At 41.0% G+C, this 144179-nt stretch overlaps 3 protein-coding genes across 5 annotated transcripts in view; 1 reads left to right on the top strand and 2 right to left on the bottom strand.

The window, feature by feature from the left end:
• The window catches only part of LOC100563903 (fibrinogen-like protein 1-like protein), a 4629-nt gene extending 2767 nt beyond the window's left edge, over nt 1-1862 (top strand). For both annotated transcript variants that reach the window (XM_003214917.4, XM_016994053.2), the window contains one exon: nt 992-1862. In XM_003214917.4, the coding sequence (XP_003214965.1) occupies nt 992-1644 (653 nt within the window). In that variant the 3' untranslated portion in view covers nt 1645-1862. The remainder of the gene's footprint in view (nt 1-991) is intronic.
• A 2450-nt stretch (nt 1863-4312) lies between these two features.
• tmem177 (transmembrane protein 177) lies at nt 4313-8425 on the bottom strand. Its single transcript, XM_003214918.4, has 2 exons — nt 8300-8425; nt 4313-5469 (listed from the first exon to the last, which is right to left on the bottom strand). Exon 2 carries the CDS (start codon nt 5453-5455, stop codon nt 4520-4522), a length of 936 nt encoding a protein of 311 aa, XP_003214966.1. The 5' UTR covers nt 5456-5469; nt 8300-8425; the 3' UTR covers nt 4313-4519.
• A 53546-nt stretch (nt 8426-61971) lies between these two features.
• mras (muscle RAS oncogene homolog) lies at nt 61972-122156 on the bottom strand. Of its 2 annotated transcripts, none has more exons than XM_008109975.3 (6): nt 121999-122156; nt 83067-83277; nt 73990-74143; nt 73340-73439; nt 71744-71823; nt 61972-62884 (listed from the first exon to the last, which is right to left on the bottom strand). In XM_008109975.3, exons 2-6 carry the CDS (start codon nt 83257-83259, stop codon nt 62785-62787), a joined length of 627 nt encoding a protein of 208 aa, XP_008108182.1. In that variant the 5' UTR covers nt 83260-83277; nt 121999-122156; the 3' UTR covers nt 61972-62784. The 2 variants fall into 2 exon arrangements, with proteins under 2 accessions (XP_008108182.1, XP_003214967.1); XM_003214919.4 differs by lacking the exon at nt 121999-122156 and adding an exon at nt 109518-109691.
• Nucleotides 122157-144179: the final 22023 nt, after the last annotated feature.

Below are 144179 nucleotides of genomic sequence, written 5' to 3'. Positions count from 1 at the left end.
TCATCTGCTTTCTATTTTTAATCTCATTACTTTCTCTCATTAGCATTCTTCACATTTTCGCCACAAGCGTCTCCTTCTTCGCTTTTCTATCTCCAGGTTCTTTCCTTCATATTCACTCTCAATTTATTGTTATTGAATTTTGCTGGGCATCTATCAGCCAAACTGCAGTCTAAGCATGGTTCAATAAATTTTAATATATTTTTTATAGTTTCAGGCTTTCTTAATGAAACAAACTCAGTTTTTCCCCTGAATAGATTTCTGCCGTGGGGAAACAATTTAATTAACCTCTTATTGATTGTGATTCTGCTTATTTACCAGTAACTCACTAGTACCTTCCAGTTGTAGACACACTTCTTCTTTGATTCAGAAGACTCTCTTTGCCCTTCCTTTGCATTTCATATGGAGAAAAAGAAGCTGACAATTCTTTTGCTTGTAGCGTCAATAGTTTGTTTGCAAGAGACAAATGATGCTTGCACATTGTAAGGCTTTTCTGGTTTGTAAACTCAAGGCTGGTTTGTAAACTCAAGGATTAATGAAACCGATGCTCCTTCCACACAGCTGAATAAAATCCCAGATTATCTGCTTTGAACTGGAAAATATGGCCGTGTGGACTCAGATATCTCAGTTCAAAGCAGATATTGTGGGATTTTCTGCTTTGATATTCTGGGCTATATGGCTGTGTGGAAGGGCCTCGAGCCCAATAATATTATTTGGAGTCTGCTACAGGTTTTGCTGCTGCTGCTGATGTTGAACCCAAATACTAGGATTTTGCTCAACCTTTATTATGTTCAGTAAGTACGAACAAGGTGGAGCATCCCTTATCTGCAATTACAAAATCTAAAATACTCCAAAATGTGACATCACTGAGTGATTGAGGTTTCAATATTTGTAAGTTGCAAGATTCCTATAGAGTTCCACAGTCCTAATACCAGGAGCACAAAAGCCAGCTATGCAACATGTGATTTTATGTGAATAATTTTTTGTTCCCTAGCTATTCCGTATATGCGGGACTGTGAAGAGATGTTCCAAGCAGGCCACACAGAGAGTGGCCTTTACATCATACGGCCTGTAAGCACCCGAAAACTTGTGGTCCAGTGCTACATGGATGGCTGTAATGGGTGGACGGTGATCCAACAAAACACCATAAACACTGAAATCACATGGTCAGAAGACTGGACAACCTACAAATATGGGTTTGGTAACTTGGAGGCAGACCACTGGCTGGGCACTGAGTACATCAGACTCATTACTGAACAGAAATGGTACAAAGTCAGAATAAATCTAGTTGATGCTGATGGTGCCCACAAATATGCAGCCTATGATAGCTTTGTTGTGGATAGTGAGGAAAACGGTTATGCGCTGAAGTTAGGGACTTATGAAGGTAATGCAGGGGACTCTCTCAGTAATTCCGGACTCAAAAACATACATGACAACATGAGATTCTCATGCAGGGATCATGACAATGACAGGTCTTCTTTGTATAACTGTGCTGATCAGCATGGAGGGGGCTGGTGGTATGACAACTGCTTTAATGCACAGCTAAATGCCAAAGGTTCCATTCACTGGAGCACATTATGCCAACAAAATTGTAGGAAGTCAATTATACTACTGAGACCCGTCCACATGTTCTGCAACAGGGTTTAGAATGGGCGCATGTTCTAGTGTCGTGAACTGATGTATTGCTGAATAGAAACTGATAAGCAGTAAATCTGCAAGTTGTTTTGCTTCCATACATACATTTTTAAACAGGGTGGTTTCTTTTGTTACCTCTGGTGGCAGAATCATAAGCCAATATTCCTGAATGACATTTTCTGATTGCTACTGAAGTCAGTAAATTCTTTATTAAAATTATTATTCAGCCAGCATAGACCACTTGTCTTTTTTTTTTCTTCTAAAAAAAGAACTCAATTAAAACTTATTATCTCATCATTCATGGAATCATGTAATTCTTCTGCACATATAATTTTAGCACACCAATTAATTGCAATTGAACAACATAATCCTTGTGAACTACTGGATTCTTGGTTCAGGGTATATGCATGTTTTTGAATTTTGTTCAGCCATGTGAAACTGGGACCCACTTTTCCATAATTATGAGACCAGTCAGGGATCCCTCAGAAATTATCAACCTGCAGTGTACTAAATGATGAAGAACTAAGAAATAACATAGGCATTACATTGAGCCTCCCCAGTCTATCCTTTGTCCTTTACTTGGGATAAGCTACACTGGATACATGGAAGGAATTTCTAGGTATTATTATTATTATTATTATTATTATTATTATTATTATTATTATTATTAAGTTTATATTATAACCCATGTTTTCTCTCCATAAGGAGACTCACACCTGTCCATATTAAAAGCATATTAATACAATTTAAAATCTAAAAATATTCAAACATTAAAAGAATTAAATATAAATATGGTATTAAAATTCAGTTTAAATCCATAAAAAATAATCAAAGCTAAAAACCACAGCACCCCCGATTAGATCTTAAACACCTTCATCTTTAAAAGCCTACCAGAATAGAAAGGACAGCAGGGAGGAGGCCATTCTGTCTTCACTGGGAAGAAGGGAGTTGCAGAGTCAAGGGGCAGCCACCAAGAAGAAAGGCCCGCTCCCTCGTTCCCACCAATCAATCTTGAGATGGAGGTGGGACCGAGAGAAGAGTCTCTCCTGAAGATCTCAGGGCACACACAGATTTGTACAAGGGGATGCAGTCAGCCAAATAGCCTGGATCTGAACTGTCTAGGGCTTTAAAGGTTATAGCCAGCACTTTGAATTATGCCCGGAAAAAGACTAGCAGGCAGTGGAGCTGTTGCAAGAGTGTGTGGGGGGGGGGGGGGGGGGGAGGGGGTCCGCTCCCTGCAGCCAGCTCCAGTGAGCAACCTGGCTGCAGTTCTTTGAACCAGCTGAAGTTTCCAATCACTCTTCAATGGCAGCCCCATGTAGAGCGTGTTACAGTAATCCAGACGGGATGTAACTAAGGCATATACCATCTTCATATTTAAAGATGAATTTGCCCTTCCCCCTGCAAATTAATAACAATCTGCCTGCCAAGACTGATCCACCTCCACAATTCTGAGATCCCTGGCTGTAATAATTCAGAAGAACAATACACTGTAAATCAAGGTCCTGGGATGTTCACTATTTTGCATTTCTATACAAATAGGGAGAGGTAGGAATGAAGGAATCAAGCCACACCTCTGAGTTATCTTTAGCTGGATCTACACAGACAGATAATCCAGATTATTTTATTTTAATTGGATTATATGATTATAGGAGCCCCTGGCGGTGCAGCGGGTTAAACTGATGAGCTGCTGAACTTGCTGACCGAAAGGTCGGCAGTTTGAATCCGGGGAGCGGGGTGAGTTCCTGCTGTTAGCCCCAGCTTCTGCCAACCTAGCAGTTTGAAAACATGCAAATGTGAATAGGTCAATAGGTACCGCTCCGGTGGGAAGGTAACAGCGCTCCATGTAGTCATGCCAGCCATATGATCTTAGAGGTGTATATAGACAATGCTGGCTCTTTGGCTTAGAAATGGAGATAAGCACCAACCTCCAGAGTCGGACACAACTAGACTTAATGTCGTAGAAATGGAGATGAGTACCAACCCCCAGAGTCGGACACAACTAGACTTAATGTCAGAGGAAAATCTTTACCTACCTATATGAGTCTACGCTGCCATATATTCCAGTTCAAATCAGATAATCTGGATTTTACATGGCAGTGTAGATGAGGCCATAGTGTGAGCTTTCATGAATGTCACTTTACATATTTCTGCTGCACTTGCAAAAATGCTTAATAGACTCTGTTGGGAATTTAGTCCTACAGAATGTACTATGCAATAATAATAATAATAATAATAATAATAATAATAATAATAATAATAATGAATTATCAAATAAAGAGGCTGATTAACAATTAACAATGGGGAGAAGCAGAGGATTACAGGAAGAACTGAAATTTTCAGGCCATTATAAGCAATGCTGAAAATATTAGAGTAACTAGCTTCACCAATGTATTTTTTCCTCTATAACCCATGAGGGTTGGGAGCGTTTTCCCCTTTTAGATGATCCTCAAGACATCAAGTTACACAAGGGTTCTTTAGCTACCTAGCAGAATATACACCATTCTCTTATTCTTCCTTCAAGATCACCATGTTCTGTGCTTCTTCTGCTCTTTCAGAATAATATGCAGACAAAAGAGAATGCCAGCTCTTCCAGTTCAATGCCTTGCAGTACTGTGCCTGGCAAGTAACACTCCCTCTGAGTTTTAAGATGGGTTTTAGATGCATGTAGGACACCAGAGCCTTTGAAGTGTGGCTTTAATTTTTTAAGATAGAGGCTTTTCAGTGAACACAGGTTGGGAATCTTTGACAACAAAAAATTAAAATCAAACAAAATCAAGCCTTTTCTTTCCTGAAATGGAAACACTTAATAAAATCTTTAAAAATTGGGCAGCAGCCTTCCAAAGAGAATACATAATTTGCAAGTTAAAAATTCAATCATGCCTCTTTATGCTTGAGGCAGGTTTAAAATATTGATAATCGAGTCCCTTCTGGAAGTATATGGCGCGTGTTTCAACCTGATCCAGTACGTTGGGGAAAGGTTACCATTTGGAGCATATATCTTCTCCCCACTTTTGCCCATGAGCGCACGGAAAGACTTGTTCTGAGATAGGATTTTATTATAGAACTCCACGCCACCCCTAGCAAAGTCAGTAGATATGGAGGCTGCACTTCTGTCTGCCTTGTACTCTACTGCTTGGCTTACAGCGTCATAAGACAGGCAATAGCCCAGAAGTCCAACTGCCAGCACAGCTATGTTGTAAAGTCCTCGTAAAAGCACTGGACCAGAATACAAGCCCAAGAGCTGCTTAATGGCCACTCCACAGACGTACGTTCCAGCTAGGCAAACAGGAGCAACCACAGCACGTGTCAAGGGGCCATTGTTTTGCAAATACATAGCCTCCCTTGCAATGGCAAACTTCTGAGCCTCTGGAGAAAATGTCAAGGTGCCCTTCAAGATCAGGCCTTCTGGGCTTTCCCAGTCCACTTCTTTGCCTTCAATCACAACAACATGGTTGGCAATCTTATGCTCATCATCGGTTGTATCACAAAAATTGGCTGGGATGCCCACAAGACAGCCAGCAGGCAACCAGGGAAGGCCGGCGCTCACCGGGTGAAAGCTAAAGACCACAAATGCTCGGTAACGATTTCCTGACTGTATTCTGCCTTCAATAAGGACCTCATGGAAGAGATGCTGTACGTTTTCTGGAAGCTCCACCGGCTTCCCTTTTGCCCAGGCCTGATACAACGGTCTAAAGGTGTCCTCTGGTAAGATGTGAAAGGTTAAGTTGGCTCCAAAGAGTCCAGCACAGGAAATGGTCAGAAAACCAGTCCGGTGCCTCTCCACCATGGCTGCTACTTTCCACAGGAACCGAGCTGCCATATTTAACTCCTAACCTGTTCAAATTTAAGAAAAATATTAAATTAACATACCTGAACACAAAAAATTCCGTTCCTCCTCAGAACATATTTCAACACATTCAGTAGAAAGGAATATACTACACACAATATCTTTAATTTTCTTAGTCATTCTCAACTTACAAGTCATCAAAGGGCAGTAATTTTAGATTCTTTTTAAAGTGACAGTGATAGAGGAAGAGAAGTAGCAGCAATATGTTTTGGTTCCAACTGTCAAACTATTTAGGCTGTAATTCTAACCACCTTTTTTGGGGGGGGACGGACTTCTGACTACATAGGACAGGCTAAAAAAGCACCCTGAAATAAATACATCTCCATCTATTTAAATTATGTACTGTTTGTATGGATTGTACTTTTTTTTCTTTTTTGTATCAGGAGCAACTTGAGAAACTGCAAGTCGCTTCTGGTGTGAGAGAATTGGCCGTCTGCAAGGATATTGCCCAGGGGACGCCTGGATGTTTTGATGCTTTACCATCCTTGTGGGAGGCTTCTCTCATGCCCCCGCATAAGGAGCTGAAGCTGACTGAGGGAGCTCACCTGCTCTCCCCGGATTTGAACCACCGACCTGTCGGTCAACAGTCTTGCTGCACAAGGGTTTAACCCATTGCGCCACCGGGGACTCCAATTGTACTGGTGAAATCCAGTTCATAAATGCATGAACACAGACATAGGGTGCATCTGCACTGCAGAATTGATGAATTTTAATGCCATTTTAATTGCCATCACTCGTTGCTTTGGAAAAGATTTTTTCCCCAGCTCCTTTATTTCTCTGCATGTTTTAATAACCTCATCTACATTCTCCCCTCATCCTTCTGTAGACAGTTTATTTATAACCAACAGAAAGTCACACTTCAGTTGCTGGCTTTATTATTAATTTCTCTACTTTCCTTTTTCAAAGACCAACGGGGCCTTTCAAATAAGAAGCAATGTGTACAAGGGATGCCACTTCTACATTTCTGAGGCCCAGGAGAAAAAACATAAACAATACAGGCCACAAGTCACTGATAAATACAAAAGATAACATGATTTCCCCACTTTCTATAGGTTACTATTGTGATACCATGACACTATTACAATTACTGTAGTCCATAAATATATCTGCACATATATTGTTCCTTCAGGTCACTTGTCAAGGGCGCATCTACGCCAGGCATGGACAAACTTTGGCCCTCCAGGTGTTTTGGACTTCAACTCCCACAATTCCTGGCCTCAGGCCCTTTCCTTTTCCCCCTCAGCCGCTTAATCCAAAATACCTGGAGGACCAATGTTTACCCATGTCTGATCTACACTGTAGAATGAATGCAGTCTGATACCATTCTAACTGCCATGGCTCAATACCCTGGGATGATGGGGTTTGTAGTCCAGTGAGGCAGCATCCCTCTTTGTCAGATAAGGCTAGAGATCTTGTGGAACTACAACTCCCAGGATTCCATAGCAATGAGCCATGACATTCATGCATTAATTCTGCAGTGCAGATGCACCCCAAGTCAATCGGAGACAATAACAGATCACAACATGGAAGGCTTTCATTGCCTAAATCACTAGGTTGCTGTGAGTTTTCCAGATAAGAAACAATCAGAGCCACCTAACATTCTCCAACAAAAGATTAGTCTAGAGTGTGGAACAACATCTTCAAACTACAGGAAAGGAGATTCCACTTGAACATCAGAAAGAACTTCCTAACTGTGAGAGAGAGCTGTTCAGCAGTAGAACTCTCTGCCCCGGAGTGTGGTGGAGGCTCCTTCTTTGGAGGCTTTTAAGCAGAGGCTGGATGGCCATCTGTCGGGGGTGCTTTGAATGCGGTTTTCCTACTTCTTGACAGGGTGTTGGACTGGATGGCCCACGAGGTCTCTTTCAACTTTATGAGTCTATGATTCCCTTGGGTAGGAAGCAGCCTGGCTTTGAAGCTTTAAGGCTATTCAATGCTAATCAAACTGGCCAACTGCAATATTCACACTTGCCCCAGGCAGACAAGAGTTCTTTTTCCCACCCTGGACATCCCACACATATACACTAGAGTCTCACTTATCCAACATTCTGAATTATCCAACACATTTTTGTAGTCAATGTTTTCAATACATCTTGATATTTTGGTGCTAAATTAGTAATTACAGTAATTACTACACAGCATTACTGCGTATTGAACTACTTTTTCTGTCAAATTTGTTGTATAACATGATGTTTTGGTGCTTAATTTGTAAAATCATAACCTAATTTGATGTTTAAAAGGCTTTTCCTTAATCCCTCCTTATTATCCAAGATATTCACTTATCCAACATTCTGCCGGCCCGTTTATGCTGGATAAGTGAGACTCTACTGTATATAGTTTCCAACAGATCTCACAACTTCTGGGGATGCCCGTCATAGATGCAGGCGAAACGTCAGAAGAGAATGTTTCTGGAACATGGCCATACGGCCCGGAAAACTCACAGCAACCCACATATCATAACATTCATGACTGGAGGGCTTTAGCCACTGCTGCTTGCCCCTTTAATGAATGGCAGCAGAAACTTTCCGCCTCGTCTCATTGCTTTGTCAAGATGTTTGCAAAAGGAAATGGCAACTATTCTTAAAAGTTATGTACAGTATATTGCATAGAGCAGTAGTTCTCAACCTATGGGTCCCCAGGTGTTTTGGCCTACAACTCCCAGAAATCCCAGCCAGTTTACCTGCAGTTAGGATTTCTGGGAGTTGAAAGCCAAAACACCAGGGGACCCACAGGTTGAGAACCACTGGCCTGGACCATGTTTGAAGATTCACATTCACAAGGGAGCTCAAACAGGAGGAGATGTGTGCTCCATGTACTTACAATGGAACGGGGACGGAACAGGGTCAACGCTAGCTCTCTCTCCCCGCTGTCCCCCATTCAGCTTCCAGCAGGGACAAAGCACACGTGGGCGCCGTAAAGAAAGTGTGCTGCCGTGAAAGCGACAGGGAGACTGTCGGCGGGGGTTTGGCGTTGCCAGAGCGACCAGAAGCGCTTTGCGGCAGAACTACATCCAGAGCCTTTCAGAGCCTTTCTTCTCCTTGTAAAGAGGTCGGGAAAAGAGGCAAGGAAGAGATGAGACTTGCCAAGACAGGTCGTCCCCTTCCTTCCAAAATGTACATACATCGTGTTGTCGAAGGCTTTCATGGCCGGAACCACTGGGTTGCTGTGATTTTTCCGGGCTGTAGGGCCATGTTCCAGAAGCATTCTCTCCTGACCTTTCGCCCACATCTATGGCAGGCATCCATAGAGGTTGTGAGGTCTGTTGGAATCTAGGCAAGTGAGATTTATTTATCTGCGGAAGGTCCAGGGTGGGAGAAAGACTCTTGTCTGGAAGCAGCCATGCTTTGAAGCTGCAAGGCCGTTCAGTGCTAATCAAGATGGCCAATTGCAACATTCACAGTTGCCTCAAGCAGACAAGAGTTCTTTCTCCCACCCTGGACATCCACAGATATACAAATCCCACTTGCTTAGTTTCTAACAGACCTCACAACCTCTGAGGATGCCTGCCATAGATGTGGGTGAAAGGTCAGGAGGGAATACTTCTGGAACATAGCCTTACACCCCGGAAAACTCACAACCCACTTTACATACATCCTTAATAGTTTATAATTTGGAGGGGTGCCTCCTCCCCCCCTCCAATATACACCTTAACAATTTTGGATTAATATTATTTTAGAATATATACACCCTTAACAGACTGGAAGAAGTGTCACCAAGTCACAAGAGAAACTTGAAGTGAGGTTTGCATCAGCTCTGTGCCTCAAAGAGCTCACTCCTGTAGTGCATTCATTTAAAATGAAATTTTTAATCTCAGATTAAATATGATGGTAACATTTTAAAACGAATATATTTACTTAAAAGGTAAAGGTTTCCCCTGACGTTAAGTCCAGTCATGTCTGACTGGGGGTTGGTGCTCATCTCCATTTCTAAGCCGAAGAGCTGGCGTTGTCCGTAGACACCTCCAAGGTCATGTGGCTGGCATGACTGCATGCAGCGCCGTTACCTTCCCGCCGGAGCGGTACCTATTGTTCTACTCACATTGGCATGTTTTCGAACTGCTAGGTTGGCTTTGAAAAAACCATCGCTACTATGAAATGTTAAAAAGTGTACAATTGTCTCTCGTCACCTACAGGTTCTATATCCATGGATTCCACCTCCTGAAAAAAAAATTAAAAATCCAAAAAACAAACATAGATTTTGCCATTTTCTATAAGGGATACTATCACACTTTACTGTTGTATATAATGGGGATTTGAGTGTCCATAGATTTTGGTATCAACAGGGATCCTGGAACCAAACCTCAGCAGATACTAAGGACCTATTTTTGAGACATGCTGTATTATTTGTATGGAAATCATATGTCATTTTCCAATTGAAGCTTCATGGGATTAATAAGAAATTGTGGAGCTTTAGGAGATTAGAACCATATATGGCTCTCATGTCCAAAGATGCTAAAGCTTTGGCAAGAGGTCTTAACCTGGATAAGCCATATAACTCCTCTGTAGAGGGGCATTACTGCTTCTCTCCTTATCTGAGGACAAAAAAAAACATACCAAACGAAGACCTCATAGTGTTGCTGCTTTGTGCTGCAAGGACGGAAATCATAAAAAGCACCAGAAAAAAATTAGAAAATCTATCAATACGGAATTGGATAAACAGAACCACTGGATTAGAGAGAGGAGTAATAATGAATTTGTTTGAGACCATATAGAATCATAGAGTTGGAAGAGACCTCGTGGACTATCCAGTCCAACCCCCTGCCAAGAAGCAGGAAAATTGCATTCTAAGCACACTCGACAGATGGCCATCCAGCCTCTGCATGAAAGCCTCCAAAGAAGGAGCCTCCACCACAGTCAGAGGCAGAGAGTTCCACTGCTGAACAGCTCTCACAGTGAGGAAGTTCTTTTTAGTGTTCAGGTGGAATCTTCTGTAGTTTGAAGCCATTGTTCCACATCCTAGTCTCCAAGTCAGCAGAAACCAAGCCTGCTCCCTCCTCCCTATGATTTCTATTGGAAACCATTTATTAACGATAAAGTAACAGCAAATTCAAACCACTTTTTGGAAAGATGACTAGATTAAAGTATATTAGTTATTAAGAAAACTATGGTAGGTAGAGGAGGAGAGAAAAAATTACTAGTTAGAGCAGAGCTTTTCAAACTGTGTCACAAGACATTCATGTGTCAACTGCAGTGTGTAGGTTAGGCACGTAAATATAATGAGAAACCTCTGAGTCTATCTGGAATAAGCAATTAATCCTATATTGTTTAAAATATAAATGAAAGTTTTTCATGAACTACATTGTCCCCATATATTTTGTTATTACAGTTTATGTATGTGTCTGTATCCCTTTTAAGGTCTTGCTTTTAGTTCTGGTTTGCTACTCAAATTGAATTACTGTGTCACAAAATGACACATATCTAAAAAGTGTGTCACCAACACGAAATGTTTAGGAAACTGTGATTTAAAGGACTGACAAGGAAATAGTATGCACATTTGGGGAGAGGAGGGAGGATGGATGGATGGGATCATGAACAAAAAATCATGTGCCAGTATTGAGCTCACAGATACTTGTGTGAAAGTTGTTTGAGATTTCGCCCACCAGCTCACATTTAAATCTCTTTATTTTGCATGGGCAGCACTCATCTTTCTCCATAAGCCCTAAAGAGGAGTATCTGATTCATGGCCGCATCCTTCAGTTTTTCTGTCAGGCGCCACAGCAGACATATGTAGCCTTTGGTTTCACCATACCTGCGGGGTAAGAAAAACCAGAGGCAGCTGTCAGGTTGGCTAGAAAAAGGGGAAAACTGCCTGCCCCTTCCTGCCACGGACAGCTGTGCAAACCACAAGGATCTGGTTTGGAAGGACAGAGGAGCCATTGATCATGGAGATGGGATGCAGAGGGGGGTACGCTCTCCCACACGAGGCATTCAGTGTGGAAATCTGCCTTTTCAAACCCTTCTGCTTTGTTACGTGGCTGGCTCTGAGACGATATATAAAAAGAAAGGGCTACTTGCCTCACAAAATGATCACAGCACTATGGCTTCATTACAGTTTAGTTGATGGGTTGGAGGAAAGACAGAATGCACCATAAATGTGCATTTGTTGCTTGGGCACAGCACCCCAATATTTTTTTTAAGTAATTTTTAAAGAAAACAATAAAACACACAAACAATTTTAAAAAGATATATAAAACTGAAACTACACAACTACATACTACTACAAGGCTGCAAGCAAGAGTGCATACACTATAGTATTAATGTGGTTTAACACCATTTTAAGTGTCATGGCTCAGTGCTGTGGAATAATGGGAGTCATAGTTCGATGAAGCACCAGCACTCTTTGGTAGAGAAGGTTGAAAATCTTCTAAAACTTAGCTCCCATGATTCGATAGCATAAAGCCATAGTAGTTAAAGTGCTGTCAAACTTCACTAATTCCACAGTGTACATGTACCCTAAGAAAGTATTAAAAATGACAAAAGAGAAAGACAAAACCAAATGTGTGCGCGCACACATGCAAAACAAACAAAAGACCTATGAACTTCCCACTCTGTCTGATGGTTATTATCTCTTGTTATAGGTAAAGGTAAACGTTTTCCCCTGACATTAAGTCTACTTGTGTCCAACTCTGGGAGTTGGTGCTCATCTCCATTTCTAAGCTGAAGAACCGGTGTTGTCTGTAGACACCTCCAAGGTCATGTGGCCAGCATGACTGCATGGAGCACTGGAGTGGTACCTATTGATCTATTCATATTTGCATGTTTTTGAACTGCTAGGTTGGCAGAAGCTGGGGCTAACAGTGTGAGCTCATCCTGCTCTCCCGATTCGAACCACCAACCTTTCAATCAGCAAGTTCAGCAGTTTAATCCGCTGCACCACCAGGGGTTCCTTATCTCTTGTTATACTCCCTTTAAATGATATTATGTAGTCACTCTTCTACTTTTGGCATGTGAATCTCGAGGCTGTGGTTCTGAAGATGGAAGCCCTACTTTTTGTGTGTGGTTTTCTATTTAATAACATTTACCATCAAACAAATAAACCTCTGCTTGTGCTCTCCTGTCTCATTTAACGCAAAATAAATCATAGGAATGATCATCCAGCCCTCTTATAAAGTGACAAAGGGTGTTTCCAAAGGGAGGACCCATAGCCCTGTCCATTAAAAGTAATATCAGGTACCTCTCCCTCGCCCTCTCTCTCATAATGGACTGTTTTCCTTCTGGGCAAGGAAAATGAAAGAAGAAATGATGGGAAAACACAATTGGGAAAAACTGTAATCTGCACCATTTCCTCCCACATTCAGTGAATGAGCGCAGCAGTTTGCAAGCTTCACTGGAAAGAACTCAGAGAATTGCAGGAATAATCCCTGTCTTCATTTATTATATTGTCCTCCATGCACTGTTTTCTAGCTCGGGTACCTGGGGTTGCTCAGGTGATTTGAAAAGGGTCTTGTTTGTTTTTGGATGTCAGGTAATATCAGTTCTGTCACGTTATGCTATTTCTTAGGAAAAAAAACCCCAGTCTTTGCTTTTGTTTTTATGAATGCTCCCATTAGAAAACGCATAAGGATGTGGGTGAACTACAATTCCCCAAAATCTTGGGTCAACCCTCCCAAAACTCCCTCAGTATTCACAGTTGGCCATGTTGGGGCTGTGTGCCATGTTTGGTCCAGATCCGTCATCAGATGGGTTCAGTGTTTTCTGGATAAGGGTGAACTACAACCCTCAAATCCCACCAGTATGCACATTTGGCCATGCTGGGTCTGTGCCAAGTTAGTTCCAGGTCCGTCGTTGGTGTAGTTCAGAGGGCTCTTAGATTGCAGTTGAACTATACAGTACATACATCCCAGTCCCTACAACTTCTATAAATCATGGTAAATTCTCTCCGGAAGTCTCTCTCTACTATGTTCAGTTGCTGATCAATTCCTTTGTTTGCTGTGTGCCATAGGAAAGTTTTAAGGGAGAGGCAGTGGGCAGGGTCATGCAAATGGAGAGAGAAAGGAACCGTGGGATGTGCTCACTGTAACCTGCCATGTCCTGGGAGGGAGTGACTGGGTGGCGCCTCAGCACAGGGAATTATAGTCTGTTTGTGGAGGCTGGAGGCTATCTGTGTGAGTGGACACCCGGGCCACATACACACATAAATATTTTCACTTTTATTATGTGTAGAGATTATTTTATTAAACATTTATCTGAATATTTTGTGATTTTTTTAGAAGAACAATCATACAGCCATCTAGATGTTATTGCACTGCAACTCCCATCAGCCCTAGTCAGCATAGTTAGTGGTGAGGAATACTGAAAAATGTGCAGTCTCATAATAACCCCCTCCCTTGTTGCAGAATGTATATACTAATTTGAGATTCTAAAAAGGAATTGTAAGCAATTGTCTGAAATAAATACATGTACAATGGTAGAGGACATTTCTTCCTATCTTCCACCCCTCAAACATATTTTCATAAAACTCTCTTGTGTTTCTCTCCTGTTCTTCTGGGAACTAAATAGCCCCACAGTAATGTATTTTTATTCAGAGGAAAGGTGGCCCAACCTATACATTATTTTGGATTTCCTCTTTTAACATTATTTTCCCTTATATACATTATTCTTTTCTGTGATAGAATGAATATCAACTCCATAGCTTTAATGCAATGTTTTTATTCTGAATTTCATGTTATTGGGGCTATATTTTTATACTGTAATTTAAAAGGTGGGTAAAGAGAAACGTGTTCATTCCCAGAAACATGAGAGATTTGCAATGGGGAAATTGGACAGGGAGAAAGTTTTCTCCTTCTCCCATAATGCTACAGCCTGGGGTTATCTAATAAAACTCAATAGTGAGAGATCAATGACAGACAATATTATTTCTGATTTTTATGCATAGATGTGAAAGCTGGACACTGAAGAAAGCTGACAGGAAGAAAATCAATGCATTTGAAATGTAGTGTTGGAGGCAGTAGTGTTATAGAAACCATGGACTGCTAAAAAGGAATGAATTGCTGTTACAGAAAATCAAGGTTGAACTCTCTTGAGAGGCTAAGATGACTAAATTGAGGCTGTCACATTTTGGACATATCATGAGACCGTGACCCATTGAAAAAGACAACAATGCTGGAAAAAAATGAAAGGCAGTTTGAAAAAGAAGAAGAAACATTTATAGATGGATTGATTAAATGAAAGAATCCACATAGCCTAGTGAACATTTGAACAGGGCTGTGGATGATACGAAATACTGAAAGTTTCCATAAGTTGAGACCAACTTGAGTCTCCTTGGGGAGAACAGGCGTAATATAAATAAACTTTTATTATTATTTATTGTTATTATAGTAAACAACAACAGCAGGAAGCATACACAATGAATTAATTCACTGCCACAAGATGTGGGGGTGATTACAGCTTTAAAATGGGAATAAATCCGTGCTGGCTAAAGCCATCAGTACAGTGGTTTAATGTTGGACTATAGCTTTGGAGGCCAAGATTCACATTTTCTATGGAAACATTGGATTACCTTTGGCAAATAACCTTTGCCTTTCTGTCATTCTCAGAGGAAGGCAAAGGCAAATCCCCCATCTGAATAATTTATAGTTTATATTGGTGACTGTTGTCAGTCAGGTTCTGGCTGGTTGAAGTAAACATCCCCCAAAGGACCTAAGTGTGCAGGGTGGATTATAAGGGGAAAAGAGATCCTGTAGGTAACCTGAACTAAACCATGTAGGGCTTTAAAGGTAATGAACAACACTTTGTACTTTGCCTGGAAACTAACCAGCAACTAGCAACTCCACAGTGATTTTAGTACAGATATGATATGTTCAACCCCACACTGCCCAAGTCTCAAGTCCTCAATGAGGAACAGTTTAGTTAACTTAGTATAGCCTGATGGTTTCCCTTCCCCCATGTCTTCTGTATGACAGTTGGGAATGTATCCATTTCTTCTCTCTGTTTCTGCTCTCATTCTGATTGATTGTGTAGAATGGCTACACAAGTACTGCAAGTCTTTTTTGAATTTGACTTCTGTTCTCTAACATCTTAGTATGGAGTATATGTGCTGTGTAGAGATGTAGTGCTTGGTGCTTTCCCCTCTCTTTGAAATCTTGGAAGAGATGGGTGTTAGAGAAGAAGACTGCTTGGCAGTCGCTAAGGGGCATGATGTTACCTGTCTCAGATGTGACAGGTTTGTGATAGTAGATATGTGAATACCTTAAAACACTCGTTAGTTTGAATGCTACGTTGTGTTGAAATTTTCTAGCAACTGGTGAAATAGTTTGAGAGATATGAGGTCCCCCAAATGGACATTACATTTTTATTTATATAGATAACGCTTTTGTGATTTGATTTTTAAGGTTGGACTTTGCATCTTTGCCTGCCTAAGCTCTGAATTCTTTACAACCACATCACACTGCATCTCACACTCTGCTGGTGCTCAACTTTTAGTATCCTGTTTGATTTTTGGATGCTCTGTTATATTTCAGGGTAGCTTTCCCTAACATTCATTTCTAGGTGTTCCCGTAACTAATCTGGTAGTCATATTTTGAACTAATTGGAGTTCCCAAACTTGGTACAGTTATAACCCAATGTACAGTGCATTGCAGAAGCCCAGTCTTGAGATTATCAGCATATACACTACTGTACAATCTTTAGGTCCTCCAATTCTAGGAAGGGGTGCAGCTGGCTTAAATAGCACTCCTGACCATCACATCTACCTGGGCTGACATTTGGAGAGACGGACCCAGCAACACTCCCAAGCTGCGAACACAGTCTTTCAGGGGGAGTGTAACCCCATCCAGAACTGGGTGACACACCTCCACCTCCAAGTTAGGAAGTGGCAAATACCACTGTCTTGTCTGGATTCAATTTCAGTTTGTTTTATTTCATCCAGCCCACTATTTCCTTCAGACATTCATTCAGAGGAAACATGCTATCCTTAGCTGAAGCTGTTTTTGAAGGCATGGAGAAATATATTTGGATGTCATACTGATAACATCCCACCCCATGCCTCCAGATGATCTCTCCCAACTGTTTCATGTAAATGTTAAAAAGCATTGGGGTAGAATGGCACTTTGTGGGATGCCATATAATAGCTCTTTTTTGAAGGGCAGCTAGCTATCCCCAAGCACCACTATCTGAAAACTGCCTGAGAGGAAGATAACTGGAACCATTGCAGCACAGAGCTTGTGATTCTCAGCCCCTCCAGGCATTCCAGAAGTTTACTATGGTAGATAGTCAGGGGCGGTTCAACCGTTAGGTGAATTAGGCAGTTTCTGAGGGCGCCATCGTCTGGGGGGCGCAGTTGAGGCACCTCTTGAGGTGCCTCCAAGTGCCCTAAAGCCAAGGAGTAGCCGCCGTTGCCTTTGGAAACCTGGCCTGCCACTCTCCAGTAATGGGAAGGGTGAGGGTGCACGCATGCCAGCGGCACCAACTTTTTGTTTGTGCCTCTCACCTCCCTCTTCTCTTTGCTTGAGAAGGTGAGAGGCGCACAGGCCAGTGGCACTAGCTTCTTGTTCTCGCTGTTTGCGCGCCTCTCTCCTTCTCGCACAAAGGGAAGAGGGAGGCAAGGGATGCGAGCGCCAGCGGCATCAACTTTCTGTTCTCGCTGCATTTGCGCCTTGCCTCCCTTTGCGCGAGAAGGAGAGAGGCGCGTGCACAGTGAGAACAGGAAGCTGGTGCCACTGGTCTGCGCACCCCCGCCTCCTCCTCCCAGGCCCGCAGCCTCTCACCAGCCTCGGTGGCCTCTTGCCGGTCTCCGCGGCCTCTCGCCGGCCTCTCGCCAGCCTCCGCGGTCTCTCCCTTGATCAAGGTTGTTGTAAGTGTTAGTTATTGCTTATCTAATTGTATAGTTTTTACCTTGTTTTAATATTATTCTTATTATGTAATTTGATGTTTAATAGGCTTTTCCTTAATCCCTCCTTATTATCCAACATTTTCGCTTATCCAGCGCTTTTTTTTTTTTCAGTGATTGGTTTGGGGGGGGGGACGACACCAAAATTCTGTTCGCTTACACTTGAAAATTACCTTGGGCCGGCCCTGTCCATAGTATTGAAAACATCAATAGATACACCCCCACCCATCAGTATTAAAAATAGAAATCATTCACTAAGACAACCATAGCAGTTTCCGTATCCTGCTCTGAAGCCGGTTTTAAATGGGTCAAGGAAATGTGTGTCATCCAAGACTGCCTGGAGTTAGGGCAACTGCCTTCTCAATTATCTTTTCCAAAAAAGAAAGGTTGGGCCTTGGTCTGTAGTTATTAAGGTCCAGGGGATCCTAGGGTTGGCTTTTTCAGTAGTGGTCTACTGATTATTATTTTTTTAAAATACAGGATGGAAAGTTCCCTTCCCAGAGAAATGCATTATGAATGTCTTGTATTTGAAATCAAATGGCAAGTCCTATTGATGGGCTTTCTTTAGACAACTTGTGGCCAACAGTGAGAACAAAAGAGCTTTCTGTCTGCTTCAGCAGGGCTCTTACATTTCTTGTGCTAATTTTTTGTAGTGTCAGTAGCTGCGGGCTTCTTTTTGGAAAAATTGGGGTGTTATTAAATAGAGAAAGTGAAGGAAATGCTTATGCACAGTATTCCAACAGCTCCACATCATATATTTATATGAACAGATTATGATGTGTTGAGTGGTAATACTGCTCAAGACTAGAATCATTTATTTAGAGAGGTACAAAGAAGTTAATTACATCATACAATTTAGATTATGCTGCTAGGTGGTGCTATAGGACATGTTCATTCTAAGCTATTAAAGAAGGCATTTCTTTGTCATGGGCACATTGGAAATATTGTATAGTCATGATAGTACAGTATGATACTGGACTTTCAATCATTTCTTCAATTTATATTTTCCTTAATACCATTTTGCTGATTGTGGCCATAGTAATTGAAGTGCTGATTATTATAAATTATAAGATAGGAAAAAATTGGCTCTGCCTGTATCATATTAGAAAATGAGTGCCATTATATATTCCTAACACTTTTCATTATCTAGTACAAGCATATTTCAGTTTTAAAAGAGGCCAGTCTAAATCAGTTAATCTTTTCTTGTCTTTCTTGTCCAGTTGGAAGATTTCTCTCTCTTTGAATTTTGATTTGAATTTTAAAAAATGATAAAACAAATTGAAGTGCTCTCTCTTTTTTGTGGAATACAAACCTACCCCTATCCACATCTATTTTCAGTACCAAGGTATACCTATTTGCAATTGCCTCTAGAGTAGGCATAGGCAAACTTTGGCCCTCCAGGTGTTTTGGACTTCAACTCCCACAATTTCTAACAGCCTATTGGCTGTTAGGAATTGTGGGAGTTGAAGTCCAAAACACCTGGAGGGCCAAAGTTCGCCCATGCCTGCTCTAGAGATATGTGTTGGTATTTTCTTTTCTTTTCTTTTTTGCTGTTTCTCCATTCCTCAAGGCATATGTGCTGAACATCCTGATTTGATAAACACAGATCCATAGACTGTGAAGCTACTCTTTGAATAGGCTACCTTCTCAGTGTGAAAGGATTCTTCACATATTATGATAAGAAATATATGGGGATTCTCAATACAACATGTAAAACAACTGAGCATCACAAGCGATAGTGAACAGTAATTAATACGAAGTGATAAGAGAACAGTTCATATGTGCAGTGGCTTGGCTTGGTATTTGAGATAGCAGCTTTTCACCCTACAAGCTTGGAAGAGCAGTTGGAGGTGTTAGGGAGTGATAGCTGAAAAAGGAACTTTTCTAAGCTTGATTTACAAGGCTCAGTTACTGTTCTGTCTGTTCGTCCATTGCAAATGATATTGCTAGAATTAATACTCCTTTAGTGAGCTATGGAACTACGATCTGAATTGGAGACAGACATTAATTTTCAGGATCTGACAAGGGCCAATCGGGGTTGGACTGAATGGCCCTTGTGGTCTCTTCCAATTCAATGATTCTCTGAGTCTATGGATGAGTTGCACATCTGCAATATCTTGGCATTTTATCTGGGGAAGTTAAGTGCATCCATGGAAGCCACACTAGAGGGCAGTACAGTATGTGATGCTGACTTGAAAATTCCCACGAATGCACCTTTTATTGCAACATTGTGCTGATGTTGGCCTAAATATCCTGAAGGCATCAGGTCATATCTGATCTTAGGAGCTAAGTAGGGTCAGTCCTGCCTAGTATTTGGATGGGAGACGACCAATGAATACCATGTGCTGTATTTCAGAGGAAAGAACTGTCACAACCAGCTTTTAGAATTCCTTAACTATGAAATCTCCTCTGTTGCCATAGGTTCACAGACAACTTGAAGGGTAGCTACACAAACATATGCTGATACTGTTCCATTTTGGGAGCCCTAATGGGCAGAGAGGTGATACATAATTACTTTTAATTCATGCATTTATATATCCTACACAGTTTTCAGTAGGACAGCAGATTGAACAAAAATCAAGCAAGGGAAAGAGGGCTGCTAGCAATAAAAAGAAATGACTCCAAAGCTTAACTAATGTAGTATTGCTACTTTCACATTTTGACTATGGCTCCTGAATAATAATTTAGAAAGGTCTCAGTGGAAATTGGTGAAAGGCAATTTCTGAAACCTTGCTGGAATACAGATGTGATATGTGATCAGTGGGAGGGAGAGGACAAAAGAAAACAGGGGAGTGAGGAATGAGAGAAAAGGATATTTCAAGAAAGATCTTGGATGCAAAGCCATGAATATGCAGGGGGAAAAATCTAAACAAATCAAAATGGGAAAGTCTCAATACTTCCAGGGACTCTTTTTCCTGTCTGGATAAGCTCATAAATGGCTACATTCAAGCATACATTAGCAATGTGAAGACAGCAGCATATTTCTGCCTGTGCAGCACAAAGTTAGTGGCCTCTTCCCTCTCTGAATATGGCATCTTCCTGCACTCCATGTTGTATATTTTTATTTGACTCTGTGGGCCTTCTTGAAAAGTAGCATACACAGTAAAGCTGTTGTTCTATGCAGAACACATAAGTAATAGATGAAAAATAGCGCTGGAGCTGACATGGAAAGCTGTTTGTTCCGGTTTTTCATTCCAGTAAGTTTTCAGAGAATGAATTAATAAATAAAACTATGCGGGAGCGAATAAATTCTTTGAATTTGTAGATATTACATTTGTCACTGTGTGAGCCCATGCAATGCAATGGTTGTAATTTACACCAGTAAAGAAGCGAAAGAAAAGACACATTCATTCTCCATTGCCCCTGAAACGATGTATATATAAAGAGAGTGGAGGCCAGTCACATTTCATGACTAATGGTTATTGTAAGATTCAAGCCAGGGTATTAATATCACACTATATTGCACAGTTTGTTACTAGCAATTCAGTTTCAATATTAATTTCAGTTCCGAATAGTAGTAAATGCATGAAGAACCAGTACATAGTTCAGGATATAGTTATCTCCCTTTTTGGCAATCCAATTTTGCTTAGCATCTCAGCATTGTTTTAGTGTGGGACAAGGATGGATACACTTGGGCTAGAACAAGCACAGCTACATACCCCTCACTACTGCATTGCCCATCAGGCAAATTTTTTATCTTTGCACCCTGTTTTATAAAACCACGGCAAAAACCGATGGAACCAAACTAACACACACAGCCCTTATATATACTAAACGGTATGGAATTGGCTTTCACCAGAGGTTATTTTATGCAGTTTGTAATATTAAATTCCAACTGTATTGAAGGCAGATCTTTGGTCTTTTCCAGCTTGGCTTTTCCATTCTTATTTTTGTTGTTGGTATTTGCGGTGAAGTTGGCATAGATTTATGACAACATTCTGAATGAGTCCTCCATGAGTCATTCACAGCTCTACTCAGGTCTTGCAAACTCAGGGCCATGAATTCTTTCACTGAATTAATCCACTTGTAATCATAAAATCATAGAGTTGGAAAAGACTTTGGGGCCATCCAGTCCAACCCCCTGCCAAGAAGCAGGGAAATTGCATTCAAAGCGAACTCGACAGATGGCCACCCAGCCTCTGTTTAAAAGCCTCCAAAGAAGGAGCCACCACCACACTCTAGGGCAGAGAGTTCCACTGCTGAACAGCTCTCACAGTGAGGAAGTTCTTCCTAATGTTCAGGTGGAATCTCTTTTCCTGTCGTTTGAAGCCATTGTTCCGCGTCCTAGTCTGCAGGGTAGCAGAAACAAGCCTGCTCCATCTTCCTTATGACATCCTTTCATATTTATACATGGCTATCTTATCTCCTCTCAGCTTTCTCTTCTGCAGGTTAATGTGATCTTCCTCTTTTTATTTTGCCTTTTACTTGAGAAATATTTCTCCATCAAGTCATCTTATGATGTGCCCAAATTATGTCAACCTTGTTTAATCACTTTGGCTTCTAGTGAGAATTTGCTCCAGAACCATGTATTTGCCTTTTGGCAGTCCATGATATCCATAGAACTCATCTGCAACTCATCTGTAATGTTGTAAAATGTGTCTCTTATATAAAATCACAAAATCAAGACTCTAGTCCATTTGCTGGGATCGGCTTAAGCTTTTGAAGCTGCAACTACAACAAGAGCCTTATACCAAGAGGAAAGGCTAGAACCAAATTGTAAAAAATGATTGAGGAATGTATGGAAACTTATTTCTCTGTTCCTATTGTCCAGATCTTATGAGATTTCATTGGAGAGAATCAAAGGCAGTTTGGAAGTAAAGAAAACCACATTCTGAACAGGGAATTGCTGGTCTTCTACAGAAAATAGTGTGCTTCAGTAGTTAAAAAAGGACTTGCATTGTGAGAGACAATAAGACAGGGGGTGCTTCCACACAGGATCAAAATCCATGCCAAAATGGGTTTAAATAACCCACTTCGGCACAGGGGGTGGCTATATGCCATCCTGAAACAAATCAGATGGCATGCAGACACCCCCAAACTCCCAATTAAGCCCTGAAAACATACTTATAAAGTCCTTGATGCGTGAGGAGATGGGAGGGGTGAGAAGGAATATCCCCTATTCCCCTCACACATATAATCTTCTGGCACCAGAACGCGCCGATAAGAGTTATAGCGACCAGGAACCCTGTAAGTACATTCTCAGGCCTTAATTGAGGGCTTGGGGATTGGGGTGGGCACCATCCCACACATTTGGGCTCCAGGAACCCAGGTACAGAATGGCAGTGGAGACTCACCCCCAGATAGGCCCAGGACTACCCCGGATTGAGTCTCTACAGGCCCAATACCACATTAGAGCCGGACCTTTCAGGAAGACCTGGATCTAATGAAGAATCTAATTAATTCAGAACAAACCAAGGAAACTTTGGTTTGTTCTGAATTAATTTGTTTTTACCAGTGTTGTTTGGATGTCTCCGATAAAAACTAAGACAGGTCCCAGTTTTTGGCCCTGTCTGGATGGACCCAGAAACTTTTGTCTGCCTAAGGCAACATGCTGTTTCAAGAACTACCACAGCAGATTAAATCAACTCACAGATGATGCTACATCAGGCTGGATCTACACTGCCCCATATCCCAGGATCTGATCCCAGATTATCTGCTTTGAACTGGATTATATGGGTCTACACTTCCAGATAATCTGGGGTAAGCAAATAATCATGGAACAGATCCTGGGATGTAGGGCAGTGTAGATCCAGCCTCTGTGAATTGCCTCCTTCCTCCTGGAGAGTCATTCTAAAATAGTGGTTCTCAGCCTTTGCTCCACCAATTGTTTGGATCTCATCTCCCAGAACCTGTCATCCTTGACTCTGTTTGTGGAAATTATTGGGAGCTGAAGTACAAAGCAGCCAGACGATCAAAAGTTGAGAACCCCCTAGCATTGGCTGGGAAGATTCAAATCCTTCAAAAACTAAAAGGATCACTATATATTTTGACCTACATCAAGGCACGTTGTCCTCGCCTGTTATAATGTTTGGCATGGTCCTATAGCCAGATTTTTATTTTTATTTTATTATTATTTATTATTATTTATATTATTTATATTATTTTGGACTGCAGATTTCCAACGCCGTCACTGGAAATGTAGACCGGAAAAAAAAATCAAAGTTTTGACTGCCTACTCAATTCATATGAAAAAAATGTATGTACCACAGATAGGTAGGAGTATTGGAACAGTTTTCCAAAGTACATGAATGTTTCTGGCGTTCTTGTTCACATTGTCACATATGTATATCTGCTTTCATGGGTGGTCATCCTTTCTAATCATTACAAACACAAAATGGCCACTTGTAAGTCATAATTCACTCCGAACCCTTCCATTTTAATTTCTAGACAGTGTGCACTAAGGCAGGGTGTTATTCAGCTTTGAAAAACAATCAGTAAGTACCTCTGCCTGAATAGTGTGTTAGAGAAAAAATTACAGTCTAACTGACCAACTCACCCCCCCCCCCCCCCGTTTTGGCACTGTCTTTAGCTTATGACTATTGTCATCCACTTACCTCTAGAAGCTCTAGTTTCAATTTTTAATCCCATTATTCAGGGGATAAGTTCACAGCAAATCAATCAAGAAAAGGACTGAGGGAGCATTTGTATGAGAGCTTGTTTGACCCACCCTCTTTGCTTTATTATTGATTTCTTCATTACAGCAGAAAATGACAATATTGGCCACTATGATTTAAGGAGGGTATCTGCAAAGCAATTGACATCACAGCCAAAAGTGGCCTGTGATCATCACATGAAGCAACCGTTGAAAATAAATTATTTCTTTAGTCAATTCCATGGTTTCAGAGGATCTGCTCTGGTTGGGGAACAACAAACAGATTCAGGGGATTAATCTTAGCAGAATATTGAAAGGATTTTACCAGCGAGGGAATCATTAATTTTTGAGGGTGAGAAATAGTGGAAGTTTTTCCTAATCCAGAATTCCTATAAATCCTTAAATTATTCGCCCACAAAATGGCTATTTATGAAACTGATCCTTGAGAAGTCTATTAGCCATAGCCATCTCTTGTCCCTGCAAAGATTTCCCATAGAGAGGCAGTAGCAATGAAGTGATTATATTTTTAAGTCTAGTGTATCATAACAAGCTTGGGAAACACGTGGCTCTCCAGATGTTAGACTCCAGCTCCCATCAGTCCCCCTCAAGCTATTCAGATGGGTGTTCTGGTCTATTGATTCTAACATGTGATAATTTTTCCCCAGACCTGTTATCAGGTTAAGTGTTGTCTAACCATCTGCTGTGAAGCAGTATATTAAAGATATAGCTGTCTAACAGTTGATACCTCTCTAGCCTGTTTGTGGAATGGCTTTGATTGAGAGCCAAATTTAAAATTCATAGGCTGATTGATTTGAGACATATGTACATGATTTCATGGCTGGTACTGCCAACACACACACAATCAGAGGATAAAATTAGCATATGGGCAGCCCAGGATGAGATGATTGTGAGTAGTAATGAAAAAAGTGGAGCAGTGATTATGTTTTATCTTAACAGCACTGAAGAGCAGAATAGAAGCAGCAAATGAGATTGCTCTACCGTCTAATACATCCGGCGTTCAAATAGGATTGAGTTGCTGTGCATCTCTTTGCCATGGAGCATATGTGAGAGCAACATATTTTGAAATTAAGTTGGTTTTATCTGAAGCTTGATTTGTGCCAGAGCTCATCTGTGTCTTTTAATCTGAACACTAGTTTGAGCACTTGTGAAATAATAATGTAGACAAGAATGCCTCAGAGCATGGAAAGAAAGCCATTTGTAAACTGGTGAATCATTAAACGAGTAGGTTACTCAGGATAGAAGATGGTTTTTATGGCAGTCTTAAGCACCTTGTTTGGCAATTTTAGAAATTAGGTCTATCAGATTATGACAGCAGCCATTGACAATATTTCACCATCTGACTAAATAGTTCTTTCAATATGACACTCATTTTGTTTCCAGGTACAGTAGAGACTCGTTTATCCAACGTAAACGGGCCGGCAGAACGTTGGATAAACGAGTATGTTGGATAATAAGGAGAGATTAAGGAAAAGCCTATTAAACATCAAATTAGGTTATGATTTTACAAATTAAGCACCAAAACATCATGTTATACAACAAATTTGACAGAAAAAGTAGTTCAATGCGCAGAAATGCTATGTAGTAATTACTGTATTTACGAATTTAGCACCAAAATATCACGATATATTGAAAACATTGACTACAAAAATGCGTTGGATAATCCAGAACGTTGGATAAGTGAGACTCTACTGTAGTTAATTTTTTTCCCTTAGGGCCATGTTTTTACGTTTTTAAAAACTTCATATTTTAATATGAAGGTGGGGTATAAAAATAAAGTTGTTGTTGTTGTTGTTGTTGTTATTAATTTGTTTAGGTATGATTTTGATATTTTATATGGGGAGCCATTTCATTATGCCATTGTATATAAAAGCCTGGAGTATCCACAAATTTCACTATCCATGGGGGTCCTGGAACAAAGCCTCCACAGACATCAAGGGCCTACTGTATTCTCAACTGAAAAAATGAATAAAAATTTTAAAACAGTAACCAAAAATCTAAACATAATCTACAATAAATGATAACCTAATCATTTATTGTCCAGTGACTTCAGCACATGCAATAAAATGTGTTTCTACACACTTAAGAAACTTCAGCTTATGGTGCTCTTCAAACGATGCAAGCTTCAAATGTGGGGTAGAGGTATCTTGGCATTTCTTAAGTGTGGGTTTTCCTCACAGTTCCTAAGCTGGTTGTTAAGCTTATCCTTCAATTCCCCGCATAGAGACATGTAAAAATGTCCAACTTAACATGTGATGGGAGTTCCCCCTCACCTGTTTGTAAACGTCACAATGAGGTCACTATGGAGGGAGGAGCCAAGATGGGCCATATTGATTCCTTTCTTCTGCTATTACCATTTTGAGAGGAGGAGATATAACAAACATTCAAAGATATTCAAAACATTTAGGAGAAAAACATAGCAAAGCATGAAAATCCTGCACTTTTCTCTGAGCTTCCTCTTTCAACATTACCCCTCTTTTCCTGTATTATTTCCCTTCTCGTAAAAGTCTTTTTGAACTCTTACCTACTATTTTCTCAATTGCATCTCTAAACCTCCTGCTGTGCTGTCAGGCTTTTGTTTTGCCTATCAAAAGGCTAGCAGAGAGAGAGATGAGAGTTGAAGTATCATTTTCCCCCTCCCTTCTGTTCTCAATTCTGCAACATAAAATAACCCTTCTATATATGTTGTTACAATTTTTGGGGCTGTAAGTTGGACCCCCAAGATTACAAAGAGAGAAGCATTTTTTTTAAAAAGAAAGAAAACGGGGGATAGATAGTGGGGGAAACAAAACTTTATTGTGTGATGGCAAATCAAACAGATAAATCTTAAAGAAAGCGGAGAGAAGGTTTAGGTGTGATTTCAAAATGGGTGTGACGAAGCTTAAGGCAACCCCCAACATTTTAATTATCCCATGGGATGAAATCCCGGGTTTATAGTAAGATATGTATTTCTGGAGTAACTCCATTGGTACAATTTACACATATCTATATACATCACTACTTTGGGCTTTAATCTGGTACTTTTCTTTTTGTCTTCCTTCCTCCTATTATGTTGGGGCACATACTATAGTGGGTTTCCATAACTAGGAAACTCAGTAACAATTTTAAAGGTTTTTTTTTAAAAAAAAGAGTGTTTCCTTTCTTAATTTCCTCTCTATTTGTTTTTTCTTTTTTTCTGTTCCTCTGAATGTGAGTGTGCTATGTGCATGGGTAGATATATGTGTGTGTATTTGAACACATTTTTTTACAGCAATGGAATAATACAACCTTTCCATCTGTCAGCTTTTACTAGAGATGACATTCAGATACAGATTCTCTGCATTGAAGCAGAGTGTTGTTATTGCAAATGTGAGCCTCGAAGGCAATTTCTGAAATGAAGGGGAAAATGTATTTAAGGAAGAAGAAGGGGAGAGAGAAAAAAACGCTTTCAAGTGAAACATTGCTCTCTCCTCACAGAGACCTGGGGCAGAGAGTGACAGCTGGTACAAAACACTGCTGCTAAAGTGAAATACCACCCGAGGCAGCTTCATGTGCTACATTTCCTCAGTTTGTTGAAATGTAACATGAACAAAATGTGAAATCTGGCTCCTTTGGAAAGACTGTTGTTTTTTTTTTTTAATGTTGCTTGTTTCTGGAGATATGATTAACCCTTTTCAAACTTCATTCTGTTCAGAAGTGAACACACCTGAGCAGCACACATCAGCTTGTAAACTTCTTATTTATTAGACAATGGAATATCCATCAGCCATTCTAAGAAGAATGGGAAAAAGAAGGGGAAGGAAAGTCAAACTATTGGCTTCCATGGCCCCATCTATACTGACATATAATCCAGTGTCTGAATCCAGATTCTCTGCTTGGAATTGTATGGCAGGGTAGACTCATATAATCCAGTCTGTATTCGGAAACTAGATTATATGGCAGTGTAGATCCAGCCCATCTCGTAGTGGGGTCAGTTTTAGTTCAGACTTTCAATGAACTATCTAGGCCCCCTTCTACACAACCATATGATCCATATTATCAAATCAGATAATTCACATTATCTGCTTTGAACTGGCTTATATGGAACTCCAATATTAATTACAGTATCTGCTTTGAACTGGATTATAGGGCAGTATAGACTCATAAAACCCAGTTAAAACCAATAATGTGGATTGTATGCTTTGATAATCTGGATTATATGGCAGTGTAGAAGGGGCCTCATTCAATCTAGTTCAAAACAAATAACATGGATTATTTGCTTTGATGACACCACTGAAATCAAGCCCTTATTGAACCACTATTACAATTTGTTTCTATTTTAATTATTTTTAATTATCACAATATACAATTGACAATTTTTCCAAAAATACAAGAATACAGTTTGTTTCTAAAGTTTTCCCTTTGCATAATGTTTGGGCCCATCTAGACAGTCCCAAAATGTAGGACCTGTCTCAGTTTTTACCGGAGGCGTTCAAATAATGGGTCCATTAAAAATAAATTAATTTGGAATAAATCAAGGTTTCCTTGGTTTGTTCTGAATTAATTAAATGCCTCATTAGAGCTGGGCCTTCCTGAAAGGGTCTAATAAGGCATTTGTCCTGTGGGGACTAATTTTCGGGATCATGTTCCACTACCTCAGGCCTCTGTCTCCACTGCCATTCCGCACCTTTGGATTCCTGGAGCCCCCCCCATCTTCCCCATAGACTTACTTTGAAAGGTCCCTGGCTGCTATAAAGCGTCTTCTCACATTCTGGCATGAGAAAATGATGTGTAAGGAGGGCAGAGCAAAGAGGGATTTTCCTCCTCATTCCTCCTATCTCCCCAGGTGTCATTTTCTCACACCAGGAGGATTTGAGAAGAGGCTTTATGGTGGCCCAGGGTTTGGATGGGTGGTTGGAGATAGGAACCTGTGCCAAAGTGGGTTAATTTATCCCACTTCGGTGTAGTTTTAGGGTTTTGTGGAAGTGCCATTTGCATCTCTGGTGGTTATTAAATGCATGAAATCAAAAGTAAAGATGGGACTTGAAATAACCATATTTTCCTACACTATCTTTTTACACAAAATCTACCTGAGGCCTTATAGTGTAAAAGCAGTAAGGTTCAGTAGTGAGGAAATTATGTATGTTTTATATAATTGGCTACTTGCAAAAACATTGTTTTTATGAAACTATAGCCGTTTTGAAAATGAGATTTTTTAAAATCCTTTCTTTTATTCTCATGGATGAGTAAGACATATTATTTACTTCTAAGGTAAAGGTAAAGGTTTCCCCTGACGTTAAGTCCAGTCATGCCTGACTCTGGGGGTTGGTGCTCATCTCCATTTCTAAGCCGAAGAGGCGGCGTTGTCCGTAGACACCTCCAAGGTCATGTGGCCGGCATGACTGCATGGAGCGCCATTACCTTCCCGCTGGAGTGGTACCTATTGATCTACTCACATTGACATGTTTTCGAACTGCTAGGTTGGCAGAAGCTGGAGCTAACAGCGGCCGCTCCCATAGCTCCTGGGGTTTGAACCTGGGACCTTTCAGTCTGCAAGTTCAGCAGTTCAGTGCTTTAACACACTTCGCCACCAGGGCTCCTTTATTTACTTCTAACTTTTACTTTATTTACTTCTAACTTTTACTTCATTTACTTCTAACTTTTACTTTGTTTAATAGAAATTAATAATTCATACTTGCTTGTCTGATCAGGGTATTCACAGTGCTACATTCAAAGTTTGCTTTCAATCTATGGAAATTTCTTTGGTATTGCTGCTACTTTGCAGTATTTTAAAGTATGATTTAAACTTATTATCTGTGTCTTTTCCAATTTCTGAGAGAAATTGAGAGCATTCTCTTTATACTACATGAATGCACTCAGTGAAGTGTTTCTGCTAATTGAACATGCAATTTGCTAAGACATTCATCACGCCTATACAGCTTCCCAAAGTGTTAAAAGCAGGTGTGATTATGGTGTGTCATTTAGCAACATACTAAATTGAACTGGCTAGTGAGATATAAAAGCTGAATGATATAAATTTGATGTTCAAGGAATTCTTTCCAGAAACTTCCATCATGGGGTGGGCAAAGTTGTTATGTAGCCAATAGGGCAAAGTCCCCCCCAACAGTAAAAAAAAACAACAAAAAAACCCCAACAACTTTGCTCCCAAGTCTCCATGGGGGGTGTTTTTCCCATTCTTTCTACTTGAGCCATTTTGGGCACTGCAACCCCCCCCCCCCAAATTTAAATTCATGCCACGTGTTTTGGTCTTTGTTCTGTGTGATTAATGTGTATTTTACATAAGTGCTTTAGTCTGTATCTTTTATTGAACTTAATTTTAATGTGTGCTTGTAGAATTTTTATAGTATTTGTGTGTTTTTAACTGTGCTGTGACCTGCTTCGAGTTGTGGGGAGAAGCTGGTAAGAAATAAAATTATTATTATTATTATTATTATTATTATTATTATTATTATTTCTTTAATTATGGGTCCCAGCTCCAAATGGGGTTCCTTTAGATCAGTAAAAGTTTTCTGGATGCCACCTAGTGGCTTTTTAAAAGACATTTTCATGAATCTGTTGTGCAGTGCTTCAGCTGTACTTCATAAAAAGGAAAATCAGCCTGTTTAGGAAGACTTGCAAATGCTGATTTGTTAGCAGTAAATCTTAATTTTTATACCTGTTTATATCCGTAAAAGTTAAATGAATGGGTTTCCAGTCAATTCCAAGAGCCCCCAGGAAGCATGGTTAGTATCCAAGGGATGGTGGGAGCTATATTCCAACACCATGACTGAGTGTCCTTCTAAACAGGCCCAAAACATGGGATGTGTCTCACTTTTTTGTATGGCAGTAGTACTTTGCAGGGTTTTTTTGTGGAGGGGGAAATGGGGGGCTGGAGGGGGGCTGGATGCCATTCCAGGTCAACCATCTAGCCATCTCTTAAGGGAAAGCCCGGGTTTGGGTTAGGGGCGCAGACTGAAACCTGGGAAGAAGTGGGTTATTTTTATCAGCTTCCTCCCGGGTTTTAGGGAAGTGTAGAAAGGCCCCATGACTCTTCTATTTAGAAGCATTAATGGCATCTTAGGAAGAGAAGCTCCCAGAGTCTTTGGCATGAAAGTACCAGGTGCAGAATTCTGCCTTCTTATTAGAGAGCATGTGAAATGGAGAATTTTAGTGTGCTGAAAACTTTTCCTTTTTTAAAATGACTTTCTTGGCAGAACTGCAGGCATCTTAGTTTCCCTTGAGTATGCAACCATCTGTGTAAAGGCACTGGCAAATCTCCCAACATATAGTTAGAAAAATCTGTAACTCCTTCCAGATGAACTTTTGTAGATGTAGAATGAAGATTGTATTCCTTTAAAAAAAGACAGAACATAAGAAGAAAATAGAGGATAGTGGGTGGTTTTTTCTTTGACAGATACAGAAAAAGAAAAGGTCTTTGTTTAAGATTCATATATGGCACAATATAGCCAACTATGAGAGTCTCTCCCCTCCGATAACAGTACACCATGGAATAGTTACGTGCTGTGTACAGTTTAGTCAGAAAGCAAAAAACATTAGAAATTATATATATATATGATTTTCCAATGGAACAATCAGACTTTTCAAATTATATTAGAAGTGTGATATGTATATTTGAGTTGACAACTGAACAATCAGACTGTTCAAACTCATGGATCCAGCTTTCCAAAAAATCTAGGATTGTTAGGAATTTCTCTAACAATCCTAAAGAAGATATACAGTATAATGTTAGTATCCATATGTTCCCAGACCTCTCATGGATACATGAAACCATGGGTAATAGCGAACCTTATTAAATAGCATATGAAATCATGGGAAGTGTAGTTTTGCAAGGTCTTTACCTTTCTATGCCAAAGGATGCTGGTGCCTTATCAAACCGCAAATCCTAGGATTCCTTAGTATTGACCCATGGCAGTTAAAGTGGTGTCAAACTGTATTAATTCTACAGTTTAGAGGCAGACTTGGAGGTCTCCAATTCAAAGGGTCACCACAAGTCCAAGCCAACTTGATGGTAAGTAAAAACTATTCAGTATATCAGTTCAATATGAAATCTATCCTCTCACCTTCTTCCACCTCAAACTTTAGTAGGAAACATGGTAAAGGGCTCCTCTTGCTACAGGAGGTTGCTTTGAGAAGTCCTAAACCACAACCAGATCATGTTCTCCTTAACCACCATGAAAGCTAAGCTTTTTGCCTCTTTTTCTTTTCTTTTCATGTGTTTGCTTTTCCTAAGCACATTCTAGTATTATTTTTGTAACACAGTCTTCCCCTTTGTTCATGTTAAAGTTCAAAAGATTCCCCAAAGCTTTTAAGATCCTCCCTTCCAGTTTGTGTAATGATTTTATGGGTGGAATGGGTGGGAGTTAATTTTATATTATTAAATACAAAGGCCTCCAGAAGCCAGATGGTGCTTTTAAAATGTATATAAGCATCTGATACTCTTTACTTCCAAGTGAGGAAAGTTATAAAATATTCTATAAATAACAGGATTAGGCCCAGCAACCAGTAAAAAGAAGATCACACCAATATAGGAGGGCATATTAAATGAAACCATGTGATAGAATGTCTAATGAAATGGATACTGAATATTGATATTAGTCAAATAGGATTCAGAATCCTTAAGAAATTTTGCATAATATCACTGACATTGCAGTGAATATTTAATGTTGGTGTTAAAGATCAAAATTCTGTTGGTGAAAGTAACTTTATAGTTGTGGATGCTTTTAAGTAATGATGCATAAGGGTTACAGTGTTCCCTCACTACTTCGCGGTTCGCTTTTCACGGATTCGCTGTTTCGCCGTTTTTCAATAAACTCTAAAAGACTATTATAAATCATAAAAAATTACAATTTACAGCCTAAGGAAGGGAGGAAGAAGAAGCCAAAGGGAGAGAAAAGGAGCCTAAGTGGCAATGGGAGGAGAAAGAGGCGATTTATCAACACACAATTGGTTGATAAAGACTTAAAATAGTGTATAACTACTAAAATAATGTATAAATATTAAAATAAATATAGTGTCCCTACTTCGCTGAACACTGTATATACTGATGATGACTGTGCAATTAGAGTTTGCTGACTTAACCATTGCACGAGCCATGTCAGAGTGCTGTGTTTCAAAGTGTTGTATCTTCTAGAACCCTTTTGATGAGGAAGGGTACAGGGAAGAGTAATAATAATAATAATAATAATATAACTTTATTTGTATACCACCCTATCTCCCTGAAGTGATTCAGGGCAGTTTCCAACATATAAGGCAAACATTCAATTGCCGGAAAGAAAGCACTCGGCATGAGTTTTTAAATGTAAAGAATTAGATGGACAACACTAACCACAAATTACACAACTGTTATCTCATTTGGATAGCCTCTTTTATGAGAGCTCTTATACATTAATTATCTGGAATTCCAGTAACCAAAATACTCCAAAATCCTAAAATTGTCCATATGAATGGCTGAGATAGTGACACCTTTGTTTTTTGATGATTCAGTGTATACAAATTGTGCTTCATGCACAACATTATTTTTTAAAATCTATCTATACACATAATAAAAGTGAAAATCTGTATGTGTGTATGTGGCACAGGTGGCTATTCACACAGACAGCCTCTGGCCTTCACAAACAGGCTATAGTTCCCAGTGCTGAGGAACCACCAAGTCCTCAGCCACCAACCACCTCCTAGGACATTGCAGGTTACAGTGAGCACATCCCAGTGTTCCTTTCTTTTCTATTTGCATGACCCTGCCCAGAAACTTAGACATTTTAGAAGCAGCTGAAAAGGTGGCACAAGAGAGGGACGGTTTGAGAGCATATCAATATGCAAATATTTTGTAGTGCCTTAGCGGCTGAGAGAGTCAAATTGATGGATTGCGCTTTTGTAGAGTTAGGATATTATCCCATAACTCCGTAAGCAACGTTGGAGGTTCCCTAGATATTAATTCAAAAACTTAGTTCTGCATGTCATCCTTGTCTTGTTCCAAACCAAGTTGTACCAAAGTTGTATTTAATGAAAACAGGTTTCCTCTGACTTTTGGCCTCTAAATGTGCATTCAATCAGCTTTAAAAAGGGCATTTTGCAATGTAACAGAAATCTGCTTTGGCCACTCATTTTGGGTGATGTGACGTCCATTGTGGGATGTTCTTCTCAGCTGCAGAGGAAAAAAATGAACCCATTCTCCCCCAATTGTCTGATCTCTGTCTTTCTTGTCTCAAAGAAAAAACGAAACCCTTTCTCGTCCTGATTGTCCCGTTCGCTTTCTTTTTAAAATAATAATAAAATAAATGAAGTCACTTGCAGCAAGCCATTTCCCCTGTTGAATTAATGTTTCCTTTTTTTGGAAAGGCAACAACTCATGCATACTTTTGTTTCATTACAAAAGCTAAAAAATTTTTTAAAGTACATCTCTCCATTGCCAAATAAATACAATGCCAAAAGTCTTTATATTGCAAAGTGCTTTAAAAATTCTTAACATGCATATGACTGGAGTTTCAAAACTACGAAAAGAGTTCAGGAGGTATGCAGCTTTGTACCTATGAACTCTCAAAGTTTCATAGTTCTTATATATTTAAAAACAACATAAAAGTGGACATATATGAAGATGGACAGCACGGATTAGGAGGAGTACATCCCTGCATGTGGAGTAAGGTCAATCCACTTCGAGTTTCCTCAAAGCATGTTTAATAATGATTCGTTTGATAAGAATAGGGGTTAGGCAGACATGTTTCCATCTCAGGCAAGACAGGTTTACCACAGCAGAAGCTGTTTTAGGAGACGCGTGAGATAACTACATCTACTTCCTCAGATGCATGGAGCACAGTTTGAGGCGATTATTACTATTACGTATTGATTTGGAAATGCCTACTAGACATGTGCGTGAAATTTGTTTGTATAATTTCTACCGTTTCTTTCATGTCTTCTGCTTCTTCAGAAGCACAAAACGGGAAGCCCCCTCCCCACAGAAAAATCTGCTTGACACAAAAATCTGCTTTCAGGTGCATCCGAACTTCCCTTTTTGCTTTGGAAAAAGAGTGTGTGTGTGGCGGGGCGTGCAGGTAGGCAGGTCCAGAGCTTGGCTGCAGGCATGCTCCAGGCCTGCTTGTACACCCCACCACACATGCACTCTTGGGGAGTGTGGCGGGGAATGTGGGGTGGGGCGTGCAGGCAGGCAGGCCAAGAGCATGCCTGCAGCTGAGCACCTCTTACTCTAGAGTAGAAACAGCAGGTGTCAGGTTTTTTTTATCGTGTCAGAAGCAACTTGAGAACATACTGCAAGTTGCTTCTGGTGTAAGAGAATTGGCCATCTACAGAGACGTTATCCAGGGGACACCCAGATGTGTTGCTGGGAGGCTTCTCTCATGTCCCGGTAAGCTATAGCTGACAGACATGAACTCACCCCATCTTCTGGATTCGAACCACAACCCAATGTCACAAGGGTTCAACCCACTGTACCACCATGGCTCCCTTGGGAAGAAGATGCCTGCCGGGAAGGGTAGCCAGTGGGTGGGAAGCCCCCCCCCCCCCATAATGGTCAGATTTTCAGGCCCCAAAACGAAAGAACCAAAAACAACCCTCCCAATTTCGGGAGGCTTACAAAAAACAGATCAGGGCCCCCAATGAAAGCCGGGAAACATAAAGGGACAAGGCTTCCCCCGAATGCACAAGTCTAATGCTTACCAGTTTCAGCTGCATTGATACAATTTCCCTGAACTGTACTGTGCATTATGCACAGTTTTGTTTTCGCCAGATTGCATTTGATGGGTGTTTATATTTTCATATCAAGGAGTGTTCAGGAGAGAGCTTGTTACATTGTTAAGCAGTGAATAACTTCAGCACAGGAATAAGCATGATTTGTATACATAGTTGGAATTTACAGAGCAGTCGTGTAATATGAAGGAATGTATGTTACCGGAAAATAATTAAGGCACTAGTAATCCCCTAAAATGTGTGTTGTTTAGTTTACACTGTTTTAATGTTAATGTTTGTTATTGTCTATTTGACTGCTGTGGAAAATGAAGCAGAGAGCAAGACAAAGTCAGTCTGAATGGCTGGGAGTCTGCAGTTTCTCCCTCTCTATGTTGCACTTACTTTAAGTACAATTCTTCTTTCCTTCCTGCCTCCGTATGGAGCCTTGCTTCACTGTGATACTCTGCAGATGGACTTTTGAACTACAGCTCATCACTCATAACCTCTGTAAATATACGTCATGGCTCAAAGCTCATTTACAAGGGCTGATTTATGGCTTGGTGCCTAAATGTGCACATCAGATTTATCTTGAGTAATGGTTTAGTTGCTTAGAGAACATTGGTAAGAATTGCCCACTACTCTCCGGGGACCCCCACTTTTTGGACCTTATCTTCCTCTGGAAATCAGGGGACCACTTAATCACTGAGAGGCATATGATGCCTGTAATGGACTCTTTGATTTATACCCTGACCCATGCTCCTTATTCCAAACCCTTTAGTATGATTAGCTGGTAGAAACAGAGGAACAGATGCATCGATATTGGGGTGCTGAATTGCCAGAGCTGCTTGGGTTATTAATGACTCTCGGCTAGACTCCATGGGGAAGGATTGGCGGACCCCACAGGAATGGGCAGAGCATACAAGGAGGTCTGACTGAGAGAAATAGTGAATTGGCCACTGAAGGTGCATCTATATTGTAGAATTAATGCAGTTAGGCATCACTTTAACTGCCATGACTCGATGCTATGGGAGCATAGGAGTGGCCTTCTCTGACAAAGATTCTGCCTCACCAAACTACAAACCCCGTGACTCCATAGCATTGAGCCATGGCAGTTAAGGTGGTACCAAACTGCATCAATTCTACAGTATAGATGCATCCTTAATCTTGGTTATTAAAATTGCTATTGGAAGCAAAATAAGCTATTGGTAATAAGTCAGAAGTTTTATATAATTTCTAGAGGCCTGGACATTGTGTTCCTGCATGTTGATAGATATTTATTTATTTATTTTCACTTATTTTATTTATATTGGGCCTTTTTCTGATATAGGGAGAATTCTAAATACCTACATATTTAGATTCTAAATACTGTATCCTAGGATTCCTTATTATGAAAGTGGTATACTCATATAGTGCAGATGCACTCATAGAATCACACCTTTCTCCTCTACTTTCACACAGCAACAATAGTTTTTATTATTATATCTTTAAAAATAAAAATAGAAACATATAATATTGTTTACACACACACACAAAGATTAAAAAATAAAAGGGGTGGGAGTGTGGAGCTCTGGATAACAGATTAGAATTATATAAGTATCTGCTGTATCACTGAAGAAGAGGAAGGGGTTTGAAGAGACAATATATATGTTATAGTTGTTATATCTTCACACAAGTATTATTATGCACATCATCTAAGTTCCAAATGTCCTTTTTTGTCATCTGATGTCAAAACTGTTGAACATCTTTATTAATGACTTAGATGGTTAGAAGGCATGATCATCAAGTTTGCAGATGACACCAAATTGGGAGGGATAGCCAATACTCCAGAAGGCAGGAGCAGAATTCAAAATGATCTTAAGAGAGATGGGTTGAAACTTATCAAAATGAAGTTCAACAGGGACAAATGCAGGATACTCCACTTAGGCAGAAAAAATGAAATGCAAAGATACAAAATGGGGGGGGGGGGGGGGCCTGGCTCGACAGCAGTACATGTGAAAAAGATCTTGGAGTCCTCGTGGAGAACAAGTTAAACATGAGCCAACAATGTGAAGCGGCAGCTAAAAAAGCCAATGGGATTTTGGCCTGCATGAATAGGAGTATAGTGTCTAGATCCAGGGAAGTCATGCTCCCCCTCTATTCTGCCTTGGTCTGACCACACCTGGAATACTGTGTCCAATTCTGGGCACCGCAGTTGAAGGGAGATGTGGTCAAGCTGGAATGTGTCCAGAGGGGGGCAGCTAAAATGATCAAGGGTCTGGAGAACAAGCCTTATGAGGAGCGGCTTAAAGAGCTGGGCATGTTTATCCTGCAGAAGAGAAGGCTGAGAGGAGACATGATAGCCATGTATAAATATGTGAGGAGAAGTCATAGGGAGGAGGGAGCAAGCCTGTTTTCTGATGCCCTGGAGATTAGGACATGGAACAATGGCTTCAAACTTCAGGAAAGGAGATTCCACCTGAACATTAGGAAGAACTTCCTCACTGTGAGAGCTGTTAAGCAGTGGAACTCTCTCTCTGCCCCGGGCTGTGGTGGAGGCTCCTTCTTTGGAGGCTTTTAAGCAAAGGCTGGATGGCCATCTGTCGGGGGTGCTTTGAATGCGGTTTTCCTACTTCTTGGCAGGGGGTTGGACTGGATGGTCCACAAAGTCTCTTCCAACTCTAGGATTCTATAATTTTAACTTGTTGTCATTGAGCGACTTTTAAAGAAAGGTAATATTGGAGCTTTTTCTCATTTTTAAACTTTATTATCTTGTTCTTAAATCCCACTAGAATTCAGTTCCTCCTCTCTGATGCTAGGAGCCACATTGCACAGTTGTACCCCTCCTCTTCTAACTTCTCTCCTTTTTATCTTTTTGGGAGGTTTTCATGGTTAATCATTTAACTGATATTTGTTATATTTTCCTTAACAGACCCTCATTTTGAAATGTTCTGACGAAGTTTCCCGCAGCCCTTTATAAGAGCAGTTCACTTCCCAGCCTAAATAATCCTAGTTTTGGCTTTTACTACCCCAGAGAGTTAAGACTCTTGCTTTGGAGCCAGTATTATTAGTCAATGCTAGAGTTAGCAACCTTTGCATGCCTTTATTCACTAATTGCTAGGTTGCATGTTTGCAGACTTCATGTTTGCATGCTTTTCCACATCTGTTCTAATCCTACATCACTCTGAACTGTAGCCATATTCCCTTCTCTCCCCTTCATTAGACCACATGTTTGCTTTGTACATGTTTTCCAAAGCTATGTTCACATGGTTTCCAAAGACTAAATTTTATTTCTCTGCTAGTTCATATAGGGGTGAGTGGGTGGGTAGGTGAGGGACTGGTTGTTGTTCAACTTCTGCCTTGCCAATTTTATTACTCGGTGAGATCTGGTTCTAGCTCAAACATTTTCTAATAGCCAAATGCAGCTACCCTTGGCAAAATAAGTCTAAATGACATTGGAAAAGAGGTTTACTCCAAGGACAACATTTGAATTACATTTCTTCAGCATTCCTATCCTGGAACAGTTTATTATTTTGGAGATATAGTCTGCAGGCATACTTACAGACACATGTCTTGAGCAAGCAGAGTAAAAACTAGGTGTGATAAATTCAGTGTGTGATGTGAGGTATTAATATATATGTAATAGTTGCAGTTTCCATTTAAAAAAAACCCACAATACACATGCTGGCCAAACCTTTTAAAAATATTAATTTGTTTGGCTGCATCTTGTAGCCATCTGACAGTGTGCTATATAATGGAGATCATGTGTTTCAGATAAGACACAGACATTGTATCTGATTTCTCTGGTTGAGTTTTTGGGATGCTTATGATCATACAAATACTTTAGCTAGAATGCTAAACAGATATCTACATGACACTTCATGTAATGAATGTCCAAACTGTGATCAGAAGCCTTAGGTGAAAAAATATTATCAAAGACATATTCAAACTGCTCCACCAAACAATTGTACATACATTTCATCTGTAAATCTGGGATAGCCCTGTGTATCAAAGCTGATGATTAGTTCATAATATTGTAATAATAATAATAATAATAATAATAATAATAATAATAATAATAGCAACAACTTTATTATTGCTGTGATTGTATTCACCCCACCTGTTTCATGTATGTTACATAATAATAAAGGAATAAAATGTTACATAAAATGTGGCATAAATGTGCATATGTGTGAGAGAGAAAATGCATGTAAAGTGGCTGCAAGACAAACATTGAAATGAAAATTTGGTTATAAATAATGCTTGCTCAGGGCCGAAAAGAGACAGCTGGAGTGAGACTGTTGACCTCATCCTGCTTACCTCACATGAGCTTTCACTCCAACTGGAGGACAGATATGCACACCATAGGAAACCCTTCCTACAACTGGAGTGGAAGCATCGTTTGATGCTTCCCTCTCAACATGAGAGGCTTCCTGTGTTGTGCTGGCTCCAATGGCCGCTCAAGTGATGCTTTCCCTGTGTGATGGGAAAAGTGTCGCTGCGAGGGAGTGGTATGCACTATGCAGGGCAACGGATTTGCCTGGATTCGCTTATATCGGCAGCAAACTAATATAATGAGACCCTGTGTATTGTAGAGCTTAGCATAATAGTTCTACAGCTAGATCTACACTATCTCCTCCCTCTCGCCTCAACATCCCGAACATACTCCTCTCAATCCTTCCCTGATACACTATTTAGTTACTGCAGTATCTCCACATGGCTATATGATGTCTTGGAGGCAGGACTGGAGATGTGTCTGGCCATGCCACAAAGCCAGACAGTAAGATCTGCTGAGGTCCTTTTGATGCCTTTTGCATTTAAGCAGACTATGTAGTTACGGTCACATGCTTCTCTGATCCTGCCACTTTCCACTGAAAAGCTGTAGAGGGGAGGCTACTGAATAAAAATGGCAAGCCCTGGGGACTGCAGCGGTTACCGCAGTGCTGATTGATTCCCCAGGAGTTTATTCATAAATCAGGACAAAAATGGAGAAGGACAAAAAATTATGAGCTAATGTGATGCAGTGGTCTGAGCGCTGAACTACAAATCTGGAGACCAGGGTTTGATTCCACACCTGACTATGGAAATCCACTGGATGACTTTGGAGAAGACTTACCCACTAATGCCCAGAAAACCCTATGATAAACTCACCCTAGAGTTGCCATAAATTAGAAGTGACTTGAAGGCAGACAACAACAAATCTAATAATTATGCTATCAGTTGACACCAAATGACTGTCTATACATTTTTGCGAATCGTTTCAGTAGAAACCCACCATGCAATTGGCTCTGGTCTCCCTAAAAATATGCTGTTCCCTCTGATATGGTGGATAATCCTTTTGCATTTCCAGTGTTGAATGACAGAACCACTGCCAGTCTGGTTAGTTTCTATACATAAAATGGAGTGGGTGCTGCCATGTCTTTTGCTCTAAGCAACAAAATGCTTGGAGGGTCCTATTAAAACATGTCAGTAACACATCAGCAAGGCTAGGCTGCATCTCAAGGGAAGGTATTTCTCTGTTGCTAATGGCGTTGAAATGTTATGAGATGTCTTTTATTGCTCTTTGTCCCTAGTCCTCAATGGCCAAGAAAGGGAGTGGTCTCTGCCTGCATTGAGATCCTCCCTTAACTGACAACAGGAGACAAAATGTTGGTCTATAACAGCATCACTTTTCTTCTCCTGTATGATTTTTAACATCTTTACCCTAGGAAGAAATGCAAGGTCAAAAAATAACCATGTATTTTGTATATTTTTGTTGGTTCAGCAAAGTTATCACTTGAAGTTATTACCCAATATAGCAGGGTTTCTCAACCTGGGGGGTCGGGACCCCTGGGGGGGTCATGAGGGGGGTGTCAGAGGGGTCACCAAAGACCAGTATTTTCTGTTGGTCATGAGGGTTCTGTGTGGGAAGTTTGGTTCAATTCCATCGTTGCTGAGGTTCAAAGGGTGCTTTGATTGTAGGTGAACTATAAATCCCAGCAACTACTACTCCCAAATGCCAAGGTCTATTTTCCCCAAACTTCACCAATGTTCACATTTGGGCATACTGAGTATTCATGCCAAGTTTGGTCCAGATCCATCATTGAATGAGTCCACAGTGCTCTCTGGATGTAGGCGAACTACAACTCCAAAACTCAAGGTCAGTGCCCACCAAACCCATCCAGTATTTTCTGTTGGTAATGGGAGTTCTGTGCCAAGTTTGGTTCAGTTCCATCATTAGTGAAGTTCAGAATACTCTTTGATTGTAGGTGAACTATAAATCCCAGCTACTACAACTCCAAAATGACAAAATCAATCCCCCACCGAATCCCACCAGTATTCAAATTTGGGCGTACTGGGTATTTGTGCCAAATGTGGGCCAGTGAATGAAGATACATCCCGCATATCAGATATTTACATTACAATTCATAACAGTAGGAAAATGACAGTTATGAACTAGCAACGAAAATAATTTTATGGTTGGGGGTCACCACAACATGAGGAACTGTATTAAGGGGTTGTAGCATGAGGAAAGTTGAGAACCACTGCAATATAGAATATAGACTTCCAATTTTGAATCTCCAACCTTTGTTTTGGTGGCACTTGCTAGTTTTCTCTATATTCTCGGAGTTTCAAAAGTTACTTTCTACAAGTAATTAATTCCTGTTACTCATTGCAAAGTTTTTTTTTAAAAAAAGGTTAGTAGTTGTGTACTTCTGCATTCTTTTCCTTAATTTAATTTTTTGGGAGAGGAGGGGATACTCGTAGGATTGATGAGGGAATGGCATGAAATCTAAAAAAAACTTCTGTCAAAATTCTTTCAGAATTATTTAAAGTAATTTCAAGAATTTACTAGAAACCATTATATTCATTACAACAATTGCATAACTTAATTCCCTTTTCTTAAGTTAATTTTGAAACGTAATTTCATTATGACTTCACTGCCAAAAAAGTAGTTTGTTGTGGCTAGTGGCGTTATTTACAATGTGTTTGTTTTAAGCTCCATTCATTTTCATATGCGACTGAAGCAGGAGACTGCTAAGTCCAAAGTTCCAACAGCTTTGGGATTCATTGGATATTTGATGAAAAAATCTCCCAGTTTGCAGTTATCACTCTTGCTATCTATTGCCTGGATGCGCAGGAATGTAAACCACCCTTTCCTCTTCCCATATGTACACAATGATACATGAAACCCTCCTGATAAAAATCTAAGGAATGTCCAATTCTATTTTTTAAAGAAACATTTCTCTGTGTTTATGTATATGTTCTTAATGAGATGAATCAGGGTGGAATATTTTACATAAAACACAATTTCAGTCTTCGGGTTTATTCAACTTTTTTTGTAATCTTAAGCCTTCCGGAGCTCTAAAAGCTTCCTGCAATCACTCACTCTTCTTGGTGTGGTTAATCAGTGTTCCACAGAAAGGGACCTCTTTAAATGGTCAGCTATCTCTCCAGGGAAGTTCCACATAGAAGTCCTTTCACAGCATTTTTTTTTTAATCCAGGGACCAAAGTGCAAGGCCTCAGGTTCTCTAATTTGATGCCATCATTTACCATCACTACTCATCAATTCTCGTGACCAATTCACATTGCAGAATGATGATGCCATTATTCTACTTTAAATGCCCCATCCTGTACAGTCCTGGGATTTGCAGTTTAGAAAGCGGTGTTTAGAATGATCACACAGAATGCTTCAGTGATTCTGATCAATCGCATCTCCTCTTACAAACCAGCCAGGGCACTGCGGTCAGCGGAGTAGGCCCTGCTCTCGGTCCCACTCCCATCACAAGTACGGCTGGTGGGAACAAGAGAGGGCCTTCTCCGTGGCCACCCCTACCTCTGGAACTCCCTCCCTAAAGAAATAAAGCTGCCCTCCTCCCTCCTCTCCTTCAAAAAAACAACTAAAGGCCTACTTCTGTTAATTAGCATATGGAGAGGAGGAGGATTAATTAATGAGAGACCACTTCCAGATCCTGATTGAGAACTATGCTGTATCTGGACTCTGTTAGTCTATGTCTGCCCAATTTACCACCATAGGCTACATAATCCAACCCACACAACTGTGTTGAACTTCAGTTGGTTTTTGTAAATTACTGTGAACACTTATTTAGAATTTATATCATTATATAATTCTTGTTTGATTCTGTCTGACTATATTAGGCTGACTGGTATTAGGTTGAATTTGATGTTAGGTTTTTAACGCTGTTTTCATGTGTGGGGTTTCTTTGGAATTTTATGCCAATATCTGTTTTATGAAGGCATTGAATGTATGCCATTGTTTGTTGGAATCTGGCCTGAGTCCCTTCAGGGAAATAGAGCGGAATAGAAATAAAGTATATTATTATTATTGTTGTTGTTGTTGTTGTTGTTGTTGTTGTTGTTATTGTTATTGTATGACACAGCAAACAAGATAGATATGCTGGATTTCGTATCACAAAATCACAAGTCGAACACTTCCCAAGTGTCTAGGACTGTGTGATGTATTTTCGGATGATGCGTGCAGATCCCAGTAGGGTGGCCTTTTGCAGTTGGCAGATCGTAATTTTGTCAATGTCTATTGTTTCCAAATGCCGGCTGAGATCTTTTGGCACGGCACCCAATGTGCCCATCACCACCGGGACCACCTGCACTGGTTTCTGCCAAAGTCTTTGAAGTTCAGTCTTGAGGTCCTGATAGTGGCTGAGATTTTCCTGTTAGTTTTTGTCAATGCGACTGTCACCTGGGATGGTAACATCAATTATCCAAACCTTTTCCTTTTCCACAACTGTGATGTCTGGTGTGTTGTGTTCCAGAACTTTGTCAGTCTGGTTTCGGAAGTCCCACAGTATCTTTGCGTGCTCATTTTCCAATACTTTTGCAGGTTTGTGATCCCACCAGTTCTTTACTGCTGGGAGGTGGTACTTGAGGCATAAGTTCCAATGAATCATTTGGGCCACATAGTTGTGCCTCTGTTTGTAGTCTGTCTGTGCGATTTTCTTACAGCAGCTGATGGTTTTATCAGTTTCCTTGCACAGTCTGCATTTTGGGTCATCAACTGATTTTTCGATCTTGGCCTTAATTGCATTTGTTCTGATGGCTTGCTCCTGGGCTGCAAGGATCAGGCCTTCTGTCTCCTTCTTCAGGGACCCATTCGTGAGCCATAGCCAGGTATTCTCCTTATCAGCTTTTCCTTCAATTTTGTCAAGGAACTTTCCATGCAATGTTGTTGTTGTTGTTGTTGTTGTTCTTATTATTATTAACCCCAGGATTTCATAGGATGTAGTCATGGCATTTAAAGTGGAACTGAATCCACTTGTGCAAGCTAACCGTTATATCTTGGGTAGGAAAGAGTGTAAAGAGCTTCTTACCTCAGGTCTGGAGCCCCCGATGGCTTAGTGGATTAAAGCCTCGTGACTTGAAGGTTGGGTTGCTGATCTGAAAGCTGCCAGGTTTGAATCCCACCTGGGGAGAGAGTGGATGAGCTCCCTCTATCAGCTCCAGCTCCATGCGGGGACATGAGAGAAGCCTCCCACAAGGATGGTAAACACACCAAAACATCTGGGCGTCCCCTGGGCAACGTCCTTGCAGACGGCCAATTCTCTCACTCCAGAAGCGGCTTGCAGTTTCTCAAGTCGCTCCTGACATGAAAACAAAACAAAACAAAACAAAACTTCGAACTTCTCTGACCAACAAAGATTATCTTGTTCAAATCAAGAGTGGGCAAATGTGCAGGAGGCAGGGACCCCCCCCCCCAATACTTCCCCTCCAGTGAGTTGCAGTGGTGCCTTTGAGTGCACTTGGAGTGATGCAACATTCCTTCAGGATGCCAATGGGCTGATTTCCCCCCAATTTCATTGGTGTTTCGAGGAGCTCTGGAGGGTCAGGGGAAACAACTGTTAAAGTTTTGGTTTCGTTTTGGGAAGTTCTTGGGTTAAAAAAATCTCAGATGATCACCCAAAAATGAAAACAATTTTATTTTAGTCTGGGGGATTTGGGAGTCTTCTGAGGGTCTTCAGGGGCCATACTTAAGGGTCCTAAGGGTTGCATGTGGCCCTAAACCAGATTGTGCCCATTCCTTGTTTAGACCCCTTTTGTTACATTATTGTGCCTCACTCTCCATACTCTGCTGTCCATGTATCTCGATTGAAAGGCCGAATCATTTTGACTGTAGCAAACATTCACTTAGTCCTCCATGCGGAATTAATTAGATCCATTGTAAACATATGAATCAACCATCTTAAACCTGTTGATTATATGTATGTGGGAGTTGGCAGCACAAAGGGATTTTTAGGTAGAGAATAGGTATGTTTATACCCATTTAATAGTGAGAATGAGTCAACCAGCTGTGCAATAGTTGTCTGTCATCTGAAGTAAACCTTTCTCACTTCTTTATCTTCCGAATTACCCTATTTATTAGTTGGTAGCAGTCTCTTATCTTGTTCTCTTCATTCATTGCAAGCTTTGTTCCTTATCTGTTGTTTAAGGAGCAATTCAAAGACATGCAACTCTTCTAGCTGACCCCCTACTAGTGGGGTCTTTCTATCACTGCTTCTCACAAGGCAATTGTTTCTTCAATGACAAGACCATGCTGCGATTTCAAAACGAGGGTTACCGGTACTTCAGTGTGAAAAATGGCATAATAAAGACAAATTTTGTTGGATCTGTACTGATGAGAAAAAAAAAGAGAACAGTGGTTCAGAATCTGGAAGTTAGTCATGAGAGGTGTTTCTTGTCCTAAGGACACCACTTAAGTAAAAACATTATTCCAAATGTGTTGTGAGGTATATCTCACAACCTCTGAGGATGCCTGACATAGATGTGTGCGAAACGTCAGGAGGGAATGCTTCTGGAACATGGCCATACTGCCCAGAAAACACACAACAACCAAGCCAAACCTACTTTGCAAGGTGATTTTTGTGCATGTAAGGAGAAAAAATAGGTGGGTGAGAGGGTGAGATTCCATGCATGCTGCTTTCTTGAACTCCATGGAGGAAAAGCAGGATAAAAATGCGACAAGCAAACAAGGAAGAGGTTGAATTTTCGGCATGGAGGCAGTTTCTCTAATTATGACAGAAACAGAATAAACTTCTTGGACCAGGTTTTAGAATGCCTTCTGGGGGCGGCTACTCATACAACCACCAACATACTGAGAGCAAGTGTGTGGGTGCTGTACAATTGTGTTGCTAGCCTGCCTTCTTACCATGATACATGCACTGTAAGTAGTCTGTGCCCACTGTATGTTCAGAGGCCATGTATACTTATGTAGATGCACATAGGGCTTCTCCATGTATGGGAAAATCTCATGTCAACCCAATTTCCAGGAAGATGGCCATGTTTGTCAATTTCAGGAAAAAACGACAGTCTCATTGTTATATAAAGCCTATTAAATTAATTATCTCACAAGTTTTCATGGACACAGTAATCAGCACCTGAAGTGCTTTGATTAGTTGGAAGTATATATATTATACACACTAGTTGCAGAGTCCTGTGATATTGATACTCGGGGTGAGAAGTCCTGTGATATTGATACTTGGGCCCTCCAGATATCATTGAAGACTACCTTTTATAGAGAAATGCTGGGAGTTGCAATCCAACTTCATCTGGAGGGCTCCAGGATTCCCATCTTAAGGTAAAACAGTGAAATCAGAGGGTCATGAAATCCCAAAAACACATATAGTAATACCGTAGTTACCTTCTTAACAATGACCTCACACAAAAGGGTTTTTGGCGATAACACAGATATTGTTGCACTGACGAGTTGATTAACCCAGTCTTGCAAAAATGATTCATCCTCTGTCTTTGCTTATACTGTAGAACAGGAATAGGCAAACTTTGGCCCTCCAGGTGTTTTGGACTTCAACTCCCACAATTCCTAACAGCTGGTCTAAAACACCTGGAAGACTGAATTTTGCCCATGCCCACTGTAGACGATGGTGCTAAACCCTTTGAGCTATTGTAGTCAAGCTGCTTCTCTTTGGCATCAGCCCTTGAAGGAGTTGCTTTGCAGAAGTTCTGAATACATGGCCAACACACATATTGCTGAGAGGGTACAGCCTACAGCCTCCCTCAAGTCTGCTTTCTGTATCCCGCCCTTCTCAACCCCGAGGGGAACTCAGAGTGGCTTCTCATGTCGGCAATAATCAGATGCTTTCAAAACATACAATTAATAAAAACACATTAAAATGAGAATGAAAACAAATAAAAATAGATACAACAATTATTAAAATCACATCATCCAAAATTGTAGTCTAAATAATCATTGCATGAATACATTGTTCATTTATTGCACTGCAGTTATTTTCCAAAAGCTTGGTCCCATAGCCATGTTTTAACTTTCTTCCTGAAGGCTAAAAGGGAAGTGGCTGATTGAATGTCACTGGGGAGGAAGTTCCATAGCTGAGGGGCTACCACTGAGAAGGCCCTGTCTTTCATCCCCACCAGCCGAGCCTGCAACGGTGATGGGACCGAGAGCAGGGCCTTCCCAGAAGATCTTAATCTCCGACTATTACTGATAATGCCAGTAAGATTGAAGTGATTGGCTAGAAGAAAAAAAAGGGTCTTCTCAATTATGATGGCCCAAATTGCCCTCTCCTTGGGGCTGCTGTCTGTGGCAGTTGACTCCCTCTGTTTATACAAAATTGTGAAATGGTTATCAATTTTTGATAAAGTTTTTTTGTGTTTTTTCTTTGTTCATCATTGATAATTTATCAATTTCTGCTATTCTAAACATTTTACAACCTTTTTTTTAAGGTTTGACTTCTTCCAATGTTATTCATATAGCATCCATACTGCAATTATCTTGTAGTGCAGTACTTTATAGTTAGTGCTTTTGCTTGTTTAGCATTCCCATTAAAAATCATTCATGTGCTAATTGTATTTTTTATTTGAAAATTTCCTTCCTCTGTTTAATATTATAGCCAGCTCCACCCAGGACTCCTTGAAAGTGAAGTATCTCCTTGGCTTATGAGCAGCATAACAGAGCAAAACTGAAACTTACCTGTGGCAGTGTTTGCATTTCAGCATTGATGCAAGGAGGTTAGAGTCCAGTGTTGCGCTTTTATAGGTTTTCCAGAATTCAGGAACTTCTTGAGAAATTCAATGTGCCTAGGGAGCATCACAAAATACAGAGACATTCTGGATCCCAAGAGGAGTTACTTTGCTGCTGTTGATTGAGTTATGGTCAACAATGGAGTGGCCATTGCCATCATTGAGATTCCTCCAGACCAACTGAACAGCAACAGAAACACTTGACACAAAACAGTTCTATGACTTTGACACTCATTTTTCTTTTCTTCTGTATGATTTTTTAACATTGGATGAAAAAGCCAGTGGAGCTTTGAAAGCTTGAATGAACTGTTGGCCAATAAAGTTATCGCTCTTTTATGGATGGCTGTATGGCCAACACTGGTATTTCTGAATGTGATACTTCCATTAGGTGCTGCTAGAGAAAACCATTCATGTCCCATTAAGGCACAGTGTACAGCTGCTCCATATTTTGTTCCACAATGGCTTAAGGACTTATCTCATTCACTGTTCATTTTTGTAAATGTAAAGCTGAGATCTCTCTTTTAAAATATCCCGAAGGGAACAAATGCAGAATGGTCCCATTGTACCTCAATAAGAAGAACTAGCATATGGATCACTTTGCTCCTCCCCGCCTCAAATGGAGAGGGTTTCTAATGGCACACAGCTCACCCACTACACTGATTTAGTGCCACAACAGCTATTGTCTCTAGTACAAAAAGATAATTATGTTCTTGCAAGCTGTCACAAGGCCTGGGTGTATATTAGGCAGCACTTAACCTTGATGCATTTAAAGCATTCGCCCAGTTTCAAAATCACATGCAAATGGAAAGACCCTTGGAACCATGCTTACTATCCATTCCTGCAAATGATTTCACAAAGCCTAACTGAAAGATTAATTTATGTGCCTTCTTTCTCTGATAATTTTGCTGTGAAAGTTAGTCTGATGCATACCAAACATTTCCCATATCTGGTGTGCATGACAGGTTATTTATTTAATAACGGGGACTAATCCTCTTAAGCACCAGCAAATGCACACTTAGCTGCATGTGCAGGATATCGAGGTTTTTATTATCGTATGAGGTCAAGCTGATAATCTCCTGTTTTCCTGATGATGTTGTAGCAGAGCTGAATTTTTCTCTGTCCTGTGGGCTAGCTTTGGGGATGAAGAGTTTCCCAGAGATTTAAAAACTAGTCTGTGGATCTGGAGCAAAGTTCATGAAATTGAGGAGATAGTCAAAAGCCTTTATTAAAAGATGGGTAAGAATCCTGTATGAGGTTTAAGTACCATAGTCACAATGCTACATAGTCCAATCCCCCTGCACTTACTGGGAAGCAGCCACTTTAATCATAGAATTATAGAGTTAGAAAAGGACACAAAGGCCATTTAGTTCAACTCACTGCAGTGTAGGAATACACCACGAAAGCACTCCCAACAAAGCCTCAGAGAAGGAGACTCCACCATGCTCTGAGGCAGCATATTCCACTGTCAAACAGTGCTTTCTGGCAGGAAGTTCTTCCCCAAGTTTAGGTGGAATGTTTTCCTCTGCTGCTCAGTAAACCTTTTAAACTCCCTCCCATGAATGATTTTTAGTGTGACATGCAAAAACAGGGTCCTCGTTGTAATTTCTCCTTATGCTAGAAATTGTTCGCATGAAGGTAGTAGTGGAAATGGCAACCAGTTACTTCCCAGATGACAGGATCATAGAATCATAGAGTTGGAAGAGATCTCATGGGCCATCCAGTCCAACCCGCTACCAAGAAGCAGGAAAATCACATTTAAAGCGCCTCTAACAGATGGCCATCCAGCCTCTGCTTAAAAGTCCCCACCATACTCCGGGGCAGAGAGTTCCACTGCTGAACAGCCCTCACAGTGAGGAAGTTCTTCCTAATGTTCAGGTAGAATCTCCTTTCCTGTAGTTTGAAGCCGTTGTTCCATGTCCTAGTCTCCAGGGCAGCAGAAAACAAATTTGCTTCCTCCCCCCTATGATTCCCCCTCACATATTTATACATGGCTATCATGTCTCCTCTCATCCTTCTCTTCTGCAGGCTAAACATGCCCAGCTCTTTAAGCCGCTCTTCATAGGGCTTGTTATCCAGACCCTTGATTATGTTAGTCACCCTCCTCTGGACATATTCCAGCTTGTCAACATCTCCCTTCAATGGTGGTGGCCAGAACTGGACACAGTGTGGTTTGACCAAGGCAGAATAGAGAGGTAGCACGGCTTCCCTGGATCTAGATACTAGATTTCTATTTATGAGAACAGATTCCCATTGATTGCAGCATTGAATGATTGACTTTTTCAGTTTGCATGTTGCTCCTAAATCAGGGCCTATATAGGAACCATGAATATGCAACAGTTACATGTGTGTAATTCCAGGTTACACATTTGTAACTGTCAGAAAAGGTTCTAGCCATTATGTGTAACATTGGGATGGTGGAGCTATCTCTCTGACACAATATGCAACCATACCAGTGAATTGTGATTATGTGCAAAGGTGCACAGCAGGTATCCTATTGTGTAATGGAACATGTTGTGTTGTACAATGACCACATTACTGGCTTCATTTGTGTAGTGGTCTCATTGGTATAGCCTCCAGTGGCCTAGGGGATAAAAGCCTTGTGACTTGAAGGTTGGGTTGGTGACCTGAAAGCTGCCAGGTTCGAATCCCACCCGGGGAGAGTGCGGATGAGCTCCCTCTATCAGCTCCAGCTCCATGCGGGGACATAAGACAAGCCTCCCACAAGGATGGTAAAAACATCAAAACATCCGGGCGTCCCCTGGGCAGTGTCCTTGCAGACGGCCAACTCTCTCACTCCAGGAGCAACTCTGATTGCTCCTGACATGAAAAAAAAAATTGGTATAGCTAATATCTCCACTCTCCTGAACATACAAATGTTGTACAATAGTGCAAGTCAACTTTTTTTTTTTTTCATGTCAGGAGCGACTTGAGAAACTGCAAGTCATTTCTGGTGTGAGAGAATTGGCCATCTGCAAGGACGTTGCCCAGGAGATGTCGGGAGGTTTTATGTTTCACCATCCAGTGGGAGGTGTCCCTGCATGAGGAGTTGGAACTGACAGAGGGAGCTCACCCGCTCTCCCTGGATTCGAACTGCCGACCTGTCAGTCCTGCCGGCAGTCCTGCCAGCACAAGGATTTAACTTAGCAAGTCAACTAAGCTATGATGACGTCACTTCCCACTAGGACATTAGCCATATTCCAGATATCATAACACATTTTACATGTTGCTGCCATCAGATTTTATGGCTTGAAGGTGAGTTGTTCCTCCTGCGTTTCCCTAAATGAAATTCATACACAAAGCAAATGATGTTATTTTAGTACTTGAGGAAGAAAGATCCTACAAACAGCTCTTCTACTCTCGGTAATAAAAACAATACATCAATGCATTAATTAATTAGCAATTCTTCCTAACATCATAATTACTTGTCTGATGCAACTTCCTCGCTCTGTCTAAGGCTAGAACCAACCCAGTTTTATCAAGATGAGTGGAGAGTCCAGGCAAGAATAGCAAACCTCCTTCATGGGGAAAAAAGAATGGCTAGAAGAAGGGGAAAGAAAGATGGCAAAGAACACAGAACCATGTATATCAAAAATGTGTATGAACAATGCTCTTGTAGGACGAAGAATTGCTTACAATTGCATTCTTTTATTCAAACCACACCCACTCTTTGTAGTATTTGGCCAGCATTCTTTGATTAAGCACAACAGTCAAGTTTTCATAAAATGAAATATTAGTTGACTTGAAATTTGACTGTGTCTTAATTGGTTCTCATTTGGTACAATGACCACATTTCCCCCCAAAACAAGTTATATGTGAAAGGAACAATGTCTTAAAATGATCTTGCAAAAAACAAAAAAACAAAATAAGATCACTACACCAGATTTTGTATGGTTTATAGATTTTGGGGACTGTAGCTTCCAGCAGCCCTAGCTTATATGTCTAGTACCCTTTTAGGTTTTCTGGCCTTGAAGTTAACACATCTTCATTATTAATATGAACCCAAAGATCTGACAAGATGCAGATTGCAGCCAGGAAATCAGAAGACGTTTACTTCTTGGGAGGAGAACATTGACCCATCTCGATAAAATAGTAAAGAGTAGAGACATCACACTGGCAACAAAGGTCCGCATAGTTAAAGCAATGTTATTCCCTGTATTAACCTATGGATGTGAGAGCTGGATCATAAGGAAGGCTGAGCGAAGGAAGATAGATACTTTTGAACTGTCGTGCTGGAGAAAAATCCTGAGAGTGCCTTGGATCTCATGAAGATCCAACCAATCCGTACACCAGGAAATAATGCCCGACTGCTCACTGGAGGGAAAGATATTAGAGGCAAAGATGAAGTACTTTGGCCACATCATGAGAAGACAGGAAAGCTTGGAGAAGAGAACGATGCTGGGGAAGATGGAAGGAAAAAGGAAGAGGGTCCGACCAAGGGCAAGATGGATGGTATCCTTGAAGTGACTGGCTTGACCTTGAAGGAGCTGGGGTGGCGACAGCTAACAGGGAGCTCTGGCGTGGGCTGGTCAATGAGGTCACAAAGAGGCCGAAGTGACTGAACGAATAAACAACAACAATAATGTTATCTGGCCTTGGTGTGGAAAAATGCAATGACCTATAATAAATTGAAGGATAGTATTTGCACTGCTGCAAAAACCCATACATTCCTTTAGTATGGGCATCATGTATGATGTTCATCTTCCATGTCCACATAGGTCCTGCTCAAAAGTCTAATCCTGATTCCCTTGAGACCAAACTAAGACCTCAAATTCATGTTAAATGGAGAAACACATGGGTGCTTTTGACCTGTACCATTTCATAGCTTTCCCTGCTAATGTATAACTAAAAGGTGTGTGTGCTGGAGAGCTATCACAATCTGATACAATCATATGAAAGTTTCTCAGTCTCTCCAGTGACAATGAACAAAGTGAAGTGGCAAAGAACAGTAGTGTTGCAATGACATCACATATGTGTCTTTCCACCTACCTGTTACCAGGGAGACAAGGAAAAGGTTAACAAGTGGCACCCACTCTTCTCCTCATTATTCATACTTTGAGGTACAGACTCTGGGAGCTGATCCAAAATAGCTGCTAGCCCAGTAAGCATGCTAACACTTTGTTATACCCTTAAAATTGGTGGCAACTGGGCTTACGATGTGTTTTCAAGGCATGCTGATGTGCTAATCAGGAACTTCGATGTTACCCATATTGTGCACCGTACACTTTGCTTATCCACTTTTGCAACCTCATTGTTTTTAACCTGATGTTTTAATTCTGCGTTGTGTTTTTTAACTTATTGTGTATATTTTTTATTGGTTTTGTTTTTGTCCTGATGTTTTATATTTTATCATTGTTTGTATTTTGATTTTGCTGTAAGCCGCCCCGAGTCCCCTTCGGGGGAGATGGAGGCGGGATAAAAATAAACAACTTCTTCTTCTTCTTCTTCTTCTTCTTCTTCTTATTATTATTATTATTATTATTATTATTATTATTCGATTGAACTAATCCCAACTATTATTAACCTAAGACCCACATACACTGCCATATAAAATCCAGATTATCTGCTTTGAACTGGATTACACTGTGGTTCGCTTTTCGCGGACTCACTGTTTTGCAGGGTTTTTTTTATAAACACTAAAATAATAGTATAAATCATAAAATAATTTTAGATTTTAGAATCCAAACAGATAAACACCTGCCACATAACACACCAGATATAATGGTGGAGGAAAAGAAACACGTTTTTATTATAGACATTGCAGCATTAGGTGACAGTAGAGGACAAAGAGCTGGAAATGATCATGAAATACAAGGACTTACAAATTGAAATTGGACGACTATGGCAAAAGAACAATAGTGGTACCAATAGTGGTTGGTGCGCTTGGAGGCATTCCAAGAAACTTTGAAAAGCACTGGAAAAACCTTAAATTGGTCAGAACAACCTTCCACATGCTGTAGAAGGCAGCACTTCTTGGAACTGTGCACATTCTGTGAAAATACCTGTAATTCTGCGTTGTGTTTTTTAACTTATTGTGTATATTTTTTATTGGTTTTTGTTTTTGTCCTGATGTTTTATATTTTATCATTGTTTGTATTTTGATTTTGCTGTAAGCCGCCCCGAGTCCCCTTCGGGGGAGATGGAGGCGGGATACAAATAAACTTATTATTATTATTATTATTATTATTATTATTATTATTGACACAACGATGTTGTATGACACAGCAAACAAGATAGATATGCTGGATTTCATATCACAAAATCACAAGTCGAACACTTCCCAAGCGTCTAGGACTGTGTGATGTATTTTCGGATGATGCGTGCAGATCCCAGCAGGGTGGCCTTTTGCAGTTGGCAGATCGTAATTTTGTCAATGTCTATTGTTTCCAAATGCCGGCTGAGATCTTTTGGCACAGCACCCAGTGTGCCCATCACCACCGGGACCACTTATTATTATTATATTATTATTATTATTATTATTATATTATTATTATTATTATTATTATTATTAATAATAATAATAATAATAATAATAATAATAATAATAATATCCTTGGCCCTTGGTAAGAGCCCGATATTCAGAGATGAATCCCAGACACTTGAACCTAATATGCATGTGTGCTGTGTTGTTATGTACAAATAAATCTATCATCATCATCACCATCATCATCCCTACCTTTTCCTACAGTTATGCCTGTTTATTTATGGTGCTACAATCCTATGTAAAAACAAGACAAGGTTTCACTGAGTTCCACAGAACTTCCGATCTTCCAGGGTTTTGAAGGACAAGTCAATTGTATTTTTATGATGTTTTTACTTTCCGGTTTTAATTGTTTTAATTATATTGTTTATTTGTTATATGTTTTTAATTATATAACTTTGAATTCCTTGTTTATGCTGGGCCTCATCCCCACGTATGCCTCCCCGAGTCCCTTCGGGGACATGGTAGTTGGTTATAATAATAAAGTTATATTATTATTATTATTATTATTATTATTATTATTATTAATTGAAGATTATTTTGAATAATTGGAAACTATGGATTTTTAAAATAAGAAATCCATCAATGCAATAATTTGTGGTTATGGCTTTGAGTAATTTCAATAGGATTATGTTTTTGGATCTGTAATGGTAGAATCATATTTTCTGCCTTTTTCTTTTTCTTCTCTGTTATATTTAGGATTGGGGCTCAGAACCTTAATGTGTTTTAGTTATATGCCTTTCTTTTTCCTCTTCTTTCTGTTTCTTAATTTTTGAATGTGTGAGGATTTGTAAAAGAGGCACCATGATGTGGTGAGTTGACTGGAAAGGGCATGTGTCAACAGCTGATTGACTGAGCCACCCAGAAGCCAGAATTCCGATTGGCTGCTGTCTCTAGCTTGGTGCTGAGACAAACAGTTTTAACTGACACTTTCATCTCTAAGAGGGAAGACAGCAGCTACCTGGAAATGGTCAGGGAGGAAATGGCTGCCACACTCTCCGAAGACTGATTATTTATAAGGCAAATGAAGCATATTTAAAGACTGTTTAAAGGGACTGTTTATTCTCTCAGTTCTCTGTGTGAATTAAGAAAGACTGCTATATATATATTGTTGTACTGTTTGATCTTCTGAACTGAAGTAAAAATACTGTTACTTGTTACACAAGCCTGGGTGACATTTTATTATACTGCAGGATTTATCTTGATTCAGAAACTGTGTAAAGCTTCTATTTATTTATTTCTACAACCCTCAACAGAATGTATATTGCTTTATTTATAAATTATCTTGCAGTTTCTCAAGTCGCTCCTGACACAAAAAATTGTGTTAAAATTAATTTAAAAAATAAAAATATACTCATTTCCCAGTCTCCCATATGTATTTCTCTCTAAGAAATGTATAATGAATACAACCTTTCCACCCCAGACACAACCCAAGAATGGTTAAATGAGAGATGGGAAAACCTCTCTTTTCCTTGAAGCTCTCGAGCAGCAGCAGGGATCATGGAGGGTCATGAGACATACATTTTGAACACATTTTGTTGTTTATTCTTTCATTCGGTTCTGACTCCTCGTGACCTCATGGACCAGGCCAAGCCAGAGTCTCCTGTCGGCCGTCGCCGCCCCCAGCTCCCTCAAGGTCAAGCCAGTCACTTCAAGGATACCATCCATCCATCTTGCCCTTGGTTGGCCTCTCTTCCTTTTTCCTTCCATTTTCCCCAGCATAATGATCTTTTCCAAGCTTTCCTGTCTTCTCATGATGTGGCCAAAGTACTTCATCTTTGCCTCTAATATCCTTCCCTCCAGTGAGCAGCTGGGCATTATTTCCTGGAGTATGGACTGGTGGGATCTTCTTGCGGTCCAAGAGACTCTCAGTATTTTCCTCCAACATCACAGTTCAAAACATCTATCTTCTTTCACTCAGCCTTCCTTACTGTCCAGCTCACACATCCATAAGTTACTATGGGGAATACTATTGCTTTAACTATGCGGACCTTTGTTGCCAGTGTGATGTCTCTGCTTTGAACACAGTAGTAAGAGGAATTCAGCTGAAATACTAACTAGGTCTTAGAATCAAAGTGAGCAAAGGCAGGAAGTTCAGAGGGGAATAGGAGGGTTGTGCTGGTGCCCAGTTTGTATAATTGTGTTTTGTTTTCATTCCACAATGGTGTGAACTGGGTCTAGAGCACCAACCCTCATTTTTCAGCTTCCTGCCTTTTTTTTTTTTTTGCTCAGCATCCTTAATACTCCTCTGGCTCCCTTTGCAAAAGTCAGATTTCATTCTGAAGTGTACTGAAAAGACTGCCCTTGTAACAGAAGTATGTGCCCAGACTTTTTGGCGAGTTCCCACAGCTTAGCTATTGGGGCTACAGGCAGCAGAAAGGGCACCCTGGTATTGAGATGCAGAGAATGGATGCAAAACTCTCACACTCCAAATTCCTTGCCCTCAATTGCCTAGAGGCAGCGAGGCTGCTCCCACAAGCTGCTGCATATTAATTACTCCTTTGTGCAGAAGGGCCATTGTTTTAAGTGGATATAGAGAAAAATAGTTCTTAAATGTGCACATATTTCTCACATGGGCACTGAACACACCCTTCAATGCCAGAGTTTAACCAAACTTGGAACAGATGTATATGAAAACAGCTGTAGCATGGAAGCGGGTTTAAATTGTTCCCTGTAGCTTCCCTCTTCACACAGTAAAACTGTTTATGTATGCATCAGATCACTGCATAGAGACAGGGATTTCTTACTATGCAAACTTCCACAAATTCCACCCCCCCCCCCTCAAAAAACCCCCACAGTTTTTAAGTAAGCCACATAAATTATGGAGCCCACAGGTCAAACTGCAGTTTATGCACAGCTTATGTTACATGGATATGTACCACATGGGCTTAAGTATCAAGTGCCCAATAGAAAATGCCCTTCAAAAGCTTTATGTGCAAAAGCCCAGTGTTGAAACACCGCATGAACAAGGACAAAGCATGGTTGTGAAAATGTTTCCATATTTGTGAAGTGTTGTGTGGCTGTAGGGCCATTTTCTAGCAGCATTTTCTCCTGATATTTTGCTTGCATCTGTGGCTGGCATTTTCAGATGTCAACCACAGATGCAGGTGAAACGTCAGGAGAAAATGCTTCTAGAACACAATCATACAGCCTAGAAAACACACAACACCCCAGTGATTCCAGCCATGAAAACTAAAGATAAAGGTTTTCTCCTGACATGAAGTCTAGTTGTTTCCAACTCTGGGGGATGGTGCTCATCTCCATTTCTAAGCTGAAGAGCCAGCGTTGTCTGTAGACACTTTTTTTTTTTTTACAGTATTTATATTCCGCCCTTCTCACCCCGAAGGGGACTCAGGGCGGATCACATTCAATCACATTCAAGGCAAACATTCAATGCCCCAACACAGAACAAAGACAGAAGACAAACGCAGGCTCCGAGCTGGCCTCGAACTCATGACTTCCCGTTCAGTGATCTGCCACAGCTGGCTGCAGCTGGCTGCTCAACAGCCTGCGCCACAGCCACTTCCAAGGCCATGTGGCCGGCATGACTGCATGGAGTGCCGTTTCCTTCCTGCCAGAGTGGTACCTATTGATCTACTCACACTTGCATGTTTTCGAACTGCTAGGTTGGCAGAAGCTGGGGCTAACCGTGGGAGCTCGCCCTGCTCAGATTCAAACCGGTGACCGTTCAGTCAGCAAGTTCAGCAGCTCAGCAATTTAACCCACAGCACCACCAAGGGCTCCAACTCCAGCCATGATAGCTTTCGATAATACATTTCCCATATTTTTTCTTCAGTTTCATAAAGAACAAACTGCTTTTGAAAAAAATAAATTCTGAGAAAAAAATGTAGAAATTCTGAGCAGTGCGTACCTTAGTAGGAAGATAACTGAGGACTCTGTATGTATACTTTTTGTATATCTGTGTGCCTTATCTTTTATTGTGGAAATTTATTTCTGGTATCTTTTGAATTCCATGGTTTCTTGTACTCAGGATTCTTTCACACGACACAATTATTGCAGCATCATTCCAGTTTAATTGGTTTGACATCCTATGGAATCCTAGGGTTTGCAGTTTCATCAGAGGCACAAAAAGGGCTCCCAGGCTGAGAACTCTAAATGCCTCTCTCTCAACTACAAATACCAGGATTCCATAGGATGTTGCCATGGAACCACAGTGCTATATTTGTGCAGTGTGAATGGATCATCAGCCAGGTGACAAATAAGGCATAAAAACAAGACAAAAGCAGCCACAGGAAAAATGCAAGTCAAGAGAATACATTGTGGAATAACGCCTCTACATCTTTTTCAGATCAAGAAGTAGAGGTAGTCATGGGGCAGTGGAATGAGGAAGAATAATATAATAGAAACAGGGGGAAATACCAGTTCTGGCGCACTTCAAAAAGAAGGTAACAACATAACCAAAAAAATGTTACAGTACAGGGTGTTTGAAAAAGAACTCCCTAGCTTTAAGTATAAATACATTAAAACTAGGGAGTTCTTTTTTCAAACACCCTGTATTTTGAAAATGAGGCATGAAAACAGAAGCCTCTTCATGACTTTGGGCACAATACTTTATTATTTCCCTGCAGGTGAGCAAAACCTCACTCTGTCTCATATTCAAGAGCTATCTGCAATCACCTGCAAGTAATCAAATATCTGAAAGATCCAGCTGAAGGGTACTGATTCCTGAAATGCTAAAGTTGAGTCAAAATTTCTTGGAAGACATGATTTCCATATTGGCCATGTGCTGACTAGGACTGAAGAGAGCTGTAGTCAATCCCCATTCAGAGGACCACAAGTTGCCATCACTGTAGGAGACCATTTCCTTGATCTCCATTTCCTTCATCATGTCAAGCAACAATGCTAGGTATGAGGTATTGTGTCCTATTGTGCCACACTTGCTGCTGTTCCAATTTTTAGCAACTACGCTTCAATAACTGCATAGTGTGGATATGTTCCAGATGCCACACATCCATCTAACTGCAGTGACTTAGGTTCTTCAAGTGTCTTGGACTTCAGTTTCTACAAGTCCCAAGTAAGGGGTTATAGCAATTGTAGTCTTAATCACACAGAATCATAGAGTTGAAAGAGACCTTGTGAGCCATTCAGTCCAACCCCGTACCAAGAAGTAGGAAAATTGCATTTAAAGCACACCCCAACAGATGGCCATCCAGCCTCTGCTTAAAACCCTCCAAAGAAGGAGCCTCAATCACATTCCGAGGCAGAGAGTTCCACTGCTGAACAGCTCACAGTTAGGAAGCTCTTCTTAATGTTCAGGTGGAATTTCATTTTATGTAGCCAAAGGTTCCCTACTTCTGAGCACCAACTAACGTATGAAGAACTTGTCAGGGTGAAGCTGTTTCAAATAGCACTCCAGTGTTAATATGATTTATACTCTAGGCCAGTATGAAGTAATAAAAGGGTAATGCTGTTGAATCATCCAGTCAGATTGTCATCTGAGACTGTCAACTATATCTAACTCTTGTTCTATAAAATGCAGATGCTTGAAAAAAAAACTGCATCCATCTTGGACAGAACACAGTGCTGAGTCCTGGTGGATCCTTTGGCCAAAGTTATAATTTGCTGTCTGCTTTCCTGTTCAGTTTAAGGGCTTATTTCAGCTCCATGTTCCACCTGTGAAAACAGCAGAGTTGACATATCAGTTCTACCCAATAAGCTGTGGAAATGAAACACAGGTAGCTGTCTGATACTTCTTTGTCTTCTTCATTGTGACTGAGAAGCAGCCAGAATCCATTTTTAGACGTGGGTTGCTGTGAATTTCCCGAGCTGTATAGCCATGTTCCAGAAGCATTCTCTCATGACGCTTTGCCCACATCTATGGCAGGCATCCTCACAATCTCTGAGGATGCGTGCCATAGATGTGGGCAAAACGTCAGGAGAGAATGCTTCTGGAACGTGGCCATACAGCCCGGAAAACTCACAGCAACTCAGTGATTCCCGCCATAAAGGCCTTCGACAACAAGTTTTTAGAAGCTTTATATTTTATTGAAGTGCATTGCCATCTCGATTCTGTCTCTTTTCATTTTCCTGGATCACCAGGATTTCTTAAATGATGACTAATTAAAATGGTTTCTAATGGCAGCCTTCTCCAACCATCTGCTCTCCAGATGTTACGAACAATGCCTAGCACTTTAATGAAGGTTCTCAGGTTGAGGAAGGCTGCACTACAACCAGAAACCTTTGTCAAGAAGCAAGTCTCATTGAGTTCCAAAACCCAAAACAAAATGGCTCACAGCCAGCTCATTTGCTCAACTAGTCAGAAGAAATGGCAAGAAAAATCTTATCTGCCTCTTTGTTTCACTGATAGCCATTTGGCTTTTGTCCTCTAGGAAAGCTCATCCTTTATGCCAGTGGTTCCCAACCTGTGGGTCCCCAGATGTTTTGGCCTACAACTCCCAGAAATCCCAGCCAGTTTACCAGCTGTTAGGATTTCTGGGAGTTGAAGGCCAAAACATCTGGGGACCCACACGTTGAGAGCCACTGATTTATGGCATAACTTCCATAATATGGTATCATGCTGTAAGTGTTCTGGAATGAAGGGGGGAAACACTAAATATGATTTGAAAATGACCGTATATACATTAGCACCGCATCTGGAAATATAAGACTGTGTGTTTGATTAAATATTTAGTACTTGACTTTTTTTTAAAGCATAGAATTGTTTCTGAAAAACAGATGTACCTGGTAGGATGAGAACTGAAAGAGTCAAACTCTTTTGAACTTAGGAATGTATTACTGAAGTACAAAGCAGCAAAACTCCAAAGTTATTTTGTCTTAGAAATGAAAGCAAAAGACTTCAAGATTCAATGAATATCCTTACCCTTTGACACCAAAATTTATAGCTAAGGACCAATGCATTCAGTTTACATTTGCCTAATATTGACCCATGCTGTTTCTTCTATTAAAAATACTCTTAATCATATTTTGTAAACAACTTTTAATTTAAATATTTTCAGGATTAGCAAAATGGCCACCCCACCTCCCCTGCTTCATGGCAGCCTTCACATGCTAATAAAACAAAACAAGACAAATTTATATTCCCTCCCCAATCTGGGATTAACAACAAAGACAAGCACAACCAACTAGCTAACCAACCATAATCCTTCATCCTATTTGTTGGCATTTTTACAGATGGGAGAGACACAATGTCTGGAGCAGCTGGAATTCATTTTCTTCCTCCAAATCTATGCACTTTTTCATATAATGTTACAGTTTGGCATGACTGACTAGATCTGGGAGTGTCCAGTGCAAGAGAAAATAAACCCCACTGTATTTCTTTCTCAGTTGCTCACTGAGCGAGGAAGTGCTGACCCCCTCCCGAACCCCACCCCAGACCACGGTACAAAAATGAGTCAGTTCTCACTGTTTAGAAACGAGCCACACTTAGAAACCCTGGCCTCTAAACTCAGACCCCCTCCCTCCCTATTACAAAATAAAGATTGTTGAGATGGTCGACATTCATAAAACTCCAGTCCCGAGTTTCCTCCCCGCTTTTCTAGGGAGAATCCCCCTCCTCTTCTCTAAACCATCCTTCACCATTTGCCAAGCAGTCATTTGGCCGAGCTTCAAAAAATGCCCAAGGCTCTGCTTCCTGTCAAGTTTTTTTTTCCAGTGTAAGAATCACTGTTCTTGAAATGTTAGCGCTGACGGTGTTTCAAGGGTTGGTCTTCTTTTCTTTTAGTTCAAATTAGGTTCACATTCGAATGAAAAGAGCAAAACATGGAAGAGGCAGGTCACAAAATCACGCAGTGCAGTTTGTGGGAACTGGTTGCTCTGTCTCCTCGCCACTTTGTCTTTTTCTTTTTCTTCTGACTTTTCTCTGGGACTTGTTGCCTGTCAAGGAATATAAAATAAGCCATCAGTGTATGCATGGGCACCTTCAAATTGCCCAACGGCTTATGGCAAACCCATGTATTTCAGAGACGGTTTTGCTACCACTGAATACCAGACAGAGCCTACACCATCTGGTATTTGTTGGTAGCTTCCCATTCAGGTACTAACCAGGGCTCAACCTGTTAAGCTCTTAAGATTAGGCAGGATCTGTTGCCTTCAGAGTATTCATAATAAAAGAAGGAAATTTATATTAGCAATGTGTGGTTTGAACTTTGTGGAGCTATTTGAGGCAGTGAAAGGGTTAACAAAGAAAGCACAAGGAACCCTCCCACCCCAGTTCCCCTTTTTGTCTATTTAAGAAGTGAATGGCAGTGTTTCGTCACACATGTTTATGCAAAACTTGGAAAAGTGTCTGTTTAAGAATGCAATTTTCCAAACCTTCCAGCCTACAGGGCCATTGGCTCTATTGACTGAGGGATTCTGAGAGCTGTATTCCAAAAATTTACTTTCCCAAACTCTGGATTTCTGCCTAGGCATCTAGTGAGGCTTCTGTATTTGGCATTAGAGATGAAAAAATATCTCTGTCTAACAACTGGTGCACAGTTATAATTTGCAGGATGAACAGCTTAACCTGTATGCTAAGTGTTTTACCAGTTAAGTTTTCAGCTCAATGGGAGCAATTGGATCAACTTGAAAAATGCATCCAACATGTTATATACACTTGCTATTGCGGAAAAAAGAACCCATCTTCTTAACCACTGGTACTTCAAAATTACTGTTGTGCATGAAACAAAGTTTGTGCACATTAAACCATCAGAAAACAAATGTGTTACTATCTCAGTCATTCATGTTGATAATTTTAGATTTTGAAATATTTTGAATTTTGTAATTCCAGATAAAAGATACTCAGCCTGAATTCAATTCTTGCCATGTTAAAACAGTAGATGTGGGCCTTAATGAGACATGCCGCATTATCACAGGATGTCTACGCCCCACACTGCTGGAGAAATTATACTGTTTAACAGGTATTGCTCCACCTGACATCCACTGGGAAGTGGCAGCCAATAATGAAAAGACCAAGGCAGTAACATCTCCAGCCCATCCTTTGTTTGGATATCAGCCAGCATGCCAACCCCTTAAATCAAGAAATAGCTTTCTAAGATCTACAGAGATACTTGCTGGAACACTTCAGCAAGAGAGAGTCCAAAAGTGGCAGGCTAAAACCCAGAACCTCAAGGTTTGGCTGATACCGATTGGTAGACTCCCTCCTGAGCACGCAGAAGACTGGGCGACTTGGAAGGCTCTGAACAGACTGTGCTCTGGCACCACGAGATGCAGAGCCAACCTTAAGAAATGGGGCCACAAGGTGGAGTCCACGACATGCGAGTGTGGGGAAGAGCAAACCACAGACCACCTACTACAATGCAGTCTGAGCCCTGCCACATGCACAATGGATGACCCTCTTATAGCAACACCAAAGGCGCTCCAAGTGGCCAGCTACTGGTCAAAGGACATTTAGTATCATGCCAAGTTTTTAAACTTTGTTTTGTTTTTACCCTCAGTTCACTTCTGACATGATAAATAGATTAGCCCTAGCCTTGTTAACATAACCTGGGAGGCTAAGGGTTAAAGTCCAATGCTTTCTGGGGAGATTAATGTTGCTTAGTCTTGGGTTGAGTTATGAGAGGTACAATACTGTCTCTACCCAAAAGTAAGCCTCATCAAGCTCTAGGGGCCGGGCTGTGGCGCAGCTGTTGAGCAGCTGCCTTAAATCACTCTGACCATGAGTTCGAGGCCAGCCCATGGCGGGGTGAGCACCCGTCAATTAAAAATAAAAAATAGCCCCTGCTCGTTGCTGACCTAGCAACCCGAAAGATAGTTGCATCTATCAAGTAGGAGATAAGGTACCACTTATAAAGTGGGGAGGCAAGATTAACTAATTTACGACCTGGAATGAGGAAGTGCCGTCAGTGTGGATGATGAAGCAGCTGCTCCCCCCTGTGGCCAGAATCGAACATCCCCTCAGAAGAAGGTTAACTTGCCTCTGCGTGTGTCTCTCAGTCTGTTTGATGTGTTTATGGGCATTGAATGTTTGCCCTATGTGTGTTATAATGTGATCCGCCCTGAGTCCCCTTCGGGGTGAGAAGGGCGGAATATAAATACTGTAAATAAATAAATAGTCCAATGCTGTTGTGTGTGATATGCTACAATAACCCAGGGTCTCCAATTATTGATTCCTCTTCTTAAACAAAAAAATAATATGCACATTCAAAGTATACCCTCTGCATCCAATATTTAGTTTATCCCTATCTATTTTGTTCTTTGTCAGTTAAGCCTTTGTCACTTCAACTGTGTCTCCCCTGAAAGACTTGGCCTAAACCAATGAATACAGGAAGTGAAACAGAAAAGAAAAGGTGCCAAGTGCCTAGTCAATTAGTCAATGGGACACATAAAAAGATTTCTTGTGTACAATTTTGTTCTGGGGGGAGAACACTGAAGACTATGATGGAGTGCCATAACTATAGTTGTGCTTCTCAAATGCCATTTAGGTGTCAGTCTCAGAAAAACCGCATTTATTCAACTTCTCCCTCTATATATTGCAAATTATCTTAAGAAAAAAATAGCTGGAAAAAATCTACATTGATTGAAAGGCTTGTGTGCCATAGAAGTCTAGACGCCTATTTTGTGCAGCAGGGGCTGGCAGACACACAGAGACCCTATTCTAGCAAGGCTTCCTGGAGAACACGACTGCAAGGCAAAGATGAGTATCTATTCTTGGCCGAATGGTAAGGGTGGCAGTAAACTCAAATAAATAACAAACAGCCAAAAGCCACTTATGCCAGATGGCCAATTACGATGAAGTGTCTGCAGTGAATGAAGTTTGGAATGGAGTATGGCAGTGGCAGATGATGCTTTCCGTATTAGCAAATCCACCCTGAATTCCTAAAATTTGTTCTGCTTAGGTAGTTTTGCTAAAGCAGGGGTGGGCAAACTGTAGCCCATGCCTGCCTGCAACCTTTTGGAGCCCCGAAGTGCTGTCCATGAAGCTCCCACAAAGCTCCCAGATCCTATTAAATATGTTTTAGGTGATTTTCATCTCCCAACGGCTCAATTGCACTGCAGAACACAATGGACGTGTTCCTATGTGCGAGAATGCTCAGCTTGCTGCCCTAAAATTGAACAAAATTGAAGCTGGAAGTGACATTGCTTACTTTCAATTCTGAGGGGTTCTGGGCCAAGAAATCCCAAACCAAAATATTAAAGTCTTTTTTAGGGAACCTGGTGGATTTGGTGCATGAGTCTGGCCAATGGAACAAACTTTTCCCCTGTGCACTTTTCATTTGCCCAGTCCTGCTTTAAAGTCTGGTCTAAGGTGAATTCAATGGAAGCCACAATCCACAGCACAAAAAATCTCCTTTATTTGTGTCAGGTGTGACTTGAGAAACTGCAGGTCATTTCTGGTGTGAGAGAATTAGCCAGCTGCAAGGATGTTGTCCAGGGGACGCCTGGATGTTTGATAGTTTCCCATCCTTCTCTTATGTCCCTGCATAGGGAGCTGGAGCTGACAGAGGGAATTCACCCACTCTCTCCAGATTTGAACCGCCAACCTGACAGTCAGCATTCCTGTTGGCATAAGGGTTTAACCCACTGCACTACCGAGAGCTCCTAGATATTCCCATGGTTGGGGAGATAGTGGGCTGATGTTGCAATACATGAGAGTTACGAATGGGTCACCACCCAGAATATTTGATCTAGATCCTGGAAAAGTTGCTTTCTTCAACTACAACTCCAGGTCTAGATGTGTGTGTGGGGAGGGGCGGGGGGAGCCTGGAATTTTTACTACTATTTCGAGCTTTTGTTGAACCTCAATGTTACTTTAGTACTTCAGAGCTGCTGAGGGCACTGGAAAACAACCTGGGTTGGCCAGGAACATGTTGTTGCTCGGGCTAAAGACAATATGGTGCCTATTCCACTCCAGAAAAGGACTAGACAGGCAGCGAAATCTTAGTGGCAATTGGGTAGCATTTCCCACATATTGGAAGGAAGTAGCATTTTTTTACAAAAGTCAACGTAAGTTGTATGGCACACCCAGTTCTGTCTTCCACGGGAGAGAAATGGGGCTTTCAAGTACTTCAACTATATGTGTGCATTTGGAGGCACGAGGCCCATTACTATCTCTCCAAATCTGCCTCACTATCTAATGGTATCACAGGCCCTGAGCAGAACTGGCTTAAATAAACCGAAACTTCATAACATCTGTGAGCATGAATACTATCTTTGCTAGCCACAATCTCATCAGACAAGTGGCTCTGTCTTGGTGATAATCAGAGATGCAAAAATTCAACACTGCTCTCAGTTATTGTGAATTTTGCCAACAGATAAACCTTTTAACAGGTTCTGGGGAAAATATTTCTGTTTCGGAAGTAGCAACACTAACCCTTCACCTTCCTTAGCTTTCCTTGTAGGCCTTTGTTTTGTTTTTTAGTGAATTCTTGAAAAAAGGTCAAGCTTCTTCTCCCCTCTCCCACAATATTACACATGTGTTCAAAAAACCGTGGTCAGCATAATGTTGCTAATCTCTCAAATGAATAGAATAAAGATCCACTGCTCATCTTTACAGATACAGTGGAGCATTTAAATCCTGCAGGCACAGTATCAAATCCCCATGTAAATTTGATTGGATCTGCAGGAAATGGTGATGAGTCACATGGAAAAACAGAAGGATACTTTCTCCGTGTTTATTTTCAGGATGCAACAGAGATAGACCCATCTATCCCCTCCTTTTGATCTTTGTTGTATCAGTATGCACCAAAGCTTGGAAAGCCTTTTTAAAATGACAAATCCCCAGAACCCACTAGCCATTTTATCTGGGAGATTCTGGAATTGTAGTCCAAAATTCTTCCAAGCTGTATATGACGCCCACAGCTTAAACCCAACTGTCAATTCCAACGAGGGCAGACCTATTGAATTCATGTGTGTGAGCTTTCACATTGCCTACCAACTTATGACAACCTCCAAGAATTTAATAATTTTCTTAGGCAAAGAATACTCAGAGTAACATTTTAGAAACCCAACCTTTATTCCACTGATTAAGTGGTTTACTCTAATTGAGACTTTTGGATTTAAGCAGAATCTGCATTAGCCAAAGGAGCCCACATACGAGAGTCAAAGCCTTCAGGTTTGTAAAAAATATACTGGGGAGTGTGCAGTGGCAAAGAAACACTATCTTCTGATTTTTCTTGTGCTTGATCACTGAGAAGATGCTAACACAAAGAGGAGACAGAAGATTCAGAGACAGTTCAGGGAGTTCACAGGAAGAAATGTCCCAAGAATAGCACTGCCATTCTGGAAATCTGGCCTCACTTGGAACCAGGACTGGCGTCCACCAAAATTCCTCTTGTCCTGCCGTGCCCCCTTTCTACTGAATTGTTCAATGTCTCATGTATAGAAATGTTCTGTGTTCCTCACAGCAATTCTGTGGTGCAGGTTGAAAGATTCAAGGCACCCAGAAAGGTGGGTTTCTTTTTTTTTTTTTTAATCAATGTCTCTCTAGAGCACTCCAAATGCTATAACAATAGCAGATGAGAAGATGAAAGGCTACTAAGGATGGAAAAACCAGAGCAGCTTCATAGCTCACTTTCTCCAGCACTTGCTGGAGAAGAAACCTTGGAAGAGATTTCCTCAGGTAGAATTAAAGCACTCTTCCTAATGGCCACAAAGACACTTGCGTTTTTGTAGCTGAGATAGGTTTTCAAAGGACTTGGTAGCCCACTCTCAAATATATTGCATTTCTTTGTAACAGGTTTTATTGAAGGGGAGATTGATCGGAAAGACACTTGCATCTGTCCTACACATGTGATTCTCCAATCCCCTTCCATTTCATTGGTGGTGCCAAATATGATGATCTAAGTCTTTAAAGTGCATCTACATTGCAGAATGAATGCAGTCTGACATCACTTCAATGCTATTGAATCATGGAAGCCATAGTTTTACAAGGAATTTATCTGCCAAACAGTACTGGTACCTCAATCCCCATTTATTTATTTATCATATCAGAAGCGAATTGAGGATACAGTTGTATTTAAAAACACAAACAAATTTTAAAAACTTGGTATTATACTAAATGCCCTTTGACTAGAAGCTGGTCACTTGGAGTGCCTCTGGTGTCACTGTGAGAAGGGCTCAGACTGAATTGTAGTAAGTGGTCTGTGGTTTGCACTTTGTGAGCCCATTCCTTAAGGTTGGCTGTGCATCCCGTGGTGCCATGATTCTCAATCCCCATGATTCCACAGCATTCAGTCAAGGTGGTTAAAGGGGTGTAAACAAAGAGAAATGATCAAGAAATTTGGAATTGCCAATAAAATAATAACTGTATTTCTGCAGCTAGGAATGATAATGTCCCTGCTCTAGAGACAAGGAAACCATAGCCCTCTAGATGTTGTTGGGTTTCAACATCAGCTTCTAGCACAGTGGTTCTCAACCTGGGGTCCTCAGATGTTTTTGGCCTACAACTCCCAGAAATCCCAGCCAGTTTAGCAGCTGTTAGGATTTCTGGGAGTTGAAAGACAAAAATACCTGGGGACCCCAAGTTGAGAACCACTGTTCTAGCATATCCAAAGATAAACGACTATGGAATCTTCCTAGTTATCACTGTTATCTTCCTAGATGTCTGCATACCCAATTCAACTGAATGTCGTGTGGGCATGCAAAAATGAAAATAAATAAAAATAAAAAATTAAGCATCCCATGGCTCTCTTGCAGTTCCAATAAGGAAAGGGAGTGAAAAATGCAGATGTACCCACATATCGGCAGTGGCATTTGATTCCACCTTTTATTTTATTTTTATTTTTCCTTTCATAAACTGAACAAGGGACAACTGTTTGGTCACTGGTTCATCATGCAAAATATTTTAACTAAGAAAGAGGTGGTGTTAAGAGTCAAGTGTTTTTAGCTCCCACTCAAAATTTTACTTGGATTTATGGCCTGCCCAACGTCCCACATTCAGAGTGAACAATGACACGTTTATAAAAGCAAAGCTGGAAGCCTTCCCAAAAGCCAGCAAGGCTGCCCCGTGCTGTGGAAGAGTTAACCCGCTCTGCAAGTGACATTGTGATATCAAGTAAAAATGGCAGAAACACATATCAGACATTCTCAAAGATCTTGAGCCAAAAATAAGCAATAAGCTAACAATGGTGCCAAGAAAAGCCTCTCAAAGAAAACCTGGGGCCAAGACAGAAAAAGCCCGAGGACAGAAGGAGCAGATTTGGGATTCCTTCTTCCCACCACAGTGATTTCTCATGTGAATTGGACTGGACTCTGCCTTCTCAGTGGATAAATAAATCATCAGTGGATAAATAAATCATCAGCACCTATGGACTTTTGCCCATTTTTAAAAAAGACGAAAACCAGACACTGTAATACAAGGAAGACTAATGGAAACTTAATCACCAAGCTACACTTCCAAGCGTTTCTACAAAACTGAACTGGAAAATTTCGAAAGAGCAGGAAGGTTAAGTCCATCTTTTAGAATTTTCCTTTATGCACAGTCCAACTTTATGTTCTGCCCTCCATTGTGCTTGAGGAATGATGCCTTCAAATCATTTGGTATGCTATGCCACAGTGGGGTATTGTTGCAAGGAGAAGGCAATGTTTTGAGATCCAGAAGAATGCTTTGAAGAAGTGGGTATTTGGAGTATGGAAAAACTCTTGTACAAACTTTTTCAGAGAGCCTTTATAGGCGATTGTACTATTTAGTCACTTTCCCCAGAGCCTGGAAAACCATGGTCAGCGGTTGGAGAATTTTGAGAGTTTTCCTGAAAAGTTATTTCTCCACGCTCTGTATTTGCCAATGGATTCCCTCCTCAAATTGCTGTTTAAGCTTTTTCACAAATCAGGTAGGGACACAGCATCATAATTACTGATTTAAGGAACCTGGAGTTTTTGTGAAAATATACAGGGGATTCTAGATGAGAATATCTACAAATGGGAATAACCTTCACTGTAAATCAGCTTATTAACCATGGATGATGCATGTGCAGGTAGTGTTAGGCATGCTCCAAGGAACACTTGCTGGAGGCCACAGCAAGACAAAAAAAGTATGAGCAATGCCTAGTAAACAATGATTACATATCTGGGATCGTGTCTTGATATCATCAGAGGAACAAGACCCAACAGACTGGCATGGAATCCTAAGGAGGATGAAATTTTAAAGCCACCATTAGAGACCATCTAAGGAGGCATCAGGCCTGAAATCATCAGGTGATATAATGTTCTAGAGCTGGAAGAGGCCTGTTGTGAAATGAATACAGTGAATTATTCTGTGAAGCCATTCATTGGACTTCAGCGGACTATTTAGGAGCCCCCGGTGGTGCAATGGGTTAAACCCTTGTGCCATCAGGACTGCTGACTGAAAGGTCGGTGGTTCAAATCCAGAGAGCAGGGTGAGCTCCCATCTGTCAGCTCCAGCTTCCCATGAAGGGACATGAGAGAAGCCTCCCACAGGATGGTAAAACATCCGGCATCCCCTGGGCAATGTTCTTGCAGACGGCCAATTCTCTCACACCAGAAGTGACTTGCAGTTTCTCAAGTCGCTCCTGACATGAAAAAAAAGCAGATTATTTGTGATGGAGAGATAACATTGGTGATTTTTGAGAATAACTATATATATCTGTATTAGTGCTCTGAAAAGATAAGATAATCAATTGTAAAGTGAAATAGATGTTTATGTAGATGAATGAGTGGCATGGATGATGATGAAGTGAGATGTAAGCAAGATCTTGCTTCAGCATATGGTGGATCAATTGATTAATGAACTTCTTGCAAACCATGCTGCTATTTGGCAAGTTCAAGAACACATACCTGATTACTCGAACAAGATCATGGAAAGCTTTGTCAACATTTAACGGAGGGTCCTTAGCACTGGTTTCTATATATGGAATCTGGAAGACAAATTTCCAGTATATATGACAGTGAAAATGTCTTGTGTGGCTTTTCAAATATTCATTTGACACATGCAAAATATACAAAGAATGACATTGTATTCTGATATCCGAGCAAAGACATGTAAGAATTGTGTATACAATTTGGTAGGACTGATATATAATTACACACATGTGCCTACTCAAACAGGAAATCCATTCAACAAAAAGTATTCTTTATGACAACCATGACTGGTCTTTGGAGAAAAAAGCCAACACTTTTTACCTTAAACTTACTACTATTTGTTAATTGTCTGAACCAATTTCTAAGAAATGAAGGTTGATTCAATAATGTTCTTTTTATAAGTATATCCTTCCACCATTCCTTTTGACATTTTCTCCAAGCTACTCCCTCTCCTTTTCTCAAAGCTTTCTTCACGGATATGTTTTTAAAAAAATCCTTTTAAATATCTTCTCCAGCTATGTTCTATCCCATTTTAACAGAGATGGAACTTCCGCAAAAACACATCACATTTTAAATACACGAATATATTGGTATCAGAGTAACTGATGTTAATATTTTATATCTTTTACTGAAAAGTATAGTTAATCTAATTGACAGAACCTTTTTTACTCCTCAGATATGTTTTCTGGTGCCTAATATATCCAAATCTATTGCCATTATTATTAATTGAGAGAGTGTTTGCACTTCTGTAAAGCTAACCCTGAAGGAGGAAGTGTTAAATGAAGACGCTATCATAGTAGAACTAAACTTCAGTGTTGTCTCCTGACTATATTACTCCACACTGTAATGCTTAAAGAATCTAATCTTTTTAGGTTTCTGTGTGAATTGACCTCATCTTTAATTCTTGGATGAATGTCTTTGAATGCCGCAGAGTAGTTTATGCCAGTTTAAATATATCCAAACACATATTAAACACTGATTTTGAGAACAATCTGTGGCTTTTTAACAAACCACAGATTAAATGTGAAAATAGAACAGAATTATGGGTAAGAAAGATGCTAAAAACGAATGATACAGAAAAAAAATGAATGAGATTTTGTAATTCATTCCATTCTGCCATTGGCAGAATGAGGGCCCCATTCAGTCCCTTCTCAGAAGTCTATGGTTGAGAGACAAATAGTTCTTTAAATATAGTTGGGCTACAACTTGCACGATCCTTCAGAATTCGCCATCCTATGCTATAACATCTCAAAGGACACGTTTCTTTAATTCTGCTGCAGTTGTGATATCTGTGACAATCCCACAATGTACCCCAAAGTAAATATGCGCATCATAAATTCCACTGTTGATTAACCCTCCTACTAAGATCATAACAATTAGTTTTGAGTGAGTATCATCTTCCTGTTTGGTAGTTGATCCACATTAAAGGTTCCATCAGCCATGTTGCCAATGAATATCTTGAGGAGAAACAGCAGAAACTGACTGAACTAGGGACCTTGGCCACTGGAGATGACAGTGGCAAAAGAAATGTTGCAAAATATAATTGTTTGAGAATCCGCCAAATGAACATACATTGTGCTTTGCTGCCATTTCTTTTCCTTGCTCCCGAGTGATTTTTCGTAAATGCATTAGGTCAACTTTGTTGGCCACCAAAATCATCGGAAAAGATTCTCTGCAAGGTAAGAAGGATAGGACAGAATTAGTACAAAGTCTCCGAAATGCCATGTTAATTCTACTCAGTTTTCTTCCATTAGAAAAACCTGTCATTTGAACAAAGAAACTAATTCTCATTCCTATAGAGCAGTGTTTCCCAACCTTTTTTTGACCAGGGACCACTTTTCAACAATAGTACCAAAATTGTTAGGAATCAGTTTTTGGTCAACTTTAGATTTGGTTTGGTTATTTGGGGTGCTGACAGAGGGAGCTCATCTGTACTCTCCCTGATTCGAATCAACAACCTTCAGGTCATTAACCCAACCTCCAGGTCAGCAGTCCTGCCAGCACAATGGTTTAACCCACTGCGCCACTGAGGGCTCTAAGTTAGCTCTCTGAAGTGATGGCACGCTTACCAAAAATATCAGATCTGCTCAGGGACTAAAATTAACAATTTTCTCCTTAAGTGTCATATAAGTAAAATATCTCCAGACTAGGTCTGAAGAAAGTATTGACTGTTGAACTCCGTGCATCTTTATCCAAAGGTCCCATTGTTCCAAGGCACCCACCTGTCCTTGACTCGGAGAATGAGTTGATGAAATCTGTCCACGTGCTCAAAGCTGGCTTTATCTGTGACTGAATAGACTATAAGGAACCCATCCCCTGTCCTCATGTACTGCTCACGCATTGCACTGAATTCTTCTTGACCTGCCGTATCCAGGACTAACAAGAAAGGAGGAAAAAAAACAAAACAAAGACATCTTATTTATCTTGCCTCAACTATCACCTTATAACAAATAAATCCCCTCCATCCAAAGTGTTTATATATGAAATCAAACCCTGTCTCACACAAGTCCCTCTTTTGTATGTTAAGCACTTGGAGTGAGGAAGAAACTTGTTTGCCCTGCCTTCAACATCCGCTTGTTAAGTTGGACACATGAAAAGGAAAACATGAATATGTGTAACTGTATGTCTATGGCAGGTCCTTATCACATGGTGTGCAACTACTGGGGACAGGGCAGATGAAGTGCTGATCAACCCTTCCTATGGGTGGTTTTGTTGTAAATATAGAAGAAAGGGATTTCAGCTGCTTAGGTGTTATCCAAAGAATGAGTGTGTGTGACTCAGGCAGACTGAAATTAGCTCAGGCTTTAGGACTGTAATATTTCCCTTGATTATGACAACACTTTTGCTCCCTTTTTGGTTTACAGAAACACATTCCCCTCCAAAGCCAATATTGAGTTTTTCCTCTCTTTCCAGACACTTCGTGACAGCTTTTAAAACACTGGGTGACAGTGCATCAGAGTTTATTGGAAAGGCAATACTTCTGCTTCTAGAAAGAAAGATATGCCTGGCTATTAAAAAAGAACATCTGTAATAAAGGATTAGCAAGCTGTATACTCAAGTAAAGACTGCAGAATGAATGCAGTTTGACACCATTTTAATTGCCATGGCTCAAGGTTATGGACTCCTGGAAGTTGTACTTTGGTTAGGGACCAGGACTCTTTGGAAGAGAAGGCTAAAGATGTCATAAAACTACAACCCCCATATTCTTCAGCACACCTGAGACAGCAGACATACTTAGAGGGCAAGAGCAGGTTGTATGGAAGACAACAGCTCTGACTTCCAGCAGATAAGAACAGTGAACAAGTTTCAAAGGTACAGCCAAAAAGACTAATCGAGATTGCCCCTCAATATTTGCTGCCTGAGGTGACCAATGCAATCTGCCCAATGGTAGAACAGGTCCTGGCAGAGAGACAGTGCCCAGATGCCACCAGAGACAAATGAGAGTGGGCTTGATGCTACCCAAAGGACAACCAAAACTGGAAACACTGGTTTAGAGATTTTTTTTCATGTCAGGAGCGACTTGAGAAACTGCAAGTCACTTCTGGTGTGAGAGAATGGGCTATCTGCAAGGACGTTGCCCAGGGGACTCCCAGATGTTTTGATGTGTTTACCATCCTTGTGGAGGCTAGTCTCATGTCCCTGCATGGAGCTGGAGATTTATTTATTTATTTACAGTATTTATATTCCGCCCTTCTCACCCCGAAAGGGACTCAGGGCAGATCACATTGCACACATATAAGGCAAACATTCAATGCCATAACATAGAACAGAAACAGAGACAAACGCAGGCATGGGCTGGTTTTGAATTCATGACCTCTTGGTCAGAGTGATTTGTTGCAGCTGGCTGCTAACCAGCCTGCGCCACAGCCCAGAGATGATAGAAGGGGCTCATTTGTGCTCTCCCCAGGTTGGATTAGAACTAGCAACTTCAGATCAGCAACCCAACCTACAAGTCTTAAGTCCTGCCAGAAGGGTTTAACCCACTGCGCCACCAAGGGCTCCTGGTCTAGAGATGAACTTTTAAAAAGACCTATTCTTATATCGATGCTACTGTATGCATTTGCAGAGTACCTCTAGCAAAATGAACGCCTTCTATTATAATGACTGATTCTGTACATTTCTATGCTTTAGCTTTCCCCCGCTGAAACATGAGATTCGTTCTTCTTGCAAAAATGGTTGGCAGGAACGGCGAATAGCATGCCATCCATTAAAGCACTGTATGAGTCTGATTATGAGGCTGCACTTTAGGGAGTATGTGTTGAGAACATGCGTCCCTTGACAGCAAAGAAAGCAAAGGCTTTTCTGTAATTCTTCAGAACCAGATTGAGGGGGGAACCATTTCAAGGCCATTCCAATGTAACTGTTCTGAAGCCATTAAGCAAAGTAAAGCAAGGAAAGAAAAAAGGGTTGATACTGTCACTGCATTCTTTTATGTTGTGTCCTTGTCTTACTAGCAGACTTTGCAAGCAGATAAGTCTCCAGGGCTGACACGTGGCGCAGTCTTCTCATGGAACAATGACTGCGCCGGAATGCATATTGGGAACTGCTTGAAAGCACCTTGTGTCAAACCATCAGTGAACTTGGAAAGCGGACACACCAGGGATACTGAACCAAAGCTTACCTTGTGTCCGAAATGTTAACAGTTCACGTCACAAGCAAACAAAACCCACTCTTGCAATCTTGGGCTGTACAGATCAGGCTGGTGCTACATGTTATCTGAAATGTCTGAAATTGCTCTAATTTGAGCTATAGCTGTTTTCTTCCTGGCAAGGCTAAGAATCTGTTTTAGATTTTTTTAATAAAAAAGCTGAGAATATACACATAGTGCCTTTTTTCTCATTGTAGGATATTCCTCGACAGTCTCTACATGTCCCCATCACCATTAAAAAAAGGTGATGCCTATTCATGCAGATATTTGCTTTGGGGAATTCATTTTTTCTTTCTATACTTTTTTTTGTGTCAGGAGTGACTTGAAAAAATGCAAGTTGCTTCTGATGTGAAAGAATTGGGCATCTGCAAGGACGTTGCCCAGGGGAAGCCCGGATGTTTTATGTGTTTACCATCCTTGTGGGAGGCTTCCCTCATGTCCCCGCATGGAGCTGAAGCTGATAGAGGGAGCTCATCCATACCCTCCCTGGGTTGGATTCAAACCGGCAATCTTCAGGTCAGCAACCCAAATTTCAAGTCAGCAGTCTGCCGGCACAAGGGTTTAACCCAATGGTTCTCAACCTGGGATTCCCAGATGTTTTTGGTCTACAACTCCCAGTTTACCAGCTGTTAGGGTTTCTGGGAGTTGAAGGCCAAAAACATCTGGGGACCCAGGTTGAGAACCCATTGTATCACCGAGGGCTCCTTTGTCTCTATACTGAATTGGCATGTTTCAAAAAATAAAATGCAACAATTCCCACAAATTTATGTCCTTAAATTGTCATATTAATTAGGCCTGCAGATGGCAACTGTAGATGGTAAACACCATAAAAGAACTTCAGGATGATGTGACAGGTAACATTGAGGCCCATTCCTTCCACCTCCATCTAGAACACAGAGAGGGATAATGGCAGTGATGCATAACAACAGATGTCTCCTGGCTCCCACACAAAGTCTCGGTGAACTACTGTACATCAAAATGTCTGAATATTCACAGGAACAAGTTGGAAACCTGTCCTTCAAGCTTTACTGTTTGATTTATTGCATTGCTTGCATAATAATAAAGGTTAATTCTTAAAAATTTTGAGAATCATGTTTGAGAGAAGATTTTTCTGCAATGACATTTGATTCTAAACTACCAAACCACTTTGTGGCGAATCTGTAAGGCACACAACATTTTTTACCATGTTTTCAGAAGTGCCTGGAGAAACTTTGGGACTATTTTGAGAAATGAAAGAATGTTGTGAAGTGTAAATACATTTTGTTTGTAATTTTTCTATCGTTGTTAGATTTATCCTAGCATAGGGAAACTTACTTTTTGGACACCCCTGGTAAGGTACCAGCAGTCTTTGGCAGAGAAGATTAAAGGCTTTGTAAAACTACAGCTCTCTTGATTCTATAGCACTGGGCCATAAGAGCTAAAGTGGTGTCAAACAGCATTAATTCTAGATGTGCCCTTGGAGAATTTACCGGGAGCAAAATGCAGAAGACTGAACCTTATTTCTTTATAGAAAAAAACCTCTTCTCTTTTCGAGAATGAAAGAAAAAAGTATCAAATATAAACAATTCACATTGGGACTCAAGATTACCCCTCTCATTTATGGATTGAGAAAGAACTAAATCCCTGCAACGGAGCCCTTATGATACAAAGCAAAGGATTTGGGAAACTATGAAGATGTTCCCATCCCAATGGGCAAAACCAATAGGATCATTTTCCTGAAAGAGCTAACTGAAAGGAATAAAGTCTACAAAGAGCAGCGTGTAGTTCATTTTAATGAGGTCTGCAGTGTAAGACTTCTGGGTATACTGTGCTCCATGTTAATTAATGAAAGGAGGCCGTACTTTCTAGATTTTCTGCCTCGGGCAAAGAAATGTCTCTATCCGGTCTTACTCTGGCCTTTTTCTATGAAGGAACATTTCCTCCCCTTTTCTTAAAAAAAAAGCTACAGGGGTGGGTACCACGACAAAGCTGTTCTTATAATAAATCAGAAAGTGCAAATTTCCCTTTTATAAAAAAAACCCTGCAGAATACAGGCAAACTCTTGGCTGAGGAAGTTGACTTTATAAAAAAATTCAAGGAAAATAAAAACAAGCTACTCAGTGACAACAACCCTGCAAGACTGGAGGACTTCAGAATGAACTTTGGTCCTTCAACTTTTGGTCAGTTCATTCCCAAGCTGTTTTTCCTATTTGTGCAGACACGAACAGCCAAGACATTACACTTTTATTGTGAGGCTTTCGCACATATTGAGGTGGGCCAAACAAAACACTGGAAGAAATGCTGACAGAGCTTATGGGAAGAATTTAAGCTTCAACCTTATGTACACTTGTTTGGGACTAAACTCAGCCAAAGTGGAATTCACTTCTGAGCAAACACAGATATATGCATCTGAGTCTTTGGCTTCTGCCTAGTACAACAGCAGGAATGCCTAAGACTGAATTAAAGTCTACACCTACCCCATGATTATGGTCTCAAGACGTAATAGTTGGCTCTAAATGGATTTACCTAGAATGAAGTCTGATTTGTTTCTATGGAATTTGTTCCTACTTAAGTAGACTTAGAATTTGGGTCAGAAAATTATAGGGTTGTGAAGATGCTTGATGGATAATGTAACAATACAAGCTACCTAGAGTTTAACTTGCTAGACGGTGGAGACCCCTGGTAGTGTAGATGGTTAAACCCTTGTGCCGGCAGGACTGATGACTTGAAGGTTGGGTTGCTGACCTGAAGGTTGCCGGTTCGAATCTAACCCGGGGAGAATGCAGATGAGCTCTCTCTATTAGCTCCAGTTCCCCATGCGGGGACATGAGAGCAGCCTCCCACAAGGATGGTAAATATCAAAATATCTGGTTATGCCCTGGGCAATATCCTTACAGATGGCCAATTCTCTCACACCAGAAGCGACATGAAGTTTCTCAAGTCGCTCCTGACACATAAAAAAACTTGCTAAACCTCTAAAATTTTACAAAATGGCTCTTCTCCTTCAACACTTTCTACAGTGTCCATTTTTGTTCCTTCCTCATATGAGCAAGTAGAATAATCGACTCATAGAGTTGGAAGAGACCTCATGGGCCATCCAGTCCAACCCCCTTCCAAGAAGCAGGAAAGTAGCTTGAGAACTCTCCATAACTTTTGCTTTGGCTAAAACTTCTCCATAGTATCTTCTATGATAATATGATGATTTTTTTTTAAAAGCCTCCTTCTGCTTGCATCAGACTGGCGGATGGCGGCTACAGCAATGTTTCTTGAAAATTAGAATTAAATTGAGTTATCTAATTGAAACTGTGTAAAGCTAGACTGAAGCAAACCAGTCCAGCAGGATTAATTCTTGGATTTGATCCACGTATGCATAAACATGACATGTGTATAAATACATCTAGCTCATTAGCAACTGGCTGTGCTGACCCAAGGAGAGGAATTATGAAAATAATGGCGTGGAGAGCAAGCGGCTAACATAAAGCCTTCCTTGAATAATAATTTACAGTTTATGGAATGAATATGCCTTGTGATAACAATCTCCTATACAGACCACAACAAAAATGTTAGATGGATTTATTTTCAGAGTCAATTGAGTGCTTTCTAAATGTACATTTTAAAAATCTTATACCACTCCCACACCCTCAGAACATGAGTCCAATGTGGAATTAATTTCAGGGATGGCTTTTTCTTTTTCATGGATTTGTGAAAACAGAGGCGACTTGCTTGAAAGCTGAAACACAGATTAAGGACACTTGGGCTCAGATCACTGCTCTCTACGAAGCTCATCGGATGACTTTAAAAAAATCAATCTCTCTGCTTTACTGACTCTAAACCTGAAGACTCCCCTGATAACAGCCTTTCCTGGTAAAGAGCACAATAGTTTGAGTTTTGTCTCCCCAAAGATCCACAGCCTGTTAAGGTCTGTTGCCTTCAGCTCATAAGATGTTCTCTGCTTTTCAGTCTGAAACTGCCATTAAGACTCTTTTCCCAGCAGACCCTTCAGCTTCTGCTTTCCCCAATATTGCCATCCTGCTTTCTGCTATTCTGACCTTCCAGCATACTGTCAGCCCTCCACTTTTGTTGGGGGGTTCACTATTGCAAATTTGATTATTTGAAGATTTGCTGCCATGTCTTCCTCTTGCCACCCAGACAAAGACAGGGAGGAAGCGGGCATCCCTTTCTTCCTTTGCCTGCCTTTCTCATGTGTGTGTGTGTGTGTGTAGACAAGGGGTCCCTTCTGCTTCTGTGTTGGCATGTTGGCAGTAAAATGTGTCAAGGGATGGGATTCTCCTTCTCTTCCCAGCTTTTCCCAAGCTGGTTTTTATTTCAAACTTTATATTTATATTTATCTTTTTTTTCCGTAATGTTAGAATTGCACAATTGTGCAAAAAAAAAATCATTAAAGAACAGCAGGAATGTGAGAAGGCAGGGTTACAAGAGAGCGCTGAAGGACAATCATGGGACCACGAATTGATGAATTGCGTGAATGAAGAAAGGTGTGATATTGAAGGTGAAAAATATCACACTTAAATGATAATGCAACTGTAGTGGAATAACAGGTTCTTGAAATAGTCCTTAATCTCTAAGATAGTACAAGATCTCTTTGCATATTGTCCTTTCACTGTTGGCTAGTGAAATTTTGTGCACGGTAGTCATTTTTGTGAATTTATTTGCAAGGATAGTTTAGTGGTTCTCAATCTGTGGGTCCCTCAGGTGTTTTGGCCTACAATTCCCAGAATTCCCATCCAGTTTACCAGCTGTTAGGATTTCTGAGAGTTGAAGTCCAAAACATCTGGGGACCCACAGGTTGAGAACTACCGGTTTAGGGGAATATTAAAGGCAAGCTGCAACTGGTCCAGTTGATTCTCTACTGTCTGAGTTGTTGTTGTTTATTCATTCAGTCGCTTCCGACTCTGTGATCTTATGGACCAGCCCATGCTAGAGCTCCCTGTTGCCACCCTCAGCTCCTTCAAGGTCAAGCCAGTCACTTCAAGGATACTAGCCATCCATCTTGCCCTTGGTCAGCCTCTCTTTCTTTTTTCTTCCATTTTCCACAGCATCATTCTCTTCTCCAAGCTTTCCTGTCTTCTTATGTGACCAAAATAATTCATCTTTGCCTCTAATATCCTTCCCTCCAGTGAGCAGCTGGGCATTATTTCCTGGAGTATGGACTGGTTGGATCTTCTTGCGGTCCAAGGCACTCTTGGAATTTTCCTCCAACAACACAGTTCAAAAGCGTCTATCTTACTGTCTGAGTAGGGAATCTATATACAGAAAGTAAACTGAATGGAGTGTGTCAGCGTGATGTAGTGGCTTGAGTGCTGGACTAGGACCATGGGAGACCAGGGTTCAAATCCCACTGGGTGACTATGAGCAAGCCACACATTCTCACCTTAAGAGAAAATTAGTGACAAACAATCTCTGAACAAATCTTGTAAATGAAGTCTTGTGATAGGGTCACCCTAGAGCAGTGGTTCTCAAACTGTGCTCTGTGGGGCCCTCTCGCCCCTCCCTAGGAAGTATGTGGCTTGTGGAGCCCGGCTACCATGGCCTATGTCAGCTCCACACTGCCGCTGCTTTTTTTCATGTCAGGAGTGACTTGAGAAACTGCAAGTCACTTCTGGTGTAAGAGAATTGGCCATCTGCAAGGACATTGCCCAGGGGATGCCTGAATGTTTTGATGTTTTTACCATCCTTGTGGGAGGCTTCTCTCATGTCCCCACATGGAGCTGAAGCTGATAAAGGGAGTTCATCTGCGCTCTCCCTGGGTTGGATTCGAACCAGCAACTTTCTGGTCAGCAACCCAACTTACAAGTCATCAGTCCTGCCAGCACTAGGGCTTAATCCACTGCGCCATGGGGGGCACTAGGGCTTAATCCACTGCGCCATGGGGGGCACAAGGGTTTAACCCACTGGCGCAACCTATGAGTATAACCCCTGGAGTTTCTATTTTTTAAAATTATTATTATTATTATTATTATTATTACTATTATTTCAAGGGCTGACATTTTAAAATGTCATCTGTTGGAGGAACTTTCAATGTGCTTTTGCTGCATGGCAGAACGAGGTAGGACTGGGTGTCCCTGGGTTTTTAAAATTATTTTTATTATTAGTATTATTATTTCAAGGGCTGGATGGCCTTCTGTTATGGGTGCTTTTCCTGCATGAAAGAAGAGGTTTGGACTGGATGGCCCTTGGGGTTTTTCACTGAAATACTGTTAAGTTTATGTTGATTAAATTGTTCTTCATTAAAAATATTGTATTGTTCTTTCTTTCTTTTTGCACTATAAACAAGATATGTGCAGTGTGCATAGGAATTTGTTCATGTTTATTTAAATTAGTTCACACAAACATTCTCCATCCATCTGCCACTGGCTTGGCCAATCTGTCAAATTTCAAAATGCAATGCAGCCCTTGTATGCAAAAACTTCTTTGGGCTCCATGAGAAATTTTTCCTTCAAAAAGGGCTCCGCAGCTTTAAAAGTTTGAGAACAATTGCCCTAAACTTCAGCTTTCCAGGTGTTTTGAACTTCAACTCCCACAATTCCTAACAGCCGCTAGGCTGTTAGGAATTGTGGGAGTTGAAGTCCAAAACATCTGGAGAGCCGAAGTTTGCCCATGCCTGCCCTAGAGTCACCATAAGTTGAAGGAACACAACAACATATAACTCACCATCCAGAATTGCCCATTGCCCATCTATTTCTGTATGCTTCAGGTATGAATCTTCAATGGTGGGATCATAATCTGGCACAAATATCTTCTGAAAGAACTGAATGGTGAGGGCACTCTTTCCCACGCCCCCATCTCCAACCACCACCAGTTTATATGTAGGAAGGTTTTCACTGGGAACAGCACTTGTAGCCATGGTGCCAACAATTCAGACCTAGGAAGGAAAGAGAAGTCTTATCAGATTATACATTGGCTACAGTAAGTGCCACATCGATTTAAAGTCAAAGAAGCAGCAAAACAATATAGCAAAGGCAATATGACATTTTAAACAAAGTCCCACGAGGTTCCCATTGTAATTATTTCAAAATGTGTTTTCAAATTTTTCTTCTTTAAATTGCAGTAATGTATTTTATTCTGGTTTGATTAGCTTGATCATTTCCTTTATATACTACACTGGTACAGAAAGCCAGCACAGTATAGTTGTCTGGACATCAGACCAAGACACTGGAGCCCAGGATTCAAATCTCACTTAGCCATGAAAATCCACTACATGACATTGAGCAAGTCACATCCTCTAGGCCTCAGAGGAAAGCAAAGGGAAACTTCCTCTGAAGAAATCTTGTCATACCTTTGTTTTAGGTGAAGGTTTTCTACTGACATTAAGACTAGTCATGTCCGACTCTGGGGGATGGTGCTCATTTCCATTTCTAAGTGGAAGAGCTGGCATTTCTGTAGACACCTCCAAGGTCATGCAGCCTGCATGATTACATGGAGTGCCATTACCTTCCCGTCAGAGTGGTACCTATTGATTTACTCATATTTTGCATGTTTTCGAACTGCTAGGTTGGCTGAAGCTGGGGCTAACAGCAGGAGCTTACTCTGCTCCCTGGATTCAAACTGCCGACCTTTCGATCAGCAAGTTCAGCAGCTCAGTGGTTTAATCTGCTGCGCCACCGAGGTTAATCCCTGTTTTGTGATTGATATAAATTGGAAACAACGTGAAATTACACAATATCAACCTATGTTGGAAATGATTGCAAGTTACATAATAAAAACAAGGGAAAGGAGGCAATGTAACATTCAAATGGATTTTGTGCTGTCAAAGGCTTTCATGGCTGGAATCACTGGGTTGTTGTGGGGTTTTTTGGGCTGTATGGCCATGATCCAGGAGTATTCTCTCCTGACGTTTCACCTACATCTATGGCGGGCATCTTCAGAGGTTGTGAGGATGGCTGCCATAGATGTAGGTGAAACGTCAAGAGAGAATACTTCTGGAACATGGCCATACAGCCCGAAAAACACACAACAACCCAAATGGATTTTATTTGCAAGGCTAGCTATCCACACACTCTGGGAAGTCTTCCAAGATATGTACCTTCATTTTTACTCCATACATAACAGAAAGCCTTTTGAGACCCTTGGGGTTGTTACTTACTGATCCTAAAACTAAATGATAAGGTTTTGGACTTGAGAGGTCTGGACGTATTATTGTTTGGAAGCCAGTGAAGATAATAAAGTACTACTAGAGGCACATGTTTGTCTCATTTAGTCCCTGTTAGCAATCTTGCACCATCTCGTTGACTAATAAATATTCATGGACCACTTCCAACAATAGCCTCTGATACCGCACATTGCAGTAATCAAACTGAGAGGTTATCAAATCATTGATGTAAGGGTGTTCATTTCAGACCATAGCTAATCCCTCAGCCTGAACTATTAAGAAAAGTAACTCTATACCAGTAAGGCTGCCAATACTGATAAAGAAAGTTCAATGAGAACCTTCAAATTATGATCAGTCCTTTGTGTCTCCAAAGTACTCTGAATGGCACTTAATTGGTTATGGATGGCCTCTCACCGGTATTGGGGGGGGGGGGGTAGGAAACCTTTGAACTTCCAGATGTTGGTGAACCATAAGTCCGACTGACTAGGATTAATAGTAAGTGGAGTTCAACATTACCCAGAAAAGTAAACATTGCCCTGTATTGGACTAAAACTACTTCTGTATTATCTGAATTTGAGCCTCAGTACACTGACCAGCCAGACACAGTTGTAGCACTCCTGCTACCATTTCAAAGTCTGTTCAAAGACTGGATCTTTCTGGTTCTCTCTGCAAGTCAAGCCTGATTCAAGTCTGGCAATAGAAATAGGAAGAAGTCAAATGTGAAAATTTTGTTTTCCTTTCCTGGATCAAGTTAGCAAGGAAGCCAGGCATTTTAAAAAAGGATTACGAAGCTCAGCACCAAAATGTCTTGTTTTGCCAAAGGGAGAAAAAGGTATCTGGAAGAGGTGTCTACATCGAGAAAGTCTCCTTAACTGAGAAGCTGCACACGACAATGATTTACAGTATCCATGGCAATGTGTGTGTGACGTTGAAATTGCTTAATCCTGTTATGAAACTCTCAGGAAACACACACACAACCCACTAAACAGCTGCTAGGGTTATATTGGTGCTTCTGTGAAAGTTCTCCTATTTACACAACAGCTACCAGCCCCTGGGCCAGCCTCCGTTTCTTTCACCTGTAGCCATAAGCCTTGACTCTTTCACACCACACAACTATAGCAGTTTGATACCCCTTTAACAGGATGGATCCACAGCTATATCAAAGTGATATAGCTGAGTGCTGTGTAAGAGACACTGGACATTAATATGGAAATCCTGAGTTTACATTGAATTAAGCATGAATTATACTGATTTGGAAGTGTTGAAATGTGTTCAGGATTAAACCTGAGATGACATACTATGGCAGTTTTCGTCATTGTGATGGCTTTCATATGTTTTGTTCTGATCATGCATTATTAACTCGTGAACACCAGCCACAAGGGGCATTTGGAAGTTGTAGACTAAAACAGGGGTGGGATGAAACACATATACCGTAGTATTCTCATAAGAAAACAGCAATGACAGGGCTACATGCACATGTCTCTTCTTGGGAGCTGATAAATTTAGCCCCTTCCACACAACTGAATAAAATCCCACGTTATCGATTTGAACTGGAATATATGGCAGTGTGGACTCAGATATTCCAGTTCAAAGCAGATATTGTGGGATTTTCTGCCTTGATATTCTGGGTTATATGACTGTGTGGAAGAGCATTGAAATGAAAATTAATTTCTTTTTGCCAGTTCAGAGTTTTCTTGGGGGGATGTTTTCCAGTATAATGTGTGCCCCCGCCCCAAAGGTCCTGGGGCAGAAAGTGAGCCCCTGAATCAGATGTGGTTGTTTTCTCTTGTTCCAGAGCTTCCTTCCAGAACAAGAACAACAGTGACATCCCTCATAAGCAAAGTGCATGTACTGGATGCAGGGAGGCTTGTTACTCCAAGTACCTAATCAACTCTCACTACTGACCATACTGGCTGGGACAATGGGAACTGCAGTCCAACGATAAGAGCCTACACACTGCCTACTTCACACTATATTACAAAGCATAATGGTTTCAAACCACAGCTCGAGAAGAGCCATGCTGAATTGGACTAAAGGCATATTCAGTTGACTTGCTCACTGCTCAGTCCATTGGCTATGGAACACTACAGAAAGCACCTTGTCTCTAAGGTTCCCTTAGTAACTGGTGTTCAGAGAATATTTTCTCTTCTATTCAAGCAATACATAGCTCTCATGATTAGTTGCCACAGATCCTCTTTGTCTTCCTCAGGGAACACAAAAGACAGATGGATATGGAAAGAGTCCAGGGAAGAAGGGGCTAGTTTTGTTGATTATCGATCCGAAAGTGACTATTAGGGGTATTGTTCTTATTTCTTGATTTAAGGTATTTTTACCCGGCCTTTCTTTGCAAGTGGGCTCGAGGCGGCTTACAACAGAATAAAACCATACAATACAAAGTTAAAACATAGTTTTTAAAAAGCTCTTCAGAAATGGCAGTTTTCAGAGTTTCAATGCATTCTTGGACATCTGCACAAAATTCACTTTTTTGAGCATAATGACAGAATTTTCTGCTCAGGAAACAGCACTACCTACATAGAAATAGTATTTATATAGGGTTGCTGTGAGTTTTCCGGGCAGTATCGCCATGTTCCAGAAGCATTCTCTCATGACGTTTTCCCCACAACCATGGCAGGAATCCATTCTGCCACAACCATGGCAGAGGTTGTGAGGTATATTGGAAACTAGGCAAGGGAGGTTTATGTATCTGTGGAAGGTCCAGGGTGGGAGAAAGAACTCTTGTCTGTTGGAGGCAAGTGTGAATGTTGCAGTTCATCACCTTGATTAGCATTGAATGGCCTTGCAGCTTCAAAACCTGGCTGATTCCTGCCAGGGGTAATCCTTTATTGGGAGGTGTTAGCTGGCCGTGATGGTTTCATGTCTAGAATTCATGTTTTCTGAGTGTTGTTTTTTATTTATTGTCCTGATTTTAGAGGTTTTTTTTTTTACCAACACAGTATTTATATAACTATTTTTTCTATTCTTGTTATTCTTTTAGCAGGAAGAAGGGCATGGAAACCATGTAGCTTAGTTTAAAAGAAACTCTTATTTCCTGAAGCATTATTTTCCACGTTTCAACAAAAAGACTGATAGATGGGGGGAACTTCAGGGACCACAAAAAGAGGTGGGGCATGTATGAGTGCAATTGATTGCAGGGCCGTAGCCAGAAAAAAATTTCGGGAGGGGGGGTTTGAAAATTTGGGGGCGGGGTTTAACCCCTAGCACACACCCCTCTCCGCTACAAACCTGTCAAAATCTGCTTGAGATAGTGCCTGGAGGGACTCTTAATGTTTTGTGTCTCATAGACTCAGCATGGGGATTTGGTTAACCAGTTAAAATTAATGAGTAAACCAGGTTTTTTTATAACCTGAAAAATTTCGGGGGGGGGGGGTTGAACCCCTAAAACCGCCCCCTCGCTACAGGCCTGATTGATTGTCCCTTCTGCTATTTCATATCGGAATCTTAAGCCGAGCATAATCATGTGTGTTGGTCATTTCTGAATTCCCCAAAGCAAATTGGGTATCTGAAATGAAAACACTTTTCTAAATGATCCTGTGCACATTGTCAGATTGTTTAACCCCTTTGAAGCTACTTATATGATGCAATTATTAGCCTCATTTTATGATTCCTTATTTTGGGGGAGGGGGAGAGTTAATCTCCTGTGAAGGAGCCAGAACTACATACCAAAGCTATTCTGCATCCCTTCTAAAATAATCTGATGCATGTGTACATACAAGTACAGTAGAGTCTCACTTATCCAATATAAACCGGCCGGCAGAACATTGGATAAGCAAAAATGTTGGATAATAAGGAGGGATTAAGGAAAAGCCTATTAAACCTCAAATAACATTATGATTTTACAAATTAAGCACCACAAATGGACAGAAAAAGCAGTTCAATACACGATAACATTATGCAATAATTACTGTATTTACGAATTTAGAGCCAAAATTTCACAATGTATTGAAAAATTGACTACAAAAATATTGACTACTAAAAGGCAGACTGCGTTGGATAATACAGAACATTGGATAAGCGAAGGTTGGATAAGCGAGACTCTACTGTAATATGAAATACAGCATGTGAACTCAACAAGACAGCAAAAGGTGTTTGCTTCTTCAGAAATGCTTGAACAGTTATTTCAGGAAACACAGAATTATAGTCTCAGCAAATAAAACCTACGTCACTGTATTATACTTCGGTAGGCAAGAGCGGAGTGTTGCTGGGCTGAAAACTTTCCATAACAACAGGAAAGCGTTGAGCAAAGAGTAAGATGCCCTTTTCCCACTCATATTCATAGGTTAATTAGCAAGGCTAAGACTGTCAGTAGACTTTCCAGGGCTGGCAGGAGGAAGTCATGAGGAATGCTATTGTCCCATGGAAAGGGAATAACTAATGATAAGTTATCAAATATCCTTTAGGGCACAACATTCTTTACATTGTTAACAAAGAGATAAAAAATCGAGATTTAAGTTGGAATACTGCTTTAGGAATAGATTGCTGAGCAATATACTCCACTGTAAATAAAACTCAACAACAATGAGTTTCTACAGATTGTCTCCATTGATACTGAGAGCATTGGTTGCAATTTAATGCACCAGGGAGGTTTCCACCTCTGCTACTCTTTGCCCAGATGACATAATCTGGTGCAAAGAACGGGCGGAAAGGCTAGCCAGCTCATAGTAACATGCACAGCTATCGAGTCTTAAGTAGTGTATTAGTTTTCCATCTTGGGGATTTCTATCTCTCAGTGGAAAAATACTGAAGGAGCTGATTGTCCCATAATTGTTTCTGTGTTTTCAGCATATTCACATTACAATCCTCCTCCAAAGCATTCAGGATATACCCTGTGTAAATGTATAAATTGAATTCAAAAAATCAACCCCAAAAACCAGGCCAACTTATTCATGGGCTAATACGAGTACTGTACCATGACTCCTATCAAAAAAAGAACTGTCCCTTCCATGAGTATAGTAGTGAAAGGCAAGAGCTTAGTCCATCCTGGCAAACCTTAAAAGAAGCACCAATATCCCTATTTTTTCTGCCACAGCTACTCTTCTGGCCTTTTTGAATGCATGGGGAGGGAGATGGCAGGTCCTGAGGTGGCACTGGTGCTTTTCCCTTTCTGCAGAATGACCTGTGAAGTCATATCAAAATCCACAATTTTGGCCCCCAAACCTGCCTTTGACTTATACATGAGGTCAATTTATACATGGGTATACATAGTATCTGGAGCCCCCAATGGCGCAGTGTGTTAAAGCGCTGAGCTGCTGAACTTGCAGACCGAAAGGTCACAGGTTTGAATCCGGGGAGCGGAGTGAGCACCCGCTGTTAGCTCCAGCTTCTGCCAACCTAGCAGTTTGAAAACATGCAAATGTGAATAGATCAATAGGTACACCCCTCTAGCGGGAAGGTAATGGCGCTCCATGCAGCCATGCCGGCCACATGATCTTGGAGGTGTCTACAGACAACGCCGGCTCTTCAGCTTAGAAGAGCACCAACTCCCAGAGTCAGACACGACTGGACTTAACGTCAGGGGAAACCTTTACCTTTACTATACATAGTATCTACATAGGTCCAATCCTCTCACTAGGTTAGTTAAGTGACTACACCTTGTCTAAAGCAACCCAGTGATTTTCATAGCCAAGCTTGAATTTGAAGTCCTCATATGGCTGGTCTAATGCTTCTAGGAAATACATCACACTGCTTCTTATATCGAATTTCTTCAATCCTGTATCTCTCAATAATAGGGGGAAGAAGTTTTCACCTCTCTTGTTGAAATAAGTACTTAGTTGAATCTTGCCCTATTTTTTTTTAAAAATGTTCCATTACTTATTATTTGTGTCTATGGAGACTCTTTAAGTGCCTACTTTGTTCTTTATTCTTTCAAAAAAAATGTTTTACTGCTGAAGCGAGAAATGCTTTCCTCATGTAATCATGGAAACAATGAATGTGAATTAGGTATGCAGCAGAAAGAAATCAGATACACATAAGGATCGCTGCCTGCCTGTGGAGATATAATAGAAAGAAAACTAATCCAAACAAGGAGGAAATGGTTTGGACTTTAATATATATATATATATATATATATATATATATATATATATATACACATACATACACATACACACACACACACACACACACACACACACACACACACACACACACACACACACACACACACCCTTTCTTTCATTTTAGTACAATCCCTGGAAATTGGCAAGTTCCTTCTGAGAACACATGGCTCTTGAGTATATACGCATTAATGGTCTTATGAGTTCATCATCTTGGGCTGCTCTAGACCAAACTTCCAAAAAGCACTGGGAAATCTAGGGAAATGTCTTATTTACTAGTCTTGTGCATTTGTATGGAATTACTTACTGTTCCTATTTATATAATTCGTATGGCCCAGTTTCCGTCCGCTACTTATGGAAATGGGCACCTATACAAATGGGCTTTTCTATCCAAATTCCAAAACCCCCCAAAATATTTCATTCATACAGTTGCCATAAGTCAAAGCTGACATGATAGCAAACACCAGATACATGTGTGCTTGTATCTCAACTATTCACTGTCTAAATTCAATATGTAATCAACACATTAATTTGTTTTAATGAATTTAATTGTGTGCCTGTGGATTGTGTGTGCAATGTCTCCAACAATTTAAGACCTACTACATTGCACTAGGAGGAGTAAAGTAGTGGCTTGAGTGTTGGACTATGACTTTGGAGACCAAGGCTCAAATCCCCACTCAGCCATGGGTAATTTTGGGCAAGTCACACTTTTTCAGCAAACTCTCTCCAAACAAATCTTGCCAAGAAAACATTATGGGTCCGGGCTGTGGCACAAGCTGGTGAGCAGCCAGCTGAGAACAATCACTCTGACCAAGAGGTCATGAGTTCGAGGCCAGCTCGGAGCCTGCATTTGTCTTGTTTTTGTTCTATGTCAAGGCATTGAATGTTTGCCTATATGTGTAATGTGATCCGCCCTGAGTCCCCTTTGGGGTGCGAAGGGCGGAATATAAATGCTGTAAATAAATAAATAATAAATAAAATAAATAGAGTTGCCTTAGAGTTGATAACTTAAAGGCACACAAAAATGACAATGCACTCCTGTCAGTTCTTGGAAGCTAAGCAAGGTAGACCCTGCCTAGGACATGGCTGAGAGACAAACAACAAATATCAAATACTGTACGTCAAGCTTGTACAACCCGTGGCCTATGGACTGCATGCAGCCCAGGACACCTATGAATGCAGTCCAATACAAAATTATGAACTTACTTAAAACATTATATTTTTAATAACCCAATTGCATGATTTTCGAGCATGGACTTTATAGACAACAACAAAATGGAATGGAATAATCAGAGGATGTTACATTTACAAATATTGGAGTATTAGCTGTAATGCATATTATAATTGCAAGCAGTTCAGCCAGATGAACTGCTCAACAATTTTAAAATACCCTCCGAATGGGGCAGCACATAATTAGGATTATGATGTGAGGATCTGTCTTTGCTTATCTGCGGTGGCAGATACCATAAATTCTGCACAGACTTTTTTTTTTTTTGCCTATCAGTTATCATTAGTGTTAGTATATTTCTGTGTGGCCAAAGTCAATTCTTCTTCCTCTAATGTGGACCAGGGAAGCCAAAAGGTTGGTCATATCTACTGTAGGTTATATTTCAGAGAAAGTATTCCTGTAAGTATTCCTTGGCTAAGAAAGCCCTATGAAATACATGAGATCACCATTAGTCGACAAGTGACTTGAAGGCATGTATGCACAGCATATTACACTGTCATGTTAATCTTGGCCATAACATTACCTCTTTAGGATCTCATGTGTTCAAATAACTACAAAACTAGTTCTCAATAAATGCAGTCCTAAACACAGAGAGCATGTGAAGTAGTAAATTAAAAAATCTTAAAAGAAGTTGTGATAAAACATTCTTCAAAAACATTGCTTAAAAGACTTTGGCAGCAAGCAGTATTTCTCTGTTAGCATACTAATATATCCCCACTGATAATGAGATGGCCTGACATCCCATATGCACTATTTTAAGATTTGGCATGGGACAATCTTAAATTCTTTGCCACATATTTGTAATAAATTCACATTTCACTTTCACTCTCTTAAAAACAGGTCAATAATGGTCTGGCAGGCGCATTAGCTAGGGAACAAGAGGAGACAGAATATGCGCTGTTATTTAATCATTCAAATCCCAAATGCTTAATTAAAAACAGTTTTGCCAGATTAGGAGGGGGGGAGGAAATGAGAAGCCACATCTTGCTTCACCGGCTCACTAACTGATATCAAATATGTGTTTCCCTATTTTTTTCAAGATGATACTGAACATGGACTAGAAAAAGAGCGGTTCTTTCAGTAAATATGGTAGATTGTAACACAATATTTGCTTATTCTTCACCTAGCAGTCTTGTGGCACTCTTCTATGATGTCAGATTATGCGTTGCTGAGATGCGTATAGCCTGAATAGCACAGACTTAAAACTCTCTGGTAGATGTCATGATGATAATCACTTTTACCCCACGGTGAATGTAAAGCTAAGCAGGATTATTTATGCTTTGTGCCTAGGTGCATTGTGCTTAATGGTAGGAAAACAGAAACATGTATGCTGTATTTGACTGAACATGCTGTCTAATAGTACATTGGCCTAAGATCAGATTGTAATAATTCACATTAAGAAATTAATTTCAAGAAAATTCTCTCTAGTGTGAGATACAGTATGAACAACAGAAAGAAAACTAAGAATGCATCCTACTAGGGCAGTTAGAAGAGGTTCAAGATGGCTTTGGCCAATTTAGAATTGAGTAATTGGGTGAAAGCTTCGCTGACTACTGGTCCCTTTCTGGGAACAAAGAGTTAGTGATAAACTATAGGACTTAGGATCAAATCAGACAATCAGTCTTAGTGAGAAGTCTAGGAGATCAGGGTTCAAATCGCCATTTAACAATGGAAACCTCTAGATATGGGGTAAGTCACATTCAGCCTCAGAGGAAGATAATGACAAACCACATTCTGAAAATATCTTGCCTAGAAATCCTTAGGATAGGCTTGACATAAGTGAAGACACATAACTACAAATATTCTCCAATATGTGCTGGCTTGGGGTTTAAGAGCTTTAGAATAATAGAATCAGAAGAGACCTCGTGGGCCATCCAGTCCAACTCCCTGCCAAGAAGCTGGGAAACCACATTCAAAGCACCCCTGACAGATTGCCACCCAGTCTCTGCTTAAAATCCTCCAAAGAAAGAGCCTTCACCACACTCCAGGGCAGAGATTTCCACTGCTGAACAGCTCTCACAGTTTAAAGTTCTTCCTAATGTTCCAGTGGAATCTCCTTTCCTGTAGTTTGAAGCAACTGTTCCACATTCTAGTCTCCAGGGCAGCAGAAAACAAGCTTGCTCCTTCCTTCCTATGACTTCCCCTTTTCTCTGACCCACTACCATTAGGAGAACCTTGTGATGTCATATCTTTTTGCTAATAATGTGAAAAAGTCATCTTTTTGCTAAATATATGTTCAATCCTTTTTTGTGTGCTAAAAATAGCATTTAAAGTTGTTAACAACTATAAAATATTGATAAATTATAGAAAATAATCTGAAAAATGAAAACAGATGGAACACAATAATAATTGAATTGTATCAATGCAACAATCAAACAGTACTTACTTGGCTGAACCCACCCTAGCAAATAAGCTAGTGTAAAAACTAAAAGTCTGCCTATGCCTTGAATGCGATTTTCCTGCTTCTTGGCAGGGGGTTGAACTGGATGGCCCACAAGGTCTCTTCCGATTCTATGATTCTATGATAAATAAAATGTCTTTCTCTGTGAGTACAAGCCCCCCCCCCCGTCATATAACATATAGGAAACACTGCATGAACACCAAGCACAAAGTAGCTGCACGCAATAACATCCTGCGGAAACTTATTGGCAACGAATGGGGTACAGACCCAAAATTAATAAGAACATTAGCCCTGACCTTGTCTTGCTCAACTGCTGAGTATGCCTGCCCTGTTTGGCATAAGTCAGCCCATGCAAAGCAGGTGACCATAGCATTGAATGAAACATGCAGAATAATCACAGGATGTCTTAAACCTACACCTGTTGAAAAACTCTACAAGCCAGCTGGCATTGCCCCCCCTCCCGATGTGCGATGGGAAGTTGCTGCTAACTGCGAGAGAAATAAGGTTGAACATTGTGAAAGCCATCCACTGCATGGCTATCAGTCTCCTCCCAGTAGACTCAAATAAAGGGAAAGCTTCATGAGAACCACCATTCCTCTTGATGTCCCCCCAGCAACAGTGAGGGCATCCCTCTGGGCAGCTAAACCAGGCAATTCCAACTGGATGGCCCCCCCCCACAAGGGTCTGCCTCCAGGGGCAAACCAAGAATGGGCATCTTGAAAGTCCCTAAATAGACTGAGAAGCGGAGTGGGCAGATCTAAAGACAACCTGGCAAAATGGCACTACCTAAAAGGATCCTCCACCTTGTGTGACTGGGAGCAGAACAGACAACTCCGCATCTGTATGCTTGTCCGCAATGTCCTGCCTCATGTACAGAGGAAGAATTGTTTGAGGCTACAGACAATGTGGTCACTGTTGCCCGTTTTTGGTCAAAAGATATTTAGCCTCTTGTGCCCCTTCTATTTTTTTATCAGTTTTATAATAGTTTATGCAATGCTTTTGATATGAAAAAAAAATCATTTTGAACAGCCGGCAAAGAAATGTCTAATTCAAGTCTAGAGCTAGAAAGGTCCTTTATGGTCAGTCAGCTGCTATATAATTTTTTGATTTCCTGGCTTGGCCACTAAGGTCAGAAATGTGGGGTACTGTATGCTTGGACAAGACCACAGACAGTCCCCTCAAAGTTCAGTTTGTACTAAATAGAGCTTCCAGTAAAGTGTGAACATGCCTCAAGGGCCTTCCAAATACTTTAATCAGAGGCCAGAATGTTCTCATCGTGTTTTCTGTACTGTCTATGCTTGACCTAACTGATTTTATTTGGTATTATTTCTCTCTTGCTTTCCCCTCAAATAACCTCCCCTTTACATTTGACTCTGCTGTTTTAAAAAGGAAATTTCCCCATAAACCTTTTCTATATGAAGAGTGATTTGTTGTAAAACCTCCTCTTGAATTTTGAAGATGTTCATAAGGTTTGATGTTTGAGTTAAAGCGTCTTAGGTAGGAAAATGACAAACTATCATTTTATTTAGTTCTAGAACTGGGCTGAAGTGTTTTGGATATAGGACTATCAAAAATGCCCAAGAAACTAATTGGGCCAGCTTTAGGAAAACAAAATCAGACAGCAGAAATGGAAGGGTCCAGTTTCAAGATCTGCAATCAGTCCTAAAATTCACGTGCCTCCTGTTCCAATAGGAGCATTGCTACATATGGTGTGTGTGTGGAAAAAATTGGCCATTTGTCCCCATATTAGAATTCTGCCATGAATCATTTATTTTCCTTCTCTGGATTTCTAGCATTTCAGAGAGTGAGACTTCGAATACTGTGTCCTATTCTGGGCACCACAATTTAAGAGAACTGTTGACAAGCTGGAAAGTGTCCATAGGAGGGTGACTAAGATGATCAGAGATCTGGAGACCATGCCCTATGAGGAACGGCTTAAAGAGCTGGGTATGTTTAGCCAGCAGAAGAGAAGGTTGAAAGGAGACATGATAGCTATGTTTAAACATTTGAAAGGGTTGTCATAAGGAGGAGGGAGCAGGCTTCTTTTTTGCTCCCCTGGAAACTAGGACTCAATGGGTTCAAATGACAGGAAAGGAAATTCCACCTGAATATTAGGAAGAACTTCCTGACTGTAAGAGCTGTTCAGCAGTGGAACTCTCTGCCTCGGAGTCTGGTAGAAGCTCCTTCCCTGGATGCTTCTAAACAGAGGCTGGATGGCCATCTGCTGGGGATGCTTTGATTGTACTTTTCCTGCATGGCAGGGGGCTGGACTAGATGGTCCGTGCGGTCTCTTCCAACTCTATTCTTCTATGATTCTACAAGACAATGAAAATGGTTCATATGTAGAACTCTCGTATTTATATTCACATTTCCTTGGTAACTATGCCTCTTCTTTGGGTGTTTAAACTCTAACGCTAGAACATACTGAATTCTTAAATGTGGTATACTCCAAAATTGTCTACATATCACACTTTTGCTTTCTGATCGTTCAATGGGCATAAACTTTGTTTCATGCATCATAATTATTAAAAATATTGTATAAAATTACCTTCAGGCTATGTGTGGCTATGAAACATAAGTAAATGTCATGTTTTAGCTTGTGTCCCATCAAATATCTCATTATGTACACATATGCAAATACTGATATTCCAACCACCATCCCAAATCCCTACAAAATCTAAAATACTTTGGTTCCAAATATTTTGATTACTCAACCTGAATCTCTAAATACTAAACCAGTGGTTCCCAACCTGTGGTCCATGGACCACCAATGGTCCCCAGGCACTAAAATGTGGTCTGGAGCCTCACTGTTACATCATTGCAAGGAGAGCAACTGCACTCGTGAAAACCCTCGACAACAGGGATGTCGAGAGGGGAGGGGCTGACCACCCACGAAAGCTCCGACAACAAGCCTCCTGACTGCTGCTTCTCCTCCCCTTCCCTCCCCCTGAGTGGAGCCGTTCCATGTGGTGCCTGGAAGTGGGGGCATCTTGGCGTCTTCGTTTCAGGCCTGTTCCTGCGGTTATTTGGGGTGCTGATTCAGAAAATTGCATTGAATAGCCCACATCAATGTAAATATGGTTTTCTGTGGGTGAGCAGACGGCGACTACTGGATGATATGTTCTGTATCAGAAACTAGAGCTGATGTGGTCTATACAATGCAATTTTCTGAATCAGCACCCCAAATAACCAAACCGAATCTAAAGTTGACCAAAAACAGATTCGTAACTCTTTTGGTACTAAAGTTGGAGAGTAGTCCCTGGTCAAAGTGGTCCCTGGTTAAAAACAAACAAACATTGGGAACCACTATGCTAAACCAATGCTAGAAATATGGAGACTGAAAAAAAGTCTTTTGCAAGGGGACAGTATTCTAATAGGCATGATTTCCTCCTCCCTACAATCCTATGATCCAACTCTTTCCTATCTCTAATAACAATGAAGCTCCAAGATGAACTGGAACGTTAAGACATCAAAGACATAAATCCAGAAAAGCCTGTGGTCTCTTAGGAACCTTCACAGAAACTGTAAGTTTGTACTCTTAACATAGCAAAACTGATAAAATGCCCAAATAATTCCCCCCCCATAGGATTCTATTTCCTGCTCCAGAAAAATACAGCTGGATTTTTCTCACCTCTGGATCTGCTCTGTATACTGAGCATAAGACAGGTCCTACTCAAGAACCAAAATGCTCACATACAAGTGGTGCTCACTGCCATATGGATATATCTAAATGACTGGTTCTTAAACTATGGGTCGGAACCCCAAATGGGGTCCCTTTAGCTCAATACCTGGGGTCATGTAAACATTTCTCCAATAGAAAGGGATCACAAGTGGAAAAAGTTCAAGAAGTCCTGGTCTAAACTGATGGGAGGTGGTGTATGCATTTGTGGACGCAAGGATTCAGTTCTCCCTCCTCCTTGGGCAGCATTCATGGAGCCACTTGAGATTCAGAAGGAGGCATATGAAAGGGTTTGTGAACATCTCAACTCTCCAGTATTATTTTGAGCCAACCTGGTGATGACATATTTCACATAGCTACTGCAAAGAAGGAAGGGGGAAGAGATGTTGCCATGGTTTTAATGAGAACATTGAAGAAGAAGAAAGAGAAGCAGATGTCCTTTTCTTTTTTGTAAGATTTTTTAAAAAGGAGAACAAACCTTTTCCACATTTGTTGTCTTGGTACAAATAACCCTCACCAGTATGAGCATGAACAAATCTGGAAGCGCACATTACTCCTACATGGTACCATCTGTGCAGAATTTGCAACGACTTCCCTCCCCCACCCTGCCTGCCAGGGCTTGATGAAAAAATGGAATTACATCATTGTATTAAGTTACACCTCAACTGTTAGGAAAGTTTTTTTTAAAAAAACTTGATCTCATAAGAATTCAAGCATGGAAGTCTGGAACAGAAACAAGGTTTTTCTTCCCCAAGAGCACCCAGGAATCACAAACAGGGCAACCTGAGGCATTATTTTTCTTCCTCAAGGCAGAAGGAAAGACACTGTTGCATGCCAAATGATCCAAAAGGGTAATTACAGAAATAGAAATGGCAACACCATCCAATTCCCTGAGATTTCGGAGCCACAGCTCTCACAAAGAGGTGGGACAATGTCATGGAGAAGTGGGCAAACAAACCAAACTTGCTTCTGGGTCAGCTGCTTGTGGACAACCTGGGTAAGGGGCCTGAGGATTTCAATATAATCTAGTTAACTGGGTTTGTGTGTGTGTCAGGAGTGATTTGAGAAACTGCAAGTCGCTTCTGGTGTGAGAGAATTGGCTGTCTGCAAGGATGTTGCCCAGGAGACGCCTGATGTTTTACCATCTTTGTGGGAGGCTTCTCTCATGTCCCCGCATGGAGCTGGAGCTGACAGAGGGAGCTCATACACGCTCTCCCCAGGTTGGATTCAAACTGGGAAGCTGGAGCAAACCAACCTTCAAGTTGTTAGTCCTGCAGCACTAGGGTTTAACCCACTGCGCCACCGGGAGCTCCTAGTTAATACATATACATAGATCCAAGTTAACAATTATCCCCTCTCTCCTCCGAAATATTCATTGTCTGGGCTGATGGTAAAATACATCCCTTCATGGAGCAGTTGCTACCATTCTCGAATGTTCTTGCAACCTCCATAGCTTATTTATATCCAGAGATAGGAAAGTAGGCAAAATAGAGTGAATTAACAATTTATAAGCTAAACAAATCTTATTCAATTACATTTAAATTAGAAAGGGAGAAAATAACTTTTCGTATGATGTTCATACCCACAAGGAATATGTTTCCGTACCCAAAACACAAAACTCACAAATCTGACAAGCAAATGCCAATAATTCAAACAATGTGAAAATCTATAATAATATGCAGTTTTAAATAAAAAATGCAGTTCTGTAGAATTTATTGTATGTTGAAAATTAAACTCCCTATTGATAGCAATTTCCTTCTTCCTGTGGCACCCAATGCCAATGATGACCTTGGGTAATTTTTCAAGACATGTCTTGGGCTACTGTAAATGAGTGAGCCAATGTGGTATACTGGTTTGAGTGTTGGACTATGATTCCGAAGAAGAGAATTCAGTTTCCCATTTGGCCTTGGAAACCCACTGGGTGACCTTGAGTGAGTCACATACTCTCAGAAGCTGAAAACCCTTAGTTGTTACCACAAGTCAGATATGACAAACGTAAGTGAAAGACCTTGCTAAAGCATGCCCGCTGTAGTCCTCCCTAAAGTGGACACAGATATTGATCACAGAGAGGCATGTAGCTTGCCCAGCTGAAGATGGCTTGTCCTCATCCATCCAATGCACATTATGCAAACCTAAACCAACCATTAAACAATTTCTGCCATTACACTTTCAAGGTTCACTCAATACACAAAGAATTCAAACTGATAAGACAGTTTAAGCTGTGTGTCATGTAGATGCCTGTAATTTAACTATCCCACCATGCTGTTTGATTCATCAGTTAAAATAGTGGTTCTCAACTTGTGGGTCCCCAGATGTTTTGACCTTCAAATCCCAGAAATCCTAACAGCTGGTAAACTGGCTGGGATTTCTGGGAGTTGTAGGCTAAAACACCTGGGGACCCACAGGTTGAGAACCACTGAGTTAACAAACTCCACATTCTTACTTTCATTGCTCTGAAGTTTTACAACCACTATAACACCAAACTTTTCCCACCTCAGTTCCAAGATTTTACTGTCTTTTCCCTTAAGCTTTATCCTCCTACTCTTTCTTTTGTTGTCATCTGATGCCCCTTGTATCTCTCCTTCTCATTATTTTTGCCCTTGTTTCATCCCAGCTTACTGTGTTTACCATTTTACTTATGTCTTGGGAACCACCCTTATCCCAATTCTCCCATTGTGTGAGATTTTGATCCTGACCAAACTAACACTTTTTCTTTATTTGAAGAAACTAGACTGCAAACTGCTCTGTTCTTCAGTCCACTGGACACCCCTGAGTAAGCAGCTCAGCTATCAATGTCAATGCATCCCACCATAGGTTGGAGAAGAGATGGATGAAAGAAGACATGATAGCCAGCCACATATAAATATTTGATAGGATGTCATACTGAGGAGGGGACAAGCTTGTTTTCTGCTGCTCTAAAGACTAGGACATGGAACAATGGATTCCAATTATAGGAAAAGAGATTCTACCTAAACATTACGAAGAACTTCCTGATGGTTAAAGCTGTTTGACAGTGGAATATGTTGCCTTGGACTATGGTCTTCCCTTCTCTGGAAGTTTTTAAGCAGAGGCTGAATGGCCATCTGTTAGGAGTGCTTTGATTATGCATTCCTACATGGCAGGGAGTTGGACTAGATGGTCCTTGTGGCCTCTTCCAATTCTAGGATTCTAGGTCAGGCTAAAAAACAGTAACACTTGTGCTGTCACAACAGATCCTATTAATCCTACTCAGCTATGCAGTGCTTGTTATCACCTTTAAAGCCTCACATTACTTGGATCTAGGTTACCTAATGGTGTCGTGGTTTAAAAGTTGGATTGAGTGTGACGTCTGTAGGCGGTCCACATTTCCATCAGCATTGCCTCCAAAAAATCATGCAAATTTCTTAGGAAGACAGGCAGACCAATGTCAGCATGCTGGAAGAAGCCAAGACCACCAGCACTGAAGCGATGCTCCTATGCCATCAACTTTGCTGGACTGGCCATGTTGTCCGAATGCCCTATCACTGTCTCCCAAAGCAGTTACTATACTCCCAATTCAAGAACGAAAAGCAAAATGTTGGTGGGCAGGAAAAGAGATTTAGAAAAGGGATTAAAGCTAACCTTAAAAACTGTGGCATACACACTGAGAACTGAGAAGCCCTGGCCCTTGAGTGCTCTAGCTGGAGGTCAGCTGTGACCAGTAGTGCTGTGGAATTTGAAGAGACACGAATGGAAGGTGAAAGGGAAAAATGTGCCAAGAGGAAGGCGTGTCAAGCCAACCCTAACCAGGACCACCTTCCACCTGGAAACCAATGTCCCCACTGTGGAAGAACATGCAGGTCAAGAATAGGACTCTACAGTCACCTACGTACCCACTGGCAGGACACTGCACCTGGAAGACAATCATACTCAGACAATAAGGGATTGCCTAAGTAAGTTAAGAACTGAACTATGATTGGAGATCAGGGACTGATTCTCTACTCTACACAAAAATCCACTGGGTGAGTAACACACTCCCAGCCCCAGAAAACCTTGTGATAGATTTACTTTATCATTACCGTAAGTCAGAAACAACTTGGAAGGCACTGAACAAGAACAAAACTTCCTATATGACCCTGCCTAGAGTCCAAGATTTGTTGGTGATGGCCCTTTTCTCATTCCCTCTACTTTACCAGCAATATAATTGGAACAAAGGATACAGCTTTATTGGTGGCCACTCTGAGTGACTTGCTACCTTTCTATTGGCAAGTGAAAACATTTCTTTTCCAAAGGGCTTTTATAAATTGACTACACTGGCTTTAAATAGTGTGCTTTGTTGTTGCCTTTTATGTTTTGACTCTTAACTGATTTTTAAATTGTTCTAATATGATAGACTGACTACACAATTCTGGCATGTTTTAACCAATTTTTAAAATGCACTTTTTATGTTTTAAATTTGTATACTGCCTTGAATTCCAGCATGGGAGAAAAAGAGGGATATGAAAAAAAACCCAGTAACAACTGGGATATGAAAGAATAACAATAACAACTGTCCCATTCTGGAAGAAAGGCACCGTACAAATACAACAAATAAAACAAACAAATAACAACATGCTTCATTTCGCATATTAAGATGCCTAGAGGTCTGTTTTGCTTTGCTTTGCTATGTGTGTGAAATCTGATTTGTATTATTGCTGTTTTGATGCAGTTTTTGTTCTGATTATTGCTGCTGTGTTCTGATATTGCTGAAGCTGAATTGTTTTTATTGGGCTGTTTTACGACTTAATATGTTTTTATGTTTTTAAGATATATTGCTAGCTACTCTGGGGACGCTACTCAGCGTAGAAGATGCAGTCTATAAATGAACCCATAAAACATGTTGCATTGAGGCCACTACTATACTGTTCCCATGCCATAACCACTACAAGATGTTTGAGCCTCACAGGGGAACAATCATGACAGCAGTCATGTCCTCCAAGAAAGACCTTGCTCTCACTTTCCTCCCCATAGACATTTCACTTATTATCTTCCTCAGCCAGATATAAAGCCCAGAAAAACCAAAGAGCCCAATTTATCCCATTGAAAAAGCTCTAACTTCCATCTTGCAGAATGAAAGTATGTAGCTATCTTTCATGATGGCTCCCTATTCCAGCATTGACCCATGTATAAGTCAACCCATGTTTTGGAGGGGGCGTTTTCTTGTCTTTGTTTAACGTAAGTATAAATAGTATGTCTACAGCCTTGGTTCCCAACGTGGGGCACAGACCACACAGGGGGCAGTTTCATTTTTAAGGGGCACAATTCGAGAATGAGTTAACAGTTAATTGTTGCACACCCTTATTTTTCTGGGATGTCATGTTCTTTGGAAGCTTGTTTAGACCAAGTTAATGGCCTTTTAGGCTTCATGTGAACAGAAGTAGATTTCTGAACAACAACTACAATCACAACAACAACATTTATAACCCAACCTGTCTCTCCGAGGTGAATCATATAATAAGAATTATATGTCACCGGGGGGTGGGTGGGGGGTGGCACCAGGATTTTAAAGATGTTTAGGTGGGGCATGGCCAAAAGAAGATTGGGAACCACTGGTCTAGATACACATAAAACTATTATCATCTACATGTGCCTTTTGGAAAGTATGTAATATATTTGAGAACATTTTCATATTCTAAGAACATACGACACCCTTTTCTATCAGACAAAATATTTGTATTATTCAGTATTGTGTTTTTACAGCAGGCTATCATAACCTTCTGGGAAGTCAACATGAAATATTATTGGGAAATGTGTTCAATGATGCAGAGCACATGTACAGTTGGTGGTATGCAAGTGATAAGATAAAACACAGAGTAGATCGTTCTGGTTAGCTGAGTGGAAGAGTTGGTAACTCTAAGGGAAAAATTTCATTCATTTTCAGTAAAATACATTTTGTTGTAGTGTTGTAATCATTTCTATGGATGTGCACATCAAATGATAACTCAAATACCAATTCTCTTAATAGTTTTGAAAACTGGAAAAAAAGACACAACAACAATCCTAATTATCTTGACTCTCTCGTCAGGCAAAAGCAGACCCACACTTCCCAATGAAATACTGGTAAGATTATGTTGATTAATTAAAAAAATTTTTTTAAATGTTGTGTTGTTCTTTCCTGGTTTTTTGCACTACAAATAAGATATAAACAGGATTTTTTTTTAAAAAAAAAATCAAACTATGGTCTGGCCCGTAACAATCTGAGGGACCATGAACTGGCCCTTGGCTGAAAAAGATGGGGACCCCTGCTCTAAGGTGACCCTATCACATGGTTTTCTGGGTCTGAGAATGGGTGACTTGCACAGGCTGTGTCTACATCGACGAGATTAATCTGGGTTAAGGCTCTCTAGGACTGCTACAACACAGCCCAGGAGCATCCCCAGAGCCATCTATTCAAATAGCCAGCTGGGCTAAGGGTGCATAGGGGCTGCTGTATGACCACGAGCAAATGCTTGCTGAAGATGTCACATTCAGTGCCCTATTGCAATATCAGTTTTTTGGGAAGGAGCTTCTTGCTGGTGACTCTGTTGGTGGTGTAGACAGTGGGTCAGGACAGATCTAGCAGGATCCAGCTGCCCACAGCTCCAAAAGGCTGGAATCACTTCCTGGAAACTCCAAAGTAAATCCCATGTTCCATTGACCCACATTAGTGGCTGGATCCAACAGTTCTGCAGCAAACCCAGTCATGCGTTGTGTGGAGTCTCTGCAGCAGCTGAGTGATGAATCTGCTTTAGTTTGGTCATGTATATATGGCTCCAGTGGGTTTTCATAGCCAAATGGGGATTCAGACCTTGGTCTCCAGAATCATAGTTCAACATGCAACCTACTTCTTTATGGTGGCTCAAAGAGTCTTTAACCCAGTGGTTCTCAATCTGTGGGTCCCCAGATGTTTTGGCCTTCAACTCCAAAAATCCTAACAGCTGGTAAACTGGCTGGGATTTCTGGGAGTTGTAGGCCAAAGCACCTGGGGACCCACAGGTTGAGAACCAATGGCTTAACTCTTCCCATTTGAAATTCATCTTTTAAAACTTCCCCCCTTCTTCCTGTGGGATTCCAGATCGAAGTTAACTTCACCAATGTTTCTAAACAAGACTAGCCTAATGTGATACTCTAAGACAGGATTCCTCCAACTTTTTAAGCAGGGGGCCGGTCCACAACCCTTCAGACTGTTGAGGGGCTGGGTTATCATTTGAAAAAAAAAAACTAACGAATTCCTATGCATACTGCACATGTCTTATTTGTAGTGCAAAATCATCATCAACAACAACAATACAATATTAAAAAAAAACAATTTTAACCAACATAAACCTATCAGGATTTTGATAGGAAGTGTGGGCCTGGTTCTGGCCAATGAGATAGTCAAGTTATTTAGGATTGTTGTTATTGTGTGCCTTCAAGTCACTTCAGACTTTGGGCGAGCCTAAGTCTAAAACTGAGGGTGGGGGCCAGGTAAATGACCTTGAAGGGCCGCATCTGGCCCACGGGCCTTAATTTGGGGACTCCTGCTCTAAGATATGTTGAATGACAATTTCCATTATTCTCAGTGAGTCTCGGATGCAGTATTAGACTGCCTATGTTGTTATCATATTATGTGATTTGTTTATATTTATGTACTCTTTTTACTTACTGTATGTTATATGTACACCTTGGAGTTCCTATGTAAGCCACCCAAGTCTCTTCAGGGAGATGGTGGTGGGATATAAATAAAGTTTATTTATTATTATAAAAATAATAAACGCTTCAGGTTGTAGTTAAAAAAAAGAAAGGTAAAAGGAATTAAATTGCCATATAAAGCTGACTTTTACCATAGCACAGCAATTGCTAACACCCCTGACTGCCAACGATTCCTCAGGATTGTAGAAAGAAACAGGTTTTTCTTAATCACCTGATCCTTTTTACTGGAAATATCAGGGATTTATCCTGGCTGGGATTCATGCATGCAAAACATGTTCTTGACCACTGAACCAATATGGCTAGCTTCAGAGGACCACTCAATTGATATGCTACCTGCCAGAAAATGGATAGCTTAAATTGGTCTCATACAAGCTTGATCCTGTGACAACTCACTGTTCCTTCTCAGTCAATGTTGGAACACTGTAAAGAAATGACCTTATTTTGCTGGGTGTTACCATCCCCTCATCTCCCACAATCACAAAAATAATTATTGGATGTTTCAAAAGAAAAGGTGTAAGGATAATAACATATAGATATAACACCTCCTTTCTCTTCCAGCTCCGAGCTTCTCTACCAAATTTCTACAATATGTTTCATATATTTCAATTGCTGCAACAAACGCCTTAATGCTAAACCATAAAGTTCAGACATATTACTTTTTGAACCACAGCTCCTAGAATCCCCTAGTCAATATGGCTATTGGTTAGGGGATTCTGAGAATTGCAATAAAACATTTTGAAATTAAGCCAATGTGACTTTCGCCTCTTCTCCTCCTCCCTATACTTTCTCAACCCCTTGTTTCCAAGTTGAACTCAGTCCTTTATGTTCATTACATTCTCAGCACTTCAGATGTGTCCAACCTCTTTGATCTTGAAAGCGACACTTCTGAGGGGTGTTTCCTTAACCTTTCAAGTTATTTCTCTCTTTCTGAAAATAATATCCTCTTCCAGCCTTGAAAGTGAATTCCTTATCAGATTTGCTTTCCTGGAATACACACACATTTGTTATTACAGGGCAGGCTGGAAAAACACTTTCTCTCCCCCCTCCATTTATTATTTCCAGAGCTCAAGTGAATCTTCAAAATGAAGTACAAATACAATGCCTTCCAAAGCTTTCTTCAAGGAGAACTCACTTGCTCTTTTACACTGAAACTAGCATTCATACCAAGGTAGGGCTTCTATGCCAACATAATTATGTATTTTTAAATAGCTTTATGTAATGCCAGTTAAATATTCATACATTACCATGCTTTTTAAGCACCTTAAGGCTACACTTTCCTATCAATACTGAATTCAGTAGCAGCATGGTGTGCTTTACCAGCTGGATGTGTATCGTTCAGTGCTGCTTCAGGGACTGATAGTTAAACTAGAAAGTAATCATGTTTAAAAGGGATAGCTAATACTCCAGAAGACAGGAGCAGAATTCAAAACGATCTTAACAGATTAGAGAGATGGGTCAAAGCTAACAAAATGAAGTTTAACGGGGACAAATGAAAGATACTCCACTTAGGCAAAAAAAAAAAAAATGAAACGCAAAGATACAGAATGGGGGATGCCTGGCTTGACAGCAGTACGTGTGAAAAAGATCTTCGGAGTCCTCGTGGACAACAAGTTAAACATGAGCCAACAACGTTATGCGGTGGCAAAAAAAGACAATGGAATTTTGGCCTGCACCAATAGGAGTCTAGTGTCTAGATCCAGGGAAGTCATGCTCCCCCTCTATTCTGCCTTGGTCAGATTACACCTGGAATACTGTGTCCAATTCTGGGCACCGCAATTGAAGGATGATGTTGACAAGCTGGAAGGTGTTCAGAGGAGGGCAACTAAAATGATCAAGGGCCTGGAGAACAATCCCTATGAGGAGTGCTTTGAATGTGATTTTCCTGTTTCTTGGCAGGGGGTTGGACTGGATGGCCCATGAGATCTCTTCCAACTCTATGATTCTATGATTCAAGGGCAGAAGGCTGAGATGAAATAGATACATTTTTGACCATTTCAGTAAATATTTTTGAATAGTCTTCCCATCCCTAATATAAAGAGAGGAACTGCTTCACATACATATGAAAGATCAAGGAATTTTAAACTACCAGTTGTGTGCCAAAATGTATATATTGTCCTAGTTTTTGGAGAAAAACAGACTCTGACAATTTGAAGGCTACACTGACTAAAGCTAGGATATAACATGTATTTGGAACATTGCTTTCCTCTCCTGATTGCTTTGGGGTTTTTAATTTAAAAGAATATTTTTGCCTCAATCCAATTGTCAGCCACCCACCCTTTTAGTTCCTGTCTTTCCTCAAAACGGGAACTCAAGGTGTCTTACAAAAAAGAAGATAATTACAGTTGGCTTTCGCATTTGCAGATTGAATCTGAGAATTTGATTAATACAGTAGAGTCTCACTTATCCAACATAAACGGGCCGGCAGAACGTTGGATAAGCGAATATGTTGGATAATAAGGAGAGATTAAGAAAAAGCCTATTAAACATCAAAATAGGTTATGATTTTACAAATTAAGCACCAAAACATCATTTTATACAACAAATTTGGCAGAAAAAGTAGTTCATTACACATTAATGCTATGTAGTAATGACTGTATTTACAAATTTAGCACCAAAATATCATGATATATTGAAAACGTTGACTACAAAAATGCGTTGGATAATCCAGAACATTGGATAAGCGAGACTCTACTGTATCAATAAAGTGTCTCAAAATATATGTACCCAGTTGACCATAGAATCATGATGAAGGAACTAGAGCAATGGTTCTCAACTTGAGGTCCCCAAGAGCTAATCTGCCACACCTTTGTCAATGATTCTATTCCATGTCAGATGAGTTACATGTGTTACGACTCAGTGTTTACACGCATAATTAAAAGGAACAGTAAAATTGTTAATGAAACAAAATTATATTTTAAAAATTTACATGCCTGTGTGATTGAAGACAAACAGTAGCAATTTGAATAGCAGTCCAATGTTAAACTACCACAAGGTGAGATGGCCATCACAAGTACGATAGCTTTTAAAGGGGGATTACGTCAGGTGCTTAAGATATTTTATTTTACTGAATTATATCTCATCCGTCTTGCAATATGGAACCAAGGTGGTTTAAAAAGTGTTAAAAAAGGCTATCCAGGCCCAACATGTCTTGATGGTTATGTACTCCTGCCTCCAGGAACAGAAGGAGCATGCCTCTGCTTAGAAGTTGCTAAAGAAACAAGCAAGCATGGTGCCTCTATTGCAGTGGTTCTCAACCTGTGGGTCCCCAGTTGTATTGGCCTATAACTCCCAGAAATCCCAGCCAGTTTACCAGCTATTAGGATTTCTGGGATTTGATGACCAAAACATCTGCGGACCCACAGATTAAGAACCACTTCTGTATTGCCTCATGTCTTGCTTGTGGTATTGCCCTTTGGTATTTCATTGGCAACTGTGGGGGAAAAGTATGTTAGGCCAGAGAAGACTCCACTGTGATTCAAGACACACAGATAGAACTTTGCATTTGGATTAAGCCAGTGGTTCTCAACCTGGGGTTCTTAGATGTTTGGGCCTACAACTCCCAGAAATTTCAGCCAGTTTCTGGGAGTTGAAAGCCAAAAACATCTGGGAATTCCAGATTGAGAACCACTGGATTAAGACCAAAAGAATCCTTGAGATTAAAAACAGTACTGTAGGAAGGAGAGGTTTCTATTTACCAAGGGGAAAAGGGTATACCAGGAGGAAAATGAACAGAATACCGAGGCTTGCTTCTCTCTATTCCCCATTCTCATAGGAATAAAAATCGCCAACCTAGGAATGGCCACTGATACACACAGAATTCAATGGAGTTTCAAATAAACTCATTGCAGTTCTTGCTCCACTGGCCCCCTTCCCCCTACTAGTGGCTGCATCTTTTGTTAGTAATCCCACACGGCACACTGCCAGATCTGTGCATGATTCATCATCTCCACGTTCCCCACTTACATCACAACGAGGGCTGCCAATTAAACACGCAAGTCTGCGTATGGCAGGGCAGCCAGCCAGCTGCCCGGCAGACAGAATTCATCAGGTTGGATTTCTTTTTCAAAAATCTTTCTCTTGCGCCTCTTTAGCAGCTCCACCCTTGCACTGTTAACATTTCCACACTGAGAAAGGAAACCTCTAATGAACAGAAGGGAGGGGTTTATGTTATCCATCCATCCCCTTTCACTTTTGTGAGGCTCCACCCAGGATATTTTTTGAAAAAAAAAAACCTTAAAAGAAAAAAAAACCCCTCAGCAGCTTCATTTTTGCAACGTTCATTTCCTCATTGAGTAAGTGAAATTAGTCTGCAAGCATGCTGGTAAACAGAGATTTTGCTTCATGCCCTTCTTGAAAAGAAAAATGTCTTGGCATATGGGTGGGCACATCTGGCTTGTCGAAGGCTTTCACGGCCGCAATCACTGGGGTGTTGTGTGGTTTCTGGGCTGTATGGCTGTGTTCTAGCAGCATTTTCTCCTGATGTTTTGCCTGCATCTGTGGTTGGTGTCTTCAGGGATCCTGATGATGCCAGATACAGATGCAGGCAAAACGTCAGGAGAAAATATTGCTAGAACACAGCTATACAGCCTGGAAAGCATACAAGACCCCACATCTGGGTTGCTGGTAGGTCTTTTAGCTGATTTGAATCTAGGATTTCTGTCTTCTAACTGTTTAACACCAACAATAACATCATCTCTTTTCCTTTCCTGAAACAATAAAAAATTGGGAATGGGGCTATGGCGCCAATCTTTTGTGTGTGAGAAAGCTATAAACTCAATTCTGGCAACAAAAACAAATTCCTGAGCTAAGTATGTGCTTAGATGTATGATTTACCCATCTTTAATTCAAAATGTATGTCTGCTTCAGTATGTGACTATGCAAAATCTTGCAGTCACTTTGGGAGAGCTAGTGAAACATGCATACACACAAACAGAATAGGTCACACAAGCTTTGTGTGAGTGATCCGACACAGGAATCCCTACTTGAGTACTTGATGTAGCACCATTATAGACCCGAGCATTATAAGGAGTCACTGTGATCCATAAGGATGCCTCTCCTCCTAAGCTTTGAGTCTGAGAGCATGCAACTGGGATTAGACCATAGTGACAGAACAAATATGACATGCAAAAGGATCCTGTAGCACTTTAGAGACTAATGTAAAAAACAAAGTTGGTAGCATAAGCTTTTGTAGAGTGAAGGTGTGTCTATGATTACCCGGATATTCTAGGGTAAACTACTCCAAAGCTGTCTGGATGCAGCCTGGGAGTGTCCCTGGAGCCCTTTTGGCTTCCAGAAAGATCACTGGGCTGAGGCTGAATTGGGGTGGCTGAAGCCGCTTTGTTACCGGCCACAAGCAGATCCCGCATATAGGATTGCTGGTCACATGGCTGGGCACCCTGTTGTGACCTCATCAGAAGTGACGTTGCCAGCAAGGCTCTGCAATAGAACTGTTTTTGGCCAGTGACATAGCAGTGGGGCTGTGGGACACGTGTATGTTGGATTTGGCCAAATCCAGCTGTCTACACCTCCAAAAGACTGAGATTACACTCGAGCTCCCTATCTTCCCTTGCACTGGATTAACACCTGGATGCAATGTTGCTGCTGCAGATCCAACCATATATTCTGTGATGTTCTACAGGAACAGAATGGTAAGCTTGGTTCCTCAGATACAAGAGATGGTGTTAGGAAACGCACATTTGCTGTATTGTGGCCTTTCTGAGACAAATTATGTGGTTTATTTCTTTATTTCTATCCCATCTTTTTCCAATGTAGGGACTTCAGGTAGCAAACAGCAACAGGGCACAATAAAAATTAAAAAACAGGGAAAATGGATAAAAAACAAAACTAAAAAAAATCTTCTCTCATGAAGCATAAAAACAATAAAAGACAATTAAAATGATAGTTTTAAACTACACAACCCCCCAAAATTCTGCTCATATTATCTCCAGAAGTCTGCTTCTCATAATTCCCTAAATGCCTAATGTTAGTCTGTAACTTTAATTCAGACATTAAAGGTGCTGTCTGGTGTACTTAAGAATACGGTGGCCAACAAACCTGGGAATGTTCCAGACTCAGCTCTGGAGAGTACTAGGATGGGATGCTGCCAATAAATACCAGATATATTAGGTTGTACTTCAGAGAAATTAACTGGCAAAACCATCCCTCAGTATCCCTTGTCAAACACTAGCCTCTCTACCACCTCATCAGACTACAACAAACTCCATGATTCCATAAGATGCTGTCATGGCAGCTACAGTAGAACCATACTAGGATTTTATTGTGTGAAAGAGTACAAAAAGGTCATCAGCCTCAAAGAAAAGCTAGTGTTAGGTAAGTACCCCTTAGCCCAAGAGTAGACAATTTGTGTGGCCCTCCAGATTTGTTGTCCCTTGTCCTTACAATCAGTGGCTGCTGGGAGATTGAGCTCAAGAACATCTGTAGAACCATAAATTCCCTACCCTGACTTAACCCCTAATATGCAGCCAGAAGCATTTATGTCTTATGATCCTCATTATGGTTAAATCACTCTTATTCACAAAGAAGGAGAAAAAGCAAAGACTGATAACCAAGCAGCAGTGTCCACTTCCCACAACGATAGTTACGCCTTCCCTGATTTTCCTTAATTACATCTATCTTAGATCCAAATTGATTTTTATACCCATTGGGTTTTTCTTATTGATTTGAAGTTAATGCTTTGGGAAGATTTGGTTTCAGGGTCAAGACCTTACATGTTGTTTGTTCACATCTAAGAACACAGACCTTTTGTCTGACACTCAGAGTCTCCTTAAACCTAAATTAAAACCTTAAATTTACCAAGAAAGAGGTAGAAAAGCATTTAAAGTAACAAAAAAGCAACACAAAATACGGATTCATTTTTTAAAATTACGCTTTTGAATTATTCTCCAGAGGTTCAAAGCTCTACTTGCTCCTGTTTTGAAAGTGTTATTCCTGTTTAACTGTGTGGTATTTACTTTGAAATTAGTTGTTATACTATCGAAACTTTGTTTTTGTGTCTGACACAAACTATGTCGAATCCAACCTGGGGAGAGCATGGATGAGCTCCCTGTATCAGCTCCAGCTCCATGCAGGGACATGACAGAAACCTCCCACAAGGATGGTAAAAACATCAAAACATCCGGGCGTCCTCTGGGCAACGTCCTTGCAGACTGCTAATTTTCTCACACCAGAAGCAACTTGCAGTTTCTCAAGTCACTCCTAACATGAAAAAAAAACTTCATAATGAAAAAAAAAACTGTTATGAAGAACCAATTTCTTAATCCAAACTCAAGCGGATGAGGTGGGATTTACACCTCCAGAAACTAACATGGCTGTTAGCCACCTTGGGTATGATTCATGGAAAGGTGAAATATAAATATTTATAATAAGCTCTCCCTAACTTCTGGGAAGACATTATACAATTTATGAGCAATTGCTGCAAAGGAAAGGTTGGTGTCTCACTTTTAAAAATCTTAATCTGTTGTAAAGTGGAACAAATATGCCCATCTCAATCTGGTCCCTTTCATACCAGCTGTGGGGGTGATAGCAGCTGTTTAAAGCATCAGGCTGATGAGACCTGGGACAGGCAACACAACCTGCTGCTCGTTTGACCTCCGTTGCCAAGGAGTTGAAATCTGAAAAGTTTCCTTATGAGTGTTCACTAAACCAGACCAACAAACCTTTAAGAAGTATCTGCTTACTGAATAAGGCATCTAGCACTGATTACAACAAAACTTATAGAATACAGTTTAACCAAAAACTATGGGTTTTGAAGACAAGAGTTTTACTGTTTGATTATTAGGAAGGCAGAAGTTTAAAGTTAGTTCAGTAATAAGAAGTTTTTGATACATTTACTTTAATGACTTTTGTGTGAAAAACCAATTTTAGCCTGTTTTTAATTCTTTTGTGAGTCAGGGTGGTGATGGTGGGCAAGAATAGATTAGTTTCCACCCATTTTTGTTATAGTTTTGTGTAGTTTTATTTGTTAGTATGTTTGTTTTGGGTATGCTATTCATTACATACAAATACACACACATATGAATACAAGTTGACCAAACCAACCAAACCTGAAATACATATAAGGTAAAGGTAAAGGTTTCCCCTTGACGTTAAGTCTAGTTGTGTCCGACTCTGGGGGTTGGTGCTCATCTCCATTTCTAAGCCGAAAAGCCAGCATTGTCCGTAGACACCTCCAAGGTCATGTGGCCGGCATGACTGCATGGAGCGCCATTACCTTCCTGCCAGAGACCTATTGATCTACTCACATTTGCATGTTTTCAAATTGCTAGGTTGGCAGAAGCCGGGGCTAATAGTGGGAGCTCGCCCTGCTTCCCCGGATTCGAACCGCTGACCTTTCGGTCAGCAAGTTCAGCAGCTTAGCAGTTTAACCCACTTCGCCATCGGTGACTCCTTAAATACATATACATACATATAGATATAGATTCTCATAACAACTCTGTTAGTTTGATAAAGTGTGATTGAGCATTTCATTTTTTTTTAATTGTTCTTACAAGCACAGTTTATGGCTTCCCAACTCTGGTCTGGTATATATGTCTAAATACATATAGATACAGACAAATATACCAGAGCAGGCAGAATTGGGAAGCCATAAACTGTGCTTCTAAGAAAAATTAAAAAATGAACTGCACAATCACACTTTATCAAACTATCAGTTGTTATGAGGATAAAGAGGATGCTTGGAAACTAAGCATTTCATTGGAGGAAGATTGGGTTAAAATCCAATAAAAACCAGTATATCAAATGACCTATTTAAAATTCAGCTATGAGCTAATCCAACAAAAATATCTTGGAAAATGAAAAAGAGAGAAAAGGAGGGAGACATATGTGGCCCACAAACATATTTACATAGGGATAATACTCAAGAAGGTTATCCTATGCCATCATCCAATTGTTTATATGGGGACCTAATGAATGGTCCACGTTAACCCTGGGAATTTTCTGGCTGGTTGAAACCAAACTGCACACTCCAGCTCTGACTGTTGATGGTTGGCTATTGTGAACTGCAACTACAATGGCTTCTTTTATTACCACGCCCTGGGGGATTAAGAAGTGTGAGTTCTTATGAAGACTTCATTTCCTTGGAAGATTAACCACCTGTTACATTCTGCAGCTGAATTGTGCTAAGGACGTCTTGCATAGGGACAGTATTCATAATATGCCAATCTATGGAATATTCTTCCCTTAGAGCAGTGGTTCTCATCCTGTGGGTCCTCAGATATTTTGGCCTTCAATTCCCAGAAGTACTAACAGCTGGTAAACTGGCTGGGACTTCTGGGAATTGTAGGCCAAAACATATGGGGACCCAAAGGATGAGAACCACTGCCTTAGAGGTTTGGATGTACAATTGGAGGTGGCTCAAACCCCACTGAAAATACAGAGCACTTCAAGTTTTGCTTTATTCATCTCGAAATACATGTCCTATGTGGTATTTGTCTTGCTGTCTATGCCCCTGTTTAGAAGACTTCACCACACTTTCTGTCCCTGTGACAATTGGATTTTGAAGAAAATGGCTCGTTGTGGAAACAAGGATTGAGGATAAAGCTTCAGTTGAGACACCTTTTCCCCATGACAACTCTTTCAAAAGTGGATTTCCCTCCCTAGGGGTAGATTTCTCTCATTTCCTGTTGTCTCGCCCCCATTCTTAACTGTGAGTCATAAGTTGGATGTTTGTAACTTGGGGATTGTCTGTATATGATTTGGGGATATAAAGTTTTGTATGGAAGTGTGCACACCCCAGTTCCTACTTTCTTGGCTTATTTGGTGTAACTGACATGGGAGCATCCTTCTGAAGAACATCTTGCACCCAAACAAAGAACAAGCCAATCCACAAGTAACCTCACAGAGGCCAATTATCTTGAAATATAGATATGTGATTTGTAGTTGTCTAAAGCAACCTCCTCAGTTCTGTATTCATTTATAAATAGTTTAGCTACTGCCATCATGACAGAAACTCTTACAGGAGATACAGAATCGCAGAATCTTAAGAGTCTTAAGGGCCAGGCTAGCACAACGGTGTAAACCACCTGCTATAGAAGATCCTGCTGATCAGAAAGTTGGCAGTTCAAGCCCGGGTCGGGGTGAGCTCCCATCATCAGCCCAGCTTCTACTCACCTAGCAGTTCGAAAACAATGATGTACGAGGGTTATCCAGAAAGTAGATTACATTTTGGAATTAAAAATGAACAAAGTATAGGAGAAAGCCACACCCAAATACCACATTTCATGTAGTCACCATTCAAATCTAGGCACTTACCATAGCAATGAATGAACTTTGCAACTCCTTCCCCATTAAATTCTGCCACTTGCGTCCTCAACCACTTGTTTCCAACAATGGGTCCGTGGCTGGCAATGCAGCGTTTTCGCAGCGCTGCACAGCTGCGGGAAGGGGTGACCAGCTGGTTGAGGACGCAAGCGGCAGAATTTAGTGGGGAAGGAGTTGCAAAGCTCATTCATCGCTATGGTAAGTGCCTAGATTTGAATGGTGACTACGTGAGATGTGGTATTTGGGTGTGGCTTTCAACTGCATATGGTAAATGTTTTCTCCTATACTTTGTTCATTTTTAATTCCAAAACATAATCTACTTTCTGGATAGCCCTCATAAGTAGATATATAGGTACAGCTTTGGCAGGGAGGTAAAAGGCGTCCAGAAAAAACATGCCGGCAAAAAAGGATGGCGTGAAAAATGAAACAACCGCACCTCCCCATGGCCAAGTCGAGCACAGCCAGAAGCCGGAAATGAAAAGAGGGAAGCCTTGCCTCTGTTCATATACTGTCTGTCTCTGTCAATTGTATAACCACATTGAATGTTTGTTATATGTACCTGTAATCCGCTCTAAGTCCCCTCTGGGAGATAGAGCAGAATATAAAGTATATTATTATTTAAGAGTTGGAAGGGCCATCTAGGGCTGGATTGTGGCACAGCTGGTTAATAGCCAGAAGCAATATATCACTGCTGACCAAGAGGTTGTGCGATCCAAGCCCGCAGTCGGATTGAGATCCCGACTGTTTAATAGCCTATCTTACTGTCCACCTAAGCAGTTCGAAAACAGCTGCAGCTGTAAGTAGAGAAATTAGGGACCGCTTATTGCGAGAAGGTTAATTCAATTTAATTTACGACGCCATAAAACTGCTGGCGAGTGAAGAGCGAGGAGGAAATACTACGATCAAAGGACTTGGTGTCATAGTGGATGAAGTAACAGCTCCCCCTGTGGCTAGAATCAAGCATAACTTCCTGAAGCCAGAAGTTGGAAAAATATTGAATCTCCTCTACTGTCTGTCTGTATGTGTGTTGTATGTCTAATAATGGCATTGAATGTTTGCTATGTATCGGTGCATTGTGATCTGCCCTGAATCCCCTTCAGGGTGAGAAGGGCAGAATATAAATACTGTAAATAAATAAATAAATAAATAAACTCCATGCTGCACAGGAATACACAACTAAAGCACTCTTGCAGGATACCCATCTGACCTCTGCGTAAAAATCTCCAAAGATGGAGAGCCCACTACCATTTAAGGCAGTCCATTCATCTGTTATAGATCTCTCATGGTGAAAATGTTTAAATATGGACTTTCTTTTCTCGTGATTTTAATCCCTTAGTTCATGATCTAGTCTGCAGCGACAGAAAACAATCTGGTTCTATCTTCCCTTCAGGTATTGAAAGATGGCTATCATGTCACCTCTCAGTCTTCTCTTCTCCAAGCTAAACATACCCAGTTTTCTAAGTTGTTCCTCATAAGATGCAGTTCCCAGATCTTTGATCTTGGGCATTTATTTGAACTATTTAATGTCTTTCTTGAACGGTGGTGCTCAGAACTTCATACAGTTTTCTAAATCATGCCTAATTAAAGCAGAAAAAAGTGGCGTTACTATTTTCATTAATCTGGACAATGTGCTCTTGTTGATACAGTCTACAACAGTGTTTGCATTTTTGGTTGATGTAACCGAAGGCATGGGTGCTTCTAATATTCATACTTCATCCCTGTGATACTGTCTTAGCCAGGTTGCTTCACCTTGCTGGGTGAGATTGACATAAATTGATTAATCCCCTAAAAGATGACACACATGGAGCAGCATGGTCATCTATTTTCCAATTCTTGGGATGCTGACCTTGTTCATCATCACACTGAACATTATTTCTCACAGATGGTAGCAATTTTTGTCCTTGTTCATTTATCAGTCTCCTGCCCTCTGGGGGCCATTCTTGACAGAGATCAATAGCAGAAATGTTCAGTATAGGTCAATGTATGCTATGCACTGCAGAGGGGTGTGAAGTTTCACACTTTTAAACGCAAAGTATATGGTTTCAGGTTACCATGCCTGCAGTAAGGAAAACACGGACTCTTGTGCAAAATATTTCGCTTCTTGTCTATCTTCAAGAACATTCTGCATTGAAATATTCATGGATGAAATAAAGGAGGTTACAAAGGGGTTTTTCAGTATCATGTCAACACAGCACATTAAATATTTGCAGGCTGAAGAACCTGCTATAAACCTAGATGCAATGAACAGAAATCGGCAAACTGTAAGATTTCTTCACCATTTGCAGCTTGCAGCTTTGTCTACAATGTACTGTGTGCTACCATGAAGTGGGTGAAATATTGTCGTGACAAAGCAATGACAGCTTCCGTTTGGCAGACACACACCACCACAGGTGACAAAAGCATATGAAAAAGAAAGAACATGATGTACTCTGTGTGGAAGTCCTATTTGTGCTGGGAAAACGTCACATGGAAAGCAACCCCACAGTGTTACAGGCTGGCTGTGTGGCAAAGCAATCACATGACTGTGTGTCAAAGAGCCAGCTCACGTGCTACTGTTTTTGGAGATGAAAAGTTCAGCCCAAGGTGATTAGCTTTCTTTGTGAACTTTCAGAGGAATAGCCATGTAAGTCTGTTACTCGCACCAAACATGAAAGACACGTCATGTAGCCCTTTTAAAAATCGAACTGATTTCTCATGGTGTCAGCTTTTGAGCATCAGAATCTATTTCATTAGAAGCATCCAAAGACTAATAGTTTATTTTTTATTTTTAAACACTATCAGCTATGAATCTAACTCACCGTTTTCCTTAACAGTAAATAAGAGTGAGCTGATTTATTAAACTCATGCAACTCTGAAGAATCCCCCCCCTTTCTGTTTTCAATTCCATTATTGTTTGACTCTAAATACCAGAATCTGGCAACCTTAACTCCACTGGGTTGCTGTGAGTTTTCCAGGCTGTATGGCCATGTTCCAAAAGCATTCCCTCCTGAGGTTTTGCCCACATCTATGGCAGGCATCCTTAGAGGTTGTGAGGTGTTGGAAACTAGGCAATTGGGGTTTATGTATCTCTGGAATGTTCAGGGTGGGAGAAAGAACTCTTGTCTGTTGTGTGAATGTTGCAATTGGCCAGCTTGATTAGCATTGAATAGCATGGCAGCTTCAAAGCCTGGCTGCTTCCTGCCTAGGGGAATCATTTATTGGGAGATGTTAACTGGCCCTGATTGTTTCTGATTGTTTTTATAAACACTTCCCAAAAAAGGATTCCCCTAGGCAGGTTTTGAAGCTGCCAGGCTATTCAATGCTAATCAAGCTGGCCAACTGTAACATTCACACTTGCCTCAGGCAGACAAGAATTTTTTCTCCCACCCTGAACATTCCACAGATATATAAACCCCACTTGCCTAGTTTCCAACATCTCACAAGTTCTGAGGATGCCTGCCACAGATGTGGGTGAAACGTCAGGAGGGAATGCTTTTGGAACATGGCCATAAAGCCCTGAAAACTCACAGTAACCTAGTGATTCCAGCCATTAAAGCCTTCGACAATACACTTAACTCCATTCATCACTAAGCCTCACTTAAGACAATGTAAATTAGCTTTCAAAGAACTGACCTGCATGTTCTCAGCAACTCCTCTTTATACACTTGCCATAGGTATCCTTTCATACTTTCCTGGGCACTTGCTCACTACAATCTTACGTCATATGCCTGTTCATAAGAGTCCATTTCACTTCAATTTCTAATTTCTACTTGCCAAATGCCTGCTTCCACAGCCAGGATTTCACTTTTTCCAGAAAGAGCAGGAGGAGGCCAATCCAATGTCACTGGGGAGGGAGTTCCACGGCCGGGGGGCCACCACTGAGAAGGCCCTGCCTCTCATCCCCACCACTTGCGCTTGAGAAGAAGGTGGGACCAAGAGCAGGCCTCCCCAGATGATCTTAAACTACGAGATGGTTCATAGAGGGAGATACATTAGGACAAGTAAGCTGGGTTGGACCTGTTTAGGGCTTTATAGGCTAAAGCTAGCACATTGAATTGTGCTCGCTAGCAGACTGGCAGACAGTGGAGCTAATGTAAAAGTGGTGTTGTGTGTTCAAATAACTTTAAACTGAAGGCATTCACCATTGAGAGGCTGGACTTTTCAAAAGTGAAGGAGAAGCACACAGTTCTTATGAAGTATTGCAAAAATAATATTTGTAAAAGGTTTTTTAATGACAGAGAGAGACTGAGAACTAGAGAGCGAAAGAGAAAGAAGCATTTTTTTTGGGGGGGGGGGGGGAGGAGGGAAGCATGCTTTTATAAGCACTGGGTTGCTGTGAGTTAACCGGGCTGTATGGCCATGTTCCAGAAGCATTCTGTCTTAATGTTTCGCCCACATCTATGGCAGGCATACTCAGAAGTTGTGAGGTCGGTTGAAAATTAGGCAAGTGGGGTTTATATATCTGTGAAATGTTCAAGGGGGGGGGGGAAGAACTCTTGCCTGTTGGATGTTGCAATTAATCACCTTGATTAGCATTGAAAATCCTTGCAGCTTCAAGGCCTGGCTGATTCCTGCCTGGGGGAATCCTTTGTTGGGAGGTGATAGCTGGCCCGGTTTCCAGACAATCAGGACCAGCTAACACTTCCAAACAAAGGATTCCCCCATGCAGGAGTCAGCCAGGCCTTGAAGCTGCAAGGCTTTTCAATGCTAATCAAGGTGATTAATTGCAATTGCAACATTCACACTTGCCTCCAACAGACAAGAGTTCGTCCTCCCTCCCTGGACCTTCCACAGATATATAAACCTCACCTTCCTAGTTTCCAATAAACCTCATAACCTCTGGAGATGCCTGAGAAGCCACAATAAACTTATTTATGGGTAAGTCACATTAAACGCAGCTGCACTCAGTTTGGAGCAAACACAGAAAGATAAGACACAACTCCAGAGCATGCTGGCGGTGACAGAAAAGTTCTCTGGAAAAAGAAAGTGGCATTTTCTTGCTTCTAAACAGACTTATCTCTAGTCACTCTGGAAAAGGGTTAAAAAAAACCCATATTTCCCAATATAAACAGCATTACCCAAATGGGTTCAACCCCCCCCCCCCCCCCCGGGAATTTTTCAGGTTTCTTTAAAAAAACTGGTTTACTCATGAATTTTAACTGATTAACAAAATCCCCATGAGTGTCCACTGAAATGTATCTGTCTTGAGTGTCCACTGAAGTTTATTGATCGAGCCTGATTTCTGAATTATTTTGCATTATGAAACTATTCATGACTTGCTAAAAAAAAGTTTCAAAACCCCCCTCCCCTTTTTTTTCTGGCTATGGCCCTGCCCAAATGTGAACTTGCATTGGCAAAGTTCCTTCAAGTAACACACTGCGGTCTCTCTGACTTTGGGAAGGAAATGAACTCTGTCACGCTGAGCAGACAAGGAGGAAGAAATCTGCAATTTGGGAAGGAGGCTCCCAAAGGGTGGCAGCTCTGCCAGTCTGTGACAGCAGAAGCAGTGGAAAGTTTGGCAGAGGATGCGGCGGTGCAAGTCCTGGTCTTGCAGGCAGGAAAAAATGGGGCTGGGTGGGTTTGAAACTTTTTTTTTTAGTGAATCATGAAGCGTTGTTCCATAATGCAAAATAATTTAGAAATCAGGCTCCGTCGATAAACTTCAATGGACACTCAAGACAGACAAACTTCAGTGGACACTCATGGGGATTTGGTTAATCAGTTCAAATTCATGAGGAAACCATGTTTTTTTAACCTGAAATTTTTTGGGGGGGTTGAACCCCTATATCCCCCCTTTGGTTACAGCCCTGTGCCTGGTGGCTCATGTGTTGCCACCAACTGCTGTTTGTTTGTTTGCCTGGGCTGCTAACAGTTCAGTATCAACCATCCATACTTGAAGGTTGAGCCATTCAGTGCTTTCCTAAACAAGAGCCTCTCCAAGCACGTGTCCCTTGCATACACACACACACTCACCCATTCTTGCCTCTGATCCAGTGCTATCATGGTGGCAGGCTCCACAAAGTGCCACCCAAAAGGGAAAGAGCCACAGGTGACCCCAGGAGATGACATTCCAGATGGAGAGACAACTGAGCAGGAGTCAAACCTCACCAGACATCCTAATAGAGGTGTATTTTAAAAAAACAAGCAACACTGAGCTCTTTCTCAGCCAGCAGACAAAGTCACTCACCTCCCGATCCCAAGTCTCCGGAGTGAGCTTTGTCCTCCTTGGAGAAGCTCTTCGGGGCTCTTCAAAGCCCATCCACCTCCTTGGGAGAAGGAGGAGAAGAAGGCAGGCAATCCGGGCAGCCCCCGCCGCCAGCCAGCCAGGCACTACTCCCTCTCTCTCTCCCTCCCCCCGTCCTCTTCCGGCCAATCAGAGCCCAGCTTTGCTTTCTTAAAGGCACAGCAGCCTTCCTCCATCCAGCCCAGAGGCATTGGCGACTGAGGTTGCCTATAAAGAGCCAATCCATACTGGGCTTCATTTCCCCCCAGCATTCTCCATCACTTGCTGTCTTTTTCTTGGGTTTCATAAGGAAGGGAAGAGAAGAATCATAGAATGCCCCCCCCCCCCATCTCTTTTCTCCTTCGAAGAAATGGTCCGCGCCTCCCTCCCCCCTTAAGGTGGACCTTTGGAGCCACCTTGGAGAGCCTCCTGGCTTCCTTGGTGCTCCCAGGCTCTGGTGGTTGTGGACTAGTTGGGCAGGACCAAGGCAGTTGTGGGGCAAAGGCTGCCGGAGAAGGAAGGGTTGGGTCTCCTTGGTCTCTCCTCAGGGGAGACATGATAGCCATGAACAAATATGTGAGGGGAAGTCATAAGGAGGAGGGAGGGAGCTTGTTTCCTGCTGCCTTGGAGACTAGGACGCAGGACAATGGCTTCAAACTACAGGAAAGGAGATTCCACCTGAACATCAGGAAGAACTTCCTCACTGTGAGAAGGGCTGTTCGGCAGTGGAACTCTCTTCCCCCGGACAGTGGTGGAGGCTCCTTCTTTGGAGGCTTTGAAGCAGAGGCCGGATGGCCACCTGTTGGGGGTGCTTTGAGTGTGATTTTCCTGCTTCTTGACAGGGGGCTGGACTGGATGGCCCAGGAGGTCTCTCCCAACTCTACTATTCTATGATTCTATTTTTTCATTTAGAGCTTTCAAAGCATTGAGAGCTTTCAAAGTAGGAAGAAAGGCCCAGACATTTCAAAGAGAGTCAAGAAACCAGAAAGAAAAAACCCAATAAATTTCTCTGGAATGTCCTAACAATGGTTATGTGGGTTGCTGTGAATTTTCCAGACTGTATGGCCATATGGAGCCCCTGGTGGTGCAGTGGGTTAGACTGCTGAGCTGATGAACTTGCTGACCGAAAGGTTGGTGGTTTGAATCCAGGGAGCAGGGTAAGATCCCGCTGTTAGCCCCAGCTTCTTCCAAACTAGCAGTTTGAAAACATCCAAATGTGAGTAGATCAATAGGTACCGCTCTGGCGGGAAGGTAATGGTCCCCCATGCAGTCATGCCAGCTACATGACCTTGGAGTTCTCTATGGACAATGGCTTAGAAATGAAGATGAGCACCAACCCCCAGAGTTGGACACAACTAGACTTAATGTCAGGGGAGAACCTTTACCTTTACCTTTACTATGGCCATGTTCCAGAAGCATTCTCTCCTGAATTTCACCCACATCTATGGCAGGCATCTTCAAAGGTTGTGAGGTTTGTCGGAAACTAGGCAAGTGGGGTTTATATGTCTGTGGAAGGTGCAGGGTGGGAGAAAGAATTCTTGTCTGTTGGACGCAAGTGTGAATATTGCAATTAATCACTTTGATTTTTAAAATTATTGCCATCTGGCAGATGGTACAGGGTGACAAAGACAAGCACAAACAGATGGAAGGATAGCCTTTATCCTAGAGCTGTGGCTATGTTGAACTCCGTGGTTTCGCATTGATGTGGCATTGGGGGCTGCGTGGTGGTGAGACTGTGGAGGGATGGATGTGTTGTTTTGTGGTGTGTGCGGGCAAGGCATGTAATTTTGTTGTACAACAGCAAAATGACAAATAAAGCTGTCCTATTTCTCCCACTTCCTGTTGTCTCAGGTCCCTTCCTCGCAGCTGAATAAGATCTCACATTTTCTGCTTTGAACTGGAATATATGGCAGTGTGGACTCAAATAACCCAGTTCAAAGCAGATATTCTGGGAATTTCTGCCTTGATATTAGGGTTATATGGCTGTGTAAAAGGGCCCTCGCCCCCATTTGTAACTATGAGTTGTGGTAAGTTGGATGTTTGTATTCTTTGCCTTTCCGTATGTCCACCACTTATAATAATAATGTTTCAAACTGTTGCTCACATTTCCAACATACATTAGAAACCCCTGTATTCATTTTGGCAGATTTTTCTGGAGTTAAAAAAACAGCAATACATCATTTTATAAAAATTCTCATTAAGATCACAACACCATGTAAATCTCACTCCCTTTGGCCACGTTTTTCCCAATTGTTCCATCTGCCTGTTATGTCCAAAATGCTGAGCCCACTTTATCTTTGATCTGTTCCTCTCCCAACTGCATTTTAACAAAAAAATTATGTATCTTATCAATCAAATGTTCGGCATTTGTACAGAATTATACTTCAAATCCAGATGTATTCAATTTCAAGCCATGTTGTTTTTTTGTGCATTGAAAATCTTTCATATATTTGTATTCAGGAAATTATTACAAAAATTTACATTCAGCCTTATCACATCATAAATATCTAAGCCCAAACCTGAGATAACCCTTCTGAACTCAGTCATCTCTTATTACTCAACACTCATGTCTTTCAACCAAAACAAACAGCATGTGGAGAAGTACAATGTCAGATCTGGAAAATGAAGTCTCCCTTTTTGGTTCGCATCTTGAAAATCTTTGTTCCTTCCCATGCCATATAAGTTTTGATATATCTCTTTGCCATTGCATAAATGGGACAACAAAACCAAAGAAACATCAAAACCCAATTTTCTGTTTTGTTCCAATATGTTTGATTGCTGTTGCTGAAAATAATAGCATGTGTTGAATGAGCTGTGCTAATTTATTTCAACAGAAAACAAAGGTAGGGGACAAAAGAATTTTGTGGCCCCTTTCTATATTGATTTATTTTGACACATCCCTTTGCGGAGTTTAATCCACTTGCTGAGATTCACCAACAGATCAAGTATTATAAGTGTAGTTGTTAGACTTCATTGATGTCAGTGAATCACTTTAATTGATCGCGCACACTTCTGATGCTCCCTGGTGCTATTTAATCCAAAGGACTCTCAATTCTGAATTTGGAGATCATAATTCCATCTAGAAACCTCATTTCTCTCACAGCTGCATACTATAAGTGAGACGTGTCTGGAGAAACCTGGGGCCTGTTTTGGCTGGAGCTGGAAGGACTTTCCTGCATTGCTCCCAAAGCTATGATGCTTTGCCTGGCATATGTGGGAGAAACTTCCTTGATGTTGGACTTCTTTTCCTGGCCGGCCCAATAGCAGCCTTAAGCCTCTGGCAGACCAGCTAAAAATCTTTACACAGATTTAAGAATGTATATATCATTACTATTTTCTTTTAAATTCACTAATTTTAGAATGAATATAAAAATGGTAATTAATGATAATGTTGAAAGAAACAAAAACAAAAACACGTGCAATATAGCCTGGCCCTGGATCCTCTCATAGACAGCAACATTTATATTTCCTTCCTCCATCTCTTTGACCCTGCCTCTGACACTGAATATGACAGTTTCAAGAATTAAGGAGAGAACCCATAATTAAAAAAATTAGCACATGTTTTTTAAAATGTAGATATGTCTTTTGAGCTGGGATCTGTAAGGTGTGGCCCTCAAGAAATTATATACCAAATTCCATAATCCTCACCATTGATTATGCAAGCTAGAGCAGCTGAAAGATAGTTACATCTGTCGAGTAGGAATTTAGGTACCTCTTATGCGGGGAGGCTAATTTAACTAATTTACAACGCCATAAAATCTCCAGCAGTTTGCGGAAGATGAGGAAGTACTCCATCAGTGACTCAGTGTCACAGTGGATGATGAAGCAGCAGCTCCCCTGTGGCCGGAAACGAGCAGACCCTCAGGAAGCCAGAAGCTGGAATGTTAAATAGTCTCTGTGTATCGTATGTCTATGGGATTGAATATTTGCCATGTATATATACATTGTGATCTGCCCTGAGTCCCCTTCAGGGTGAGAAGGGCAGAATATAAATACTGTAAATAGATAAATAATAGAGCTGATGGGAGTTGTGATGTAACAACATCGGCTCTATTATTTATCTATTTACAGTATTATTTATCTATTTACATCGGCTATTTATTCTTTAGCCATGACCAAGGGCATCAATCTCTTTATTTTTCCTTGGCTTCTGTATCCAAACAGTTGAAAATTATGTACCAAAGTAGTCTTTCCTATCTCATGTTAGAACAGCAAAAATGCTTTTGTGTTTTCAACAGCAAACCTACTGTCCTCAACAACAGGCTATAATGATAGACCTTATTTTTGAAGGTTTCGGTTCCCTGGTTTACAAAACATCCATCTAAGGTTGTTAGAAGTGGGAGTACTGGTCAAGTTTGGTTACTGCTGGAATGTCACAATAGTCCAATGTTTTATCATTGTTGAAATAATGGTGCCCCCCCCCCTCCAGAGTAGGGAGATTGAGAAGGAGAGGTGCTCCAAAGTTGCTCAGAAGTCATAAAACTTCCAAATTATATGAATGGTATTGCCTCTATAAACAGCATTGACCTTTGTAATACTAACTTTATTCTGAGGCTCTTTCAGACAGCTAAACTAGCATATTTTTCTGTATTTCACTGCTATGGCTACATCATGTGGGCCCTAAGATTTGCAGTTTAGGGAAGGAAAGGCATTTAGGGTTTTCAGCCAGAGAGTTTAGTGCTCAACCTGAGGTCCCCAGATGTTTTTGGCCTTCAACTCCCAGAATTCCTAACAGCTGGTAAACTAGCTGGGATTTCTGGAAGTTGTAGGCCAAAAACATCTGGGGACTGCAAGTTAGAATCACTGGTTTAATGTGATACTAAACTACAAATCCTAGAATTCCATGGGATGTAGCAATGACAGCTTAAGTGGCATCATGGTGCTATAAGGGTATAGCATGAAAGAACCCTTGATCAATTTTACTGCACTATATTTTATTTAGCATCTTACATGTTTAGACATATATAAAAACATAGTATTGATAGTTATTTTAAAATCATGAGATATGGTGCATCCATGGACATGGAGAAAGGAACCAACAGATGGCTCATTTGCCCTGTGTGCCCTTTTCCCCTTGCACAGCATCTCAGGTCATGAGGTTGCAGCTGAGAATGAGAACTGGAGAATAGTTTCTATTGAGTTTTATGGCATTTCCTCCACATTTAACCTGCACAAGGATGAATCAGATCTGCCCACTCAACTACTTTGGTGAGTGGTTTGAGAATATTATGGCTTATGTAACTCTGTACGTCACTGAAATTGTTTTAGCACTCATCACTCACAGATACATTTCCAAGGACACCAAAGAGCGATTTTGTTGTAATTAGTTCTTTTAAAAGCAACGTATTATTTCCCTGTTATTCATTCAGGATTAATTACTAATTAGTAAATGAAGTTAGCTTTAGAATACTGTAAGCTGCTGGCCTGTGGTGGAAACGTACCTAAGTAGTAAGGGAATATGGCTGCTGTTACTACAACAGTAATGAAAAAGGTTACAGTCATTGGTGCAGACTGTTTCCATGTGAAAGGGACTATGAATCTACTTGGGTTTTAGTCCAAACTTTAAAGCTGCCATCTGAGATGCTGATTCTTACCCCACAAACTGGATCAGCACCTTTAAAGTCTCGGTGACATGGGAGCCACCAGTCACCAATGGTTAGGATTTGACTGCAAAAGGAATGGAATCATGGTGTTGGAAGAGACCACACAGATGTCAATTTTAATTGGAGTTAGCTATGCTTTATCTAATGTAGGGGAAAATAATTGATTATAAATGATTCATGGTTTGTAAGGAACTTCGGTTAGCCATGAACTTTTGTGGCAGTTAAGGGGATCTCTGCGAAAATGGAAAAAAGGTGACTATAGGCCTGATATTTTTTCTACCTTAAAGAACACTTCTCTATGTGTTTTTAGATCTTCCTGTGCAAGCTTTAGAAGTTGGCATAGAATCATGCTATGGAATTTAGACACCCCTTAAGAGAACATATTCTTTTGACAGCAGTGGCGGGAAATACAGTAATCCACAAAAAATCACATCTGTAAATACTTAACCCACAAATGTGGAGAGACAACTGTGCTTAATTCAGCTGTATTGTGTTCTTTCCTAGGCAAACAGAGTGTTGCATCCATGAAAGGAAATAGCTTGATTATTTGGTGGGAGTATCACCATTCCCAGCAAACAGCAACCATCTATCTGTGCATGTCAGTTTGTGTTTTGCTGGTATGTGCTGCATGGCCAAATGTGGCATGACTTCTTTGACAACAACACAGTACAAATCCTAAGAAATATAAATCATAATAAAATAAATCACACTCGGGAAATGTGAAGGTTTCTTGTTGCGAAAACTACTTAGAAGACGCCTAGTGGCCTTTGGCTGTAACTGCAAATGCCTCTCAAGATTTGGTAGATTTATTAGCCTAAAGAAAAAGAAAACCAAATTGAAACAATATGTATCAGAAAGCTATAAGGGGCATACATATTTAATGGAGATTAGGGGGCATAACACATACATAAAACTGTTTTCTGGGTTGCAGCTATGAATTGATGAAAGCTAATAGAATGTGGATTTTGTCACATATAATAGCACCAGCCCAAGCCATTGTGCTATTTGAAGTGGTCTATAGTACTTGGAGCCTTGGTGGTGCAGCGGATTAAACCACTGAACTACTGAACTTGCTGACCGAAAGGTCGGCAGTTTGAATCTGGGGAATGAGTTGAGCTCCCGCTGTTAGCTCCAGCTTCTGCTAACCTAGCAGTTCGAAAACATGCAAATGTAGATAGATCAATAGGTCTTGTTTTTATTCTTTGTTGCCACTGTTTGCATTTGCGCCTTGAGTATTTCACTTTTGAAAAACTCCCATCCATCCTTGACTCCCTTGTCTTTTAGTATTGGCGTCCATGGAATGCTGCTCAGTATTTCCTTCATTTTTTGGAAGTCAGCTCTCATGATGTCCAGAATTCGGGTTTGACTTTTTTTCGTTTCAGCCTTCCTTTGTATTGCAAACTGCAGGAGCGCCTAAGGATCCAACCACTTCAACTGCATTGGTCTGGTCCTCCGCGTTTGTTAGGACGAGATCGGGTGTAGCCAATCCCCCTGTTGCTTCTTCTACCTTCTGGACCATAAAATTGTCTGCAAGGCAAGTGAGGAATTTGTTAGACTTTGTACTCTAGGACGAGTTTATTTTCCAGCAGATATCAGGATAGTTGAAATCGCCCATGACTGCTATATCTCTTCTTTGTGTCTGTTTGGTCAGCTGCTGACAGAAGGCTTCATCAAGTTCTTCATCCTGGTCTGGAGGTCTAACAAATCTTATTGGATGTATGTGTGTATTTTAGCCTGCCCTTCTTCCAATATAAGGACTTAATGTAACTAACAATAAATCTAAAATAGTGATAGTCACAATGTGAATACATTAAAATGTAAATATAAAAATAATACCTATCAAATCATTTATTGTATTAAAACCATCAAACATAAAAATATTAAAATATATTGAAACTGTATTTCCACCTTTAAAATCCCAACCACACAATTAAAAGTCAGCTTCCCATCAGTTTATAAATGCCAGGTGGCTGAGAAATATTTTCCCTGCCTACAAAAAGCAAGTAGGGACTGGATCATCCTGGTCTCTCTAGGAAGGGAGGAGTTCCAGAGTCTGGGAGCAGCGACAGAGAAGGCCTTCCTTTGCCAAGAAAACCCCACGACCCATTCGTCTTAGGGTGGCCATACTTTGCAAATGTCTTGAAGGCACATAACAACAATGGTACATAAGAATGGCCATGTTTTCTAGCACAAGAGGCAGCAAAATATTACAAGCATGTTTTTCCCACCCCGTAACTAAAAATATAACAACAGTAAACTGAACAAATTAAATCTGTTGCATTTTCACGAGGCAAACATTTCAGCTGCTTGACACGGCAGCCTTGCTTTGCTTGATAGTTCATTTAGACAATACTAAAGAGAGAGTGCCTGAATAACAGGGTTTTGGAAAGAAATTTGTGAATCGGTTCTGATTCTGTCCCTCTTTCCTCAAACCGAATGACAAGTTGTCAAATGCCAAGGATAAAGTGCCCTGGGGCACACGCAAAAAGCATCTGACACATAACCCAAGAGATTCTTAATAGCAATAATACACTTGATTTGCCTCAATCTTTTGCCATTAAGATCTGAAAGCCTTAGTTAGATTAGCACATACTTTACAGTGTTCAGGGAATCATAATTGTCTATGATGTGGGTAGCAAGACAAAAGAGATGTGGAAAGTAATGATCCAGAGAGAACAGATCGACAATATAGCCCACAGATGAAATTTCCATACAGGTTGTTTCCACTACTTTACATAGCTGAGGAATAATGTTCTTTAGGATGAAGATGCTGTGATACAGCTTTGGATAGGACTCAAAATCATTACATTACAACAATACAAACAATAATTTAGGGTTTGGTTTAGCGACTTTTAAAAATTGGCACCTATCAAATCTAACATTTTTGAATGAATAAGATTTTACCTTCTTCTTAGGAAATAAGGAGAGCATGAAAGTTTAAGGCCTTAATGGAACTGTTAAATTGCATAATTATTAGAATTACTTGTTTAATTGTTTTTAAACAATTTGTATTGATCATTCTTTTAGCTATACTTTATTTTTGGATGTAAACCATTTTGGGTCTGACGCCGGAAGAAGGGTGGGATATAAATTCCATAGACAGTAGACAGACAGACAGACATTTGGCAAGGATCCTGTTATCTTTACATACCTTCCCAACATTCATGGATGAAAGCCAGGATGTGTGTGGTGAAGCAACATTACAGGGTGGTCAAGATGGGAAAAGTTATCAGTCTGGAAGAAAAAAGAAGCTAAGAGAGGCTGCAGGAGTTTGTTTTTGCTTGAACTTTCTGGGAAGGGCAGGAGCCTACCTTCCTTCTCTCCCATTTGTTGAGTTACTGTAACTGAGTGCAAACTACCGTATATACTTGAGTATAAACCAAGTTTTTCAACCCGTCCCACTCAGCTTATACTCAAGTGAGAGTCCTGGCCGGCTTATATTCGGGTTGGCTTATACTCGAATATATATGTCAAAGACAGAACGCCACAAGGTCAAAGATAACAGAGTTTATTGGAATTACAGAACTCAAAATGCCCGTAAAAGACAAGGGCTAGGCAAGCACTGGCCTTAAAAGTAAAAAGAGAACAGAAAAACGTTCAAAAGATAAACCGGATTAAACCGGAGTTTAATCCGGGCAAAATCAAAACAGCTTGCTTCAGCCTGAGAATAAACAAAACAGAAGCTGGTGAACAAAGAGTTCAAAGGAATGCAACTAATTGGCAGCAGATACTTCTCTGCTGCCAAAAGCTATGTTTGAGTAACTTTAAAGGTTACTCCTCCACACAGCAGGCAGATTTCCGATACAACACAGCAGGCGAGGGCTTAAGCAGTCAGCGAGGTCCCAATCCGTTCCGAAGGTCGTAAGGTAGATGCAGACGTTTGTAGTTCACCGGGTCCAACACAGGTAGGAGAATCTGAGGCCGTAGTCAAGAAGTCCGTATGTCCAGTACAAGCAGATGGCGTCCGTCAAGAAGACGACGGAAGGTCAAAGCTATTAAGATTAAGCAGAGGTTGCACAAACAAACCCCACACAATTCCTCCCGCCGTCTGAGCCCAATGTCCAGGATAACTTACGTAGTCAGCAAACGAATCACACCCGTCTTCAGGAAACTTCCCACACAGATCCCAAGCGTTCGTCCAGATTACTTTGCCCAACGCAATTTGCTATTGCTCCCAAACCCCATTTTATGCCAGTTACAAGTCCTCATCACTATCAGCTGCCCTCCTTAGCCCGGGCGTTTCCTCATCGCTTTCCTCATCAGAGCTGGAACACCTCTGACTACGCCCCACAGCATCCCCAGCTGTGGATCCCGTCCCATCCCTCCAGCCTGCCCATGGGTCTAATCCTGAATGTCCCCAATCGCCTCCCATACTATCATTGCCAGTGGCACCCAAATCCTCCCTTACACGAGTCCATTCCATGTCATCCTCTTCCGAGCTAACCATCTCTTCCTCCATTCTCTCAGTAAACCCTTCAAAAGAATCCTCGTCAGATGGTTCTGCAAAGATATCTCGCAGCCGCTTTCTTTCTCGCTCCTCGAGAGTATCTGACTCTCGAGGAGTCTTACGCCCACGTCTCCCAGTAGCAGAGCCATGAGGCTCAATCATAACACTATCCCCTCTCACAAAGGCCTCCTCCTCCGAAGGCGGAGAGACGGCAGCGATGTCCTCAGCTACAGCACCACGACGACTGGAGGTATCTAACTTTAACAGAGAACGATGGAAAACTGGATGAATTTTTAAAGTAGAAGGTAAACGCAAATGAAATGCAACGGAAGAAATCTTTTTAACAATAGGAAAGGGTCCCAAATACCGTGGCGCAAACTTTCCCCCAGCCTGTTTAATGTACTTGGAAGATAACCACACTAAATCCCCTTCTTCCAACTCTTCCCCTGCCTGCCTACGACGGTTGGCCTGAGTCTTTTGCGTTGCCTTGGCTTCCAATAGTAAGCGACGGGCAACATCATGCAACGCAGCCATCTCAGAGGAACGGTACACCGGGTCAGAGGAAACCACATTGGACGACGGCGCCACACCTCCCCGTGGATGGAAACCATAAGTCAGTTCAAAGGGAGTATGCTGACTAGACGTGTGCACCGCGTTGTTGTAGGCGAACTCAGCCACCGATAGCCATTTCACCCAAGCAGTGGGTTGATCTAAACAAAAACAACGTAAATATTGCTCCAACAACCCATTAACCCTTTCCGATTGGCCATCCGTTTGCGGATGAAATGCTGAGGAGACGTTTAACTTAGTACCTAAACACTCATGGAAGTGTTTCCAAAAGCGTGACACAAATTGTGGAGCCCTATCCGAAATAATCACCTCAGGAGCTCCGTGCAAACGATAAATGTTTTTAGTAAACAATAAAGCCAACGTAGGGGCCACCGGAATGGTCGAACAAGGAATAAAATGAGCCAGTTTGCTAAATAAATCCACCACCACCCAAATACATGTGTAGCCCCCAGACTTAGGCAAATCCGAAATGAAATCCATGGAGATAATTTGCCATGGCCTCTCAGGAACAGGTAGAGACGACAACAAACCTCTAGGGCGCCCAACAGGCGTCTTACTCTGCTGGCAAACAGCGCAGCTGTCACAAAAGCGCAGAATGTCTTGCCGCATCTTTGGCCACCAGTAGCTCCTGGTGATGAGCTGCACGGTCTTAAATCTGCCAAAGTGCCCAGCCATGGGTTCGTCATGGTGGGCTCTAATTACCTCCAACCTGAGGGCCCCCACCGGTACATAGACCTGTCCCCTGCGTACCAATACTCCATTCTGATCTTGCAAGTGAGGCAGTATTGTACGATTCCCTGCTGACAACAGCATGAGTTGTTCCTGAGTCCAAGCATCTTCTTTCTGAGCCTCTATGATCTGATCATGTAACCCGACCTCATTTTCCACAACACATAAAGAGGCAGTGGGCAAAATGGTCTGACACACTACCTGCTCATTAGTCTTAAACTCAGGCTTGCGGGACAATGCATCGGCCCGCAAGTTTGCCTTCCCTTCCACGAATTGAACTTTGAAATTAAACCTGGAGAAAAACAAAGCCCATCGGATTTGACGTTGGTTTAACTTTTTGGCCATTTGCAAATGCTCCAAATTCTTGTGATCAGACCTGACCACGATTTGGTGCCGCGCCCCCTCTAGCCAGTGCCGCCACACCTCAAACGCCACCTTGATCGCCAATAATTCTTTCTCCCATATAGTATAGTTTTGCTCAAATGGTGTTAGTTGCCGAGAGTAAAATCCACAGGGACGCAAGGTCCCTGATGAATCTCTTTGAGACAATACAGCCCCCAACGCGTAGCTAGAAGCGTCTGCTTCTACTACGAACGGTTTGTCTACATCAGGATGTGTTAGTATGTTGTCTGCCTGAAAGCTAGACTTTAGTTGTAAAAACGCGTCGTGAGCTTCCCGCCCCCACACAAATGGCTGTTTCTTACGCAGGAGCTGCGTCAAAGGCACCGTGAGCTTGGCAAAGTTTGGGATAAACTCCCAGTAGTAATTAGCGAAGCCTAAGAACCTCTGAACATCCTTCTTAGTCTTGAGCTCTTGCCATGAGTTGACTGCGTCAACTTTATGTGGGTCCATTTTGAGTTCCCTCCCTGAAACTACATGACCTAGGAACTCAACTTCAGGCACATGAAAGACGCATTTAGAAGCCTTCGCGAAGAGCCCATTAGCGCGCAGACGGTGCAGTACCTGCTTAACATGCTGACGATGTTCTTTTTCGTCCTTAGAAAAAATCAAGATATCATCCAAATAGATCACCACAAATTGGTCAATTAGGTCCCTAAAGACATCGTTTATGAACCTCTGGAAGACCGCCGGCGCATTGCAAAGCCCAAAAGGCATTACGCGGAACTCGTGGCATCCGAAACACGTGTTAAATGCCGTCTTCCATTCATCACCTTCCTGTATTCTGATTAAGTTATACGCCCCCCGCAGGTCAAGCTTGGTAAAGACCTTAGCCCCTTGCACCCTTGATAGTAGTTCCGAGATTAAAGGTAGCGGGTACCTATCCCGAATGGTGTATTTATTAAGGATCCGATAGTCACAAACCAACCTGAGGTCCCCAGTCTTTTTGGCAACAAAGAACACAGGCGCCGCAGTTGGTGAGCTAGACGGGCGAATAAACCCCTTAGCTAAGTTCTCATCGAGGAACTCTCTTAAAGCTTGCCTTTCCGGTACAGTCAAGGCGTACAACCTTCCTGCTGGCAATCTTGCACCTTCCGCTAGTTTAATGGCGCAATCGTACGGCCTATGCGGTGGTAACTTATCCGCTTCCTTTTTACAGAATACGTCTGAGAATTCCCCATACTCAGCAGGCACTCCCTCCATATCAGGATGAGTAGGGTTCAGAGTGAAACATTCCTGCCTCTTAAAGGTTAGCTTACGCGTCACCCAGTCCACTTGTGGATTTACTTCAGCTAGCCAATCCATTCCCAGGATCACATCGTATCTGGGTAGACTCGTAATATCCCACACAAACGTTCCCGTTACTCCCTGTACTTCCCACATCACTGCTGAGGTCTCATGGTTAACCACCCCAGTCTCCAATAATCTCCCATCTGCTCCTTCCACCCATACGTCGCATGCTTTGCGCACTATAGGAATGCCATGCTTCCTAGCAAATTCAATATCCACATATGAGACTGTAGCCCCGGAGTCCAGCAGTGCCAAAGTAGAAACAAGTTCTTTTCCCCCAACAGATAATGAAATGGGTACAAAAACATGCTTCTTCCCCTCAGTTGACTGCTTTAAAAGCCCTAATGCGTTGGACTCACGTCTCACTAGGGCTGGCCCTTTTCCCGAAAGCTGGGAAGGTTTCACATTACAATTTCTGGCGAAATGCCCAGCATTTCCACAATACAAACACAACCCCAGCTGTCTCCTACGGTCCTTTTCTTCTTTAGACAGTTTTTTAAACACCCCGAGCTCCATAGGCTCGTCCCCCTTTACCACAGGTGCCTTGGGTTCATACATAGGTGGCGCACACATTGCTTTAGATTGTTTACGGGACTCGAACCTGGCGTCCAAACGCAGCACTTTAGCGATTAAGGCGTCCCAATTTTCTGCCGGCTCCAAGCGTGCCAATTCGTCCTGGAGGTAATCATTTAAAGCAGCAGTAAACAAAAGCATAAATGCATTTTCCCCCCAGTCTAGCTGATGACGGTACAAATTAAACTTATTTAAGTAATCCAAAACAGTCCCCTTTCCCTGTTTCAACCGATACAGAGCCCACCCAGCATTCTCCGTACGGAGGGGATCCCCAAAAGTGTCAGTTAGTAGCTCTTTGAAATCACTCAAATTGTCCTTGACTGGGTCATTTCCCAAAATCAAATTAGTGGCCCATTGTCCTGCAGGACCAGTCAACAAACTCAAAATAAATGCCACCTTGCTAGTGTCCGTAGGAAAAGCTTGTGCACTAAGCTGGGAAAAATAAAGCTCAATTTGTGCCAAAAAAGTTGGCAGTTTACTCCTAGACCCATCAAAGCGTTCAGGAGTTAAAACATGTCCTTTAGCTGGCTGTGCTGCTTGAGTAGCAATAAAAGCGGCCAGTAATTGCTCAAAACGAGCCTCTAACTCCTCCATCGTCTTCTTGACGTAATTTACTACTGCAGTAAACTTTTTTATGGGCGTTGGGCAATCTGTCAAAGACAGAACGCCACAAGGTCAAAGATAAGAGTTTATTGGAATTACAGAACTCAAAATGCCCGTAAAAGACAAGGGCTAGGCAAGCACTGGCCTTAAAAGTAAAAAGAGAACAGAAAAACGTTCAAAAGATAAACCGGATTAAACCGGAGTTTAATCCGGGCAAAATCAAAACAGCTTGCTTCAGCCTGAGAATAAACGAAACAGAAGCTGGTGAACAAAGAGTTCAAAGGAATGCAACTAATTGGCAGCAGATACTTCTCTGCTGCCAAAAGCTATGTTTGAGTAACTTTAAAGGTTACTCCTCCACACAGCAGGCAGATTTCCGATACAACACAGCAGGCGAGGGCTTAAGCAGTCAGCGAGGTCCCAATCCGTTCCGAAGGTCGTAAGGTAGATGCAGACGTTTGTAGTTCACCAGGTCCAACACAGGTAGGAGAATCCGAGGCCGTAGTCAAGAAGTCCGTATGTCCAGTACAAGCAGATGGCGTCCGTCAAGAAGACGACGGAAGGTCAAAGCTATTAAGATTAAGCAGAGGTTGCACAAACAAACCCCACACAATTCCTCCCGCCGTCTGAGCCCAATGTCCAGGATAACTTACGTAGTCAGCAAACGAATCACACCCGTCTTCAGGAAACTTCCCACACAGATCCCAAGCGTTCGTCCAGATTACCTTGCCCAACGCAATTTGCTATTGCTCCCAAACCCCATTTTATGCCAGTTACAAGTCCTCATCACTATCAGCTGCCCTCCTTAGCCCGGGCGTTTCCTCATCACTTTCCTCATCAGAGCTGGAACACCTCTGACTACGCCCCACAGCATCCCCAGCTGTGGATCCCATCCCATCCCTCCAGCCTGCCCATGGGTCTAATCCTGAAGGTCCCCAATCGCCTCCCATACTATCATTGCCAGTGGCACCCAAATCCTCCCTTACACGAGTCCATTCCATGTCATCCTCTTCCGAGCTAACCATCTCTTCCTCCATTCTCTCAGTAAACCCTTCAAAAGAATCCTCGTCAGATGGTTCTGCAAAGATATCTCGCAGCCGCTTTCTTTCTCGCTCCTCGAGAGTATCTGACTCTCGAGGAGTCTTACGCCCACGTCTCCCAGTAGCAGAGCCATGAGGCTCAATCATAACACTATAGGTAATCAGAGTTGGACAGTCTTATCTTATTAAAGTCTTATTATTATCTTAAATTACAGTTTTATGTAAATATTCAAAATTATTTAACCTACTGATGTCTCAATTAATGTAATTTTATTGGTATCTATTTTTATTTTTATTTTTTGAAATTTACCAGTAGCTGCTGCATTTCCCACCCTCATCTTATACTCAAGTTAAGAAGTTTGCCCAGATTTTTGTGGTAAAATTGGGTGCCTCGGCTTACACTGGAATATATATAATCCTTTTGCATTTTGAACTCAGTCTGCAGCAATTGAAATAAGCTGAGGAACAAAAAGGGGGAAGGGGAGAGAAAAACTGGGACATTTTAAAAGCACCGGAAAAAGTAAGATGACAGAAGATTAATCATGATTGCCGTCTCAAATTGGGACAGTTGGATGGCATATCTTTCGTGTGTTTGCAGCATACTTCATTACATTTCTATGTCTTTAAACATGTAATTATTATTGTTGCCCTATTTTTAAACAATTTTTAATAACCGTGCTATATTTTTATGTGGCTGTAATTTTATTGCAGAAGATCTGCTGGAGTGCTATACTGAAATCTGGTAAATAATTACATAGCTTGAGGAATTATTGCTGCTAAGCAATGTGAATCTAGTACATGAATGGCTGAAACACGTTCACTCAGAATATATTTCATGTCTGTTTTGTTCAGATTATCAAGTGCATGGCTGGTCTTTAAGAAAAAATTTCTTGTACCCTCAAGTCATGGTGATTTCATGAATTTCATGGGTTTTTCTTAGCCACAGGTGGTTGTGTCGGTTCCTTCCTCTGAAATATAAATTACAGCATTTGGTATTCATTGGTGTCTCCCAACCAAATATTAACTGGAGCTGATCCTACTTAGCTTCTAAGATCAGACAGGATCTAGTGCCTTTAGGGCAGTGGTTCTCATCATGTGGGTCCCCAGGTATTTTGCCCTACAACTCCCAGAAATCCCAGCCAGTTTACCAGCTGTTAGGATTTCGGGGAGTTGAAGGCTAAAACATCTGGGGACCCATAGGTTGAGAACCACTGCTTTAGGGAATGTAGGATATAGTTTGGTACGTCTAGAAAATTATTCATAGCTGCTTTGTGCTGAAAAATATCTCAGTGGTAGCCTCCACATGCTTTGCACGTCAGGGCCCATCCATCTCTGAAGCCATTATTCTGATATTTGTTTGACAGTCCCACTAGCATATGTGGAAGACCCTGATTAGAACTTCACAGCATGTGGAATACTAGAAGTCAAACAATGTTAATTGATTATAGTAGTGGCTTTAGTTGTCATAGATGACTGAAGAGATGAAAAGTGATGGATCTGAATGTGATGAAGGAAGGGAAAAAATAAGAAAGAAAAAGAAAGAAAGAAAGAAAGAAAGAGAGAGGAGGAGAGAGATAATGGCTTTTGACAGGTTCTTTGTGGCTGGAAGAAGGCCATTATTAAGTTCTGCCAGATTGAATGAGCTTCAGTGGAATTTTAAAAAATTGCAGAAGAGAAGACAGATCACGTGGCCCTCTCCATTATAGCTCCTGGCTAGCTGTGACATGAATGGATCATGTAGGGTCCATAGGTTGAAAATCCACATTAGTCAAGTGTGGGCAAGCAGAAAAAAGAGGCATGTAGGTACATACATATCCCTTTGGGGCAAAACACCTGTCAAGATGCATCTGTTAGCAATTGCCACCCAGTCATTTCACCACTTTGTGTTACATGAACAAAATTTAGCCTTTAAAACCTATATGAAGATACAAATGATCAAACTGATAATGACGGGGATGCCCTATTGCAAATTCAAATATGCTTGTGGCCCTCAACTGTTTCATGTGTGGCCCATGAAGGCCAAGGGACTCCACCTATTTTCCTCATTGCCCATCTGAGCAGCTGTTTAGCTGAGAAACCTACACCATTCCTTGGTTTCTATTGGGACTAAATTATTTACTAGTAGTTACCAATGTTTTCGGACTGCAAGTCTCAGCAGCATCCAATCAACATGACCAGTGGTGAGGAATTGCATCCCAACAATACCAAGAAGCCCCTACAATTTTCCATTTTCTCTACTTAGTGCTCTCAGGATTTTCTTTAGTGACTGTGGATGGTGTCATAAGCTGAATATCACCCACACTCCATAATCATACTGTTAGATTAGTGGTTCTCAACCTGGGGTCCCCAGATGTTTTGGGCCTTCAACTCCCAGAAATCCTAACAGCTGGTAAATTGGCTGAGATTTCTGGGAGTTATAGGCCAAAAACATCTGGGGACCCATGGGTTGAGAATCACTGTGTTAGATGATGTGCATCAAGATGTAAATGAAGGCAGGTGCTACTTATTAAATCTCCCAATTATTATTTATTATTATTGCTCACATTTATATCCCGCCCTTCTCACCCGAAGGGACTCAGGGCGGCTTACAACAGTGGCAACAATTAGATGCCCATACAAACCAATATAAAACAGCACATAAAACAGTTAAAACTATTAAAATACATTATGAATTAAAAATATACAGTTATTCAGTAGGACATGAGAAACCTGAAAAAAAACACACATTGAGATATCAGGTAAAATAATCCGCACATTTCCATCTTCTGTCCAACAGTTTTTTCTGCTTTTGAAAAGATTAAGATTTTCATCCTCACAGTTCAATTGAAAGCATTGGCCTTGTCACATTAACTTGGCACATCTTTCCCATATATGAGGAATGTTTGATTCAAAAGCCATAGTGGTTAAGTAAATTGCCATCATTTTGCCTTCTCTTACAGAGAAGAGATTTCCTGCTGAAGTAAAAGCATTCAGAGAACAATTTCCTAGGATTTGACTTCATTAGGGTGAGGAATTATATTTGACATCATATGGCCCTGAACCAAGACAGTGGGATTGTGTGCCTGTCGTATAGAGAGATGCACAGATGCACTCCACTCACATAATGTTGTGTTAACTGCTATCAAGTTGACTTCTACTTAATGGCAATCCTCTGAATGAGAGACCTCCAAATCACCCTATCAGCCTGTTCAGGTATTGCAGACTCATGGATGTGGCTTCCTTGATTGAATCTATCCACTTGTAACACGATCACCCTGTATTTCTATCTCATCCTACCAAGCACTGTCTTTTCTAATGCCATGACTTCTCATGATATGGCTACAGCATGACAGTTTCAATTTGGTTATCTTGGCTTCTGGGGAGAATTCAGGCTTGATTTAGTCTACAACCTTTTCATTTATGTTTTTAGCAGGCCGCAGTTGCTGGAGAACTCTTCTTCAGCACCACATTTTAAATAAGTTGATTTTATTCCTATTTGCTTTCTTCATTCTTCAGCTTTCCCAATCATTCATAGAAAATTAGAAACAATTCTAATTTTAATATTTAATTATATATCTTGTCACTTCAGGATCTTGCCTTGTTCCTTCATAGCTGCCCTTTTCTAGTCTTGGCTACATCAACAATTCTACCCCAGTCCCCTCCCCCCTTTTTTTTACAGAATAGGAAGTGGTAATAACAAAATCAGTTATGAGGTTCTTATGAAAATAAAAAAAAACTGTATTGCTTCTGAACATGACAAGTGTTGCCCAAATCAGTGTTTCTTTAGCTATTTGATGTCAGTGACCAGCAATTTCTCCCCTAATGAGCCAAGGACTAAAACCACTTTTAGGTCAACTAGCCACAATTGATGCTTTCTTTCTTGAAAATTCTCCAAGGACCAAGAGCTGATAGTTTGTGGACTGGCACTTGTCCATGGATCATCACTCTAAGTAATCTTCATCTAAATTATTAAATAAAATACAACAATTTTTGCAGCTAGTAATTAAAGGTATCAGGATGTTAAATAGAGTTAGCCCTGCCTTGATTTTCTTGTTACATTTTGAAACAATGTGCATCTTTTACAAATGGAAATGTGAAATGTTAGAAACCATAACTGGATAAATGTATATATTTATTTATTTCAATTAAAAACTGAAAATGAAAATATTAAATAAACTGGAAATTTGGTTTAGCAATTTAAAAAAACCCAGGACAGACAGACCAGGGCATCCTTTCCAAAGACCAACAATGACCTTTAAAATCCTAGATTGCATGCCTGGTATGACCATAATATTGGGTTTTGGACACATCTAAACTGCCATACAATACAGTTTGTAACTTCAGTGTAGATTCATATAATGCAGTGTAGATGGGGCCTGCCAGAGTAGAAACAACCAATGGGACTTCCCTATCTACGAAGTTCATTACATCAGGCAGGATTACAGGGGGATAACAGTGGGACCCGTGACATCATGTCATCCTATTCTAATTTTCTGAGGAATGGGTAGACCAGTGGTTCTCAACCTTCCTAATTCCATGACCCCTTAAGACAGTTCCTCATGTTACGGTGACCCCCAACCATAAAAGTATTTTCATTTTTACTGCATAACTATAATGTTGCTACTGTTATGAATCGTAATGTAAATATCTAATATGCAGGATATATTTTCATTCACTGGATCACATTTGGCACAAATACCAATATGCCCACATTTGAATACTGGTAGGGTTGTGTGTGTGTGTGTGTGGGGGGGGGTAGATTTTGTCATTTGAGAGTTGTCGTTGCTGGGATTTATAACCTACAATCAAAGAGCACTCTGAACCCAGCCCACAATGGATCTGCACCAAACTTGGCACAATATCTACATGGCCAATACTGAATACTGGTGGAGTTTCCAAAAAGGAAGATAAGGACAGGCGGAGAGATCTTCAGCCTTTTCTGCCTACGGGGTTCCTAAGACCATCAGAAATATGTGTTTTCTGATGGTCTTTGGCAACCTCTCTGACCCCCCCCCAGGGGTCCCGACCCCCAGGTTGAGAAATGTTGGAGTAGATCATTGGAAGGCATTTATTTTACAGAAGGAGGCCATCAATGGATTATTTGTACTGTATTTGTAAAATAAATTAGCAGGATATCTCCTAATAGGAGAGCAATGAAACAGCAGCAACAGCATGAGATATATCCCAGCCAAAGATGTTGTTTTCCTGCCATAGATGTGATTTTCTTGCCTCTTGTAATAAACACCTGAATGCATTGCAGCTGAAGACAGACAACCAAGGAAAAACATCCCATCAGCATTTGCTCCCATACCTTAAAACATAATAACTACCTGTCAGGTTTGAAGATAATAAAAACAAATAAGAAGGGAGAGGAACAGAGGCCTTTTGGACAGCACAGTAAGCAGACAGAGAGGTCACCCTCCTCCCATTATTTGAACCCTCCACCCTTAGACAGTGTAGTGAGTTCAGATTTCAATCTCAACATGCTTTTGTAGAGAAGCTTGAGTAGTTATTATGCAATGCTGTGCCTTTTAAAATCCCTTCTCCTGTGTGATTCAGTTCAATTGTATTGACATTCAACGAATATCTTTCTCACTTTCTTCTTCAAGCTTCTGAAGAAGCTTTTTAAATATAGGACAGAAAGTATTTAAATTGATTTTTACCTGCTGTTTAATGTGCCTGTTTTCTTAAAATGTTTTGAATATTTCAACTCCCGTGATAGTTTAATCTTTTTTTCATTTTATTTTAAACAGTGCCTTTTGATTACAAATTCAAAATTTAAATCATAGGGGTGTTTTCATTTGTTTTATCATCTTTGTAACTGTTATCTGCTTTGAGCTCTTAGAAAAAAAGTCAAGCTGCAACTTACTTATTTTTAAATAAGTCAATAAAGTGCTTTTCTTAAAAAATGGAAAGAAAATGGATTTTATTTGCCTGCAGAAATCAGGAGAAAGTCTGTCCAATTTTTTTTGGAAAGAGTGTCTTTGTAGTAAAAGTAAAGGTTTTCCCCTGACATTAAGTCCAGTCGTGTCCAACTTTGGGGGTTGGTGCTCATCTACATTTATAAGCCGAAGAGCAAGCATTGTCCATAGACGCCTCCAAGGACATGCCAGCATGACTGCATGGTGCGCTGTTACTATCCTGCCAGAGTAGAACCTATTGATCTACTCACATTTGCATGTTTTCGAACTGCTAGGTTAGCAGGAGCTGGGGCTAACAGTGAGAGCTCACCCAGCTCCCCGGATTTGAGACACTCACCCATTTGGTCTTCGTAGTACTGGGACACATATAAAAAGGAACCTTTAAAAGCCCCTCCTCCATTGTATGACAGAATCTGGACCAAGGTCACATTAGCAGATTTTAAAATGTGTGTGTAGGGATAGCATTGGGTTTCCTTCTTAGAGAAACCAGTGTTGGCCCACCATTAGCTACTATAGCTATCACATCAAATTCAGTCAGTGGAAGTCCAAGCGAATCACTGAACTTGAGTTATAGTGTCACCCTAATTTCTTGGCCACATCAGAGACCGTTTATAGCAGATGGTGAAAATGGCAACCTATATGACAGAGGAACAGATCACCAGCAATCATGGTGGCTATTTCCTGATAATCTGGAGAAGTCTGGGAGTCTCACTTCTATTAAGATGGGCTTAACACAGGATTCTGATACCCAAACAAGAGAAAATGGAAACTCACTTGTGTTATCCCGGAGACTGGTGAACTTGAAGAGTCATGTGATAGTTCCCAATTGACATTTCTGACTGATAATCTCTGTCTTCTACAGAACAAGTTTCTGTATTCTCTAGCAAATACTACATGTTCTTGTTTTCTTGCAAAATGAGAAAAACTAGAAAAAAAGTAAAGATCCATTACAGCTACTCACAGGAAGATACTGAAGAAATACACCAAGAGG

This window comes from Anolis carolinensis, chromosome 1 (genome assembly GCF_035594765.1).
Source record: "Anolis carolinensis isolate JA03-04 chromosome 1, rAnoCar3.1.pri, whole genome shotgun sequence".
In the NCBI taxonomy this organism is placed as follows: domain Eukaryota; kingdom Metazoa; phylum Chordata; class Lepidosauria; order Squamata; family Dactyloidae; genus Anolis; species Anolis carolinensis.
Note: the sequence above shows the minus strand (reverse complement) of the source record. Positions and strands in the feature narration are given on the sequence as shown.

Excerpts from the sequence above, each read along its gene's own strand:
- tmem177 (XM_003214918.4), bottom strand. The coding sequence starts at position 5,455 with ATGGCAGCTCGGTTCCTGTGGAAAGTAGCAGCCATGGTGGAGAGGCAC.
- mras (XM_008109975.3), bottom strand. The coding sequence starts at position 83,259 with ATGGCTACAAGTGCTGTTCCCAGTGAAAACCTTCCTACATATAAACTG. Across the intron at positions 71,824-73,339 it reads AAATGGCAGCAAAGCACAAT|ATTCCATATATAGAAACCAG; the intron begins GTATGTTCATTT and ends TTTGTCTTCCAG. Across the intron at positions 62,885-71,743 it reads GATCTTGTTCGAGTAATCAG|GCAACAAGTCCCAGAGAAAA; the intron begins GTATGTGTTCTT and ends ATTCCTTGACAG.